The sequence below is a fragment of the Narcine bancroftii genome, chromosome 7 (assembly GCF_036971445.1).
Source record: "Narcine bancroftii isolate sNarBan1 chromosome 7, sNarBan1.hap1, whole genome shotgun sequence".
Taxonomy (NCBI): Eukaryota; Metazoa; Chordata; class Chondrichthyes; order Torpediniformes; family Narcinidae; genus Narcine; species Narcine bancroftii.
Window position 1 is genome coordinate 143,662,043 of NC_091475.1, and position 144,179 is coordinate 143,806,221.

Below are 144,179 nucleotides of genomic sequence, written 5' to 3' on the forward strand. Positions count from 1 at the left end.
CAAGAGATTATGGATTTTTATTATTGGAGGATGATGAGGTAAAATGGAGCCAATTTGTTAAAGGATCTATGCTTTGTGAATGTTATCTATAACTTAATCCTCCAAATGAATCATTGAATGAGTTCATGATAACCAGGCATTTGATGTTTAACCTTGGAAAATACAAATGGCTGCCTGCTGCAACAATATTATCCATGTTCCTTTGCTCCACCTTGTTTCAATCATGAGGACCCCTATAAAATCCTTACCCCATGTTCTCTGAATTGCAGTTCGATTCTGTCTCATGTTTACGTTTTACAATTCTTATACAACCTGCATGATGAGCTTTAAAAAATGGAGGTGTTGGTTGGTCTGAGGAGCAGGTTAATTTTCATGTCTTTGACCAATCTTTATCTATTTTGTTGCCAGTAATTATAAGCAAGGAATTTTTACTCTTGTCTGTATCCTTATCATCCTTGGTGGGGTGTGGTGGGGTGGGGGTATCCAACTCTGTCTCCATTTACCATAATGAGGAAAGAAAGGAAGCATAAAATGAAAGTGAATGATGTATCAGAGATACTGAGATGATACTGAATGAACAGTATTTCTCCCAGAATCTATTAGGAGATACTGTCTGTCTAACATAGAGCATGGAACATTATAGCTTTGTTCTTTTATCTCAGTCCTGCCAACTGTAAAAATGTTACACAAATATCAGGCAATATTTTTAAAAATCTGAATAAGATTTGGAGCCTTAAGAAAAGCTGAGCATTCATTCAATATAATGAGGAAGGTGAATTTAAGATTTTCATTAAAAGCAGTGTAAGGAAAGCAGGGTGATATTTTTTTAAACATAAACTCGTTAGAATTCAATATTTTTGAACTATGATAATATTTGGCCTGGTAATTAGACAATCATTTTAGAATAAAATAAGATTGAATGACTATAATTAAGCCTGTGAAGAAATGATGGTGGTGAATTATTTGGGAAATACTGGGTTAGAATGTTTCTCCAGGTATAATTATTGAAGACAAAGGAATTTGGGCCTCAAAACAGTCAAAATACAATTTGAAGAAATAATATGAAATTGGCAAAGTTTCTGTATTATCATACAGAAACATTAGACTTTTAAACAATTACCAACACAGGAGAGCTGACAGGACCCTTTGTGTGTCCCTTCTCCTGCCAGAGAATAATTAAATTACCCAGCAGATATTAGAAGTATAATGAACATTGGAGGACCAATGAGGTTAAGTAAATTGGGATTACAGCCATTTGTTTGTCAAATCACGCCATTGCAAAGATTCCATAGGGCGTTTATGATTACATGTCACCATGAATCTATAAATGATTTCCAAGCCAGCTGCACAAGGTTATTGTCTGGAAAATTGGGTTAAATTATTCTGAGGAGATGACATCATTTGGTCTATCCCTCCCACGGTCAATTTTTATCTCTAGTCAGCTTCGCCAGAGATGCCAGTCACATCTTGAACTATCCCAATTTCTGACCTCAGCTGCAGCATGTGGAGTACAGATGCCATGAATTGTGCTCCAGCAGTCCATTGCTGGGAATAATCATGTGTGTCCAATGTAGCTGCATCATTGCATGTGTTGAACAGCACAAATCTGTTTTTAGGCTAGGATACCAATCAAATGCTTGCTCTAGCCTTATTTGAGCTAAAATATCTTGCATTGTTTTTTCACTTGAAAGAAGTAATGTATCATTTATATGATGTTTGGAATCTGTTATCATTAGATTTTAGATGTATTGTCAGACATCACATTCAACCCTGATATTCTTTTTTTACCCCTGAGTGTGTGTGGAGGAAACATAGCCTGCCTACCTGTCTGGAATGTGTGCATTGTGAATGGTTATGTGTCCTCCCTGTGCAAAACTTATTCAGAAGTCACATCACCTGTCAATCAAGTTTGAACTCTGGCCACCATTAGTGCACATCTTGTCACTGTCTAATTTAAATCACCTAGGGTTATTATTGGCTAGAAGCACAGATTAGCACTCTATATAACACCAACACACAGGACATTCTTCTTCTCTGCCTCATGGTCTAAGCCCTGGATCAATCGATGCCAGGCAACTACTGTGGACATTGCTGAAAGTTTTGCCGTGAAGGTGCGCACTACAATAAAGCTGAGCCATAGTATTGCGATAGATCAATAATCTCAGAGAGTTGTACTCCCATTGGTAAGGAAACTGGGTGTGTGTAAGAGTCCTGTTTGTAGTCTGTGTACTCGAGTGTGTAAGCATGTTGAGTATAAGTTTACTATGGTCGGAGTCCAACCTTGTCCGAGGTGAATGCCTATATCGTTGCTTAAGTGAAATAGAAATTGAGTACAGTTTAATGTTCTCCCTTGTTTGTTACCTGTGTATTAATTAAAGTTGTGTGTAATTGTAACATTTGAGTCCAGACTCGTCTCTCTGTGAACCCATTGAACCTGATACTCTTCCCAACATGACAGGGCCAGGCAGGATTACTATTTTTTGGTAGTGCAAAAAAAAACTGTACATAATGTACACGTAAACAAGTGTAAACTACTGTCTGTACAATAGAAAAAGTACAAAGAAAAAAAAAACAAACAATAAAGTGAAAAGGGAAACAGCATTAAATGAGTCCCTGATTGAGTTTATTGTTGAGGAGACTAATGATGGAGGGGTAGCAGGTGTTCCTGGACCTGGTGGTGTGAGTCTTATGGCAACCATACCTCTTTCCTGATAGTAGCAGTGAGAATGGAGTGTGTGCTGGTTGGTGTGGATCCTTGATGATTGCTGCTGCTCTCTAACGGCAGCATTCCCTTTTGGATGTTCTTGATGGTGGGAAGGGAGTTGCTTGTGATGTCCTGGGCTGTGTTCACTACCTTTTGTAGGCATTTAAGTTCAGGGGTATTGGTGACCCCATACCAGACCACGATATAGCTAGTCAGCAGACATACCACAACACATCAGTAGAAATTTGCCAGGGTTTTTGATGCCACAGCAAATCTCAGCAAACTCCAAAGGAAGTAGAACACTGATGTGATTTCTTCACAAATCAATTAGCATGTTGGGTTTAGGAAAGATCCTCCAAGATAGTGACTTCCAATAACTTAAATTTTCTCAACCTCTCCACTGCTGATTCCCCTATGATCACTGGATTGTATACCTCTGGGTTTCCTTTCCTGGTCAATTATCAGCTCCTTAGTTTTGGTGACATTGAGTGTAACATTCAACCAAGTTGTCAATCTCCATCCTGTGTGCTGACTCATCCCATCCTTTATGCAACCCACTACTGTGGAATAATCAACAAATTTGTAGATGGTGTTATTGTCGTACCCAGCCACACAGTTGTAAGTGTAAAGAGAGTAGAACAGAGGGCTAAGAACCCAGCCCTGTGGTGTCCGGTACTGATGGAGATTGTGAAGAAGTTCTTACCAATCTTCACTGATTGTGGCCTGGAGATGAGGAAATTCATGATCCAATTACGCATTCATTTCTAACCTGGCCCAACTTCAGCTGTCAGTTTCAGTAGCAAGAGTTGGGAAGTGTGTGGAAATTGACAATGATTGGTAGATTGGAAAGTCCACCAACACAGTAAAGGTCTGATACAATCTATGGCTCAAGAAGCAGGTCACATCACTCCCTGATTTTGAAATGGCCCCATATTGGGTTATATGCAAACATATCCAGATGGATTATATACATAGATCAAGTTCAAATACATGATCATCTGGCTGTACATTCAACCTGACAAAACAGTGTTTCTCCTGACCATGGTACACACACATATACACATTTTAATATTAATATAATTTAATATAAATATTAAGCACATTTGTACATAATATATACTATTGTGGTGACACACATTCTTGTAGTGGTGAACTGGCCCTGTCCGTCATGCATGGTAGATGGGGCAGCCACGGCAAGTATGGCATTGCGGAACTGTCTCTTCTGGTCAAGGCCAGAAGGTCGCGCACATGCTTGTATCATCGGGAGGCAAGTGTCGGGACATCGGGGGCGGAACGCGACAAGGCTTAATGCTACAGCACAAGATTAGAATAACGCTGGTTATGATAGTGGAGCTCACAACCTATTGTCTCAGCCTTTTCGCTGCTCTCACTTACAGCACGCCACATTGATGACACTGACAAGCCTCCACATCCTGAAGACTCGGGGAAAAAAATGCCACAAGCAGCTGTATTGAAAGCTGCTGACTTTCTGGACAAACAGGCCCCGCTTTTGGTTGGGCCCAAGCAGAGGCCCAAATCCAGATCAAACAGATAACCTCCGATTCGACGAGATACTTCTACATCGTCAACTTGCTCGGCTAGGAAGCCGTTTTACGAGTCGATGACCTCAATCAAGCACCGCCAGAAGAAGGTAAATAAATGGCTCTGAAATACCTTCTCATTTGCACATACAGCATCTCGTGGCGTGAGCGAGGAGCCAGGCTCCTGCACTTGGATAGCCTAGGCAATAGAACCACCTCTGCCCTCATGGACGAGATGGTCATGATGATGGAAGGGGACATGCCCTCCCTCATGTTTGAACAACTGTTTCTTGTGCAGATGCCCAAGGACATCAGGCTCCTCTTGGCCTATGCGGACTTCGCAACCCCCGCAAAGTTGCAGCATGGGCAGATGTTCTCCACTAATCAAAATGCAAAGCCATAGATTCTGTCAAACGTGTTTCACAGCCACCACTGAAGACAATGCCCAAATCTAGTCCACTATGTGAACAGCCCCCAGCCTGCTAGAGGACAAAGGGGTCCGATCATAATTGGTGTTTCTCTCACCAATGTTGGAGGGCATCTGCCTGCAGATGCTGCCATCCATGTTTGTTCCTGTGAAACAATGTGGCCAGCCGCTGTTAGAGGCTGCGAAGGCTGGCTCACCAAATAGCCTTCTCCACATCTGGGACAGCATCTCAGGCTGCAGGTTCCTGGTGGACACGGGTCAGAGATTAGCGTCATACCCCTTACGGAGCTCAAGATGTGCACGAGGCCATACGGACCTTTTCTTCGGGCTGCTAATAACACTGTCATCTGAATCTTTGGAAAAAGATGGATTCCTGTACATTTTGGTGACAGCCATTCCAATGGTCCTTCACCCTCACTTCAGTGCACAAATTTCCTCTGCACCCACTCCCTACTCATTGATTTCGAAGGCAGGCAACTAATCCACGCTCAGACCTTCGACACAATTTCACTTGGCAGATCAAATGAACCATCCACGCAGCTCGCTTCTGTGGAGACCAAGCATGGCCAGTACGGTCAACTCCTCACAGACTTTACCCCCATTCTGCACCAACAGTTCATGACAGCCATGCCAAAACATGGCATCCAACACCATATTGCTATCGCTGGTCCACTATTGCATTCACTTGCCACCACTTTACCGCAGACAAACTCAACCTCATCAAGGATGAGTTTAGGTGCAAGGAGGAGCTGGTCATCATCAGTCATTCCAATAGCCCATGGGCATCACCCCTCCACTTGGTGCCTAAGTTCAATGGTAGCTGGAGGCCCTGTGGTGGTTGAAGATGTCTCAATGATGCAATGACACCAGACCACTACCTAAAATCCAGGAATTCTTGGTGAATCTTCATTGCAAAGATTTTCTCCAAAATCGACTTAATTCGGGGATGCCATCAGATACCTTAACACCTGGACAATGTCCAAAAGACCACTATCATCACTCTGTTCAGCCTGTTCGAGTTCCTACACATGCCATTTTGTTTGAAAAACATAGTACAGACATTTCAGCGCCTCATGGACATGGTCGGGAGAGATTGCCTTTCCTTTTCATCTACCTCGACGACATCCTGGTAGCCAGCAGTTCCCCTGCAGAACACATGATGCACCTCTGCCAGCTGTTCACTCAGCTTGTACAGTTTGGCCTCACTGTTTGTCCAGAGAAATGCCAGTTTGGCCTCAAGGAAATAGACCTTCTGTGCCACAAGATTACCCCAACTGGTGCCATTTCTTTACCAGGGAAAGTCGAGACCCTCTAGCGGTTTACCAGACCAACAACACTGAAGGGCCTTCAGGAATTCGTGGGCATGGTGAATTTCTACAACAGGTTTATCCTTGCAGCAGCCAAGATTATGCGCCTCCTTGACTTTAATGTCTGGCTTGTCGAAGGAGCTTCAATGGACAGAGGAGGTACAGAGTGCATTCAAACGGACGAAAGAGGTTCTGGCCCACCCTACGATGCTGGTACACCCACAGATGGATGTACCAACAGCCCTCACCTTTGATACATCCAACATGGCTGTAGGCACTGTCCTGGAACAGTATGTTGATGACTCATGGCAGCCTCTTGCTTTCTTCTAAGGGCACCTGCAGCCACCCAAATTGAAGTACAGCACATTTGACAGGGAACTACTCTCCCTTTACCTGGCTGTCCACCATTTCCATTATTTCCTGGAAGGGGGCCCTTTCACTGTCTACACTGACCACAAGCCACTTACTTTTGCCTTTGCAAAGTCTTTTGATCCGTGGTCTGCCCGACAACAGACACACTTATCCTGCATCTCTGAGTTCACCACTGTTATCCGACACCTGTCAGGAAAGCACAACAGGGTTGGAGTCATACTTTCCAGACCATGTCACAGGGCATCAATTAACATGATCTGGCTCGGGCACAGCAGAATGACCCCGAGACAATCAGATTCAGAATGGCAGTTAAGGGGATGCGGCTCCAAGACTTCCTGCTTGATGCTGACAGCACTATGCTCACTGGCCAGTCCGTCCCTCTCATCCCTGCCCAGTGGAGGAGAACAGTTTTTTACTTAATCCACGGCTTATTGCACCCCTCCATCTGCACAACAGTGCGGCAGTATCCGCAAAATTTGTTTGGCATGGTCTATGCAAACAGATCACTGAGTGGGCGAAGAACTGCACAGACTTCCATATGTCTGAGGTCCAGTGATGCACCAAGCATGACCTCCAACACTTTGATGGCCCAATCCAAAGGTTCCAACAAATCCATCTAGACAGTCAGGCCCCTGCCTGTCTCCTAGGGATCCTGCTACCTACTCACAGTGATGGACAGATTTACTCATGGGCCAGAGGCCACATCATCCCAGGTTGCTCCACAAAAATATGTACTAGGGTTTTTTTCTCCACCTGGGTCTCCTTTGGTGTCCCAACAGAGGTTATGACCAACTGGAGAGTACATTTCATCTCTGCCCTGTGGACATAACTCTCCAGATTCCCGGGCACCCAGCTTCACCATACCACAGCTTACCACCCTCAAGCCAATGGACTAGTGGAATATTTCCACTGCTACCTCAAATCAGTGCTGATTGCATACCTGAATAAGCCCAACTGGGTAGACAAGCTGCCCTGGGTTCTCCTAGACATTTGCACAGTGCCCAAGGAAGACCTCAGGACCTCCTCAGCTGAACTAGTCTACAGAGAGACCATTGCAGTGCCTGGACAATTGCTTCCCTGGCAACCAAGCAAGACACCAATGCCGCCATCATCCTTGAGCAGCTGCATAGCAAACTATGCTCCATCGCACCACCCCTGCCTGCCCGGCAACTACCCCCTGCACTTGTCCTCCTTTGAGTACATGCTCATGCGCTCTCCTTCAATGATCTTATGAGGGTCCATACAGGGTGCTACTCCAAAACATTTCAACTTTCACCCTTGACGTTGGGGTCAGGAGGAGGTATTCACACTCGACTGTTTCAAGACAGCACATGTGGACTTGACCCAACCAATACAATCTCCCCCACCAGCACATAGAGATCGGCCTCCAAAACAGCACATCTCTCCCGCAGCACATTCCAAGGCATTTGATGCTGGTTCAGAGGGGTGGGGAGGCGGGGGAGGGGGTGGTTGTGCGGCGATGCACACTCTTGTAACAGTGAACTGGCCCTACTTGTCACGCGGGGTCAACAGGGCAGCTGCGGCAAGGATGGCATTGCGGGACCATCTCTTCTGGTCCAGGCCAGATGATCGTGTATGCACTTGTGCCATTGGGATGCAAGTCTCAGGATGGCAGGGGTAGAACCGATTAAAGGCTGCAGCGCGAGATTCAAATAAAGTCAGTTGTGATACCAGAGCTCACAGCATGTTGTCTGTCTTTTAGCAGCACTTGCTCACAACACACTACAATATGTAATATAAATGTAGAATAAATATAAATATATATAAATATTTTGCTCCTTTCATTTATAATAGACAAGGTTACAGGATACAAACAAACTCATAGCCTGTAGGAAGAAGCTATTTCTCAGCCTGGCAGTCCTGATGTTGATGCTCCTGTACCTGCTTCCTGATGGTAGTGGGTCAAAGAAACCATGTGATGGATGAAAAGGGTTCTGAATAATCATGTGAGCTCTAGTTAAGCCACACTTCCAGTGAATATTGTCATAGAGGAAAAGGAGATGCCAGAGATTTTCTCAGCTGTTTTAAAGATCTTCTTTAAACTATAAATTACTTTGCAGCTTGTCCTGACATACAGGTTTGTGTATACAAAATAATTCATCCACCACCATGTTATTTTTTTCTCTGAATAACAAAATCAGAAAGAAATCTGAGGATGATTTGCCAAAATAGTCAATATTCCCCATTTCCCATGAGTTCCTTTGGGATTTGATATCCACTTGTACTAAGGCAACACCCAGATTTGTTGATGTACTGTCAATAATTCACCATCAGGCGTTAAATAGCTAAAGCCCAGAACACTATCAAACAACCATCCACCTCCTGGGTGCTCTGGTTTCCTCCTTACCCTTCAAAACATATGGAAGTGGAAGGTCAATTAGTTTCAATATTATAAATTAATTTAAGCTTCCTCACTTCATGACCACTCTATGTTTAATAATTGCCATCGCTTGGTAATTTTTTTTCTGTGACTATTATGTAACAATATTACCACAAGCAGGACAATGAATAAATATTCCTCTTATTTCCTGTTATATCACTAAAAATGTAATGGAATTGGGATACATAAGACAGAAAAATTACAAGGTACTGAAAGGCATTACTTTCCATTCTCTGTATTTCACAATGAATCTCAAATAATTAGTTCTTTTAAAATTTGAGCTTCTTTAGAAAATTTGTTCCAAGCTGAAAATATCTTGCAGATACAAAATGCAAATTCTACTTAAAAATTCATGTTGCATTGTTGAAATTATTTTTTTTTAAGATTTAGAAGAAAGAAGATAAATAGTGTTCAGCAGGTTCCCATTTCTCGCACTTTAGGGGAGTTGTCAGATTTATAAATAAGTGACATTTCAAAGGTTTATGCAAAAATTTCCCATGAAGATAATTTCCAGTTTAAAAAAAAGTCACGAAAAATGACATTTCATTTCTTACCCCACACAATAAGATCGACATGCTTGTCAATGGTGAAGAATCTTGATGTTTCTTATAGGTCTGAACTACATTAATCTTTGTTCACAACATATTGTTTCATTGAAAAATACTATATAAAAAAAAACTTCTGCTGATTTTCTCTTGGATGTATCCTAACTACTCGAGGTCGTCACTATTTATATGCCAGATTGCAACTGAAGCGCTCAGTTTTATTCAAAAGTTGTAAGTGGTAGAAATTCACTCTCCATCATGTGGCAGATGCAGGATATAATACTTTCCCATTACCCATACACCTATTCCCTCCCCTCCCATCTGGTAAATATTCCTCACAAATACTCATTTTATTCATTATTTACAGATTAGAATATTATTGAGATCTCAAATGCATGCATTTCATAAGAGCATTTGATAAGAATTTAAAAGATGTCATTTTTAATTTACAACCTTTTTTATGGTTTAATATCTAACATTTATAACATGTTGTTGGTGATAAGGTCCCTTTTTAAAAGCCTGGGAACAGGATCTACAATTTTTAATCTTTGAAGAAATTTGGAATATAATTTTTAAATACCTCATCTTTGTGTTTGCCACTCTTTCCTGCATTTTAAAGTAGAACATAGGGCTCACATGTCCAAAGTCAAACTATCTTGCTTTTACATGGATGTATCTCCTCGTTGTGATAGATCCAACAATGCTTCACAAATTCATGTGTTTTGGACATTTTTCTGTACTCTTTAAATAAAATTTTAAGCCTAATCCTTTAACTGCCTTGTTTGGCATTGTTGGAGAGAGTGGCATATCTTTAATGGCATCTGACTTGCATGTATTAGCCTTTATTTCTCTTATGACTAGGTAGGCGGTGTTGCTCAAAAGGAAGGATGTTGCTCTGCCTCCCTCATACTGAATGGCTACGATATGTTATGTCATGTTTAAATTTAGAAGAGGTTAGATACTCAATTTCTGATATGAATTTACACTGTGGGGACCCTTTTTCAATTACTTTCAAAATCTTTGATTTGGCATTAATACAGAGGTGTTGAGTAATAAGATAATTTATTACTCATAAGGATTTTCTTTTCCTTTCTTTGTTAAATAGCTTTGATTTTAGTAGTGGACTTAAATTTTCTTTTTAAAATAAAATAATAAAATTATTACTATAATATAATTTGTTTGATTGGGAATGTGGATGCATTGGTATGATCCTAGTGTACTATATATTTTTTTAACTTGTATCTCTTGTGTATCTTTAGTACTCTATATTTCAAAGTGGTATTTCAATTTCAATAAAATATTGAAAAAGAAAAATTAAGTTGAACATACTTTGATAATTGTACTTGCACCTTGTTAATATTCATAGCCAAATGAAGTTGAATGGGGAAGTGAAGACACTCAAATTCAAAAAGTTAATAACATGAGATTATTGGCATCTTTGGGGTTAACATTTTCCCCCACAGCATCACCAGTCATTAGTGTCACCTCATTTACATATGCTCTCAATTTTAGAATGGATAATCTTATGTCATTGCAGAGTATTGGTGGATCCAAATTCTTCAGAGGCAAGATTGGAGCTCCTCCATCTAGTTCAAAAGTATGAGAATGCAAACCAAGTGGTGACGGTCTAAATATTCAACAGTCTCATCATTTTCTTTCACCTTGTCAATATATTTATTTTGTACAATGGTCTGGGAAGCTGCGAAAGAAGGTCTCAATCTATTTGGTGACAAAATTTCTCATTCAAGCACTGCTGGCAATTCAAATGGTGTTGAGCGACATTTGGGTGTACAGCTTGCAGAAGATCATGAAGTGAAACTTGAAAGTCTGCAGATGCTGTGATTGTAGTAAAATCAAAATTGCTGGAGGAATTCAGCAGATGCCGCATCAATGGGAGGTAAAGTTATCAAACCCATATTTCAGGTTTTAGCCCTTAAATTTTTACAGCAGATCCTGAAGTGGTGGCCTAAGTTTTTCATGAGTTATTTCTGTTGAGTCTTCGTGTGTTCCCACTTCCTAATTGGAGTAAATTTGAAACAAACTTTCTCACAGAAGAATCATCTACCAAATGCTCTCACATAATGGTTTTCAAAAGTAATCATTCAACATTTTCCAAATTATGCAATGCATGGCATTCAGAGGTGGCCACTTTCACTGGCACACCATATTGATCATGTATATTTAATTCTTCTTCACCCTACATTTTTGGTTTGCAGGTCACTGGCCCTGGTTTGAGTAGGTTGACTGACCATTTGATTTTATGCATTGGTGATCTATGAATCCTTAAGCATCACTTCAAACTGCTACAGAAGCTTTGTTAAACATAGCTGTGATGCATTCAAACTAAGTATGTTTAGCTATTTCATTATTAACTCTTTCAGTCTATTCACAAGGCTTAGTTGACATGAAGAGCCATTACAAACAGCAGGCTTGTCCTTTACCCAGTTTGAAGTATTACACATTCCATTTGGCCAGATATTCTCAGATCCTCCCCAGACTCCCTTCTTTTTTTTTAAATGCTTCCACACTATGAACCATACTGACCAAAATACACACAAACATTTCCCTCTTGAATATACACAGTGTCATTTTCTCCCCTTTTCCCCCCTCCCTTCTCTCCCTCCTTCACCCCACCCACTCAACGTTCAACCTATATGATACATTAATGTCTACATGCTTGTACTGATGTTATCTTGCCAATTCTCTGGCTCAGTGTATTCTTAATGTGATCTAAGTGGAAGTATGTTCCTCTAAGTTTGTCTTCTGGCAATCTTTTAGCTCCCATGATAAAATTATTGTTTGTGGATGTGTCAATATTCATTTCAATGTTAATTTTATGCTGATGTTAAAATTGTTTTTCCATCACCATTAACAGCATATGCGCCCCACATTTTTCATTCATTATCATATTTTTTAAGCTTTATTCTGTAGCTTTTACTGCAATTGCTTGTTTCCCAATGGGACATTATTTGATCATCTTGCTTAGCTTTGAACGTGGCAGCTGTGTGCTATTGCTTCCTACAATGCTAACATCTGGCACCTCTAAATGATATTTGCGCTGAATGATTCCAAAAACAATAGTACTGGGATTTCCCACAAAATCTGTGGTTTTTGTCACTTCTGCTCGTGTAAACATGACTAAATGTTAGAGATCCTACCATTGCCTCTTCCATCAGTCCACTCATGATGCTTACCTGTTTACACTAATGTTCTTTAATGATTGAAATCTTTCACATTCCAGGAGAATACATTTGATTTCCCATTTGAACAATAAAACTTGAAAATATGCAATGAGGGATTGGTCGTGCATATTTACTAATACACACACAAACTAACAGGGTAACATTGTATCCTGCAATTCCTTAGGTTGCAATATCATGACTTATCTTTAAAAGCTACTCTATATTATTGATTCTCTTTGCTGACTTCTAAATGTAGGTTCTAAGCAGAGACTGTTCCACAATCTCCAACATTGGGCTGAACTGATTTTGTAATTTTCCCCATTTCATTAAATTGAATGCCCTCCAGAATGTGTCCACTTACCAACATTTCAATGATCTGTTCCTGTTCCTACTGATAAAATTGCTTGGTCCTTTGCTTTCGTAAGGTTGTTCAACTGATGCAACAGCTCCATCCCCTTGGAAACAGTGAGATGCTGGAGAAACTCAGTGAGTCAGGCAGAATCCAAATGGGCAACATTTCAGGGCGAGATGCTTTATCAGCATGAAAGTGGGAAGGAGAGATCTCGAGTACAGTAGATCAAAGGGTGAAAGAAGCTAGGGAGGTAGAGAGACAGGACGAATGACAGGGATATATGTTAAGAAATGGAAAGATATTTACCTGTTTCGTTCATGTAACACACTCCATGTTGAGGATAAATCTCCACGCTGGCCTTGAAACTCGTGTTAAAGCCCGTAACACTTCCCATATAAATCCTGCTGATTCCTAACTTGGTACCTCCAACTTCACATGATACTCCTGGCCTTTTTTTAATACTGTAGCACTGACAGACTGACTTCAGACATTTATTTAGCTATCTCCACCAATACGGTCCATGCAGTTTCTTCATTGACATCACTTTGATCAGTCACACACAGATTCAAGATACTGCCTCTGGATAACCCACTTTTCCAAATCCTTTTCACCCGCTTTGTCAAACGTTTTCTCGAAGTGCATTCCTCCGCCTTGTTTGTGTGTCAGTCTTCCACTGTTAGATCACTTTGTGATTCGAGACCTGTTTCCTGTGGCTTTGCCTTTGTTTCTCCATTGCAACGACTCTGCTTTCCTTTTACCAGTATCTGCACCACATTGTCCAATTAAGAATTATGAATGTCTCTTAACTGGGCCGACTTCTACAAAGGTAAATAATAAAAAAAACCACCTAAAGGGGTAATTTACTACTGTTGTATCCTCCTTATGATGGTTGGGAATGGCAAACTTTGGTGGCGTATCACAGGCAATTCAAAGAGTCAATGCACAGGCAATTTAAAGAAAAGCAGACAGAGGAGGGCAACAGGTAAAACTAAGATGCTGAGCCCTGAGGCCTCTGCTTCCTACCATCCACTTGGACAATTTACAATCTTTAGAAATTAAACTGGATGAACTCAGTGCCAGATTACAGTAGCTGAAGGACATCAGGGATTGCTATGTGATGTGTTTCAATGAGACATAGCTGAATGAGGGCATTTCAGATGCAGCACTGCAGCCCAAGGGGTTCACCCTCCACCAGGCAGGCCGAGCACCAACATTAGGCTAAAGCAGTTGAGGTGGCATTTGCATCATCATCAATTCATCATGGTGCACAAATTGATGGCGATGTCCCAGTCCTGCTCTCCTGACCTGGAACATCTGGCTATCAAGTGCTGTCTATTTTATCTGCCAAGGGAGATCACTGCCATCATCCTGGTGGCTGTGTACATTTCACCCTAGGCTATCATCAGTCTGACACTGGAGGAGCTGAGCATTGTTATCAGCAGCCATGATACAGGACCCCCTGATGCCTTCCCAATCATTATAGGAGACTTCAAGTTGGTTAAACTTAAGAATTCTTTAACAAACTACCACCAACACATTAACTGAAGAAAAAGGGGAGCTAACACATTTGAACTCTAGTACACCACCATCATGAATGCTGACTTAGCCATCCCATTTCTGCACTTCGGCATGTCTGATCAACAGGCTCTACTTCTACTCCTGGCGCACAAGCAGAGACTGATGACTACAGCACCAGTAGCAAAGACAGTGAAAGTATAGTCAAGGGAAGCAGAGGAGTGCCTAAAGGACTGCTTTGAATCGGTGGACTTGAACTTGAAACTTGAACATTCAAACTTGAATGAATACGCCAGAGCTATCACCGACTTCATCAAGACCTGCATGGATAAATGTGCACATACTGTGAGTATCCCAACCAGAAGCTATGGATAAATCAAATGATTTGAACTGCTTATGGTGAACTCGATGGTGTTTTGGACTGATGATCCAGATCTCTGCAGGAACTCCCGGAAGGCTATCTCAGAAGCAAAGATGCAATCCTGAGGGAAGCAAGATACTTGCCATCTATGTCAGTGGTTGCAGGCCATTACATTGCATAATGCAAAGTCGAAAATTATAAATGGCTGTGTTGCTTCACTGCCCGATGAGCTGAACACCTTTTATGTTCACATTGAAAAGGAGAATTCAAAAATACCAATGAGAATTCCCACTGAAGCTGATGACCCTGTGATATCTGTCTCTGAGACAAATGGCAGAACATACTTCGAGATTAAACCTTTGCAAGGCATCAGGTCCTGCTGGTGTACCTGGCAAGATACTGTGAATCTGTGGCAACTGACTAACTGCAGTGTTCATGGAAATCTTCAATCTCTTTGCTGTTGACACCTGCTTCAAAATGGCAAAAGCATGCTCATTGCCGAGGAGAGCAGAATGAGCTGCCACAATGTCCATCACCAATTCGAACTCAGATCCACTGGTGAAATGTTTTAAGTAGCCTGTCATGGCCAGAATTAACTTGTACATAAGCAAAGATCAGGACCCACTTTAATTTGTCTACCATCACAATTGCTCCACAGCAAATGCAATCTCATTGTCTCTCCACTCAACCCTAAATCACCTAGAGAACTGTAACACATCCATTTGGCTACTTTTTATCGATTACAGTTCAGCTTTCAGCACCATCATGACATCAGTACAGACCAACAAGCTTCAAAACATTGGCTTCTCCACCTCTCTCTGCAACTGGATCCTTGACTTCCTCAGTGGAAGACAGGAGTCAGTACACATCAGAAACAACATCTCCTCATCATTGTCAATCACCACATGCACACCTCAAGGATGCATGCATCACTCGCTATTCTACTCACTCTACACTCACTGACTGTTTGGCACGTCACAAACCACAATCATCGCCAGAATCATCAACAATGAGGAAGCATGCAGGAGTGAGATAGATTAGCTTGTTGTGGAGGAACGACAATAACCTTGGACTCAACTTTAGCAAAGCTAAAGAACTGATTGTGGATATCAGGACAACACAAACCAGTCCTCATTGAGGGATTAGCAGTGGAAAAAGTGAAGAGCTTTGAATTCATAGGTGTCAACATCTCAAAAGATCTATCTTAGGGCCTTGTCAATGCAATCACGAAGAAAGCTTGCCAGCCACTATACTATGTGAGGAGTTTCATCACCAATGACTCTGTCAAATTCTACAGTTGTACATTGAGAACATTCTGACTGGTTGCATTATTGTCTGATATGGTGGTGCAAGGCAACAGATTTGTGAACTGAAGCAGTGCTATCATGGCCATTAGACTCCACTCCATAGAGGACATCTACAAGAGGTGATGACTCAAGAAAGCAGCCTCTTTCCTCAAGGACCATCATCCCCCAGGCCATGACATCTTCATACTGTTACCATTAGGGAGGAGATACACGAGCCTGAATACGAACACTCAATGGTACAAAAACATCTTCTTCCCCTCTGCCATCAGATTTCCGAATGGACAATGAACCACAGACACACCCTCACTTTCTCTTCTTTTTGCACTTATTTCTTTACTTTTTGTTCATGACATTTCTAGCAATATTTGCATTTGTAATGCTGTTGCAAGACACATTCATAACAATAAATGTTGATTCAGTTAAAAATGAATGAAACTACTTTTTAAGCATAATTAACTTAATTGGGGGTGTAAAAAGGACATCTTCCTTTGAGGGAAGTATAAATAAAGGAAAGTCCTGTGGAGTAGATAATGTGTTTAATCTGATATTTCCTGTTTTGTGCCTCCAACTGAACTTAAAAGTCCCATTTATGAAAGCAGAGACAATTTTTCTATATCTGCTCTCATTAAAAACAACATTACGTGGGTTACCTTTCATTAGTGCTAACTCTAATGTTATGACCACTAAATAGAAAAGCTGAAAGCAATTGCCTTTAAGATATTCATTAACAACATGATAAATAATACAGTGATGTTTCAAAATTCATTGTGAAAAGTTTTAGTTAACGGTCCAGCTATTGTAGCTTCACTGCCCTGTTATTTCTTGAGGCAGTTCTAACATTGGGATGATTTTGTGTATTTTAAGTGGGTTATTTACATCCACATATAGAGTATCCAGACAAATAATCTCCATGAGGCAACTATATTTCAAACTTTTGAATTCTCACGATTAATGCAGCCATCTTTGTTCAGCCAACACAGTAGGATAACATGGCTGAATTTCCTCTATTCACTCTGATAAATTTCAAGCAGTTCAAAACATTTACAGCAAAATGACACAGCTATTCATTATGTGAACATTTGGTTTAAAGGTATGCCCTGAGGGGTGACATAACTTTATAGTGTTAAAGAATGATACATCTGACTTTAGAACTTCAAATCTAATGATGAGGTCCATTTAAAAACTTGTTCAATAACCTGCTAGTCTTAACATTTAGCTAACATACATAGGGCCTGAAAATTCATGGTTACACAGTAGGAACTAGCTGCCTATGGATCACAGAAACATTTTATTTTTCTTGAAATCCAATATTGGAATAGGAATGTAGAAAACACTGGAGTCTGACAGGTAGTTTATATTTTTTGAGGACTGTTTGCAATTGTGCTTTGCAGTAGTTTAAAAACAACTAAGAACTTTATTAAAGAAATACAAATGCCATACGCCGTGGGAGAGTCAGAAGGATCTCCTGCTCCTGGCCAGCACTAGATTCAATTGACACATGTCACTGCTGGTCCTGCTCCTGCGCAATACACGGGCCCATGTACGGTGGCCTTAATGCGATTCTAGCGGGGAAAGGGTGTCGATTACTGTGGCTGTCTACATCCCCTTTCATTATTTGACCCTCGCATGTCCTGGAACAGCAGTAAAAATTTCAACACAGTAAAACAGCAGTAAAAGGTTTCAAAACATGTAGCAATGATTATTTACACTCCTATTCCATACATGGTATACCACAGACACCAAAATCCTTTCATACTTGCCTCAGAGGCCAGTCAATCCATGCATTTGGGATTGGACCTGCAAACATGACCAGCTCATGTTCGATACAGCCCATCAGCTGAAGTGGAGGGCTGTGTCACCACATCCTGAGTATTCTCCTCTGCTGCGATCTCAGGATATGTCCTCAGTATCTACAGCTTTAGCTGGAGACTGATCCTCACCCCAGGGGTTTCTTTCCAGGTCCTCTGGAATGTTTACAGCAGAGTTTTGTGGTCTCTGAGGTGTTCTGTCCCATGGACAACTCTCCAGGTCAACAGGTGGTAGTATAAAGGTTGAGTTTATTGTAGCGGGGGCAGTTCACATGCTGGAAGGTGTTGCGGTGTTGATTCCTTCCCCTCAGACGAGACGAGGTATGATCGTGGCTCTTCGCAAGCTTTCACCATCTCTGCAGGTTGGTCGTGTACTTATGGGATCTGCATGCCTGACGCTGCCGCTGTCGCTGCTGCTGTTGCCACCACCGGTGGTGGTGGACCCTTACTGGACCTATCATAATGCCCCTTTCGTGCTCATCCCATATTGAGGATCTGTGCTTGGATACTCGGGGCTGTGGGTTATGTGCTGGAAGTCCCACTCAGCAGCAAAGTCTCTGAATTTATGACTAGAAAATTGGGTGCCGTTGTCTGATAATATCTTATGCTGGGTCTGTGCACTGTGAAATGGTGCTTGAGCTTTGTTATAACTGTAGTTTCAGTAGGCTCCTTGAGTAGATCAATCTTGAACCACCTGGAGTAGGAGTCGACTACAACCAGGTACTGCTGCCAGTTCCACTCAAAAATGTCCGCGGCAACAGTTGACCAGGATAAGTCTGGTACAAAATGGAGCTCCAGGGACTCTTTGACCTGGTGGAGCTTGGTAGTGTTGCACACGGCACAACCCTGGACCTGGTCGGTGATGTCTTCTGTCATCCTTGGCTAGAAAGTAACATCTCTGTCCCTGTGCTTTGTCACCTCAATGCCTGGGTGACCCCTGTGGAGAATTATGATGTACATGGCAAGTAATCACTGGGGAATGACTGGCCTCTGGCCTTTCATAACAATGCTATCATCAATAATTAGTTGGTCCCTAAATGGAAAGAATGGTTGGATTGCTGCTGACAGACCCCTTTGATTGTCCAGCCAGCCAGGTCTGATGTAAGCACTTGGGGCACCTAAAATGCTTTCTTCGACGGTATGGGTCTGGAATTTGTCCAGTCTAGATAAAGAGATGTTGGATGAATCTGCCTCTTCAGCTAATTGCTCTATGCTTTTACTGGGGCCCTTGACATGGTGTCAGCCAAGTGCATTTCCTTGCCCGTCTTGTGGACTAGCTGGAAGTTGTACTTCTGTAGCTGTAGCATCATGTGGTGGAGTTTCGCCCGTGCTGCATGAATAGGCTTGTTGATAATAGTCACTAGGGGAAGATGATCTGTTTTGATGGTTATTGGCCTAACTTAAATGTAATTATTACATTTGGAGCATGCAAGCACCATGGTCAGCCACTCCTTCTCCATTTGGGCATATTTTGTTTCAATGTCTGTTAAGGATCTGGATGCATACACCACTAGCCTACCGTCCTGGAGGCATACTGCTCCAAACCCATGCTATGAGGCATCACACATTAGTGATACTGGGCACTTACTGTCATAATAAGCAAGATCCAGAGGGCTGGTCATATGATATTTGAGGGAATCAAATGCTTTCTGCCTGTGGTCCTCTGAAGTCCACTCCTCATCCTTGTATGTGAGGTGCCTGAGTGGTGCAGTCAGCTCGCAGGCATTAGGAATAAATTTTCCAAGATAGTTTACCATTCCAAGGAACCTCTGTAATGCTTCTACATTGCTGGGCAGGGGCAGGGGCATATCATTTATGACCTTGGTCTTGGTAGGATTGGCCTTGACACCTTCACTGGTGAAGATATGCCCTACGTACCCCAGCTGATCCAGGGAAAACTGCATTTCATAGGATTGAATCTAAGATTAGCCTTCTTTGCCCTGTGCAGTACCTTTATTGTGTTAGCATCATGCGCAATAACCATCTTGCCACTGACCAGGATATCATCAACAATGATGGTATCTGGGTAACTAGGAAAGATTTGCTCCATAGAATGCTGGAATACTTCACTGGCTGAGTTTATACTAAAAGACATTCTTAGAAATCTGTAATGGCCAAAAGCCATGCTAAAAGTGGTGAGTAGAGAAGAACGATGGTCAAAGGTAACCTGCCAAAAGGAGTTCTATGCGTCCAGCACGGAAAACACTGTGGCGCCAACCATTTGAGCTGTGACTTCCTCTACGGTTCACATGGGATGGTGTGGTCTTTTGAGTGGCATGTTTAGATCTCTGTGATTGATGCATATTCTGATATTGTTGGTGTCTTTTTAACCACTACCATCGAGGACACCCATTTGTTTGGCTTGGGCACTGGGACTATCACCCCTAGACCTTCCATACAGTCTAGTTCTGATTTGACTTTGTTCTTCATAGTCACCAGAAACCTCTGCACTGAACAACACAAGACCAGATTCCATGCATGCACTGATGTCAAGTAACAGGATTAAATTCTCCTTCACGATGAAGAACATGAGGATCTGCTTGTGCCCTTGAATAAACACACCACTGCTGTGCAGTCCCCAAAGGATGGATCTTGCTCCTGCCATAGGCCACAAGGCTTCTGGACTTGCTGTTTGACTGGACCTTTCCCATCTACCTGAGCTGGTTGAAGAATTTGAGGGACATTATGTTGCACTTGGCCCCCATATCTATTTTAATTTCTGTCCTTATGCCATTGACCAACACCAAGACAAACACCACATTGTTCCTTCTTAAACTAGAGCATAATGGACCGCTTGTTGTTCTAATAAACAAACTGTCTACGTAGTATTCACCATCCGAACTGTCCCTTTCCTGGTCCAGGGCCTCAACATCCATGGATCTTTGTTGTCTGCTCCATGCTTTCACTTTCCATGTAGTCCTACACCTTTTTACATAGTGGTTCCATTTGGTGCAATTCCTGCACTGTTGTCCAAAGGCTGGGCACAGTTCCCTCCTGGGAATGTGATCTGTTCCATAGTTGTTGCACGGTGCCTGCTCCACAAGGGGTCTTGGGTGGCTCACCTGAGACCTATGATGAATTCCCGCCTGTGGCTATTGCTAGGCGTTACTCATCCCCCAATGGCTGCTCAGTGCAGCTTCCAGCAATGACTGCTACTCGATGCAATTTGAAGTGCATCAATCTTGTAGCCAGTGGTTGAGGACTCGTTAGCCGTTTGCTATTATCTTCAGTAGTTTCGTGGGCTAGGCATTTTGAAACTGCATCAGTGAGGTTAAGCTCACTGACTTGAAGCAGAATCTTGTGCAAATTATTGTCTAGGATGCCGTACACCCTGAGACTTTTGAGTTTGTCTGTGAGCGTGCTGAATTTGCAAGATTTTGACCTTAGCCTTAAGGTGCTAGCATATGAATGAATTGATTCCCTGGGCTTCTGGTCATGCATATTAAATCTATGCCTCTCCATGGTCACATTAATCTGGAGGCTACACATGTCCCTAAATTTATACTTAAGTCACTCTGGGTCCTCCTTGGACTCAGCAGGTTGAATCACGTGGTCCCCTTCAAGACCCACTTTGCTATGTGAATGCCCTTTCTTTTTGATAGCTCTGGGCCGCCAAATTCAGGAAAATATATGCTTTCATATGAGTTGATGTCCCCATGCACAACAGCTATAAAAATATTATATTCTTGCTGGAATATCCGCCACTGTTGAGCTACATTGCCACTGAAGATGAACGGGTCTGGTCGTCTGAAGTCGTCTGCCATAATGGCAGTCGAAAACGTGGCAGGGGTTTACTTATTGCGTCAGCTTCAAGCTTGGGATCCTGTTGATCCCACTTCTGAAACCATATTTGCAATTGTGTTTTGCAATGTAGAAACTTGAAACCAGAGTTAAAAACAACAAGCATTTGATTAAAGAAATACAAACACCATGTACCGTGGGAGAGTCTAGAGGAGATCCTGCTCTCAAACATCACTAGATTCAATTCAAGCCCAAGTGCGGTAGCCCCAATGTGATTCTAACGGGGCAAGGACAGCCATTTGTAGCAGCAGTCTACAATTATAAAAACATTAAATAGAGCTTAAAGAATCATAGAAGACCTTTTCCATCCAACACACAGTATATATGACCCACTACTGGAGCATCAAGAGATATAGGACTGGCAGGCTGGAAAATAATTTCATCCTGCAGGCTGTGAGATCGATGAACAGTATCCTGTAACTGATTAAATAATCCCAAAATGTGTGTATATATTTATTTTAAGTTATATCTTTTTTATATGTAATTATATATTGTCTGTGAGTGTGTATTTACTATGGTCTGGAGAAATACTGTTTTTGTTGGATGATATATGTACAGTAGGTTGATAATGAACTTGAGCATGAAACATAGTAAAAACAAAATGCTGGAGAAGCTCAGCAGGTCAAACAGTGTCCTTCATGCAGCAAAGGGAAAGATACAGAACTGACGTTTCAGGCTTGAGCCCTTCATCAAAGTATGAGAAAATGCTAGCAGGCATCCGAACAAAAGAGGGAGGGATGTGGGTGGCAAAGGTAGAAGATGATAAATGGAGAAAGGAGGGAAGAGAGAGCAGCAATGAGGGGAAGGAGGGAGGCTGAGTGGATGGAAAACTGGAAGGACAGGAAAGGGGAAGGGGAAAGTAAAGGCAAGTAGATTTAACGGAAAGCAGTAAAGTCAATGTTCATGCCATCCAGCTGAAGGGTGCCCAGATGGAAAATAAGGCGTTGTTCCTCCAATCTGGGTGGCCAGGGTGGAACAATACATAAGACCACAGGCAGACATATGAGGGCTGGAGGGTACTCCAAATTGAAATGGTTGGCCACTGGGAGGTCGCTGGGGTTGCAAATGATAAGAAGGTGCTGAGCGAAGCGATCTCCCAATCTGTGACAGGTCTCTCCGATGTAGAAAATGTTGCAAAGGGTGCAATGAATGCAGTAGATAAGTCCTCTGGATGTACAAGTGAAGTGTTGTTTCATTTGAAAGGCCCATTTGGGGCCCTGGACCATGGTGAATGAGGAGGTATGGGCAGAAGTGTTGCACCTCCTGTGGGCACAGTGAAAGTGCCAAAGGTGCGATAGTTGCGGAGGGATGAGTGCACAAGGGAATTGTGGAGGGAGCTGTCCCTGCGGAAGGCCGAGAGGGGAGGAGAAGGAAAAATGGGGAAGGGATCCCGTAGTAAGTGCCGAAAATTCTGGCAGATATTATGTTGGATGTGGAAGCTGGTGGGGTGGTAGATGAGGATGAGGGGGATTCTGTTTGTTGCATCTGGGGGCAGAGGGGGCTAGGGCAGATGTCATTAACATTGATTTTACTGCTTTCCATTAAACCTGCTTGCCTCTTCTTTCCCCTCCCCCTTTCCTGTCTGCCCAGTTCTTCCACCCACTCATCCTCCCTCCTCCCCCTCATTGCTGCTGTCCCCTCCCTCCTTTCTCCGCATATCATCTCCTGCCTTTTCCACCCCTTTCCCTCCCCCCAAACTTTTGTTCAAATGCCTGCTTGCATTTTCTTTTTATTTGACTTTTTAATGATTTTCCAGACTTAAATTCAGTTATTGACATTGTCGACAATATGAATGGCAGTTGAAATTTACAATTGTCAGTTTTATACAAAAGAAAATTCTCTGTAGAGTTCAAGCTTTATTTTTCCTTCCCGTCCCCCTATACCTTCCACATTTAAAACCTGACACAATTACGCATAACACTTAGAACATTCACAACAATGGCATAAATTATACTACAGGGGTTTGTGGGTTTGTTGCGTCCCAGCAGATGTTTACTTCTCGTGCCGTTTTCTAGTTGAGATGGGTTGCCCCCCCACCCGTTTTACTGCCCCCCACCCCACTAATTGCAGGGCTGACGGGGAGGATGAGGTGGCGAGACATGACAGTCCTCCCTATAATTGGGTTCCTATGGAATTTAGGTATGCTTTCCAAATTTTTATGAAGGTTTCATACTTCTTTCTAAAGTTGTAAGTGATTTTCTTCAGGGAAACAGAGCTTTGCATTTCCATATTCCAGCACTCAATACTCAAGCAGGAGTCAGACTTCCAGGTAACCACAATGAACCTCATGGCCACTGCCAATGTGATCATTATGAATTGAATTTGAAATTTGGACAGGTTCACCATGAGTCTTGTGTCCATAATGTTTCCCAACAGAAATAACTCTGGGTCCTGTGGGAATTCTTTATCTATAATTTTTTCCAAGGTTTGGGTTTGACGTAGTTCCACCAGAAAGGTCTCATTTTGGTATATGTCCAGGTCGCATGCACAAAGGTTCCTGTCTCAATACCACATATGAAGCATCGGTCTGATAGTTATGGCTTGGACCTGTTCCGTTTTTGCGGCGTCAAGTACAGCTGTTGCAGAAAGTTGTATTGTACCAGCCTGGTCCGCACATTAATGATTGTAGTCATACCAGTCCGACACAGGTCAGAGCAGAAGCACTCATCAATCGATATTCCTAAGTCTGACTCCCACCTCTGCCTTGACTTATGAAGGCCTGGTTTCAGTCCTTCCACCTGGAGCATGAAATACACTACCAAAATAAACCTGTGTGTTCTCCCTTCAAATCAAGGTCCCCATATCACTGCACTCTGGTAGGGCCATCATTGGACTTAACTTTTCCTGCAGAAACTATCTTATCTAAGGGTGCAGTTTGTAGATTATATTTTTTCATAAACTGTTCAAATGATATTAATCACCCCTGCTCATAACATTCCTCTATGCTACTGATGCCATTGCAACATTAGGTGTCCTGGATCTTATTTCTCACCATTTACGGTATTAGTCTATTTGGAGTCAGGGTGTTTTTGGAAACAGCCCCACTTTGATTCCTAAATATTGGTTGATTTTATTCCATATAGATTTTTTTTTGTTTCAATATGGAGCTGATTGCTTCTCCAGACAACAATTTAGTATCCCACGTATAAATAAAGTCCTCTGCTACCTTGACACCTACCATGTGCAGGCCAATTTGTGCCCAGGAAGGTACACCTTCCACCTCAAAGAGTAGGGAGATGTATCTCAACTGAGCTACCCAATAATATTTCTTGAAGTTGGGCATTCATAATCTGCCAGACTATAGTCATTGACTATAGTCAATGTTTTCATTGAGACCCTGGCCACATTTCTTTTCCACAGAAATGTCTTTATCGTGAAGACAAATTTTTGGAAGAGACTCTGGAGAAATGCCACAGGAAATGTCTGGAAGAGGTACTAGAGCCTTGGCAACACGTTCATTTTAATACAGTTGAACCTGCCCACTAATGTTATTGGCAGGGGCGTCCATCTGATTAGGTCGTCCTTGATTCTTGCCAGCAAGGGTGTGTAATTTAATTTATATAATTTGTTCAAGTTATTGTCTATTTTGACCTCCCAGGTATTTAATCTTGTTTTGCGGTCATTTTAGATGAATATTTTCTTGACATTAATTATCATGGCTCTCAGTAAGCGGCATGATTTTGCTCTTATCTCAATTGTTTTAGCGGTAGTATTCTCCATTGGCATACCAGAAATAAAATGGTGGAGAAAATTATGTATCCATACAGGTCTTCTTTGGCTTGGCTTGGCGGATGAAGATTTATGGAGGGGGTAAAAGTCCACGTCAGCTGCAGGCTCGTTTGTGGCTGACAAGTCCGATGCGGGACAGGCAGACACGGTTGCAGCGGCTGCAGGAGAAAATTGGTTGGTTGGGGTTGGGTGTTGGGTTTTTCCTCCTTTGCCTTTTGTCAGTGAGATGGGCTCTGCGGTCTTCTTCAAAGGAGGTTGCTGCCCGCCAAACTGTGAGGCGCCAAGATGCACGGTTTGAGGCGATATCAGCCCACTGGCGGTGGTCAATGTGGCAGGCACCAAGAGATTTCTTTAGGCAGTCCTTGTACCTTTTCTTTGGTGCACCTCTGTCACGGTGGCCAGTGGAGAGCTGGCCATATAACACTATCTTGGGAAGGCGATGGTCCTCCATTCTGGAGACGTGACCCATCCAGCGCAGCTGGATCTTCAGCAGCGTAGACTTGATGCTGTCGACCTCTGCCATCTCGAGTACTTCGACGTTAGGGATGAAAGCGCTCCAATGGATGTTGAGGATGGAGCGGAGACAACGCTGGTGGAAGTGTTCTAGGAGCCGTAGGTGATGCCGGTAGAGGACCCATGATTCGGAGCCGAACAGGAGTCTGGGTATGACAACGGCTCTGTATACGCTTATCTTTGTGAGGTTTTTCAGTTGGTTGTTTTTCCAGACTCTTTTGTGTAGTCTTCCAAAGGCGCTATTTGCCTTGGCGAGTCTGTTGTCTATCTCACTGTCGATCCTTGCATCTGATGAAATGGTGCAGCCGAGATAGGTAAACTGGTTGACCGTTTTGAGTTTTGTGTGCCCGATGGAGATGTGGGGGTGCTGGTAGTCATGGTGGGGAGCTGGCTGATGGAGGAACTCAGTTTTCTTCAGGCTGACTTCCAGGCCAAACATTTTGGCAGTTTCTGCAAAGCAGGACGTCAAGCGCTGAAGAGCTGGCTCTGAATGGGCAACTAAAGCGGCATCGTCTGCAAAGAGTAGTTCACGGACAAGTTTCTCTTGTGTCTTGGTGTGAGCTTGCAGGCGCCTCAGATTGAAGAGACTGCCATCCGTGCGGTACCGGATGTAAACAGCGTCTTCTATACAGGTAACTCCATGACATATGTCAGTGTTCCATTTTGGATGACTGGTTGTATCTTGGAATGGACGTATGTTGGGGAGTTGCCCTACCTGTGATACTGAAGAGTAAAACTATTGATTTTCTCCCATTCTCTATTTCCAAATCCTACTCATTCCCTCTGTTGCTGCAAATCCTGCGGATTCTACTGCCCTCTAAAATCTGTCTGACTGTCAGAATATCGAGCAACAGAATCAGGAACAAAAAAACAGAACACAAGGAGTTAAAACACAGTGAAATATCTCAACACTGGTGGCTACCAAGGGCAGCTCTTGGGAGAGATTAGCCAACAGCTAACATGGCAGCCACCATATATAGGCCTGATTTTTCATCATGTTTTATATTTTTCTTTATTTTTTAAAAAATAATTTGGTTGTATGTGCAGATCGAAGTAAGCTACATAGTTCACAAGTCAAGGAGTACCTGTATTTCTAGATCAGGAGAACAAGGCAGCAGAGATGAGGTCTGCAAATTATTAGATTATAGCTTGCTTAGGGTGGCATGGTTGACATAGCAGTTAGTGCAATGCCTTTACAGCACCAGCGATCAGGACCAGGGTTTCAATCCTGTGTTGTCTGTAAGTAGTTTGTACATTCTCCCTGTGTCTGTATGGGTTATTCCCAGAGGCTGTGGTTTCTTTCCACCCTTCAAAAATGTATTGGGGATATAAGTTAATTGGGAGAAAATTGGGCAGCATGGACTTGTGAGCCTAAATGGCCTCTTACTGTCTAAATTTAAATTAAATTGAGTTAACATAGGTAATGCCTCCTTGACTCTTTCAGATCCCATCAAGAAGCTATGCTGAGCATCTCTAACAACTGTGCTTTGACACTAACATACAAATTCTTCCAGGATTCCTCAAGGCATTGGTGCAAAATTAGCCATCAACCTCTACAGCTGTTCTCTTTCCTTGATCAGCTGAGTTTCTGCACATATGCATGACACAAAAGCAGTGCAGGACAGAGACTGGACTCTCCACGTGACAGGCACCATGGTGCTGCGTGAAACTCCAATCAGAGTTGTCACAAGATATGTGAACTCCAGGACATCCATTTCATGTGTGATGTTACTCAGGTTAGTCAGGGTTGGAAGGGAGAGAGACTACAGGACATCGTCATCAAGTTGCTGAGTGCTCACCAGCATGCATTTTTTCACATCGTTCGTTCATTCAGGTGCCTTGCTGTTCAGCGTAGGTGCTCATGTCTCTCCATCCATCACAGTCTCTGACCCTCCATATTGTAGTTTTTTCCTCCCCTGTTTCTAACCATGATGTTAATCAATCTATCATTTTCATTCTCTGTTGGCCTCGGCTTCTTTTTCCTTCCAGCTTTCCAGTTGTAACTAAATATTTTGATGTATCACTTTGCATGATGTGTCCAAAGAATTTTGATTGCTATTTTCTGATTCTTTTAAGTAATGTATGTTTTGTTTTAATTCTTTATAGAACTTATTTATTTCTTATCCTGTTTGTATATGAAATGCCAAATTTTAGCAAAGCAAATCTGTGGTCCAGCCAAGCCTTTCTCAGCTGCACAAAGAAGTCTAAACTTATCAAATATTCCACAACCTGATTTAAAGTCTAGTTCATAAATAACAAATCACAAGACCTGTGATCTTGAAACACAAATCAATATACTTTTTTCTCTACAAGATTGTTTACCAGATTTAACACAATTGCAATCCAAAAAAGGAGGGATAAAGTGAGGCAAGTGAAGCAGTTTTGTTGCTTGAGCATTAAGATTACAAACTTAGACTGCTTGTGTGTGTGTGTGTGTGTGTGTGTGTGTGTGTGTGTGTGTGTGTGTGTGTGTGTGTGTGTGTGTGTGTGTGTGTGTGTGTGTGTGTGCGTGTGATTTGCTGTTTTGCTGTGGGTTAAAAGGATTAATGTGAACAATTAGTTGTCTGAATATCCAGGTTGTGGAAAGACAGTCAGATGCACAATAGTTTCTTGTCAAGCTAAAATATGCTACTTTTGCTGGTTGTCATGACTTATTATCATAACTGCAATGTTAGCCTATCAATTTTTAAGACACTAGCAACAGGTTTGAATGAAATTGGATGGCAGTTTTGGTTCCAGTGCTCGGGCTAATACTTTTCAGGCAGGAAAACTGAGACCAGGTTCATGAACACAGAACTAAGAAGGTAATATTTTAGTCTTGTATATTGCAGAGATCCCTTGTTCTCTATCTAATGTATATGTTAACAGAAAACTCAGTGTTTATTGCCTAACCCTGCATACATTGGTATTGACAATCAAGGGGAATCTTCCAACATAATGGCAAGATTTGTTCACCCAAGAATGTCTGAGGCCGATGAATTGGTCAATTATTTCATTGTTTTTGAGGGTACTTGCTGTGAATTGACTGTCATATCTCTTGAATTACACAACAGTAGCACTTCACAAGTACTCCACATGCTATGAAGCCCTTGGGCATCTCATAAAAGGGGCCATGAAGAAGTTAGGATTTATTTCTTCCCCAAGCTTCTGCAATTTGTGCAGTGGAGATGTGTGCACTATCCATCAGTTAATCTTATTGTGCTGCTTCTACCAACTGGCTACATGCAGCTGGCACCTAGTTGGGCATGTTCTCGATTTAAGACTGAAGCTCTAAGTGAAAGACTATCCACAGATTTTGTGAAAATTTCCAACAGTAGTACTTTCCAGCTGCTCACATTCCAATTACATTTGTAGATTCCTTATGAATTTTAGAATAAAAAGTGACTGTTTCACTGCTTCTGAGCATCCTTTAAAGAATTAAGGCATTGACGCACTGGATGATATTCGGAAGGAGGTTGATTGTGACTGGGGTTGAAGGTCAATAGCTTGCACTCAGTTTGAACCATTTCTGCATCACTTCATAGCGTGGGAAACTTCTGCATAAAACCCATTACTGGTGAATACAATAACAAAGGAAATAATTGATAACGAGGAAATTCAAGGCCAAATCTATTCAACATTATTTTAAATGGCAATTGTAATTTAACTGGTTCATTGCTAAGGTTGGTGGAAAATCTTGGTTCATGAGAACAACTCCAGCTCAGAGACCAAACACTTCAAATCATAAGCAAATGAACTGAACATGCTAAACAGTGTGAATGGTCAAAAGTGTTTGCAATGCCTGATGTGATTGTCTCTGAGGAAAATCGAAAACTCAATGTAATTTTTTTAGACTACAGCATGGTTAGAGGCCCTTTTGACCCATGAGCCTGTGGCACCCAATTACACCCAATGAACTTACAACCCTCCTCCAGGTACTCCTGCAGCACAGGCTTGGGGGCTGAAAGGGCCTGATACCATGCTGCATGTCTAAATTAAAATATTAAAGTGTGGCGGCACACATCCTCATGGCAAACCGGCCCTGCTTATGTCGCCACATGGCGGGGCAGCCATGGGGAAATGGTGTCATCAGAGGTTTCTCTCTGACTCCAGCATCCCTTCCAACGCGCACCCTGGGCAGCGATTATGATGTCACAATGCACCAGGTGACTGAGCTCATGCTGCCCTTAAAGGGGCATGCTGAATTTGAGTAAAAACAGTCGTTAATGACCCTCAACGTGGTGGCTGTGTTTCTTCCACTGCTCACACCATCACAGTGGTGCACCGCCACAAAAGAATAAAATTAAATAAGTATTGGGTATACAAAAAGGGGTTGAATCATGAAGACCTGCATACAAATTATAGGAAGACAGCTGAAACTTCAAATATGACTTATTTTTTAAAAACGTTTGCTTTTGCTTTCAAAAATCAGTGGTTGATAACATAGAATTTTTTTTTAATCGACTTCAATTAATCAATCCAATTGCAGCAAAAGTAATGTTAATGAATGAGCCACTAAAACACATAGAATTCTTTACTTTCACTCTCTATGGATTTGAATTATGACTGCATTAACTCATTGCTACACGACTTGGCAAGCTCCAAAGGAACATTATTGAAGACCAATCCTCATTTACAGTGTTCCTGCTAAGAGAGCTTACAAATTCCAAGAGGATGAATGGATAAATCTGAAAACTGACATAACAATTTGCTGGTTTTGAAATTGTGTATTTTCATCCAAATATTTAACAGGAAGGATTCTACTCGTTTGTTGCACTCTATAATTGCTGTTTTTGCTGGTTATCTGCAGCTGTCAAATGTCGCACATATTGTTCCATCTACCTGCTGTGGGTCTCGTATCATTGTTTGTTATGCAAAGAATAAACAGCAATGCAAGACAGAAGCAGGACAGGGGAAAGCAAGCCGACAACCTTATAAATAAAAAGCAAGCTGACCAGGCAGGCAATAACTGCCTTGAAAGCTAGTAGTGGTTGCAGAGCCAAACCAATGGAATAGCAAACTAAACAAACTGAATTGTTAGTTCAATTATGGAAAATGGAAAAATCTGCATTGATTGCATATTCCACATTGTCCTCATTAAATGCTGATCCTTCATCTTGGGATGTTGTTGGGTAGAGTTGCATTATTTCTGACAAAAAGAAACTGTTTGGCCCATTGCATCTATGCTAGCTCTCAGTTCATTCCCAATCATCCCATTCCCCATTTATTTCCCTGCAATATTTTCTCTTTTACATGCCCAACTTGATCTTCCTGTTGTTGACCTACAATGTAGGTAGCTGATTGTCTTACCAACAAGAAACCTTTGCGATGTAGAAGAAAACTAGAGTTCCTGAAGTAACCTATCTGGTCACAGTGAGAATGGTCGAGCTCCACACAGACAATACTGGAGGTCAGATTTGAAACCAGGTGGAAGAATCAAGGAGATAGTGCAAACTGTGGTCCAGTTTGGTGAAGATGCAAGAATTGTGATGGGTTTCTATTTGCATAAGCTCCTTCCAAATATATATTTCCCTTCCAAATACTTGAAGACAAGCACCTTGCCTCTGGAAATCGTCCTATTCATGCAATGTCCTGGGCCTGGTAGAACTCCAGCTGAACAATGGTGAGAAAGTTATCAGTGAGAAAGGCACAGATGACATTTTAACTCATTAACCATGCACTCTTGAATCTGTGAGAGTAGACAGGTGGTGAAGTTGGCCTGACTTTTGAGGTTTGGACATGTGCTGTGCAGGGACAGTTTGACTAGAGTTATTCTAAGGGCACAAAATATTCTGAAAGCCAGTTGATGTATTCCATAACCTTTATTCTTGATAGCTAGATAGACCTTCAGATTACAGGTAATTTATTGAACTTTGTTTAATTGTCCACCATAACAGGATATAGCAGGACTACAGAGGGTAGTTTTGTTCTATCTGTAGCACACTGCTATTGACTTTGCCAGGGTAGGATCTGTAGCGTGTGCACTACCACCAAGTGAGGAAAGAAGAGAGAGACACGCACACGAGGAATCAAAGTTGAAGACTGATTTAATGCAATGGCAGCTCTTTTTATATTTGCCCCTCACTGCTGATGTCAGGAATTACACCATGGCAGCGCCGATTTCTGACTGTGCGGTATTCCCACCATTACTCGCTGTTTCCCGCCATGCAGGTGGTCCCCTTGGGTCTGCGCAGATGTTGCGTTCATTGGCCATTTTGTGTACTGGGTCGCGTCCTGGCTGCTGCAGATCCCTGTTTTGATAATAGGAGTACAATTATGAACATGGTGTGACTCACTGTCCAAATAATGGGAGAATACAATTAGGACAAGTAGATGATTGTATTGATTGATTCATCAGTTAAAACATACCATGATGGTAGTCATCTTGTTTAACTCCTGACTACTCAGTCTGTAGAAATACATCTAGCTACTATTTGTGAAGACGGGCAACTTGGTAATGACTAGGTCTGCTCTCATGAAGTACCATTGTGTTCTGGATTAATGCTGTGGCTATATCCTAACAACTTTTGCTGGCTCAGTCTGTGCAAGAGATGGGAACCATGGGAATGGAGGTGTCTGGGTCTTTGAAAGATGTGAATATGTGCCAATGTTGCCCTGTTGCTTTGCGAAACCATGAGCAGCTCTTCAGTTTTAACACATGTACTCAGGTTTTAGTAAGGAAGCTTCATAAAATTGACAAAGCAAATTCGGTGCCCAGTTAAATGCAGGCTATTTTTTTTCTGATTTATTCTTTCAGACTTATTTATCAATCACTACAGATTGGAAGGAGTTATTTTATTTATTTCATCACGAGAAGTGGGTATTGGAATTTATTATCCAATATTAATTACACTGGAAACTCACACCAATTTAACCACAAAAGGATGGTAGATTTCTTTCCTTACTGGATATTATTTCATCTATTTTCTGACATCATAAAAGGAGGGCATTTGGTCCAACAAATCTACGCTGCTCTCACTACCATTCTCCTGCCATTTACTTCCCTGTCACCCATGCCCTCACATGTGCCCACTAGCATCCCTTGATTTTCTTACCACCCACTCCAGTAGTCCTTTAAAGTAGCCACGTAGCTTGCAAAAGAGTATACATTTCTTTTTTTATTTTTTTTTATTTTTCACACTATGAACCATATTAACCAAAATACACACAAACATTTCCCTCTTGAATATACACAATGTCATTTTCTCCCCTTTCTCCCCCCTCCCTTCCCTCCCTCCTTCCCACCCCCCCCTCCCCACCCACTCAATGTTCAACATATACAATATATTAAACCCATTAAACAATGTCATCTCACAATCAAAATAAACAAGAAAATTGTGTCATCTACTTTTACACACTGAGTTTGTTCATTTCGATTTCTTCTCATTATGTCATTTTAGGTGGTGGAGGTCCATGGTAGGACTTCTCTGTTGTGTTCCATGTACAGTTCCCAAATTTGTTTGAATACTGTGATGTTATTTCTTAAATTATATGGTTTTTTTTTCTAATGGAATACATTTATTAATTTCTATGTACTATTGCTGTATCCTCAGGCTATCTTCTGATTTCCAGGTTGACATTTTACATTTTTTTGCTACTGCTCAGCCTATCATAATAAATCTTTTTTGTGCTTCATCCAAATCGAGGCCAAGTTCTTTACTTCTTGTATTACTTAGAAGAAATATCTCTGGATTTTTTGGTAGGTTATTTTTTGTGATTTTATTTAATACCTGATTTAGATCTTCCCAAAACTTTTTCACTTTCTCACATAGCCAAATTGCATGTACTGTTATTCCCGTTTCCTTCTTATAGCGAAAACATCAATCTGATACTGTTGGGTCCAATTTATTTAACTTCTGGGGCGTGGTGTATAGCCTATGTAACCAATTATATTGTATCATGCGTAACCTCATGTTTATTGTATTTCTCATAGTTCTGGAGCATAGCTTTTCCCATGTTTCATTCTTTATCTTTGTTTAGATCTTGTTCCCACTTTTGTTTGGGTTTACAGCTTATTTCATTGTTTCTTTCTCTTGCAGTTTGATGTACATGTTTGATATAAATCTTTTAATTATCATTGTGTCTGTAATCACATATTCAAAACTGCTTCCTTCTGGTAACCTCAGCCTGCTTCCCAATTTGTCCTTCAAGTAGGTTTTCAGTTTGTGGTATGCAAACTGAAAACCTACTTGAAGGATAAGATCATGTTATATGGCGAGCTCTCCACTGGCCACCGAGACAGAGGTGCACCAAAGAAGAGGTACAAGGACTCCCTAAAGAAAGCTCTTGGAGCCTGCCACATTGACCACTGCCAGTGGGCTGATATTGCCTCAAACCGTGCATCTTGGCGCTGCACAGTTCGGCGGGCAGCAACCTCCTTTGAAGAAGACCGCAGACCCACCTCACTGTCAAAAGACAAAGGAGGGAAAACCCAACACCCAACCCCAACCAACCAATTTTCCCTTGCAACCGCTGCAACCGTGTCTGCCTGTCCCGCATCGGACTTGTCAGCCACAAACGAGCCTGCAGCTGACGTGTACTTTACCCCTCCATAAATCTTCGTCCGCGAAGCCAAGCCAAAGAAAGACAGTGAGTTACACCATATTTTTACTTTATTTGTTCAAAAGTTAATAATTTATTTCCCAAAACACAATTTTCTTTTCTTTTGATCCCTTTTCTCTCCCATTCTCTAAAGGAAAGGTTATCTATTGTGAAAGGGATTCGTTGATTTTGCGTCAATAATAATTTTGGTAGTTGATAATTTGTTTTTTTTTTCCTTTCTACGAGAACGTATAGATGGAGATTAAACTCCATGCTACTTAAAAGACAGGATTTTAGAGAATTCATTGAGCACCAAATTAAAATGTACTTTGAAATAAATACGGAATCAGTGAAAGATAAATTTATACTATGGGATGCAATGAAAGCTTTCAGAGGGCAGATAATAAGTTATGTAACTAAGATAAAGAAAGACTACAATCGGGAAATAGAACAGCTGGAAAGGGAAATAGCAAGTACAGAAAAAGAATTAGCAACAAGGGAAGATGCAACAAAAAGAAGAGAATTGGCGGACAAAAAAAATAAAATACGAAACACTACAAACGTACAAGGTGGAGAAGAACATAATGAAGACAAAGCATAAGTATTATGAGCTAGGAGAAAACACTCAAAAAATACTAGCTTGGCAGCTTAAAACAGAACAAACTAAAATAATGGTATTGGCATCAAGGAAAAAGGACAAACAAATTACATAAAACCCAACGGAGATCAATGAAAACTTCAAGGAATTCAACGAGCAATTATATTGAACTGAGAATGAAGGGAAAGAAGACAAAATAGATGAGTTTCTAGCTAAAATTGAACTAACGAAATTGCAAGAAGAGGAGCAAAACAAATTAAAAAAATCATTTGAAATAGAGGAAATACAGGATATATTAAAAAAACTACTGAACAATAAAATGCCGGGAGAGGACGGACTCCCAATAGAATTCTTTAAAACTTTTAAAGGCTTGTTAATTCCACCTCTCCTGGAAGTGTGTGTGTCCTCCTCTCCTGCATGTTGTGAAGAAACACAAAACATGCCAGATTTATGCATCTTTTATATCAAAGATGGGGAAAGATCCACTAAGCCAGCATTGCATAGACCAATATCTCTACTCAACTCAGATTATAAGATAATAGCTAAACTATTAGCAAACAGATTGGCCGACTGTGTACCAAAAATAGTAAAACTAGATCAAACTGGATTTATTAAGAAAAGACGAACAATGGACAATATATGTAAGTTCATTAACTTAATCCATGCAGTACAAGGAAACAAGATGCCAGCAGTGGTGGTTGCCTTAGACACAGAGAAAGCCTTTGACCAAGTAGAATGGAATTATTTATTTAAAGTACTACAGAGGTTCAACCTACCAGAGAAATATATTAATTGGATTAAAGCATTATATAAGGTACCATTGGCGAAGGTGACAGTAAATGGATATATATCGAACCAATTTAAATTAAATAGGTCAACTAGGCAGGGATGTCCACTATCTCCCTCACTGTTCGTGCTAGCTATAGAACCCTTGGCAGAACTGATAAGAACAGAAAATAAAATAAGAGGGATAAAAATAAAAGAGAAGGAATATAAAATCAGTCTATTTGCAGATGTTGTCATAGTATACTTAACATAACCAGAATTATCAATAAAAGTATTACATAAGAAATTGAAAGAATATGGAGAAGTATCGGGGTATAAGATCAACGCAAATAAAAGTGAAGCAATGCCAATGAATAAGGCAGATTTCACAAAGTTTAAGAAAGAATCACCATTTAAATGGCAAACACAAGCAATCCGATACCTAGGTATTCAACTAGATAATAATCTAGGCCATCTATACAAACTAAATTATCAGCCATTAATGAAGAAATTACAAGATGACTTAGAACATTGTAAAGATTTACCACTAACACTGATAGGAAGGGTAAATTGCATTAAAATGAATATCTTCCCAAGGATACAATACCTATTTCAATGGTTACCAATTCACTTAACAGAGAAATTCTTCAAGGAGCTAAAGAAAATAATAAGGAAATTCTTATGGAAAGGGGGGAAACTGAGGATAGAGCTCGATAAATTAACAGAATGGTACAAACAAGGGGGCTTAAGCTACCAAACTTTAAGAATTTTTATAGAGCAGCTCAATTAAGATAACCTATCAGATTTTTATCAAACAAGGGAAAAACCAGATTGGACCAGGTTAGAGCTAAATAAAATAGGGGAGAAGGTACCTGAACATATACTATATAAATGGGATGAAAAGCTGGTGCAACATAGGAATTCACCAGTACTGCATCATCTGCTCAACATTTGGATGAAGATTCATGTAGAAAGCAAAAGAGTATACATTTCTGATGTATGAAAAAACTGGAACCCTAGGTGACTCCCACAGATCACAGGAATATGCAATCTCCATGCATGCAACGCCAGACGACTGCATTGTATTTGGTGATTGCTGGATCTGTAAATAGCAGCATTATGTGCAAAACCAATACTTCACCCATCTGACATATTGGAAATGTCACTTTCAATTCATGTTGAAACCCATGGTTGGGATTTCTTTCCCTTAACAGAGCTCGAGAAAAATCATGGTAGCAGGGTATATATTAAAGAAATCATTGCATTTATATTGTGCATTTGAAGGTGGCTTGTAGTAATTCCCCAATAATCCAGAAATATCATGGTCAACTGTATAAATACTATCTGTTCATCCCAGATTTATTTAATTGTTTTAATTACCCAAAAGCCTGGTGTGATTTACTCAATATCATTTGTTAAGGCTTTAATACTAAACAGAAATATGATCACTGTGCTGGAAAAAAATAGAGTTAGAAAGGATGGAGGTGGTAAGACAACAAGGCAGTTTGTTATAAGATGTTTATTTTTTGACTTCTGTAGTGTGGATTGTGGAGAGTCAAGTGACCTCTGCTATTGGAAACTGGTGGGAAAGTAGATTGTGAATGGTCAAGTGACCACTCTGTCTGGAACCTGGTGGGAATGTGGATTACAGAGGGGTACATAACCTCCTTCATCTGGACACTCCTGGGAATGTGGATTGCGACCACTGTCTGGAACCTAGTGAGAATGTGGATTGTGGAGGGGAATGTGACTACTCTGTTTGGAACCTGATGGGAATGTGGATTGCAGAAGTGGATGTAACCTCTTCATCTGGAACTGAGCAAGAAATGACCTCGCCTGCCAATCAAGGCCAAGCCCTGCCCACAGGTCAGTACACATCTGGTAATTTCCCCCATTAATTGCCTCATCAATATCTCGAATGGACTCTCTAGATGATGGCACTATAAAGCCCATCACATCTGAGCCACCTGCCACTTTTCTTCCAGGATGAACACTAAGCTCCACTCTAGATTAGGAGCCGTGGGAAACACTGAGAGTCATTGGTTGCATAGGGTTGGGAGCTGTAGTATTATGTGCCTAGTGCCCCTAGTTCAGTTAGATAAGAGCCGTGCCTGCCAGAGATATCAAAGGGTCACAGGTATCATATGTTGAAACTAAATTATATAACTTTCCATCCACGAGTGGTTGCGAGTGTATCATTTAATCTTGCAAGTATGTGTATGTATATTTTAGCCCTGTTGTGACTCCCTTACATGCGTAAATAAAAACGACTCTTCAATCAGCTGCGTTCAGATTTGTTACCCTTGGAAACCATCAAAATGGTTTCACACACATAACAATTGATGTTGTGAGCAGGGTCTTAGAGTTCCAATTGAACACAGCTGCAGGGGAGATATTTTGGAATCAGGGCAGGAGAGCTAGTGCAAGCAGCGAGGGTAGGATCCCCGAGTGAACCGATGATTGTGCAGGGTTTGGGAGCATGATGAGCAAGCTGTAAGACCAGGGGAAGCCAGTAGATGGGTTCAAGCACCTGGACCCATGTCATGAGAAAATGGCTGGTGTGAAATCACAGTGATAGGGGAATATTCAGTGAAAGAGCTGTCTGCAATGGGAGACAGATATCGTTAGCGACCGGGCTAGCTGTGTGTCTGCTCAGGTTCTGGGATAAGTGAGCCCCCAATGTTAACTTTTCCCATCAGGAAGCAAATGTCTTGGGTAGCTTATCAGACTAGAAGACAATTAATAACGGCCTGTGGGGACCGCCTGAAATGATCTGCAATAGCAGCTCCCTGTGGGATCAGGTGGTGACGGCAGTGCAAGTCTGATACCCCACTGTTAGAATGGGACCTATACCCACAACTACAGTGGCACATGATTAGCAAGGACACAAGGGTCATCAGGGAATAGGATCTAATTACAGGCAGATATGGAGGAGCCTGTGACAGCCACTTCCTTGATGATATGAGGGTGACTGCTGCCCTGTTGGGCTACTTTGTCACCATAGCATGCTCTCACCTAAAATCAGTGGTCCTGCCCCTCATGGCAACTGGGAAGACTGTCAGAGAAGCCATCAGATTATCAGAGGGACTTGAATTCATGGAGCGTGGCACACCCAGTTAAGTCTGCAAGGTCAATGAATGGGTAGTGTAATGTTTATTTTTTATTATAATAAAGAACCTTGGGTTATTTTAAAACAACTACTTTATTAGCTAAAGTACACAACACCATGTAGAAGCATCCATCTTGAATCCAACTGGAGTTCCCACATATTAGTTTCCATCTCTGTCTAGTGGTCAGGAGCTTTGCTTGCACTCTGTCATTACATCCCATTTCCTTGAGATTTTTAATCTAACATGACAAATTAATACAGTATTCAATTCAATTTAAAGTTCAAAACAAATGTAAACACAACATCAGCATCACAAAATTTTAAACATGCAATTCTTTTTCTTTTGGAGATTCTGATTGTCAGGTGCTTTTATAACATATGTGGATCTTCATAACACAGGTGCTTATGTTGGCTCCATTGGTCCACTACTATCTAGCACTGGTGGTGTTTCCTCTGTTGCTGTGCAGACTGGATCTTCTGTATTTGTCTGTTCCTGCAGTGTCTCTGTGTTTTCAGCAGGCTCTTTCAATTCCTCCTCAGTATTTGACCATCCTCTGTTCTGACAGTGTAGGATCTTGGATTTACTTCATTCAGAAAAGTGGCCTTTTTGTCCCAAGTGTTGGAATCTCTGTGTCTCCCTGTGTCAGAGGCCCCAAGTTTCTTGCTGACTTGTCATAGTTTGCTTTTTGTCTCTATTGCAGATGTTTTTGTTTCCATTTGACATCTTTGACATCTCTGTGGGTATGCAGAGTAGGAAAGGGTGGTGATTAGTCTATGTCCCATCATAAGATCAGTGGGTGATGTGCTATGTTCAAGTGGCAAAACTTTGTTACTCAAAAGAGCTAGATAAGGGTCTGAGCTAGTCTAGTACTTCTTGAGAAATTTTTAACTATGTGAATTCCTTTTTCTTCTTTTCCATTTGACTGTGGATGCAGAGTCACATGTCGAAAATCATACTCTTCTGCAAAGTTCAGGAATTCTCTACAGCTGTCCATTGTCACTGTAGAAAATTTGAGGAATTTCATGTCTTGCAAAGATTGATTTCATATATTTGATCACACAAGCAGCAGACATGTTAGGTAGCAAAACAATCTTTGTGTAGTTCAATAGATAATCAATAACCAATCTCCATATAGTTCGATAGATAATCAAGTAATTATTTCTATCCATATGGAACAGATCAGTCCCAACTTTCTGCCATGGTTCTGCTGGTAAGTCCATTATTATCATGGGTTCCTTTGTCTGCTTTGCCTGATGTTTCAAACAGGTCTCACAGCTGGAAACCATCCTGTCAATGTCACCATTTATTCCTGGCCAATAAACAGCAATTCTGGCACTCATCTTTTATTTTTATTCCATTCTAAGCTTCCCTCATGCTCCTTTTTCAGTGTCTCTTGTTGCAGTGATTGATGAATGATAATTCTGCTTTGTCTGAGTAGAAGCCCATTGACAACACTCGGGTCAGCTCTGATGTTGTAGAATGGCTGACATTCATCTCTAGGCCATCTATGACCTTCTGTAGAACTGTGTCCTTTTCTGTTCCAGCTGCAACCTGCTTGGATTTCATGTCAGATATGGGAAGTGATTCAGTGATCAGGTACATGTGGAGATTCACATCTGTCTCTATGGAACTCTCATTGTGTGCTTCACTCTAAGTTGTTGCCCTGGATAATGCATCGTGTTATGGACTATGACTATTTGGATGGTGGACTTTGACTTTATGAAATGGATTTCTACTGCAGCTTTCTGTTTTACAGACTGTGCTAACTGTCCAAGGTCAGGCTACGTAGAGAAGAGAAAACAAGAAAAGGTTTAATTGCGGCAATGTGAAGGAGTCACGAGAGTTCAGCAAGAATAAACTTCAGAAAGGAAGATGAGAGAGTTCACCCATCTACCCTAGAAGGAAACTTACAGACACTGTTCTCTCTGGTTTGAGAATGGTCCTAGCAGACCAAAGGAAACAAAGGAAGACACTTAACATTTTCTAGTGTAAGAGCCATTTGGAAAACCTATTATGTCAAGGCCTGTGGAGTTGTAGGTCTGTGGTGCCACACCTTCCTGTTATCTTCAGTGTTGAAGCTTGGATGTCCTTTTGTTATTCAGTCAAAGAGCTGAACTTTGGACTTTGAACACTGAGAAGTAACTTTGAGGATGGTGTTCTTTGTTTTAACTGAGTTTCCTGACAGGACTGAGCATTTTTTTTTGTATTTTGATGTATTGGGCACTGGCAGTATTGTCTGGGTTTTTTTTAAAATGTTAAACACACACACACACACACACACACACACACACACACACACACACACACAAATTTAGGGAAGACTGAATTGGTCAATTGTTGCTGATAAATATAGAGTTAAAATTTAACCTATTGAAGTTGGCCTTCTCTTTGCTTCAGGTTTGGGGTGTAACAATCATTTTACACAATAGATGTACACTCTCTTGACTCAGCTTATGTTTTCACATGCTTTGTCAGCAAGCAGTGACTCATGTCTGTCTGGGACTACTGTGAACCTGAGATAGTGCTCTTTATCTTTGACTTTCACATTGAGTTTACATATACTTTTCTGCCCATTGTAAGCTTTGATCTGTACAGGATTTGCATGGATGTATGGCTTTATTTTCATTGGCCTGATGTGCTCACAGATCAAGTTGACCTTTGCCCCTGTGCCCACCTTGAAAGGAATACCTGTTCCATTTGTATACAATGACACAGTCCATTTGTCCTGCTCAACCCTGTTCATACTTGGCTGTTCAGTGTCTGTATCTAATCTTCCTGTAATACCATCCCAACAAAAAGTTTATCACTGAGATCAGTTTCTTCTCTTGTGAGCACACTTTCACTTCTGTTTTCTTTCTCTTTGGAAAAACATTGCTTTGCATAGTGATTCTGTCATTTGCACTTATTACAGACTTTTGGTACATGTTGAATGCTACATCATTTATAATTGAATGTCTCTCCATCTTTTTGTTGTTTCCTATGTCTCATTTTTTTGTTTGTGTGTGGCTACAGACATCTCTTCAATTTCACTGGATTTTGCATTCTCACCAAACTTATTTGTGTGGTGCAGCACTAATTCATTTGTGTGGTGTATCTTCACAGCTCCAGCTAAGGTAAGCTGTGTCTCTCACAACAACCTCTCTCTCACTTTCTTATCAATAATCCTGAACACAATTTGATCACAGATCATTGAATCTTGCAGTGATCCAATATTGCATGTTCTTGCTTTTAATTTCAAGTCCATTATATTAAAAATTGTATCAAAGCTCTCCCTTCATCTATATGCATGAATGAAACACATATGTCTCAATTTTTTTTCATTTGGTGAAAAGTGTTCATCAAACATCTCGATAACCTTGTCAAACTTGCTCTGGTCGTCCACCTCAGCAAAAAAATATATATTGAAATCCTCTAGTGCTTGAGGTACCACCACAGTATCAGGTTTCTGTAGAGTCCAATGGCTTGCAGTTACAGCATATATTGTTTGAACAACTTCCATTCGTGGTCAACATTTCCAGTCCAATTTACACTCTCCTTATTTCTGCACATTCCTGGTACCATGTAATGTTTCTTTCTATTATAATAAATATACTTGGGTTTTTTAAAACAACTATACTTTATTAGCTAAAGTACACAAGAACCATGTGAAGGCATCCAACTTGAATCCAGACGAAGCTGCTGCAATCTAGTCCCTGACTCCCTCTCATGGTCAGGAGGATCACTAGCACTGTATAATTACAGTTAGGTGACCAGTACCCAGGGTTATATGCAAAGAGTTGTTTATTGCATAGATGTGTGCTGGCATGGAGCGCTCTTGCATTCATGGGTACCCCACCTCCTTTGTACGTGCTCTTGAAAGACCCCTCCCAGCTGAATTTGCATGGGAGCAGGACAGTTATGACAAATTGACTATATCAGATGTCTTTCATGCCAAAATATGAAGTAATATGCCCTCACAATGGTTGACACATACTCGGGTGTCCTGGTGGCAGTACCCTGTCAGCAGGCTAACCAGAGCAGCACCATTAAAGAGGTACAATACCTCTCCTCCATTTATGGAGCACTGTGAGAGGCACAGACCAACCAGGGCTCACACTTCATAGGGGAAGAAGTACTAAGAATGGACAGTGGAGGCCGGTATCCTATGGCTGTTGCATATCCAGTTCCACCCACAGGCCATCCCGGCTCATCGAGTGAATGAATGATCTACTCAAGGAGCAGATGTGCACACTGATGCCCATGAAAACACTGCATAGGTGGTTCAGTGTGCTGCAGCAGGCAGTGGACAATCTCAATTCATGTCCAACTGGCCAGGGGTGGGGGGGAGGGTGTCCTGCTCTAGCACCATCTTGTAGACTCCAAAGTTGCAAAGTTGGAGGAGATGGAAATTTGGAACCCCAAGGAATCTGATAGAATTTGGGTGCAGCAGCCACAAGGTCCACATTTTAAAAAAAAAGGAAATTATAGCACACAGCCCTGTGGATAAGCAAAGGGTCACAATACTGGGCGAATTTCATCTGTCATGTATTCACACCTAAAACTAACCAGATGAGAATGAGTATTGCACTCCCCCACCCACCACCCACCTCCCCACAGGGGAATGCTTCCATGGACAACACTACTGACCATCGCTGCATTGATTGGCATTGTGGAAGACTACAACATGTTCCTCAGGGTTTTCTATGAAAGGTCGAATTGTTAGGTCTATGTTAGGATGCCAGCACATGCTGCTGAGTGAGATCTACATATGTTCTTCTTATTTAATAAGACAGAAATGGACTGTTTGCATGAACTGGTTAATTCCACAGAATTTAGTGTTCTCATGTGGGGGGTGTGGCATTTGGCAGTGAACTCCCACCTACCTCCCCCTTACACAACATTATATCCAATGACCCCTGGTGAGGTAGGTGTTAGGCACTGTTTCTTCCTCCCTTCATTCCTCCCTTCATTCTAATAGTCCTGACTATTAGAGTGGCTCCTCAGTGAACAGGTCAAGGGAATGTTGGTGCAGACATTTTGATGAGCGTTGGTCCAACCTGTCAGAAGGTCACAGTGAGTGTGAGCGAGAATGATACCTAGGTATGCTCGTGCCCACAGCTGAGAGTGCAGCAAAGCTGGGGGCTCTCTGGATGCTCAATGCCACTCACTGGATATGAGGACACCATGCCTACCCTTGGTTTCCCATGTGATGGTATGGCTGTCGCTTTCCTGTATATAATGTGCCTTAAGTCCACCACCTTAATGACCTCAGGGAGCACCCAGCCCACAATGGACACTGGGTCAGAAGGGAAATCACCGAGATGGAAAGGCTCTGGATGATCACCTACCCCTAATATGGCACTGCCCACCTGTCCCGCAAAGTAATCTGTCTCCATTGTGCTAATGAAACTGGCTAATGAAATGGCTGTGGCACACAGAGGATGTCAGACTCAAATGGCAGCAGAGCTGACAGCCATCCACATGATCTCTACTGAAGGTGGCACCTGTGCAATGATTGGTAAAGGCTGCTACACTTACATTCCCGATTAAATGGGGAATGTCATTCATTTGGCCGAGCATATCGAAGAGTAACTGGGTAAAATTGAAAAACCAGTTCCTGTGTCATGACTCCTCCTGGTAAAGCTGATGGCCCTTTGGGGCTCTGGGGAGATGGTGGGCTATTGCCATTCACTGGGTCTCTACTATCACTCTCCTGATGTTGTCTTTGTAAATGTATCCGGAAATCCCCTAGTCTGTATTGATATATGTAATGATTGGCAGGTGTTGTGACTTTTGAGGGATGCAATGTGGTGTGGATGATGGAAGGTCATGTGGCCTCTCTGTCTGGAACCTGGTGAGTATGAGGATTGTGGAGGAGCATATGATTTCTCTGCCTGGAACCTAATCGGAAGTCACCTCACCTGCCAATCAAGGTCAAGCCCTCCCCACAGTTCAAAGAACACCTGGTCATTGTCCACTTTAATTGCCTCGTCGATACCTGGGCTGGACTCTCCAGCCATTGCCACAATGAAATCCACTAGGTGTGCGCCATCAGCTGCTTTTCTTTTGGGACGAACCTGAGCTACACTCCAGGTTGGGAACACTGCAGACTCATTGGTAAGGTGTGTGCAGAAATTACTGTACCCTAGTTTAGTTGAGATAAGAGCCATGCCTGTTAGAGATATCAAGGGGTGGTGGGTATTGTATGTTGTAACTTGATTGTGTAGCTTTCTATCCATGAGTGGCTTCAATTGTCTCATTTAATATTTTATGTAAACCTCTACCTCACTCCCCTCTGTGTGTATATAAAAATTACTCTTCAACCAGCCGTGTTCAAATTTGTTGCCCTTAAGACCCATCAAACTGGTTTCACACACACAGCACCTTCATTTTGCAGCTGGAATTACTCATGGTGTCATTTTGATTGAAAAAAGAAATAAATTACTTTTTTGTCTCACATTTAATACAATTAAAAAGTTCAGAAATAGTCCTGATAGTAACACTAACTCAGATTAAATGATTCGTGGACAGATGGCAAAATACTTGATTAAAGGAATGAATCTTAAGAAACATCCTAAAGGGAGTGCAGTAAAGGGTTGTAGAAAACATACAGGAGTTCATGGCACTTGAAGCCAGTAAAATTTGGATGAATCAGATAAAGGATAAGAAAACAATTATGGAGGATTGTTGGGCTTGAAGAGGAATGCTTGATGGGGCAGGGTATGGAGGGATAAGCAAGTAAGGATAACCAAGTAAGGATGATAACTTTATAATTGAGGTTGTGGTCCTATAATCTGGTCCTACATCACCTTGGTCGCAATCTCTCCTTACTTGTCCCTTTGATACAGAAGCCTGAAAACCAGCTTCAAGATCAGTTTCTTTCTAACTGCTATGAGACTGCGGAACCTCCTCTTGTAACATTTTTTTTAGACATAGCACAGTAACAGGGTATTTCGGCCCATGAGTCTGTGCCACCCAACTTACACTCCCAGTACATTTTAAATGGTGGGAGTAAACCAGAGCACCCAGAAAAAAAACCCATGCAGACATGGGAAGAATGTACAAACTCCTTAAAGACAGCCCGGGATTCAAACTCCGGTCCTGATCGCTGACATTGTTAAGGCAGTGACCTAACTGCTGCCCCCCTCATTGGACCTCCTGCAGTTTGTGTACCATTCTAACTGATCTACAGAAGATGCCATTGCCATCACAGTCCACCTAGCCCTCACCCACATGTAAAATAAAGACTCGCTGTTCATAGACTTCAGCTCAGCATTCAACACAATCATGACACAGCACCTGATTAGGAAGTGGAACCTGTTGGGCCTAAATGTCTTCCTCTGTAACTGGATCCTCGACTTCCTAACTGGAAGTCCTCAATCTGTCCAGATCGGAAACAACATTTCCAACACCATCACACTGAGCACTGGAGCTTCCTAGGGTTGTGTGCTCAGCCCACTGCAGTTTACCCTGCTGACCCACGACTGTGCACCAAGATACAGTTCTAACCACATTATCAAGTTCACTGATGACATTACCCAAGTAGGGCTCATCAGCAAGAATGATAAGTCAGGTTACAGAGAGGAGGTACAAACACTAACAGACTGGTGCAGAGACAACAACCAACATCTGAACATCAATAAAACAAAAGAGATGGTGGTGGACTTTAAGAGAGCCCTGGGTGATCACTCTCTGCTGGCCATCGATGGCTCCACCGTTGAGGTTGTCAAGTGCACCTAATTCTGTTGTGTGCACCTGGCCGAGAATCTCTTCTGGTCCCCTAACACCAGATCCATTTTCAAGAAGGCCCAACAATGCATTTACTTCATGCAGAGGTTGAGGAAAGTTCAGCTTCCACCCTCCATCCTTATTGCAGTCTACAGGGGATGCATTGAGAACATCCTATGCAACTGTATTGCTGCCTGGTTTGGGAATTGCACCATCCCAGAATGCATCTCTGCAGTGGATAATAAAGACTGCTCAGGGGATAAATGGGGTCTATCTTCCTGCCATGATAGACATTTGTGACGGCCATTGTTTCCGGAAAGCCAAAAACATTGTGAAGGACTCCACGGACCTATCCCAAAATCTATTCTCCCTCCTGTCATCCAGGAAGAGGTACTGAAGCATTCAGGCCCTCACCCAACACGTGAGCCTTCTGAACTCTGGGGACACAGGACCAGCATATGTTATATGATATTTATAAATGATTTGCTATTTATATTTTAAAAAGTTTCTGATGTAATTGAGCCATGTAAATAACCAGCTCCATGGTCTAGGGAAATGTTATCTTGTTTTTCACTGTACACTGCAATGATTATGGTATGAATGACAAATGGATACAACTTGACTTGACTGACAAGGGTTTTTTTTTGTAGCTTGTAGTAATGCATTTAAATTATTAAAAACAATCAGGAACAATTGTAACAAATATATTTATTGTAAATTTAAATACATATAATGGATACATAATTAATTGAATTTAAAATTATTTAAAAAATAAAATTTATTTATATAATCCAGTTGTCATAAAATATTAAAATATGTTTATTAAAAATAATCAAGTCAAAATTATGGTAAAGGCCTTATACTCTGTTGGTTCTTTCTCTCTATATGAAGACATTATCTTCAAGATTCTTTTTTCCAAACGTAAGTATTTATCCATCTAATGATGTGGGGTGGGACCAGCTATGTTGTTCATAATAAGCATCTCTTCCCCTTTGAACTTTCCTTACGTCATCAATGAACTTCCAAATGGTTGGCAATTCATTATATAAGTGATTATTTGTATAATAAGTACAACAATAAATCCCCAAATGTTTTCCAGGGGAGCAGTTTCCTAAGGGGAGTGAGTTTCTCAAATGCCGGGGGTTCAGGCAGTGCTGTAAAACCGGGTGTTACATCACCAACGTCGAAGTACTCGAGCTGGCAGAGTCCACAAGCATCGAATCCACGCTGCTGAAGACCCAACTGCGCTGGGTGGGTCACGTCTCCAGAATGGAGGACCATTGGCTTCCCAAGATCGTGTTATATGGTAAGCTATCCACTGGCCACCGAGACAGAGGTGCACCAAAGAAGAGGTACAAGGACTGCTTAAAGAAATCTCTTGGTGCCTGCCACATTGACCACCGCCAGTGGGCTGATATTGCCTCCAACCATGCATCTTGGCACCTCATAGTGCAGCAGGCAACAACCTCCTTTGAAGAAGACTGCAGAGCCCACCTCACTGACAAAAGACAAAGGAGGAAAAACCCAACATCCAACCCCAACCAACCAATTTCCCTTGCAACCGCTGCAACCGTGCCTGTCTGTCCTGCATCGGACTTGTCAGTCACCAACGAGCCTGTAGCAGACATGGGCATACCCCTCCATAAACCTTCGTCCCCGAAGCCAAGCCAAAGAAAGAACACCAGGTGTTCAATGTCAGAGATTCAGGTGGGGAGCCAGACCAGCACAAAACTGTGGGTGCCAAAACGTCCAAAGGGCTACAAAAGTCTCTTTTTTGTTGCGAAAATATCAAATGCTAACATTTCAGTCACCAAAATGCAAGTGCCAAAATATCCAGCACCAAAATGACCAATTCTCTCACTTTACACCTACGATTTTGTGTCTCAGTATGACAATAACATCATCTATAAATCTGCAGATGATACCACAGTATTGGGTTGTATAATGGATGGCGATGAGTCAGTATATAGGATAGAGATTGAAAACGTGGCTAATGGTGCACCAACAACAATGGAAAACCAGAATATGTGTGTGGTTTGTGTTACTAAATTACTTAATGTGCGTTATAATTTGGTTAATTATAACTTTTTACATCAGTTGTATTTAACTCCTGAAAAGTTGAAGAAATATGGTTTTAGTTCATCAGATTTGTGTTTTAGATGTGGAGAACAGACAGGTACTTTATTACATTCAGTATGGGTATGCAAAAAAGTTAAACCTTTTTGGGGAAAAAATTATAAAGTTTTTGAGAGATTTATTTAGAATGGATTTGCAACTTGATCAGTTGATATGTTTATTGGGTTATATGAATACATTAACAACAGGGTTGAGGCTAGATAAACCACAACTTGCATTTATACAATTAGGGTTGGCTGTAGCAAGAAAATGTATAGCTATTATGCGGAAAAATGATGTGGAATTGAATATACAAAGATGACATAGTGAATTACAATCGTATTTGTATTTGGAAAAGATAACATAATTTGCAAAATAATTATCCTTTTTTGTTAAAATGTGGAGTCTATATTTGGAATGTATGGCTTTGGATATTAAATAAATGATGTGTAAAGGGTTGGCACACAAGCAGTAACCATTAAATATCTGGTAGTAATTTTTTTAGAGCTCGGGGTGGGGTGGGGGGGGGGTGTTAGTATATTTTACGTGTAGATGCTCTGTAAAACTTTTAAATTAAATTTAAAAAAAGGAATGGAAAGCCAGAGAAATATAATCCAATGATCATTGGGGGATCAGAGGTGAAGAGACTGAGAAAAAGTAGGTTCTTGGGAGTCACTATCTCAGAGTATCTTTCCTGGAACCAAACTACCAATGGTCTTGTGAAGAAAGAATGTCAGTGCATCTATTTCCTATGAGGATTGCGAAAGCTTGGCAAATTTCTACAGAGGTATGATAGAAAGTGTGCTGGCTGGCTGCATCATGGTCTGGTACGGAAACAGCAATACCCCTGAGCATAAAGTCCTCCATAAGGTAGTGAACATCTCAGACAAAACGCTCCCCTCTTTTGAGTACATCTGCATGGAATACTGCTGTCCAAGAGCTACAACAATCATCACAGACCCTCATCACCCAGCACATGCCCTGTTCTCACTGCTGCCATCAGGAAAGAGATACGATGCCACAAGGCTCACACCACCAGGTTTAGGAACAGCTGCTACCCCTCAACCATCAGACTCCTCAACAACAAACTCAGTCAGAGACTCATTTAAGGACTCGTACTTGTGCACTTCATTGATTTTCTGTATGTTGTCTGTATTGCACCATCAGTTTGTTTTCATTCATTATCTGTTTATAGTTCTTTGTCTACATTTTTTACATTGTGTACAGTTTAGTTTTTACATTACCAAGTTGTGCCAACAGAAAAAAAAAGGAATCTCGTGGTTGAATGTGATGGTCATGTATATACTCTGACAATAATTCTGAAATCTGAAATTAATCACATCTCTAACTAATTAGTGAATGTTAATCCATACCTAGACCCCCCTAGTACCTAATACCCTGACTGTCACCTTTCATTCTGGTTTCTTTCTCCATTCAGACTTGACATGGGCTAAGATAATTTCCAATGTGGAGCACACATAGGAAAAATATTTGTTCAGTTTGATCTAATAAATGATGGGCCTCTTGTAGAATTACCCAGTGATGGACATTCAAACACAGTACTTGCAATGCTGCTATGATTTGTGACTAACACATCTTGGCAGACAACAATTTTGGGATAATCTTTTTGTTTAGGTGATATTAATTCACATAAAACTTACAGAATAGCAAAATACTTACACATTTCTACTGGAAAATGCGGTTTATTGATTTCAGTTCTAAACACTTCCCTCTGCAATTGGATTCTCGACTTCTTGACAAGGAGACCTCAGGCAGTTCAGATCAGTAACAGCACCTCCAAGACCGTTACACTGAGAACAAGGGTTCCCCAGGGCTGCGGGCTTAGCCCACTGATGTTCATTCTGTTGACCCACAATTCTACAGCTAAACACAGTTCGAACACATCATCAAGTTTGCTGGTGACACAACAGTAAGTAAGAATGAGGAGACAGCATACAGAGATGAAGTGCGAACACTAATGAACTAATGCAGAGCAAACAATCTGTATCTGAACAATAAACAAACAGAAGAGATGGTTGTCAACTTCTGGCAGCCTGGGGAGATCACACTCCCCTGACCATTGAGGTCATCAAGAGTATCAAGTTCCTTGGAGTGCACCTGGTGGAGAATCTCATCTGGTACTTTAACACCAGCTTCATAGTCAAGAAAGCCCAGCAACACCTCTATTTCCGACAAAGGCTGAGGGAAGTCCATCTCCCACCCTCCATCCTCACTATATTCGACAGAGTATGTATTGAGAGCATCCTATGCAACTGTATCACCACCTGTTTTGGAAGCTGTACCACCTCAGACTGCAAGAACCTGCAAAGGATAGTGAAGTCAGTGGAAAAGAACATTTGGGAACCTCTTCCTGGCACGAAGGACATTGACAACACTCGATACAGGCGGAAAACAATAAACATTGTGAAAGACTCCACACATCCCGCATGTGAACTGTTCTACCTTCTGCCATCTGGCAGGAGGTACCATAACACTTAGGCCCCTACGTCCAGAGTGGGATATAGCTTTATCACCCAAGTCATCATGCTCCTGAACTCTCAGTATAGATGTGCATAGTGTGCTGTGGACTTTCAGTGTATAGATCTTAATATTTTAATGTGTTAACTGCTTTCCTAACCTGCATCTATGAAAATATGCTTTGTGGTCCTGGAGAAACATTATCTGGTCCTACTGTGCAAGCATGGTATGAATGATAAATAAAGTTGACTTGACTTGACTAGTTGGCATTGATCTGCTTTTTGATCTCCTCTCATCCTCTAACAATATTCTGTATGTATTTGTGAAATCATCAACATTTTTGAGCCACTTTTTTGGGCCAGAAAATGGGGTGGGGCAGGGGGTTGTTGAGCCAGAAAAGGGGGTGGGGAGGTTGATGACTTTTACATGGGTCAAACATTTGAGGGGCTAAAATTTGCACAACAATCCAAAACTACCACATCTACACACACACACAATCACACACACACACACACACACACACACACACACACACACACACACACACACACACACACACACACACACACACACACACACACACACACACACACACACACACTCTTAAATGCACGTGATTGTTTTGAGGCACCAGACGCAGAGTCATCCAGTCTACATTCAGGGAGCATAAAATGCATTGCCCAATTTGCCATAACTCTGAAAATTTACTCAATATCTCCCATAAGAATCAATTTCATCCAAAGATCAATAACACAATTGCATGTACACTGTCATTTCAGTTCAGCTCTCAGTTGTGAGATTTGGCCAGTCTCTCAGGTTTTATCTAGTGGGACACGAGCATTCCAGTGAAAGCTTCCATTCTATAAATGTTTTCTTACCTTTCACATTGCATTAATCTTGAACAACTTGTAATGCTGCAGTGTGTGAAAAATGAAATATTAAAAGCATAATGCCAGGAGCTGGGCTGAATAAATATTATATGAAGCTAAATAATTCAGTAAATTTAATTTCCAGCCACAGTGGTTAATACCTAAACCTCACCTACAGACTTGGCGACAAGACAAAAATATAAATGTTGTCTTGGCCTTTGCCCCAAGTGCTCACTTGACTTAAGGAAGCAATGACCATGAAACTCAGTTCCATGGGGCTCATTGTTCAGGAGTTGCAGCTGCCAAGTTGGCAGGAATAATGTGTTGTGCTTGTACTCACAAGTTGCCATCTGCCATCTGCCATCTTCTGAAGGATTATAGAACATGCAATGTTTTCACAGATTAAACAAATGAACATTGTGATTTCAATCAAAATGCCATGCTGATTTAACATCAGCTAAGCTAAATTGATATTCTACAATCTAACCAATTCCATTTGCATACGAATGGAGTATTTAGTGCCCTCACTACAATAATCCCCTCCTCACACCTGAAAACTCAAATATGCACATCATCACACATGCTCAGGTGATTAGACAAGAGAGTAATATTAAAGATATTAAGGTGATGAATTTAAAATCAATTTGTTTGCAGATTATGTTTTGATATATTTAACAGAACCTCAGAATTCTTTGAGGAACTTGCATGATAGATTGGAGCAGTATGGTGAGTTAAAATATTAATTGGGAAAAGATTGAGATTATATCTTTAGCTCAAATGGATTATTCTTTGTGTAGGCATATTGTGACATTTAAATGGTCAGATCGGAATATGTATTTAGGTATTAAGGTAGATTGTAATTATAGTAATTTATATGAATTGAATTATTTGCCTTCATTGTCTAAAATTAAATATGATTTGAATCGATGGAAAAATTTACTGATTACATTAATAGGATGAGTTAATTGTATTAAAATGAATATTTTTTCCTTAAATTCAATTTTTTTTTCCTTAAAAAAAAAATTAAGGATTTAAATGTTTTGGTGAGGAAATTCCTATGGAAAGATAAAATGGTAAGGGTATCATTACAGAAATTAACTTGGACATATGAATTAGGAGGCTTACAACTTCCTAATTTTCCAAATGATTATGAAGCAGCACAATTTAAATTTATTAATGGATGTTTGAAGTAGATAAACCTTTGATATGGGATAATAATGAATTATCTTAGATTGGCAAGAAGGATCAGTTTATTTATTGATAGAATCCTAAATTATTGAATAATTAAAATTTACCTGTTTTGAAATACTTAATGGATTGAAGGTATATATTTTAAAAAAAATGAAGTCATAGGTACTCAAGATTTCAGGTAAAACTCATTTGTATCAAAATAAGCTTTTCCCCTTGTTATGAGCCCAAAGGTCCGCCAAAACCCAGCAGCAATAGTTATTCACCAAGACAAATGTTTACTTAAACAAAAGTTGTTTTTAATTATCTTTAAACATGAAAACAGAATCAAACTTTAACTTATCTCTATTAACTCAACTAACCCAAATTAACCCCCTTCTAATTCTAAATGCACATGCATGATGTTTGTGTAAATTTAAGAAAAGTTATTTGGTTCAAAGTTCAATCTCACTTCTCGTTCAATCTCACTTCTCATTATTCCAAGTTCATTGGTTGCAGGCAATTCTTATACTGTGCACAGAATTTAATATGTATAAAATTCACCATGCTTTGGTCCTTGAAATGTAAATGTTTAGTGCTCAGGAAGGTTCCTTGGAGGTTTGTAGAGAGAGATTTGTTGTTCCAGGATTTTCACAACTGAGGTAACATCATTAGTCACCTCAATGTCTTGCTGATGAAACTTGCCCCATCAGGGTGCTCCAGATGATAACTTCTTTCTTTCAGACTACCACAGTGTTCCGTTTTGTTCCCCCTTATTCCAAGAGAAACATCAGACAGATAGCACTTTCTGCCATCTGCCGCTTTGGAGCTTTCTATTTCGATTCCAACAAGCTTCCTGCCTGCTTCAGCTGTAACTGTTCAGTCTCTCTCTCTCTCTCTCTCTCTCTCTCTCTCTCTCTCTTCATCTTCCAACTGCTGGAAAGCCCATGTGACTCTCTCACTTGCCACAAAATCCCCACCTTCTCCAGCAAACATTTGCTCACATCTGTTGTTTTAGGTAAACAAGAACCCAGGTGTGACCTTTCTGTGAGCACTTTGTAGATACTTGCAAACAGCCAGAGTGTCTCCAGTCCATGACAATGGTTTATTCATTTTATGACGTAATTTCAATTAGCACCTACTTGTGAAATGCACACAGCATTGTCCATAGTTTCTGTAAAGTCCACTGAATATGAATTCTTCAGTATTCCAAATAAGATGTTTTAAAATGTGCATATGTATTTAACCTACTCTAATTTTACCAAATTCTCCCAATATTTATCTACATTACACCCTTTACACTTAATAATCAACTTTTGAAGTTATTGGATCAAAAGAGTATTAAATTGGTGCAAGATTGTTATGAAGCAGGATAGTTTATTTATTTTCAAAGAATGAAAGAGAAATATTAAATATCTTGAAATACTCTTTTTTTCTTATTATCAAATTAAAGCCTTATTGTTGGATAATTTTGAACATTCTCTATGATTATCTGAATGAACTAAGTTTTAAATTTTACTTACTGAGGGTGGTAAGAAGGGATTTGTATCTGATATGTATGCTTAAGTACAGAATAAAATACTTAAGCTGGATATTCATAAGATTTAGGTATATGTATTTCTCAGGATGATTGGATAAATTTATGTAAGGATAATATGACTAAAATTGTAAGTGCAAGGTATCAATTGGCTCATTATAATTTCATTCATCAGTTTAGGAAATATAATTCTATTTCTTCAGATTTATGTTTTAGATGTCATAAGGAGGTAGGTTATTTTCTACATTCTACTTGGTCATGTGAGACAGTGAAACCATTTTGGAATGAATTTGAGGAATATTTAGAAGCTGTTTTGAAAGTGAAATTTTTATTAGATCCTATGGTGTTCTTGTTGGGTCATATTAAGAGGATTAGTTTAGATTTGAAATTCTTCTTCTTTGGCTTGGCTTCGCGGACGAAGATTTATGGAGGGGGTAAAAAGTCCACGTCAGCTGCAGGCTCGTTTGTGGCTGACCAGTCCGATGCGGGACAGGCAGACACGATTGCAGCGGTTGCAAGGGAAAATTGGTTGGTTGGGGTTGGGTGTTGGGTTTTTCCTCCTTTGCCTTTTGTCAGTGAGGTGGGCTCTGCGGTCTTCTTCAAAGGAGGCTGCTGCCCGCCAAACTGTGAGGCGCCAAGATGCACGGTTTGAGGCGTTATCAGCCCACTGGCGGTGGTCAATGTGGCAGGCACCAAGAGATTTCTTTAGGCAGTCCTTGTACCTTTTCTTTGGTGCACCTCTGTCACGGTGGCCAGTGGAGAGCTCGCCATATAATACGATCTTGGGAAGGCGATGGTCCTCCATTCTGGAGACGTGACCCATCCAGCGCAGCTGAATCTTCAGCAGCGTGGACTCGATGCTGTCGACCTCTGCCATCTCGAGTACCTCGACGTTAGGGGTGTGAGCGCTCCAATGGATGTTGAGGATGGAGCGGAGACAACGCTGGTGGAAGCGTTCTAGGAGCCGTAGGTGGTGCCGGTAGAGGACCCATGATTCGGAGCCGAACAGGAGTGTGGGTATGACAACGGCTCTGTATACGCTTATCTTTGTGAGGTTTTTCAGTTGGTTGTTTTTCCAGACTCTTTTGTGTAGTCTTCCAAAGGCGCTATTTGCCTTGGCGAGTCTGTTGTCTATCTCATTGTCGATCCTTGCATCTGATGAAATGGTGCAGCCGAGATAGGTAAACTGGTTGACCGTTTTGAGTTTTGTGTGCCCGATGGAGATGTGGGGGGGCTGGTAGTCATGGTGGGGAGCTGGCTGATGGAGGACCTCAGTTTTCTTCAGGCTGACTTCCAGGCCAAACATTTTTGGCCTGGAAGATTTGAAATTAAATAGATTTCAAATGGCTTTTTTGAGATTGGCTTTAGTTCTTGCTAGAAAATGTTTGGCAATTACTTGGAAAAATGAGATTGATTTGAGTATTCAGAGATGGCATATGGAGTTGAGGTCTTGTATTCCATTGGAAAATATAACATAATTTACGTGATAATGGTTTATTTTTTGTAAAAATTTGGAGCTTATACATGGATTATATGGGATTGAATTTTTAAATCCCCTTTCCACATGTTAGTGGTGTTGCTCCAAACCATGGTAGTTAATTTACAATTTTTTTAATGTTATGCGATCTCCTTTCTTTCTTCCTTTCTTTTTTTTCTTTTTTGGGGGTGGGTTAGGGTGAGTGGGTTAGGGAAGGGGGTGGGGGATTGTAGGGGATTAGATGTTTAAAAAAAAAATATATATATATCATGTTGCAATTGTGGCAATCGGGCCGACACAATGCGTGGCAGCAGACACAGACAAATATCACTAAAGTGACTCCCAGGACAATGAACCAGCTGGGGCAACATCAGATGAACAGCCCTAAAATGGTGTTGGTCAGGCTGCATAGCTAACTCAGCAGAAACAGGCTGGGGAAGAAGGGCATTCATATGCATGGATGTCCCTGCTCGATATTATTATTCATATGTCTGACTCAGTCGAGCAGCAAAAATGGCGGGAAATTGAATAGTATAAAAGCAGCCTTTCCAGCCCTAATAAAACAGTGAGCTTAACCTGCCACACTGTGTGTGTGTGTTTCTTTGTAGCGGTCAGTTACAAATGGTGACCCCGACAATTGAAAAGGAATCTAAACCTAGCAATAGAGAATGAAGCAGCAGTCAGCGCAGTCAGCCTGAAGCTCCCAACCTCCTGTGACGATATTGATTCGGCTACTGTGGGGCTCATAAAGAAGTCCCTCAATCAGACCAGAGCAGTTCCAAGCAAGGAACAGCAGATGAGAGGCAGGGGCGAGTCCATCGACAGATGATGCTTCTAACACCAGAGATGGGGCACCGAGGCTAGCCGATGCTAGTCCCCATGTGAGTTTTAGGGAAATTACAAGGCCAATTGTCACTGATGGCCATCATGGCTGGCCACCATGAGAGCATCCTGTACGTCTGGGTCCATCTGTCTGGCAGACGCTTCCTGGTGGATATAGGAGCAGAAGTCAGCGTGGTTCCTCTGACAGGGTTGCACACTGGGTGCAGGTTAGCGGGACCCACATTGAGGGCTGCCAACAACAGCAGTATCCGGACCTATGGCACTCGTAGGGTCGATCTGCAGTTCGGGGGCAGTCACTTATTGTAGGAGTTCATGCTGGCCATAGTGGAACAACCACTCATTGGAATGGATTTCCTATGAGCCCACAGCCTCCGAGTAGATCTTAAGGGTAAGCGACTCATCCGCACCAAGCCCTACCAGACCCTCGAACTGAGGGGTGCTAGGTTTCTGGCAATGCACCTGGACTCCATCCACAGCTTGGAGGATGAGTTCTCCAAGGTGCTAGCAGGACTCCCGTCAATCCTTTCCCCGCAGTTCACAGCGGAGATGCCTTGACACAGCATCAGATATCACATCTGGACCAAGGGCCTACCTCTCCATGCAAGGGTGAGACGACTTCCCCCGGAGAATCTCCAACTAGTCAAGGAGGACTTCCGTAAGCTCGAGGAGTTGGGTGTTGTTCGATGGTTAGACAGCCCATGGGCCTCAACCCTGTATATGGTGCTTAAAGCAACTGGGGGCTGGAGACCATGTGGTGACTATCATTGGCTCAACGAGGCCACTGCCCCGAACCATTACCCCAAGCCACACATCCAGGATTTTGCATCAAACCTGCATGGGGCAACAATATTCTCAAAAGTGGACCTCGTGCAAGGATATCACCAGATCGAGGTGCATCCTGATGACATCCCTAAGACGGCCATCACTCCATTTGGGCTGTTTAAGTTCCTGAGGATGCCATTCATTCTCAAAAATGCAGCACAACAATTCCAGCGACTGATGGATGCAGTGGGCCAAGATCTGGACGGCACTTTCGTCTACCTCAACGATATTCTCGTGGCAAGTAGAACTCAACAGGAACACCTTTAGCACTTCCAAAATCACTGTAGTCATCTGCAGGAGTTCAGCCTCACCATCAACCTGGCCAAATGCCAGTTTTGCCTGATCACCATCAACTTCCCGGACCACAGGATTACAAAGAATGAGCCACACCACTGCCCGACAAGGTAGAGGCCATCCACAGCTTTCCAAAGCCCAGTACAACCAAAGATCTGCAGGAGTTCGTGGGGATGATAAACTTTTATCGCAGGTTTATCCTACCAGCTGTTCGAGTGATGCACCCTCTGTTCATCCTGATGAGAAGGAGAAGGACCTGACAATGAATCTGCATGTGCATTTGTGGAAACCAAAGAACCCCTGGCCAAAGCTGCACTCCTGACCCACCCCAGACCAGATGCACCCATATCCTTCACAGTCGATGCCTCAGGAACAGCGATTGGAGTCTGGAGCAGCAGATAGAAGGAAGTTGATACCCACTTGCTTTCTTCAGCAAACATCTGCAGCCCCCTGAATTAAAGTACAGTGCTTTTGATAGAGAGCTGCTGGTGGTGTACTTAGCCTTCTGCCACTTCTGGTACTTTCTTGAGGGAAGGGCTTTGAACATTGTTTAAAGTAATAATAATTAATTGCTGGCTTTGTGATCATTTTCATGGTATTTAATATTTATAGAACATTAAACTTTCAGAAATCTGTGGGAGAGAACTGTGTTGTTCAACTTTAGCCTGATGTGATTGGGAAGTAGCTATACTTTGCATGTAGTGCAAAATAGAGAGAATAAAAGGAGAGCATTCTAAGCAATATTACCTGTGAGTAGAGAGGTGAGATGTCCTCTCAATAGGATCATGAGGCAATGATTCTCCTAAAATCATCTGAGCAATGAGTAAAATGTTAGAAGGGACCATTACTTGAAGGACACAGTGACAGAACTGCCAGAAGCAAGACCAGACTTCACTGTCATTAGTTCTGAAGGTGACAGTGTATGAGAATTTCTCCCCTAAGTCTTTCCAAGCTGCTATTGAAAACATCAGTAACTCTTCACAATCTGGAACACATCATTGCTTAAATAAGTTAATGGAAGCTCAATACTCAATGGGATCCATATTCACCCAGAATTGAAAACTTGAGGCAAAGCAATCATGAGACTTCTTGAAGAATGGTGGCTTCTCAATCAGAAAAAAAAAGCCAGAAATGCTCAGGAACCACAAGAGATTTCAGTTCCTGAATGTTCACCAGTGCTCAAACATTCACACACACACGCACGCGCGCGCGCACATAGACATGCGCACGCACGCACGCACGCACGCACGCAGTCATGCACACACACACACACACACACACACACACATGCATACACGCACGCACGCACGCACACAAAAGTGACGATATTGATTCAGTTTTCAGATTTATTGTCAGAATACATACATGACATCACATGCAACTCTGAGATTCATTTTGTCTGCGGGCACAGCAGAATTACCACTAATTGCTAATGTAAAAAAAATAAACTGGACACAGCATAAACATATAAACAAATAAAATAACAGATAATGAATATAAACAAACTGAATGTGCAATACAGAGAGGATTAAAAAAAAAAGAAAATCAATAACGTGCACAAGTAAGTGTCCTTAAATGATGGTCTGATTGAGTTTGTCATTGAGGAGTCTGATGGTGGAGGGGTAGCAGCTGTTCCTGAACCTGGTGGTGTGAGTCTTGTAGCACCTCTACCTCTCTCCTAATGACAGCAGCAAAAACAGAGTGGGTGCTAAATGGTTTGGGTCTTTGATGATTGCTGCTGTCCTCTGACAGCAGTATTCCTTGTAGATGTACTGCTGGAAGCAGGACCAGAACTTCACTGTCATTAGTTCTCAAGGTGACAGTGTATGTGGATTTCTCCCCTAGGTCTTTCCAAGCAGCTATTGAAAGCATCAGTTCACAATCTGGAACACATCATTGCTTAAATAAGTGAATGGAAGCTCAATACACAATGGGATCCATATTCACCCAGAGTTGAAGACTTGAGGCAAAGCAATAGTGAGGAGGGTTTTGCCTGTGATGTCCTAGGCTATGTTCAGTACCTTTTGAGGGTTTTTTGCTTAGGGGTATTTGTGTTCCCATACCAGACCATGTTGCAGCTGGTCAGCACACTTTCCACCACATCTCGGCAGAAATTGCTGAAGTTTCTTCTGTTATACCAAGTGTGGTGCACTGTTAGACAGAACCAGACACACACTAGGTAAAAACTGTACAACAGGTTTTAATCAACAAAAACTTCCACAGAGCCAGGCTGGCTGTTGCTGCAGTAACTCTGAGTGAGACTTTGGAGGCTGGCACAAGCTTATTTCCTGGAGAGTAATTGACACCCGACTGGGTTGGGCTTGATCCATTCAGGTCAACTGATTGACAGCAAGCCAGGTGTTGTCCTGTCCCTCTTACACTCTTGCAGGTACAGAGGTTGCCCCCTGCAGTAGGCTGGTGGTGTACCACCACATCAAACCTCTGCAAACACCCGAGGAAGTCGAGGCACTGATGTGCTTTCTTCACAATACCATTGGTGCATTGGTTTCAGGAAAGATCCTCCATAATAGTGACTCCCCATAACCTAACTTTGCTCACCCTCTCCACCTCTGATCCCCCAACAATCACTGGATTGTATACCTCTTGCTTTCCTTTCCTGAAGTCAACAATTACCTTAGTTTTGATGTTATTGAGTGCAAGATTGATATTGGTGCACCATTCAGCCAAGTTTTCCATCTCCATCCTGAATGCTGACTCAACCCCTCCCTTTAATACAACCCACTACCATGGTATTATCAGCAAAGTTATGGATAGTGTAGTGTAATTGTCGTACCAAGCTACACAGTTGTAGGCATAAAGTGAGTAGAGCAGGGGTCAAAAATTTCAGCCCTGTGGTGCTCCAGTACTGATAGAGATTGTGGAGGTGACATTCTTACCAATCCTCACTTATTGTGATCTGGAGTAGAGGAAATCCATGATCCAATTTCACATTGGGGTGTTAACTCTCAGGGCTTGGAGTTTGCTGAACAGTTTTGAGGCAATAATGATGTTAAATGCTGAACTATAGTTGATAAAGAGCATCCTGATATATGCATCTTTGCCATCCAGATGTTCCAAGGTGTTGTGTACAACCAGTGAAATAGCATCTTCTGTAGACCTGTTTCTATGATAGGCAAACTGGAATGGATCCATGTCACTGCTCAAACAGGAGCTGATCTGCTTCATCACTAGACTTTCAAAACACTTCATCGCTGTTGATGTAAGTGCAACTGGTTGAATAGCTAGAAGCAATCAACACTTGATAATCCTATGACAATTCACTATCTCGTTTTTTGGAATAATTATACCAGAGAGAAGGCTGGGTACTTCATTACAAGAGACATCTTCTGATGTCTGCCTCCTCAACTGAATGCTAACCCATGTCCCCATGGAGTAAGTATTGCTGCCTGGAGCAACTTGGAGAAGTATTGATGACCTTCAGCAAGATATCCCCTATCCCCAGCCTGGAGCACTTTAGGATATTTTGCAGCGTACTGCTGAACAGGTGGTAGTTAGTTAAAGTCACTTTTCACACTCTAGTGCTTTTCTTTGGAGCAACAGAGAATAAGAAGCAAATTACTGGAGCTGTATATGATTATGAGGGACATAGAAAGGGTAGATAACTGTCACATTTGTGGCCCGAAATGTGAAGTTAATAAAACATTAAACACAAGTTTATCAGGTAAACTTCTTAGTGTCTTTTTATTCTCCGGTTTCCTTTGTTCTCCTGCTTGTGTTCTTATCTCTCTCTCATACCACGTGACTTCCGGTACATCTCATACATATTCATTATCATGACATCCCTCCTTTAATCAGAAATAAACTTTACCTTCATTTATCAATATCCCTCGGAAACATACAAACATCGTAACTAATGGTAATACTATAACTCAACTACATAAAATTCACTTCCTACAGCACTCATACATGCACTTTATGATATAAGATTAAAATACTGTCTCAAAGTTCTTATTAAAACTATGGCACAAAGTCTTCGTATCGTTTGGGCACTTTCCGGTTTCGTTTCGGCCTGCCTGCGATATTGTCGTCGCTTCTCGGTTGTTCACTCTCGGCGTCGGACATACTGCTCGCCACGGTTTCGGGTGTTTCTGGCGCTCTAGTCACTTCATCAGGAGTGCTGGTAACTGCCTCTGGAACATCATCAGGTCTCTCAGTTTCAACATCTCGTATTGGCCGTTCAACCTCTTCACTCGATGTATCTCTGGACTGGTACCTTTTTACACTTGATACATTTCTCTTATACAGGACTCCAGTCGGAGACTTGACTGTCACCATACTGCCACTTCTGGATACGACAGTATAGGGTTGATGGTAATAAGGTGTGTCTAGCTTACCACCAGTTTCATGCATTACTAGAACATTATCTCCTGGCATGATGTCTGAGTACTTGGCTCCACGTTTCGAATCTGTGTACAGCTTTGCTGCACCTTTCTTTTCAGCATCGTGGTCCCTCATCTCCTGGTCGTCTCGGATTTCCTTTATTTCTGGCATTTTTGTGCGGATTTTTCTTCCAAAAAATGCTTCTGCAGGACTTTCTCCAGTGGTTGCATGAGGCGTTGCTCGATAGACAGCCACATAAGATAGCAATGCTTCTCGCCAATTTTGTCCTTCAGCGTGTGCAATCCTCAATCGTTTTTCAATGGATTGATTTTGTCTCTCTACTTCTCCGTTGGCTTGCGGCCATTTCGGAGTTACTTTATGATGGTGGATACCTGTAGTCCTCATGTATTCCACAAATGTCTCTGAAATGAATTGTGGACCATTGTCAGAGTATAATGTAACAGGTAATCCATATCTTGCGAATATCTCTGCTAATGCTTGTATTGTTTTTTCAGTGGTTGTGGACTTCAACACCGCGTACTCATAGTATCTGCTGTAGTAATCTATCACTACCATAATTGATTCACCCGTCGGTAAAGGTCCAAGAAAATCAACAGCTACGTCGATCCATGGTCCTGTCGGAAATTGCGTACTCCGGATCGGTTCTGGCGGATTACTCCTACTTGTGATTTGACATCCGTGACAAGTTTTAACAAATTTCTCTGTGTCTTTATCACAACCTGGCCATCATACCTTGGTTCTGAGGTTTTGCTTGGTACCAACAATACCTAGGTGTCCTTCATGCGCTTAGGATACGATCTTCGGTCTCAATCTTTGCGGTATCACCAATCTGTAACCTCTTAATACACACTGTCCGATGCAACGAAGTTCGTCTCTAATGGGAATGTGAGCCTTGTGAGTACACTTGTCCCATTGTCCACTCTGTATGCATTCTCTTACTTCCATGAGTTCTGGATCACATTCGGATTCTCTCTCGACTTCCTTCGTAGTCACAGCTTTCGGTGTCGCCTGAATAGCTACGAAGCATACAAAGCTCTCTGTTTCTGTTCCCAATTCTGACTTGGATTGTGGACATCCATCCTTCACCAATCTGGACAGCGGATCTGCAATGTTTGTTTTCCTTGCAATGTGGATTACTTTATATTTGTAGGGTTGTAGTCTGAGTACCCATCTCTCTATTCTGGCACATGGTTTGGATCTAGGTGCATAGATCACCTCTAATGGCTTATGATCTGTGATGAGTTCAAATTCAATGCCGTATAAATATGCATGGAACCTCTCACAGGCCCATACAAGTCCGAGTGCTTCTTTCTCTGTCTGAGAGTATCTTCTTTCCACATCTGATAACGATCTGCTGGCATAGGCAATGATTCTTGGTCCTCCATCATGCATTTGGACCAACACGGCTCCTAAACCAACCGGGCTGGCATCCGCTATGACTTTGGTTGATGCCGCCGGATCGTAATATCCAAGAGTTTTTGCATCTGTCAGGCTTTGCTTCAGCGCTGTGAATGCTTTCTTCTGCTCAGATCCAAAATGAAATGGTACACCTTTCCTGTTTAGTTTTCTTAGTCGTTCTGCCACTGTAGTGAAATTTGGAATGAACTTTGCACAAATATTGACCAATCCCAGGAAACTTCTCACCTCTGTTGCGTTCTGAGGTGCACGTGCCTCTGCAATAGCTTTCACCTTGGCCTCTGCAGGGTCTAGTCCTTCCCGTGTAAGTCTGAGTCCCATGAAGTCCATTTCTGACACACCGAACTGGCACTTGTTTCCATTCACGGTAAGGCCTGCCTCCTGTAGTCTAGATAGTACACACCTCAACCGTTTGTCATGCTCTTCCTTCGTTGGTGCATGGACTATGATGTCGTCAGAAATGTTGGCAACTCCAGGAATGCCTTGAATCACTCGATGGATTTCATACTGGTAGATCTCCGAAGCTGCATTAATTCCAAATGATAGTCTCTTGTAACGATACAATCCACAGTGAGTCACAAATGTTGTTACATCTCGGGAACATGGATCCAGCTCTAATTGATGATAGCCCCATTTCAGATCAATTTTTGAGAATACCTTGCGGTAGTTAGTTCTTGAAGTATTTCTTCCACTGTTGGTATGGGATGTCGTTCTCTAATTATAGCTTCATTGGCCATTCTCATGTCAACACATAGTCTTATATCGCCCTTTGGTTTGGGCACAATCACTACGGGACTGACCCATTTTGTCGAATGTTCCACCGGTTCAATAATGTCTTGTTCGATCAATTCTTTAATTTTGGCTTCGACTTTCCCACGAAGTCCAAACGGAGTTCGGCGCATTGGTTGTGCTTTGGGTTTGACCGTTTCATCTACCGCTAGCTTCAATTGTCGACATTTCAGCTTTCCTACTCCTTGGAAGACTGCGGGGAATTCTTGCTTCATATCCTCGTATGACTGAATTGAATTGACACAATCTCTAATATGAAGTATTGCCAGGTCTTGCGCTGTGCTTCTACTCAGCAATGGTTCTCCCCTCTCTTCTATGACCATAAACTTTGCTTTGGTGTGCTTATCTCCAGCTTCAACAGTTGCAGTAAAACATCCAATGGTCTGTAATGGCTTGGTTGCTGTGTATGGATACAGTTTCTTGGAACACTTCTTTGAGATACAGATGATCTTTTTCCTTTTCAACTTCTCCCATAAATGTCGATCAATCACATTACTGTCACTGCCTGAGTCTACAATGACCTGAACTGTCACTCCACCAGTGATCACTGGGACCTTCTCATGATGTACTTCATTCAATGTAAATTGGTAACAACTCTGTTCCTCCTGGTTATCATCATCGTCACCGTCTATCTGGCGAATGGTATATTTCTTTCCAGGATACTTTCCTTTCCCCCAGGCTTTGCCTTTGGAAGTTGTACTCTTCCTCTTCTGGTCTGCATTGGACTTGCTTTTGCACTTCTTTGCAAAGTGGTCCTTACCTCCACACTTTCTGCAAACTTTGCCTTTGGCCGGGCAATATGGGTCTTTTCCAAAGTGACCTCGGTTTCCACATCGATAACACTCCACGTCCTGTGTCGACGTATATCTTGGCTGGTTATGGCGATGTGAGAGCCTCTTAATTTGCTGGCTTGAGTTGTCTTTCAGGGTCATGCTATGAAATTGTCCTTCAACAGCCTCTAATTCAGCAGCAATGGTTAAAGCATCGGTGAGTTCCAACTCACTCCCTCTTTCCAGTAGACGTCTTCTGAGTTTATCTGATCTGCAGTGCTGTACGACTTGATCCAATAATTGGTTGTCCAAATCAGCTGGCATGTAATTGCATCCAATAGCTAGCTGGCGTAGTCTCGTCACGTACTGAGCAATTGTCTGGCCATCTTCTTGTCTCGTTCTCCGAAACAAATGGCGTTGAAATGTAGCATTCGGTGTCACTACATAGTGTGCATTTAATGCATCTACCGCTTTCCGGTACTCATCCTTTCTTCTAGTATTCAAAAGTGTCTTAAATGTTTCCCGAACTGAGGGTTCTGCAGTGAAAAGAAGTAACACCCTTCTCTGCGCTTTTTGTTCAACTGTACCAGTATGTAGAAATAGGCCACGACTGTCAGCGTAGGATTCAAATTCTTCCAGCCATGCCTTCCACTTCACACTTACAGTGCTTGCATCACCCGTTGGGTCAAAATGAGCAATTCGACTATGTGTTAGAAAGTCACTGTCTGCCCCAGCCTTGAGGAAATATTCCAGCCCCAAAAGTACTGAGTCACAGAGAAAATTCTTATCACCTTGAAGTTGTCTGTAATCCTCTGTAATCTTGTTTAGTCTTTAATTTTCTTCAAGCTTATCACATCCTCGTCGCCAATGTCACATTTGTGGCCCGAAATGTGAAGTTAATAAAACATTAAACACAAGTTTATCAGGTAAACTTCTTAGTGTCTTTTTATTCTCCGGTTTCCTTTGTTCTCCTGCTTGTGTTCTTATCTCTCTCTCTCATACCACGTGACTTCCGGTACATCTCATACATATTCATTATCATGACAGATAACCAGCACCTTTTTTTTCCCAAACGTGGCTCTGCTCAATGCCAGAGGACATTCACTTAAGGTGAGTGCAGGTACATTCAAGGGAGATGTTAGAGGTAGTTTTATATATATATATATATATATATATATATATATGTATATATATATTATATATATATATATATATATATATATATCTGAGAGTGATGGGTGCCTAGAATGGTTATGGGGTATTTAGGGAAGGAAAGGTTAGACTGATGTAAGGTAAGTTTGTATAGGTCAGAGCAACATCATGAGCCAAATGTCCCATACTATGCGGTATCTATGTTCTATTTTATACCCTGAATGTAGACTTAGCTCTTGACAGCAGGTGAAGAAAAAAAAGGTGGAATCATGGAGAAAGAAGGGGAGGGTGAGGAATGGGAGAAAGGAAGATGAGGGAGTAGAAGGGTAGAGGTAAAATTGTTGGGCAGCAACTGACTAAATGGATTAGTCTTTCCATTAATGCTTCCATCATACCCTCTCTTTGCTGCAAGTTATTTCAACATCCACTTGACCATAATTATTCAAAAGAAGACAATACTGCAAAAAACAAAGCAAATCACATCTAACTACATCATAAGCTGTGTGAATATCATATCTTGACTTCAGGATTCCTAAATACTTTGCATTTGCCTTCACCTGTCTCTATACTTCATTGCATTTCTCCCTGGCAGTTGCATGATGACAAGTGTACAACTGTCAACTTGATGGAAGAGGTGGGTAATGGTTTTGGAGGGTGACCTCAAGTCACTCTGGCCCTAGCCTGGTTTTGGCTCACAGTCCCGGCAGGGGAATGGGGAGCACAAGGATAATGACTGACTGACAAAGATGGGAGCAGGAAAGTTGTCATCTTGAGAAAAGGCAGCAGATTTGTGTTCTACAAGATGGTTATAGCTCTTCTAGGTTAATACCTGAATGATCCCTGTATCTTTTGCAGGAGTGTGGTGACACTCTGAGAACCCTTTTAATTGCTTGTGTCCATAGTATGATGTCCTAGCTCACATGCTAAGTGCTGCCAATTTTTAAGCATGCAGTAAAAGGTTTAAGGAGCTAAACTCAGACAGGGCCATTGAGAAATATAAAAATGGCTGCTAAAAGTTCAAACAGGAATTAAGAAGACCCAAAGAAGCCATTAACTGTACTTAATGAGTCAGACTAAAGAGAATTCCATGCTATTTTATACCTACATTAAAAACAAGAAGATCACTAGGGAGAGGAGACGACTATTCAAGGGCACAAGAGGGAATTTGCACTTAGAGTCTGAGGAAGTCGGGAAGGTACTAATTGAGTACATGGCATTGACATTCAGATGGATATTGACAACAGTGAGAAGAGTTTTAGGAATGATAATTGTCTTGTTATCAGACTGATGAAAAGACACCGTGGGTACAAATTGAAATGAGCAAAATAGGAGAAAGTAATTCTGAGCATATTTTGTATAAATGGCATGAAGGATTATTAAAAGGACAATTAGATACACCAATTCTGAGACATATGCTTAAAATGTGAATGGAGTACATGTAGAAAGAAGAATGAAGAATTATCAGTTGGCTAAAATGATATTAAACCAACATCTTTTAATTCCTTTAATGGTTAATAATCATGGGAGGAAGGATGTTTGGTGTAATTGTGTAATAAAAAGGCTAAGGGATTGTTTTTGGATCTATTTTTTTTTTACTTTTGCCCAACTAAAGGACAAGTATAATTTACCAAATAATACTATTTTATCATATTATCAACTTTAATCATATTTTAAAAGAAAATTAGGGAGGATTTTTTAAATTACAGAACAAAGTCCATTTGTATATTTAATAACAGATAGGTTAATTGAAAGATTTATTTTTAAAATGTATATAAAATTGCAAGAGGCTATCCAGAAAAATTGATTTATTTAAATCTAAATTGAGATGGTAAAAATATTTAAATATTCAGATTCAGGAGTAAATATGATCAAAATTATCTAACATAACATAACATAACAATTTCAGCACGGAAACAGGCCATTAGGCCCTTCTAGTCTGCACCGAACCAAACACCCCTCTCTAGTCCCACCTCCCTGCACAATGCCCATAACCCTCCATCTTCTTCTCATCCATATACCTGTCCAACCTTTTCTTAAATAATACAATTGACTCCGCCACCATTATTTCTCCCGGAAGCTCATTCCACACGGCTACCACTCTCTGAGTAAAGAAGTTCCCCCTCATGTTACCTCAAAACCTCTGCCCCTTAATTCTTAACTCATGTCCTCTTGTTTTAATCTTTCCTCCTCTTAACGGAAATAGTCTATCCACATCCACTCTGTCTATCCCTTTCATAATCTTAAATACTTCTATCAAATCCCCTCTCAACCTTCTACGCTCCAAAGAATAAAGACCTAATCTGTCCAATCTCTCCCTATACTCTAGATTCTTAAACCCAGGTAACATTCTGGTAAACCTTCTCTGCACTCTCTCCACTCTGTTTATATCCTTCCTATAATTAGGTGACCAGAACTGCACACAGAACTCCAAATTAGGCCGCACCAACGTCTTATACAATCTCAACATCACCTCCCAACTCCTATATTCCATGCAATGATTGATAAAGGCCAACATACTAAAAGCCTTCTTCACCACCCTATTCACGTGAGTTTCTACCTTCAGGGAACGATGTACCGTTACTCCTAAATCTTTCTGCTCTTCTGTATTCATCAATGCTCTCCCATTTACCACGTATGTCCTGTTCTGATTCTTCTTACCAAAATGAAGCACCTCACACTTATCAGCATTAAATTCCATCTGCCAATTTTCAGCCCACTTTTCTAAGCAGCCCAAATCCCTCTGCAATCCTTGAAAACCTTCTTCATTATCCACTATTCCACCTATCTTAGTATCGTCTGCATATTTACTAATCCAATTCGCCACCCATTCATCTAGATCATTAATGTATATAACGAACAACAATGGGCCCAATACAGATCCTTGAGGCACACCATTGGTCACCGGCCTCCAAACTGACAGACAATTATCCACTACCACTCTCTGGCCTCTCCCTTTCAGCCAATGTTCAATCCATTTGACTATCTTAAAATTTATACCTAAAGACTGCACCTTCCTAACTAACCTTCCATGTGGTACCTTATCGAAGGCCTTACTGAAGTCCATATAGACAACATCCACTGCGCTACCCTCATCCACATTCCTAGTCACCTCTTCAAAAAATTCAATCAGATTGGTCAAACATGACCTTCCTCCCACAAATCCATGTTGAGTGCTCCTGATCAGACCCTGTCTATCCAGATGTTTATAAGTACTATCTCTAAGAATTTTCTCCATTTATTTACCTACCACAGACGTTAAACTTACAGGCCGATAGTTGCCAGGCTTCCTCCTTGAACCCTTTTTAAATAACGGAACCACATGCGCAATGCGCCAATCCTCCGGCACTATCCCCATATCTAATGACTCTTGGAAAATTACCACCAGAGCCTCTGCTATTTCCTCCTTCACTTCTCTCAATGTCCTGGGGAAGATCCCGTCTGGTCCCGGATACTTATCCACCTTTATATTCTTCAAAAGCCCTAAAACTACATCTTTTGTAATCTCTATATTCCCCATATTTACCCAATTTGCTTTTTTTTTATCTCACATCTCCCAGTATCCTTCTCCTTAGTGAATACCGAAGAAAAGAAACTGTTCAATATCTCCCCCATTTCTCTAGGCTCCACACACAGTTTTCCGCTCTGATTTTCTAAGGGACCAATTTTGTCTCTAGCTTTCCTTTTACCATTAACATATTTGTAGAACTCTTTTTGATTAGTTTTCACCCTGCTTGCCATAGTTTCCTCGTACCTTCTTTTAGCTTTCCTAATTCCTCTCTTAAGATTCCTCTTACATTCAATGTATCTTTCAAACATCTCCTTAACTCCATGCTTCTTATATCTAATGTACGCCTCCCTTTTTCTTCGAACCAAGTTTCCAATATTCCTTGAAAACCACGGCTCTCTCAAACCTTTTGCCCCTCCTTTTAACCTAACAGGAACATAAAGCTTTTGCACTCTCAAAATCTGATCTTTAAAAGACTTCCATCTCTCTACTACATCCTGCCTATAAAACAAATTGTCCCAATGCACACCCTGCAAGTCCTTTCGCATCTCCTCAAATCTAGCTTTTCCCCAATCAAAAACCTCAACCCTTGGCCCTGACTTTTCTCTTTCCATAATGACATTGAAGCTGATGGCATTATGATCACTGGACCCGAAGTGCTCGCCCACACTAACCTCCGTCACTTGACCCATCCCATTTGCCAACAGTAGATCTAACACTGCTCCTTCTCTGGTCGGCACCTCTACATATTGTTGTAAAAAACTATCTTGCACACATTTCACAAACTCTAACCCATCCAGTCCTTTCACAGAATGTGTTTCCCAATCTATATGTGGAAAATTAAAATCTCCCATAATTACAACCATGTGCTTATCACAAATATCTACTATCTCCCTACAGATTTGCTCCTCTAGGTCTCGGTCCCCTCTGGGTGGTCTATAATACACCCCTACAAGTGTAACCTCTCCTTTCCTACTCCTCAGTTCCACCCAAATAGCCTCCGTGGATGTGCCCTCTAATCTATCCTTCCTAGGCACCGCTGTAATATTTTCCCTGACAAGCAATGCAACCCCACCTCCTCTTGCCCCTCCGACTCTATCACACCTAAAACAACGAAACCCAGGGATATTCAGTTGCCAATCACATCCCTCCTGCAACCATGTCTCACTAATCGCTACCACATCATACTTCCAAGTATCAATCCACACCTTCAGCTCATCCACCTTTTTTACAATACTCCTGGCATTAAAATATATGAATTTCAGAGATTTCCCAATTTTTAATCCCTGTTTTCCCTCATCTTTAATAACAACATTATTTACTTTTCCTGCCAATTGCCCTTCATCTTCTTCCAGAGCATTTCCCTTCTCTATCACCTGCCCATCCATATTCAAATACTTACTACAAACTTTCTTTGTTTGCATTCTAACCTTCTCCTTACTGCTCTGTACTATTGTGTTCCCTCCCCCCAACCATTCTAGCTTAAAGGATCCTGAGTAGCCCTAGCAAATACCTCTGCCAGGATTCTGGTCCCCCTGGGATTTAAGTGTAACCCGTCCTTACTGTACAGGTCACATCTCCCCCCAAAAAGGTCCCAGTTATCCAGAAACTTAAAACCCTGCCCCTTACTCCACCCCTTCAGCCATGTGTTAATCCTCCACCTCATTCTATTTCTATTCACACTGTCACGTGGCACAGGGAGTAATCCAGAGATTACCCCCTTTGCGGTCCTTCTTTTTAACTCCCTACCTAACTGCCTAATGGAAGTGTAACTAATACAATTAATGTTAGATATCAAACAGTACAATTTAATTTTTACATCAACTATATAATACTCCATACAAATTACATTGAATTAATTCAAATTGCTCTGATCAATGTTTCAGATGTAATAAAGAAGTAGGGTCCTTTCTGCATGCAGTCTGGAATGTGAAAAGGTAGAGAAGTTTTGGAAAGATATAAGTATTTAATTGGGGTGAGCTTTGAAGACGTAAATTTTGAAGGACCCCAGAATATTTCTATTGGGAAATATGTTTTAATTGAAGTTGGATATTTGTCAGAAGTTTTTAAGTGAGGCAATAGCAAGAAAATGTATATCTGTAACGTGAAAATCAGATGATATTGTGGAGTTGAATAGATGGTGAATGGAATTATTAAATTGTATACCATTAGAGAAAATTACATACAATTTACAAAATCAACCAGAAAAAATTGGAAGATTTAGAAACCCTCTATGGATTTTATTGCTACAAATTCATTCAATGTTTGAAGAATATAGTACAGTTTCAGGTCATAAAATGGGATGAGTTAAATTATGCCTCTCACAAGACGTGATTATACTATTTGGCAAAGCAATACTCAGTTTAAATGGCCAACAAATGGGATAAAATATTTAGGAGTTCATACAGATAATAAATTAAAAATTTTGTATAATTGGAATATTTGCCATTACTTAAAAAAAGTTGAAGAGGATTTAATTACATGGGCAATATTGCCTATAACATTAGTAGGATGAGTTAATTGTTTGATAATTAATATATTTCCCAGAATACAGTATATTTTTTCAATTATTACCTATAGTAATACCTCAAAAATTATTTCAAGTATAAAATAAATATATTAGAACATTTTTATGCAAAGGTAAAATGTCCAGAGTCTCTATAGAAAAGTAATATGAATTGGGAGGGTTACAGCCCCATAATTTAAAAAAATATATAGAGCAACCCAAATTAAGTTTCTTACCTCTTTTTTTTGAAGAAGGGGAAAAATCTGCTTGGGTAAAAATAGAACTAGATAAAGTAGGAGAAAGAAAAGCAGAAGACTTTATGAATTAATGACTGCCAGAAGAGAAACTGTTCTCTTGATTAAAATTTGGCATAATACAAATAAAGAAACTGGAATAAGGGGTAATTTATCTCTTAAAACTCATTTGACTCATAACAGACTCATACTTTGTACATTAGATAATCAAATTTATGAAATTTGGTCTCATAAAGGGATCAGCTACATTGAAGACTGTTGTAAGCATGGGCAATTGATGTAATATGAACAACTTAAAAATAAATGCTGTATTCTTAATAATATGTTATTTTGCTATTTTCAAATTAGAGCATATTTAAATGATAAGCTGGGTCCAAAAATGATTTTACTAAAGTGTAGCCATATAGAGACTCTAGTAAGAAAGCGAAATACAAAGAAATTTATTTTGGAGTATTGTGTGCAATTCCAATCACCTCACTACAAGAAGGATATTGAAGCTTTAGAAATGGTACAGAAGCGTTATTTTTTTATTTTTTTTTAAACGTCCAACAGGGTAACAATCCATTTCGACCCAAGAGTCTGTGCTGCCCAATTTACACCCAATTAACCTATGTCCCGTTGCTTTCAAACAATGAGAAGAAACTGGAGCTCGGGTGAAAACCCATGCAGACATTGGGAAAACATACAAACACCTTTAAGACAGCGCAAAATTCGAACCCCAGTCCCAATCGCTGGCTCTGTAAAGGTGTTGCGCTAACTACTGTGCCCACCGTGGTGCCCCTATCCTAAGCAGGTAGCCTCAAGGGCCAGATGAAATGAGGGGGCTCACTTCATCATTGCTCTTCAATCATTGAACTGAACTGCCTTGCCAGTTGTGGATTGATGGGAGAATGGTTAAAATTTGGAGTCATAGAAAGGAGATGGGTGGGAGATTGTAGCAAGGAAGTAAAAAGTGCATATTTACCCCAAATTATACATGATATGAAATGAGACAAAGGATCATGGTTGCATTGTTTGTACATTACAATAACCGTACCACTTATCAGCACTATGCAATAAATACTGAATGACTTAAAGGTTTTGTGGTGCCAGCCATCTCCATTGTTTTTATTTGGTCATTTGACCCAAGAAATTCTGAAACTGAAACAGCTCAAAGAAATGGTAAGAAAGATTGATTTTCTTTCCCTTGTAAGTATTTTAAATCTTGGCCCTTTGCATGATATGTACAGATGCTGTACATTCATCACAGATTTGTTTGAGAAATGGCAGCATTCAAGTGCAATCTCCTGCCACAATGAGAGATTTAAATATTCCAGTTCCCGACATGAAATTAGACTTCATGCAGAGGAGTTACTTTGCACTCGGTTGGTGGGTGAGCGTAAGTTACAGGCTTGACAAGTCTCATGGTAAGAAACTAATAATGATGATCAGTGTGGGCAGAGAACTCCCTCCAATTTCTAAAAGAAGGACCAATTTGTGACATGGAAGACAAGAGGAACAATAAAGATTCCAAGCGTTGCTTTACAGGAATATTGTTACATATTCTCAGTTGGAGGTGGGTTCTTTAAGATGGTGGAGGAGAGTTTATCTTTCTGTATCATAATCAAGCATTAATGTTCTTCAGCACTCCCTTGGGATAAGGATAATTTGCTTCCACCCCTGTTCTGTGGTTCTAATGGGATTGGTGTAATAATGGGGCATCCACAGATTTTGCCACATTGAGGCCTCAGGTGCTATGCAGGCCAAATAAATGGTTCAAAGGTTCATTATATTGTCAACTAATAATATATTAACAATCCACTTATACACAATAACTTCAACTTATGTCTGCAGGAAGGCAAACAAAGAGTTCAATGAGCATTGTCTGGCAACCCTAGCAATATGAGAAAGAGAAACAAAAGGGAGTCCCTTCAGCATCTCTGTATGACCATGATTCCCCTCCAGCGCTCCCATAGTCTCTGCAACTGCACAGACCCCAGTTCAAACAATCCAGCAACCTGAGGTCCAGATCCAAGTCTCCAATACAATCAGGAAGCCCGAAACCTTTTATGAGATCTCCTTGCCCTCAGCATCCTCTCGAATATCGGTTCTGATGAGCCAGTCTACTGCACACATAGGTCCATTGAGTGCGTCACCAAGAAACCACAGCCAGTGTGGGTTCCTCATTAGCTGAGCTACATGCTGGTCCATTGCCATGGTCAGCATCCTATAGGATTGCTTCCTATGTTTCTTGTTCTCAATGGGTACATTCTCTCCTTTCTGGTACCCAAGATCTGCAAATCCTCAATACAGTACAGTAGAAGGACCTTCTGGCCCATGTAATACCTAATTAACCTATAAACCCTGTATATTTTTGGAGGGTGGGAGAAAACCATAGCACCCAGAGAAAACTCACACTAGTAATGGGGAGAACATACAAAACTCCTTATAGACGTCGCTGGATTCGAACCCAGATCACTGGCACTGAAATGGCATTGCACTAACCTTTACTCTGTGCTATCTCAGACTGCAACTTGCAAAAGTTATGATAAAATCATGTTGCAGATAAATTAACATTATTACTCTATCTGCAGATCATCATTAGAAAAGAGAAGTGTGATCTATTAATTCACACATGAATTAGTTGAAGAAGCAATTGGACTCTCAGGGGAATATACAGAAGGCAGAGACTGTCACAGAGAATAGTTTCAGGGAAATGGTCACAGCAGGGTGACTGCCAGGAGAGGCGTGTTTGTAACATAGTGTTTGTCCCCTGTGTGTCTCCCTGTCTCAAATAAGTATATTAGTTTGGATGCTGCTGAGGTGGGGGTGGGGGCGGCAGCATTAGGGTCTAAGGGAAACATAACAGCAGCAGACCTATCATTTGCTCTGCCACTGGTGCATTGCAAAGCAGGCTAGAGTAAAGTGTAGAGGAGCAAAAGTGGTGGTCTCAGGCACATACAGGCATTTCTGAGGCTGCGAGCAAGATTTTAGGATGGTTTATTGTCTCCCTGGTGCCAGGAGCAAGCAATTCTCTGATCAGATACAGGACATTCTAAATGGAGAGGGTGAGCAACCAGAGATGGTGTCCTGTACTGGTGCTAAACGACGCAGTTAGGAATGCAGATGGAATCCTGCAAATACACTTTAGGGAGGTAAGTAGTAAGTTAAAAAGCAGCACCTCCAAAATTGCATTATCAGAATCACTCCATTTCACAAGTGAGCAAGGCAAGAAGTAGGAAGATAGTAGAGATAGATATGTAGTTAAGAAGGTGCAGCAAAGAGTAAGGCTTCAGATATATAGATTTTGGGTTCTCCTCCAGGGAAGGTGGAATCTATGCAAGAGCGTTGGGTTGCACTTAAATAGCCAGGGAGATTTGTTAGTGCTATTTGGAAGACATAAAACTAATCTGGCATTGGAATAGAACCCCAAAGTGATGTGGCAGATGGGAATGTTGCGCTAATATAAATGTTAGTATTCAAGTTCAGTCGACAATCCAGTCAAGGGGAAACAAATGAATGAGAAAGGTCTAAAACCTACATTGCATTTTATATTAATGCAAGGACCTTGACAAGTAAGACAGATGAATCAGGCCATGGATTGGAATGTAGGACTGGGAGACTGTAGTCATAATGGAAGCACAGTCAAGGGAGGGGCAGGACTGACCAATGTTCAGGGTTAAGATTATACAAACATAATAAGAGTGGAGCAAAGAGAGGAAGGGAAGTTGCATTCATTATAAGGGACAACATCACAAAAATACTTATTGATGATACTATATAATGCTGCATGATGGAATTTAGAACTACAAGGGAGATACCTCTTTGATAGTATTGTACCATAAGCCCCCCCAGAACATAATGAGAATTATAAAATAAAATATGGAGCAAGAATGTGGATAACTAATGAAAGGTATAGCATATGAAGAACGATTGTCAGCTCTTGGACTGTACTCATTGGTGTACAGATGGTTGAGGGGGATCTCATAGAAGCATCACAAATGCTGAAAGGCCTGGACAGAGTAGATGTGGCACGGATGTTTTCCATGGTGGGGGATTCTAGAATAAGAGTGCATAATTTCAGGATAAAAGGGCATCAATTTAAAACAGAGATGCAGAAACATTTCTTTAGTCAGAAGGTCATGAGTCTGTGGAACTTGTCACTGACGACTATGGAAGTGAGGTCATTGGATGTATTTGAATAATCAAGGCATCAAATGTTACTAAGAGAAAGCGGGATTTGGGGCTGAGTGGGTGGATGGATAAGCTTATGATTAGAATGGTGGAACAAACTTGATGGGCAAATGGACCTATATCTTGTGATCTTGTGAAGAGTACTATCTATGTAATAGTAAGTGATTTTAACTTAATTCATGTTCACTAGGATTACCACTCTGCAAAAAGTTTAGTTGAGCAGAATTTGATAAATGTGTCCAAGAAAGATTTCACAAACAATATGCAAATAGTTTTATGAAAGAACAGGCAAAATACAAATACGGAGGATTATAGTGAAATATTATATAGGTGAGGGAAAAATTGTTGATAAAGATTTAGATAATTAACCAGAGGATACATCTGTTGAATTGCAATTGGAATTGGAGAAAATGAGGGTGGAAGTAGAAAGCGAGAAATGGAACTTTGAGTTGCAGAAACAACAAAATGAGGCAGAGGAAGTTGAAAAATAGAGGAAATATGTTAGTGGTAGCTGAAAAGCTCACACACATTATATACACATGCACCTCCTATTGGGAAGTGACTGACTGAAGTATCAGTGGGGAAGCACTTTGGAAATTAGAAGGTTCCTATGGGCAATATTTTACACAGAGAGTCTCTGGATCAAGCAGCCAGAGGAATCTGTAGAGGTGGGTCCAATTACAAAATTAAAAGACAGGCACATAGATATCGAGATTTGGACCAAACACAGGCAAGTGGGACTTGTTCAGGTTGTCTGTGCTGAAATGTCATCAATTTGAAGCATAAACTTTGTTTTCTTCCTCTCGGATGCTACCTGACATGCTAACTATATCTTGTTTTTTTTTCCTCTTTAGCTCAGTTCTATTTACAGTTATACATAAATTGTACATGCTCTCTTCTCTTTGGCTTGGCTTCACGGACGAAGGTTTATGGAGGGGTAATGTCCACGTCAGCTGCAGGCTCGTTTGTGGCTGACAAGTCCGATGTGGGACAGGCAGACATGGTTGCAGCGGCTGCAAGGGAAAATTGGTTGGTTGGGGTTGGGTGTTGGGTTTTTCCTCCTTTGTCTTTTGTCAGTGAGGTGGGCTCTGCAGTCTTCTTCCAAGGAGGTTGCTGCCCTGTGAGGCGCTAAGATGCACGGTTTGAGGCGATATCAGCCCACTGGCGGTGGTTAATGTGGCAGGCACCAAGAGATTTCTTTAGGCAGTCCTCTTCTTTGGTGCACCTCTGTCTCGGTGGCCAGTGGAGAGCTCGCCATATAACATGATCTTGAGAAAGCAATGGTCTTCCATTCTGGAGACGTGACCTACCCAGCGCAGTTGGATCTTCAGCAGCGTGGATTCGATGCTGTCGGCCTCTGCCATCTCGAGTACTTCGATGTTGGTGATGAAGTCGCTCCAATTAATGTTGAGTATGGAGTGGAGACAACGCTGGTGTACATGCACAGTGTTGTCAAACACATTATGAGACATAAGAAACAGAACTAGAAGTTGGCCATTATGATTGCTCTGTTAATGGTCAATTTCAACCCCCACAATTCTGAAGGCTACAAATAAAAATATTGCACTCGGCAATATCATTTTGCACTTTTCATTAACATTACTGAATGTTATGCATGAAGATGGGATGTCTCATGGTATAATGAATGTGATAACATCAACTGATAAAGTAAAAAGTTACATTGTGTGATTTCTGCCATAATTAAGTACAGTTACAATGCAAACAGCAAAACAACAGGTATATGTCTGAAAATGATTGACAAAGTTTCTGCTGTTACAGTTGGAATTGTTACCAGTAACTATGCATGATACAATGGGTAATATTTTATTCATATTCACGTCGCTTTTCTTATTAACTGAATCATGCCTGAGTCATCATTACATTCAGAATGTTAAAGTTTCTCAAGTGAAAAAAGTAATCACAGAACAATATTTATAGAAGCCAAGTCATTGCTGCAGGAAGGAAAGGTGATGAGAGAACAGTATGCAAAATGTGTTGGTGTTAGAAGATGAAGGGTGGCAGAGAGTTAATGGGGATCTTGACTAGCCAGTAAGGACATCACACTCGCTAGGGAGAGAAATTGCTGGGGAAAGAGTGGTAAATGAAGGGACACCCTCGTGATTTGTTAATATTATGATGTTTTCTTTCAAAGCAATGGAACTGAAATTAAAAGCTGAAGCAAATAGTTCTGCTTCTTGGGAAATTGTGTGTAACATGACACTGTTTTTATTACGATAATAATTTCATCTTGAATCTCAACCTCAGCATGTTTTGGGATGTGTGCTCCTCTCCATTTCATGAAACCAATAACCAGCCCTTTTTTTTTGCTGGCATTGGGGGAAAGGTTGTTAATTTAACACATGTGACAGGCCCAGAGAACCACAAAACCCAGCAGCAAAATAAATTCACCAAGATAAATGGTTATTTAAACAAAAGTTACTTTTAATTATATTTAAACATGAACACAGGATCAAACTCTAACTTATTACTATTAACTTAACCTAACTTAACCCACTTCTAATTCTAAGCGCATGTGTATATAATGTGTGTGAGCTTTTCAGCTACCACTAACATATTTCCTCTATTTTTCAACTTCCTCTGCCTCATTTTGTTGTTTCTGCAACTCAAAGTTCAATTTCTCGCTTTCTACTTCCACCCTCATTTTCTCCAATTCCAATTGCAATTCAACAGATGTATCCTCCGGTTAATTATCTAAATCTTTATCAACAATTTTTCCCTCACCTATATAATATTTCACTATAATCCTCTGTATTTGTATTTTCCTCATCCAATGCTTGACTTCAGTCAGCTTTCATGCCTGAGCAATGACTATCAGTTCCTTTTTTCTCTTGGTCTGCAGCTCCGCAGATGATGGCTGTGACAAAAATATACTAACATCCATTGCTGCTGTTTTCAACACACACAAGCTTTAAATTAGCTTGGAAAAACCAGTTAACTAATAAATCACAAAAACTCCAATTTTCAATCCAAAAGGATGATCCCCAAATGTGACGAGCCCAGAGGACCCCAAAACCAGGCAGAAATAGAAATGCAACAAGACAAATTGTTACTCAACAAAAGATGCTTTTAATGATCTTTAAACATGAAAACAGGATCAAATTCTAAATTATTGCTATTCTTTGGCTTCGCAGACGAAGATTTATGGAGGGGTAAAGTCCACGTCAGCTGCAGGCTCGTTTGTGGCTGCCCACCAAACTGTGAGGCGCCAAGATGCACGGTTTGAGGCGATAACAGCCCACTGGTGGTGGTCAATGTGGCAGGCACCAAGAGCTTTCTTTAGGCAGTCCTTGTACCTCTTCTTTGGTGCACCTCTGTCTCGGTGGCCAGTGGAGAGCTCGCCATATAACACGATCTTGGGAAGGCGATGGTCCTCCATTCTGGAGACGTGACCTACCCAGCGCAGTTTGATCTTCAGCAGCGTGGATTCGATGCTGTTGGCCTCTGCCATCTTGAGTACTTCAATGTTGGAGATGAAGTCGCTCCAATGAATGTTGAGGATGGAGCAGAGACATCGCTGGTGGAAGCGTTCTAGGAGCCGTAGGTGATGCCGATAAAGGACCCATGATTCGGAGCTGAACAGGGGCAGAAAGAAGGAGGCGGCGGCCCCAGTCCAGGCACAGGGAAGGCGGCGGCGGCCCCGGCCCCAGTCCGAGCAGAAGGTAGGCGGTGGCGGCCCCGATCCGGCAAAAGAGAGGGGGAGGCGGTGGCCCTGGCCTCGGTAGAGCGAAGCAGGCGGAGGGCCCGCTCTGGGAAAAAACGAGGGGGAGGCAATGGTCCCTGCCTCAGTCGAGTGAAGCAGGCAGTGGCCCCGGTCCAGGCAGAAAGAAGTCAGCGGCGGCCCCGGCCCCAGTCCGAGCAGAAGGTAGTTAGAGAACCCAATTAAATTTACCTAGGTCATGTCCACAGGTAATTTGCGACCAGGTTTGGTCCGGCCTAGGAGGGGAGGCAGGCCCCTCCAGCCCGGGTAAGAAACCTGCATGGGAAAAGGCCACTCCGATATAAAACCTAGGACCCAAGGACCTCGCTGCCACGTTCCAGCTTGCTTGGCCACGGCACACGAACCATTACTATTAATTTAACTTAATCTAATTTAACCCCCTTCTATTTCTAAGTGCACGTGAATGTAATGGGTGTGCAAGTTTAGAAAAGTTCTTTGATTCACAGTCCAATCTCACTTCTCATTCCTCCAAGTTCACTGGGTTGCAGGCAATTCTTATACTGTGCACAGAATTTAACATTTATGAAGTTTACCAGGTTTTGGTGCTTGTAAGGTAAATGGTTACCACTCAGGAAGGTTCTTGTCGGTTTTCAGAGAGAGGTTTGTTGCTCGTTGGACACAATCTGATTCCTTCCAATCAGTCACTTCACTGTCTTTCTGAAGAAACCTGCCCCATCAGGGTTTTCTAGATGATAACCTCTTTCCTCTAGGTCACTATAGAGTTCCTTTTTGTTTCCCTTATCTCTCTCTCTCTCTCTCTCTCTCTCTCTCTCTCTCTCTCTCTCTCTCTCTCTCTCTCTCTCTCTCTCTGTCCCTCTCCCTCTCCCTCTCCCTCTCCGTCTCTCTCACTCAGAGAAAACCACATGACACTCTTAGAACAGCAAACTGCACTCAGACAGACCACGTCACCGGACCCAGTCTTCTGAGTCTGTTCATCTGTTGTTTTCTAAAACAATAAATCCACTACTCCACAGCATGTCAAATTAACACCTACTTGTGGAGTCCTTCAGCAAAGCAGTTTTCATTGGCATTGGGAGCCTGGACTGTCTGGCCTGAATAGAGCTCTGGCATTTTAAATGAGATCTTTGTTTGAAGTGTTTTTGTGTGTTTGTGACCTACACTAAAAAAAATCTGACAATGTATCTCCTTTAAAACATATCTATATACAATGTAAAATAAAACATTATCTGTTACACACCATGTCACTGGACTTTCAATCTCCTTCCAGTACCATATCTCATTGTTGTTTGAAATCTAACCTCTAATCGTGGTGACATCACCCAAATTGTCGATAAAGTTTGGGCAATATTTGGCCACAGAGTCATGAGTGGAAAGTGATAAAGGGGTTGAATATGCAGGCTTTCTGGTGTTCAGCATTATTGTGGAGGTCAACAGTCTCCAGAGTTGTGGAATAAAGGTCAGGAAATTCAAGATCCAGGTGGTAATACTTATGTCTCAGAGCTTTGGCATAAACTTGCTTGGCACTATGGTGTTGAAGACAGAGCTGTAGTAAACAAATGGGAGTCATCTATAGGTGTTTTTGTTCTCCAGATATTCCAAGCTGAAGTGCATGGTCAGGGAAATGGCATCTGCCATGAATCTATTGTGATGGTTGGCAAATTGTAGTGGATCAAGGCTAGCTGGGAACATGATGCTAGTAATAACCTATCTATCAAAATAATTCAAAAAGAGTGAAGTCAGAGATTCTGTGAGAAAGCTGTTGAGAATGTCAGCCCTGAATCTGATCAATAAATGAGCTTTTGCCATTCCCTGAGTCAGAACATTTAAAGGCAGACAATTCTTGAACTTTTTTTTCCAATAACAGTTAATATATGCAACAGGGACTTCAAGACACTTCAAGGCCCATCATAGGGTGGCACGGTTGGCGTAGTGTTTAGCGCAACACTTTTACAGCGCCAGCAATCAGGATTGGGGTTCGAAACCCTCATTGCCTATAAAGAGTTGGTACATTTTCCTTGTGGGCTTGGTTTCCTCCCACCATTCAAAATGTACCAGAGTTGTAGGTTTATTGGGTGTGTGACAGAATATGTAGTGATTTATATTGTATATAGATATGATTTTGGGAGATAAAGTGTGGCAGTTTTTTTTTAAGTGTAGGTCACATACGAACACTTCAAAACAGATCTCATTTTAAATACTGGAGCTCTGCTCAAGCTAGACAGGCTGGCTGCAAATACCTTTGCAAAAGCTTTGGGGAGTGCCCAAGAGTCCACTAATATATTGTTGTTTTGAAAAGCAACATACGAAAGAACTCGGAAGATTTGGTTTGGAGCCACAGGCTGTCTAAGTGGAGGTTGCTCTTCTAAGAGGGTCATGTGGTTTTGCAAGCAGAGAGAGTAAAACAGGCTTTTCTCTGAAAGAGAGAGAGAGAGAGAGAGAGAGAGAGGGGAAATTCAGTTCTCCAGTTGTTTTACAGTTCAGCAGCAGTAGCCAGGACTGGAACAGGACAAGCTGGCAAGCTTGTGGAAAAACCCCATTTTGAAGACTGATTGTGAATGCTTAGTTCAGCCTGGTAAAAGTATCACTGAAGCACATGTAAACTATGTCTACCCCATTGCCTTCATTAATTTTCTTAGTTACCACCACAATAATCTGGATAAAAAAAACTTGACTTAAGTCTGAAGAATTAATGCTTCCTAAGAAAATGTTGAATAAATAAGTAACCATTATTGATTTCAAGTTTTTGGTTGGGATTTTGGATGCATCACTGTTGAGAAAATGAACAAAAATATTCTCAAGCCATGGTTGCTTCTTTATCCAGCTCCCTCTGCAAGTCGCCATGGTTACCACCACGATTGTAGTAAGGGGCATGTATCCCCTGTTTATAGACAGTTCTTATTCCAATCTAAAACTCTACCTGCTGTTGGCCACAGCAGGCAAGGCCTTGAAATCCCCAACAAATATGAAAAGGAAATACAAGATGAGTTTTCTCAATCCTCTCAATGTTGGCATTGGCCTTAATGAAAATGTACCCCTTTTTGCACTAGGAGGAAATGGTGGGGGATGTAATAAATCAATCTATTATGAAAATTCAACCTCAGTGTGAGAAGCAAGTATTGACGTATCTCTCTTAAATGTTAATAAAGGATTTTAGCATTAAAACTTCTGATGCAAGTGCTACACATGAATCATCACACATGGGAGAGCAAGAACAGGAATGGCAATAGATTTTTTTATATCAAAATCATAATTTTAAAATGTTTGGATTGCTATAGAGTTCTGTAAGCTTTATTAAAAAGTGGCTATAATTTTTTTTCAGCCATCTGCATTTCAGCTGATTTTTTAATTGGCATGACATTTATATTCAGAATTCAGTCGAAATTGTGACATTGTTGGCTTATGATGACACAAATGGGATCAACTGGCTTCGGCTGAGGATTTTGAAGGAACTAAGCTTATTATATGAATTACAATCTAACATTCTGTAGCTCTTAAAGTGTTTGATTTAAATGTTATGATCAGAGGTTATGTATATTTTAATTCAAGGAGGTGAGTAGTAGGAGAGATGTTTTCACTCTCACTAATAATTGTACCCAATTTCAATTTTGAATGATTACAGCTCTAATTATTTCTGAGATAAACAGTATCAGAGCATCAGCCCTGCACTTGGCTTCCAAGTATTACCAGAACTTTAAAAAAGCAAGAGAGAAATATTTCACAAATTGAATAGCCAGCTGATGTTATATTGCAGGAAAAATGACAGGGGAGATTTCACTTTGCAAGGTCTTGGAAAGAGTTGCATGATCATATAGACTCAACTCATTGAATAAGGGTTAAATATTGACATGAACATGATAACTTCTGAGCATCAGTAGATCATTAACATCCAGCAGGGAGACCAGATATGGGTCAAGATGTTCTGAATTTAATATTGTCAAAAGATGCAATCTCATACAAATGAGCAGTGTATTAGACTGGACTGACATGCTTACTATATTTTATGGCATATAGGACCACTTTTTTTTCCCAAATAATTCCCTCAAAAACCACCCAGGACATAAATGTGAAGGTGACATTTTGGTGCCAGCATTTTGCAAATGGCAGCACAGGAGGAGAGCGCTCAAAATACTCACCCTTGCTTTCTAGAGTCGCTGCCACTCACTTCCCCCAGTAAGAAAGCTGGTTCTCTCCTTCCTCCTACTCGCCAGCTCTCTATCTCTCCTGTCACTTGTTCCCTCCCTCTCGATGCTCACTCTTTCCCACAGTGCTTTGAGGGGAGCATTGGGCCTTGATGATCAGGCTGCTCGGTCACTGCCACCTGCCTCCGCATATCACTCAATTTGCTCAAGGGTCCTGTCTCTCTCTCTCTCTCTCTCTCTCTCTCTTTCTCTCTCTCTCTCTCTCTCTCTCCCTCCCTCCCTCCCTCCCTCCTATCGATCGCTCTCTCTCATAATGCTTTGAGGGGAGTGCTGAGCCTCGATGATTAGGCTCATTGAACAAAGCCTGATTCATCGAGGCCCAGTGCACCCCTCAAAGCACTGTGGGAAAGAGCGAGTGAAAAGAGGGAGGGAGCGAGTGACAGGATCCCCGAGCAAGTTGAATGAGAGAAATACACTAAAACAATATTTCCTGAAACTTCACACTAAAAATGGGGGTGGGGGGTGGGGGGCTGAATCTATATGCCAGTGGGTCCTATATGCTTTCAAATATGGTAATTATATGCAGGGAAACATTATTAGCACAATAATACTAGAGTGCCAGTGTCCTAGATTTGAATCTGTAAGGAGCTTGTAGGTTCTTCTCATTAACTGTGGATTTTTGCTGGCTGCTCAGTTTCCTCCTACCCTACAAAATGTGTGGGGCTCTAAGTTAATTGGGTGGCACAGATTTCATGGGGTGGAAGGGCCTTCTGTCATACTGTATGGAAAAATTAAATTAAAAATCAAACAAACTGATCTTGAAATGGGCTTGAGTGACTAACCACACCACAGCCACAACAATTATTCAGTTTATGGAAATGATCCGTACATGACTCAGGTGCAACACTAAATGCATGCCTTTTAATTGAAAATGTTAAGAGTGAGTAAGTTTTGTTTTCTGTCATGGCAAAGTGAAGATACTTTCAATTTCTTCTATACCACATGAATGAAATTCCTGTAACAATCCTTATCCACTTCCCAGAACAATTCCTTCTATCAAATCACAACTTTCCCCACACAATACTTCATCGTTCTTGGTCTGGTCTCCCATTTAAGCAAAAGTGTAGATGCAAGCTGAGCGTTTCTCTAGAGGGAAGTTGAGATAATATGCAAATTTTTTGATTTGACATAAACTGTTTACTCTATTTTTCAACACATGCCATAGCATGCCAAGAATGTTTCGTACTCTGTTCCTCATTATTTCAGCTCCTGTGACAGCACTCAAAAATAGCCTTGTGTTCACATGCAGCTAACCCAAAAATAAACTGAAAATAGGAAGTCGAGTTCACAAGCTTCACTCAAATTGCTGCTGCCCAGAGTCCAGGCTTTGCCTTGGATGGACCAATTTGAGAATGCAGCTGAATTTGCCTGGATATATTAGATGCAAGATTCTGAAGCAAATGCATTATCATTCTCGCCCTCCTTGACCACAAATGGCCATCTTGGAAAAGAGTTGAGTCATGACCAAAGAAGGATATCCACATCAGCGCCAACTGATACTTAAATTCCTGCCACCCTCATTTGTGAGGGTCCACACAAATATTAGGGTCAGTGATTTTTTTTTAATTGTCTGCTTATTTTTATGTCTTCTTATGACATGAAAAGTACATTCAGTCCAACTTCTATATTGATTTGCAGAACCATCCCTTCACTGCACTTTTTGCCATTTTTTTTTCCCAGACAGCACAGCAGAGGTAATTTACAGGCACTAATTAACTTGCAAATCAGCTCGTCTTTGAGGAAATGTGAGCACCAAAGGAAACCCAAGCAATCTCCACAAGTACTGTACGTGCAACTTCCATACACATGATAGTAGAGGCAAATTGAACCTCAATCACTGGAGACACAAGCCATCTGCAAGAGCACCAAGCTTCTCTTAACATGACTGACCAATTGCCCTTAAACTGCCCAATTGCATGTCTGTTGCAAAACATTTGACTGGAACTACTAAAATATTGTGAACATTTGTATCAACGTTGGTTTCAAGAATTCTCTGAGATCTCCTTACCATAAAAAAAAAGTGCTGAACTACTTGATCACACTGGACCTTTAAATGACTCACCAAGACAACACTGCAACTGATATACTTGGCCATTGAGATCTTTCTAGTTATTCCTGGTTCAAAGGAGGAATAGAAGAGTGGTGTGAATCCAGGAACAACATCACCAGCAAGAAGCACAAAAGCTAGAGATGCAGGAGTAACTTAACAGGATAGACATAGATCCATGAGTAGAAATGATTAGTCAACGTTTTGAGTCGGAACTCTTCATTGTTCAGAGAGAAAGGGGTGATATTATGGATATAAAGGGAGAGAAAAGCTGTGGAGAGGCCCTGTAGGTGATATGTGCTGGTATGGGGGGACCAATACCTCTGAACAGAAATCCCTGCAAAAATTAATGGACACAGCCCAGACAAAACCCTCCCCAGCACCTTTACAGTGAATGTTGTTATTAGAGGGCACCAGCAATCATCAAGGATCCACACCACCCAGAACATGCTCTGTTCCCACTGTTATCATTAGGAAAGAGGTATAGGTCCCCAAAAAAGTCACACTACCAGGCTCAGGAACAGTTGCTACCCCTCCATCATCAGATTCCTAAACAACAAACTAATGTGGGGACTTATTTAAGGACTCTTGTGCACTTTATTGCATTTTTCTCACTCTCTTTCTGCTTGTTCACATTTCTTTTTTTGTTTAGATGTGTACATTGAATACAGATAATTTTGCACTACCAATAAGTGATAATTCTGCCTCGTTCACAAAATAAAAGAATCTGAGGGCTGTATGTGATGTCATGTACAGTATGAATTCTGACAATAAATCTGAATCTGAAATCTGATAGAGCATGTGTCAGAAGGTGGGAGTGGCAGAGAAACAAGCAGAGGGAAAATCCATTACAAAAGGGGAAGGAATGGGAAGTTAGAGAGGAAAATTAAAATTAAATACAGGAGTAGGTAAAGAAGACACAGAACCAGTGGAATCTGATGGGAATGGAAGTTAGCTATAATTGGGAAATTCAGTATTTGTGTCATTATTTTTAAATTTGTCCAGGATGTGTTGTTCCTCGAGTTTATGTTTAGCCTCACCTTAAAAATGCATGAGTCCAAGAACAGATAGGTCACTCTACGAATATTTGTGGGTGATAAAATGGGTGGCTGCAGGAAACTCCAGTTGAGATGCACAAACAGAATCTAGATGTTGGACAAAGTGGTCACACAATCTGCATTTGGTCTCATTGGTGTGGAGGAGGACACTCTGGGACTGAATGCAGTAGAAGAGTGTGGATGATGTGCATGTCAAGCTTTTCCTCACTTGGAAAATGTGTCTGTGGCCTGGATAGAGGTGTTGGAAAGCATCACCAGCTCTTCCATGAGTGGTTAACGGAAAGGAGAGAATGTGAGCAAGATCTTTCCTCATTATCAGGACAAGGCATGCCTCTCCCAGCAAGTTCCTGGCTCTGACCAGCAACTTGCAACACAATCTCAATTTGTGAATGATTATGAAATCTAACAACCTAGTCCACACTTCTACAGTGAAAATGAATGTATAGAAACTAAATATAATGTTCCCTCAAAACTGCAACTAATTAGTGTGCTTAAGCACAAAACTAGCAGGTGTCTCTGACATTACATAAGCGACCCTTGAAATTTTCATCATAAATGATTGGCATCAAAGTTGTTTTCTCAAAGCAATTTCATGAATTGGGTGGCACAATTAGCCTAGAGGTAGAGCAATTCTATTACAGCACCAGCGACCCAAGTTTGAATCTGGCGCTATCTCTAAGGTGTCTGTACATCCTTTCTCTGTCTGTGTGGTTTCCTCCAGGTGCTCCGGTTTCTTCCCACCCTTTAAAAATGTATTGGGCTTATAGGGGATTTTAGATGAATTGGTTTATTTGGGGAGGGCTTGGGGACTAAGCCGGAAGGACCTTTTATCATGCTCTCCACCTAATTTAAATTTAAGGTTTAGATCTTGTTACACTGGGACTATTAAAATGCTCCCCCCCTTTATCAAATGACATCTGACACAAGAGACTGAAATGGCTGAATTTGGAGCATAAAAGCAAACCAGGGTCTCAGTGAAAAATGCTGACTATCCCTTTGCCTCCACAGATGATGATTTACCTCTTGAGTTCATCCTCTTAACTTCTGAGGTTGGCTCTCAGCTCCTTCGGCAAACTCACCGAAAACGCAGTGGGTCTGAAAGAGTCTCAGCCAAAGATGAGTGACAGAGCTGTTTTTCATCAGGACAACAAGAATGTTCTCTTAACTACTGCTGAAAGGATACTCCCTCTGATATTAAGCTTTCACGGAAGATGCCAAAGACTGAACAACCTCAAGGGTTTAGAGCAGTTGAAGGGTCTCAATGTGAGCAGTGTACATTATTGATGTTGCTGAGCTAGCTAACCTGGCATAATATCTTAAAGAAGTCTCATTTTACACATTCAAGACAACTTGCGGATTAAATTAATGAAATTTACCTTGAAACTTCGGTAGTGATGACTTTTATCCTTGGCGTCTGAGTTTTCAATCACTGGTGTGATAACATCTAAAAAAAAACCCTGATGATCCATAAATTCTGAGCAGCCTGTCTCACTGCTGCCTTTCTCCCTCCAAATGTTATTTTATACATCACATTAAATCAGAGGTTGCACCCACAATAAGCTGTGAATTCACGATAAGTGTGTGAAGTGCACAAAGGTATGAAGGGTAAATGTGGAGAAATAAGCACCTCACAACCCAGTCAAAATCGGCTGACTGGTAATTTAAAAATAGACCGATGCTCTCAAACTATGATTCAAGTGAGAAGGACAGTTTATGCCTGCAGCAACTCATTGACTCGATGGACCAAATTCTCACATTTGGAGAGAAAATCCAGGGTTGAATGAGTGTTAAAATTCCAAAGTTATGGCAAAAGAATCACTTCAAAACATCCTCCTCTCAGTTTAGAAGATAATGAAAGCTTCCCTCCCATCCCTGGATTTTATCTGCATCTCCCACTGCTGAGGAAAGGCAACCAAACTGTCAGAAGATCTATCCCTCACCAGACCCACTCTCTTCTCCCTCCTCCTATCAGGGAGAACATGCTATCACTGCCTGCTGCTGCTATTTCATTGTAATCATATCCTCGCTTAAATCAGGCTCTCAACCTTCTTTATGAATGTTAGAGATAACATTTGTCTGTTCACAGAAGAAATCTTCTTATTGAAATTGATATCCTGTGACAAATAAATTTAAACTTTTGGCCACTGGAATCACATTGGACATGATGAAATACCTTTGCATGACATTTCTTGAGTGAATCAAACAAATTTACTCTTCAGAACACGCACAAACTTTTAAAAGTCCAAATCACACACCCAACACACGTTGACATCATTACGCACTGATGTCACATAGCTGGTTCAATGCCTTCTAGGAGTTTGAGTGTCACCATTTCGCTGCTACACACTTTAACTTAAAACTTATCTTTTTGTTAATTTCCATCCTGAGTCTATTTTACTTTAATCCGAGTGGTACATTTTACACCAGGGGTCCCCAAATTTTTGAGATATTTAACCCCTTCAGGGACTATGCGGTTCCTCAAGACATGGAATCCTGGCGCTGGACATGGGGGTGAGGAGAGGGCTGTATGGGGTGGGGAGGGATAGATGGGCAGAAGGGCTGGCTTGGGGGTGCTGGCCAGGGGAGGAGCTGTGCAGTGGGAGGGAGGGGGTGCTAAATAGGTAGTCAGACATCTGATTTTAGGTCAAAGAGTCTGGAATTTGAACCCTCTGTCTTCCACCCAGTGCCACCTCAAGCCAGATGTTAATTTGTCCTCCATTTGGGGGTGGATGCCCTCCACCACCAAATGGAGGACAAATTAAGGGGCAGAATGTGGCATCCCTGAATCTGCAGGCTGTGAGCGGCTGGCTGGTGCATGTGTGATGAAGGGTAAATGTGACAACAATGCTTGAAGTGCCAGCTGTCACATGCATGATGAGGGGGAAGAGTTATGGTGGTGCACGAAGGTTCATAGCAGGAGGCAAGGTTAAGAAGGAGAGCTTTAGCATAGACCAATAAATGCAGATATGTTATATGTTATATATTTTCTCTGATTCTATTTTATAGAATCTTGGACTGCAGACGGCACTGACAGATCAACTTTAACGGCAGTGCTACCATTGGTACAGAACCGCGGGAAGTGAGGGAGCAGTGCTCCCGCGGGGTCCAGCCATCCAGCCAACTGCTGTTGGCCCTGCACAAACTTTTGAGGGAGCCAACAATGGTTTTTAATTGAAATACCATGACTGGATGCTCAAGATGGATCTGGATCTGGATGCTCAAGATGGCAGCACCAATTAATTGAAAGCAGTCATGAGGGGCTACAAACTCCTGGGAAGCGGGAGACTGGGGCATGGCACCAGAGGATGGGAAAATCAGTTGCTGACTGAGAGGGAGAAGCAGAGGAGATGATCCATGGGGATGGTGACCATGGTGGCGGACCAGTGAGGGGGCTCTGCGGCAGAAAGACCAATGCATCTGGTGGGCCACTGGTGAGTCAAGGTGAGGAACCTACAGAAGCTGCTGGAGACTGATGTTGGGAGGTTCGTACTGGGCTGTGGACCATTAGAGACTGGCTTGTACTAGTTGGAGGGATAACGGGTATCGGAACTGGGATACAAGGAGATGCCGAGGGCACTAAAGGGTTCCCAACCATGTTGGAGGTTCGGATCTGAAGCTCAGGTTGCAGTGGTTTATAGTGGACTCTGTGTGGCTGCAGAGGCTGTAGAAGTGCTGGAAGTGAATGTGCAGACACTTGGTGACTCTGGGAGGACTCTCTTTTGCTTCTCTCCCTCTGACTGTGAGTCTGACAGTAAGAGGCGCTGAGGCAATTCCTGCCAGTGGCGAATCAGTCTGCCTTGCAGCTGGCAAAAAGAAGTTTCTTGTAATACAACATTGTTATTTTACTATCATAATAAATTTAATCTTGATCTTAGATGAGGAATTTTTGTTTGGGAGTCAATCTATCAGAGATTGCGCATGAATAATGATCACTTGGAAAACATTAAAAGTCCTCATCATCTATGGAACAGAGGCCAATTGAGACTCATTGCTTTCAAGATAAGTGGGAAGGAAATTGACAAGGAAAAAAAAAGCACAGTGTAGTTTTGGCAATTACACCAGACCAGAAGCCTAATAGCATGAATAAGCCTAAGATTGTCTGATCTCAGAAGCTAAGAAGGCTCAGGACTGGTTAGTACTTGAAGGGGAGGCGGCCTAGGAACAACAGGTGCTGTAGGTTTCTATGAGGGACACTGGACAAACTGGTGACTCTCACTGCCTTACAGTAGACAAAAGTCAAAGAATTTCATGTATGCTACATTCAAAATATAGTACTGCCTGACAATAGTGGAAACTTTACCTTTTTACATTTACAATTTCAACATTTGAGCAGACAGTCTGCTAGAGTCAAATAGCATCAGAGGGATTGTCGACATTTCAGGCTGGAACACTTCATCAGTCCAAGGAGTTTATTGCTGATTTTAGGAATGTGAGGGAAAAGGACCACACACTTGTCTGCAGTAATGGGAGGAGATGGAGAGGGCTGGAACCTTCAAATTTCTGGGAGTTCATATTTTAGATGACCTCTTCTGGAGCCATAGAGGACACTGTGAAGAAGGCACACACGCACTTACACTTACTTAGGTGTTTGAGGAGATTTCACATGTTGTCAAATATTCCATCAAACTTCGACAGGTGCATTATAGAAAGTATAGTAACCTGATGCATCGCAGCCTGGTTTGGTCATTTGAGTACCCAGAAATGCAGAAGGTTAGCAAATGTAGCCTGGTGCATCATAGCCATTGACTTCCCATCCATTGAAGATTCCTGTAAGGTCTGCTTCAATAAGGCAGACAACATCATAATGGACCCCCATAACCCTCTTGACATCCTCTTTTCTCTACTACCTTTGGGTAGTAGTGGGTCCAGTGATCATAGGGCCATTGGTTTCAAGTTAACTATAGAGAAGGATAGGTCTCAGCCTAGGGTTGAGATTCTAATTTGAGGAATGGCCAATTTTGAAGAAATGAGAAAGGATCTAGAATGTGTAGATTGGGATAAATTGTTTTTGAGCAAGGATGTGCAAGATAAGTAGAGGACTTTCAAAGATGTAATTTTTAGAGTACGGAATTTGTATGTTACTGTCAGGATCAAAGGCAAAGGGAACTCTAGTTTTCGAGGGATTTTGTGGATCTGGTTTGGAAGAGAGAGGTGTATAGAAGGTATAGGCAACATAGAGCAGACGAGGTACTTGAAGAGTATCAAAAATGCAAGATAAACCTCAAGAAAGAAATCAGAAAGGGGAAAAAAAAGGCATGAGGCTGTTTTGGCAGACAATGTGAAGGAAAATTGTAAGGATTTCTACAGGTATATTAAGAACAAAAGGTTACTAAGGTACACAGTTTGTCCCGTTGAAGATCAGAGTGAAGCCAAAAGAGATGGGAGAGAACTTAAATTGTTCTTTTTTTCTTTAGTATTCACTCAAGGAAAGGGCACAGAATAGTGGGAAGTAAGGAAGACAAGCAGTGAGTTTATGTAACCTATATGGATTAAAGAGGAGGAGGTGCTTACCATCTTAAATCAAATAAGGGTGGATAAATCTACAGGGCTTGACAAGATATTACCTCAGGAAAACTAGTGTAGAAATTGCAGAGGCTCTGGGAGAAATATTTATAATGTCCTTAATCCCAGGTGTGGTACCGGAGGATTGGAGGGTAACTCACATTGTTCTGTTGTTAAAAAAGGCTACAAAAGTAACCCTGGAAATTATAGGCCAGTGAACCTGACATCAGTAGAAAGTAGATTATTAGAAGGTGTTCTGAGAGATCGGATATACAATTAAATGGATAGCCGAGGACTGATTAAGGATAGTCATCATGACTTTGTGCATGTTAGGTCTTGTTTAACCAATCTTACAGAGTTTTTTGAGAAGGTTACCAGGAAAGTTAACAAAGGAAAGGCAGTGGATGCTGTTTACATGGACTTTAGTAATGCCTTTGATAAGGTCCCACATGGGAGGTTAGTCAGGAAGCTTCAGAAGCAAGGTATTCATGGTAAAGTAGTGATATGGATTTGACAATAGGTGGACATGAGAAATTAGAGAGTAATGATTGATGATTTCTTCTCAGATTGGAGGCCTGTGACTGGTCTGCAGACTAGTGGTGTGCCTCAGGGACCAGTGCTGAGACCACTGTTGTTTGTCATCTATATCAATGATCTGGATGATAATGCATAAATTGGATCAGAAAGTTTGTAGATGACAGATGTTTGGAGGCATTGTGGAGAGCGAAGAAGCTTTTCTCAGCTTGCAGAGGGATCTGGACCAGTTGGAAAAATGGCTGATAGAATTTAATGCAAACAAATATGAGGAGTTGGATTTTGGAAGGACAAAACTAAAAAGGACATACATGGTAAATGGTGAGACACTGATGAGTGCAGTGGAATAGAGTGATCAGGGAACACAGATACATCATTTCCTGAAAGTGGCATCACAGGTGGGTAGTAGGCTTGTAAATTGAGCTTTTGACACATTTGCCTTCATAAATCAAAATATTGAGTATAGGAGATGCGATATTATGTTTAAGTTCTATAAGATATTGGTGAGGCCAAATTTGGAGTATGGTGTGCCGTTTTGGTCACCTAATTACAGGAAAGATATCAGTAAGATAGAAAGAGTGCAGAGAAGATTTACTAGGATGCTGCCCTGACCTCAGAAACTGAGTTGCAGGGAAAGGTTAAACAGGTTAGGACTTAATTCCCTGCATTATAGAAGGATGAGGGGAGTATGATAAAGGTATTTAAAATTATGAGGGGGGTAGACAGAGTAAATGTACTTTTTTTTGCCACTGAGGGTAGGTGAGATACAGACCAGGGGACATGGTTAAAGGTAAAAGGGGAAAAGTTTAGGGGACACGAGTTGGAACTTCTTTACACAAAGAATGGTGGGAGTGTGGAACAAGATTCCAGCTGAAGTGGTGAATGCAGCTTAATTTTAACATTTAAGAGGAATTTGAACAGATACATGGATGGGAGAGGTATGGAGGACTATGGACTGGGTCCAGTCAGTGGAACAAGGCAGAAAAAAAATGGTTTGGGACAGACTAGAAGGGTCAAAAAGGCCTGTTTCTGTGCTGTAATGTTTAATGTTTCTATGGTTCTATTAGGTATAGAAGTCAAGAGCCGCACCTATAGGCTCATGACAGGTTCTCTCCAATGGCCATCACAATTTTGAACCTCCCTTTGTTACCTTAATCATGAACTGTACTGACCCCACAAAGGAATTATATGCACCATTGTAATGGCACTATTTTTTCTTGTGCTATTTTATCTATGTTTATTTATTGCCTATCTACCTTTTGTAATGTCTCTTTTTAGTTTAATTTAATTTTGTAGTTTATTTATTAAGTACCAGTTTGGCTGCAACAAGTAAGAATTTTGCCAAATGTGTACGTTGTACTATGCATATGACAATTTATTCATTATTGTTTTGATTGCAGCATTTGCATTCTCTTTTGTGTCTCCATTTCAATCTTTGATGGCGTGGTACTTTTGCATAAATAACTAATGGCAGTGTAAGATTGTTTAAATTGTCCCAAGACAAAGATAGATATCCTGTGAGCTCATTGATTATTCATGCTGGGAAGTTTTCATGTGTGAACAATCGGTCAGGATGTGAAAGTGATGGGGTCAGGTGCTCACTAAACTCACACATGAATTTTGGAACTTGGTCAAGGCAGTTAAATGTAACTTTATGCTTGTGGAACCATTCCTCAGCTTGCTAATAAAAAATACTCTACCAAAACCAATTTCAATTAGTAACCACGGAAATGGCAGCAAGGATAAACTTTCACCCAGTCTGATGTGACTGGATTCAACCCATTATAACAACACCTCATCTGTTTTCTTCTTGCAGAAAACTCAGGAATGTGAATTTTATTCATTTATAATTATTTTCCAACTGAAAACATATGTAAACCTCCCTGGGTTCTTCAAACCTGTTTTGGCACTTCAGCCGGTGAGAATAATCATGATGGAAAAAAAATCTGTTTAGTCACAGATTCTAAAACATGTGGTAGTTTGTCATTTCCTACAGTTAGATTGATGAAACCAACCCAAGCTCATCTCATTAAAATGAAGGGGACAAACAGAACAACAGAAAGAAAAATATTTCAATCTGAGTCTTGCAATGAAAGCGCCAACCTTTCTTTCACCCAATGTCATTCATTGTGTGTGGAAGTGTATGTGAAGATCCAGAGACAAACAGAAATGCATCATTTGCAAAAAACTAAGTCAAAACAGTTAACCACTCATGAACTAAATCCACAATCTAGAATATGGGCTGCATCCTGATGGCTGAGAATAATTGTAGCTCCGTAGATGGATGAATTTTTAATGTGTTCACATGCCATCCGTGATGCTGTTTCTTTTCCCCCAATATATATGTTAAACAATTGCAGATAAACACAATGTACAAGTTAAAACCAAAAAAAAATGAATAAAATCAAATCAGAATAGGATTGAAAAATACTCATTATTTTAGGTCGCATCTGTGGAGAGAGAAAAACAGTGAACATTTTGATTAAGTAATCGAAGCTATCGAGGCAGGCCCATCAGGAGTTTTGCATGTTGTCATTCTACTATAATTTGTCTTGCTTGTGCTACATTTCAATTGAGAAATCTAGTTTATTTTTTTTGACCAGGTCATATTGATTGTAAAGCAAAAAGCAGAACATCCACAGTTGGTAGGTTAATTGGGAGTTATTGGGTAGCAGGGGTTTCATAGGCCAGAAGGCCCTTCTGTCATGTTGTATGATTAGATTTAAAAAATTCCACAATATCCTGAAGACCATATCCCCAATAAGCAGGTGCTGACAATAAAATGATTATTTACCCAATTTGAGAATTCGAATCAATAAGAAATTTGGGCTATCAGCCAAGCTGATGATTGCTCCCAGGAATTGTGCATAAGCTGATCAAAAACTCCATGAAAACATTCAGGAAGAATATCTTAATGTAAGTAATTCGGTAAGTAATTTTATGATTAAAGTGGCAAGATATAAAGTACTTACTCTACTTGAGGATATATGGTTGGTATAGCAGTTAGTCCAATGCCAGTACAATGCCACTGATTAGGACTGGGCCTCGAATCCTGCACTGCCTGTAAGGATTTTGTACGTTCTCCCCATGTCTTTATAGGTTTTCCCCAGGAGGTCAGGTTTCCTCCTACCATTCAAAACATACCAGGGCTGTGAGTTAATTGGGTGTAATTGGCCAGCACTGGCTTGAGGACTAAAAAGGCCTGTTATTGTGCGCTATGTCTAATTTTGTTTAAATGAAAGAAGTAAAGCAACAATTAGGTAGAAAGGTGCTGCGAGCATAAAGTTGTTCATCCTCCATTTGTGTAACTGCTTGAATGCTTCCTTGACACTCACTAACATACAGTGGAAATAGAGCTATAACAGAAATGAAACAGTCTGTCACAGGGCGAGGCAGATAAATTGAATTATTTTTGTCTCTGGTTGAAAATCCACAAAGTGCCTAATTCAGAGAATTATTTTAAAATAAATTTAAAAGTTTGTTCTGCAATAACACTGGAAATTGTGTGCAAATTTCAAGCACAAGAATGATGAGATAGCTCTATGATAATGTATCTGTTTTGTGTGTAACACATATAAATTAATACCAATTGAATAAATTAAAAATATCAATTTTAGTGTATTTTTCATTTCAAAACTTACCCAGTTCTACTCATTCCTTATTTAAACATCTCTTATGACAATAAAGTAGCAGAATAGTCTGAGTTTGATCTCTGTTTGGACCCATTCTGCAATGAAAGTTATAATACCCAATGTTTAACAGAAAAATTCAAGAAACATTTATTTAAAACAAGCAAGTTTTATATTAGTGTGAGTAGTTCTCATATTAATTTCATATTAAATTGTTATTGAGATATTTCCAGTGAACCTTGGTTTCGAGTGTCATTTATGTACAATTTCAATAGCCATCCCAAATGGGCAGTAATTATTTAATCTTTAGCAACTACTAAATAAATTTCAATTAAAACAATCAAAATGAAATCAGTGATAAGCAAACAATAACACAAAATGTAGATACATTTTACAAAGTCGCTTTATTTTATTTCTCTGATGGGTCTGCCAATTTAACTTATTAATAGCATTCCATGAAGTACCTTTGAAATAGAATGAATGCTACAGGTTTGAAGGAAATGAATTAACCCCATGTCTTTGAAGCAGATGGATTATTTTATATATGTCAAACGCAAGCTTCAGCTGATTAAAGGCAAATCTTTGTTCAAAACATCTTTTCGCACATATTGTTGCAAATCTTCAAGAACAATTAATTTATGCAAGCTATCTGACAGATACATCCTCATATACATCTGTCACCTTGGAAAAGCAATAACATTTAAATTTAACAAGTGAGGTTTTAAATTGCTTTTGCCAATATTAACAGCATATCTTACAGTCATTGCAAATCTGCACTATTTTAAAATTCACATATTGACTTTTGGCGTCATTAGATAGATCAACATTTAATGCTATTTTCTAATTGCTCTTTGAAAAGAGTGAATTTATTGCCCTTGTGGAATTTGTGCAGTGTTAATGCTTCCATTGACACATTTGACATTGTTTCTATATCCACTCATATTCATAGAACCAATTATTTAACCCAGTTAACCCAGTGATATAATTTGAGACAACTTTTTATCATTGGGAGGTTTACAGATCAGTGAGAATAATAATTTTAACTTGTTTCACAAAAGTAGTGCATGCAGGGAGACACTGCACAATCCCTGTGTCAATGCATTTTCAGGACCTTATGGCTTAAATCAGTTGATAAAAGATGCAGGAATTTGTGATGCTACAGTGGCATAAGATCATTGCAGCAAGATAAAATCTCAGCTCTCAATCCTGCAATTTTTTAAAACTATTTTATTTTCAATTTTTCCACCTATTTTATGAAGTTACAAACTTCAACTGAAAATTAATTTGATCTTTGAAGACTCAGGCATTTGAACAAACAATTAATACTCACCGGCAATCTTATGTCCTCAACATTTACGTTAATGTTTCACAATGGATCATGCAGAATATTATGATCAAATGATTTAAAAAAAATAAAACAGTTGGCAATTCATATCTCTAATATTCTCTTTATGACCATTATATTATCATGGACTAGAAATTCATTTGAGCTTTAGCCCCCCAAAAAATAATGAGAAGATTTTCAGGTTAACAAATTTTACACACATTTCAACAGCAGATAATTCTAGTCTTCAATAGGGTGTTTTTATTACAAAATGTCAAGTGTCCTCATATTTGTTTTTGCCCTACTGGGCAATCAAATGGCCTGGATGATAATAAAGCATCACATTCAAAGGCTCAGGAGAAGAAAAATATGCCCTTATGAAGGCTGAAACTAAAGATCATTTGAAGTATTAGGTGTTTTTCTCCTTTGTGGGAAGGGTGCGATGCTATGCCCTCCGAGTCAGCTTCAAGCAGAATGTTCCAAACTGAAATGCCAGTCACCATATATTCCAATGGCTGCAATTAAGTGCTCCCTAAAATTCATTGGCTGGCAAAAAGTGTTTGAAGAAATCCTGCAAGCAGAAGTTGCTCAAACAAAAATGAGAACATAAAAAGGGAGATGGTTCTAAGCTCCTCCTCCTGACATCACTGGAAAGTAGCTCTTTGAAATTTGCACCACAAACAAGCAGTGCTGTTCCATTGGTTATGGTTGCAGGAGGGGCAGGATACTTGTAGCATGGCAGAGGAACCTGCCCAGATGTCTGAAGAGCAGTGCGCACAGAAGGATGACACCACCAAAATGAATGAAACAGCCAAAGTTTTCCCAAATGAAAATAAGTTGTAGTACAAACATTCACAGACTAGAAATTAAATTATATATCCACAAAGGAATTGCATCTGATTATTACTTCAAAATATTTGAAAATAGAAGGGCAAGAGGAAATAGACCAAAGTATATTGAGAAAAAAATAGACTTGAGTAATGGTTATTTTGATAGCTATTTCTCATCCATGACATTTCTTATTTACTTATGAAATTGAGGTGATGATTCATACACATCAGAGTATTGAATAAAACTTTTTTTTCTGTCTGAAAACTTACAAGGGGAAGATGAGGAGAAATAAAGCACTGTAAAGTATAGATTCGATCAGCATCACACATGTTAGTGGAGTAATTGGATGGTTGTTTTTACTGCCTGTTTTTTTTTTCTCATCAAGAAATTATCTATGAAAGCTGCATTATTGATGCACAAGAAAATAAGAATTTGTGTTCCAGACCATATTGATACAACATCTGATTTGGAACACAGGTGAAATTGGGAGGAAAAATTACATTTCACTGTTTCTTTCTGAAACAAGATCAAACACTGGTGCAAAGCCAACAACGTGTATCTGAAGGTCAATAAAGCAAAAAAACATGCATGTCAACCTCAGGAGGATCAAGGGGGACCACTGACCATTCGCATTTCCACCGTTAAGGTCGTCAAGAGTATGAAGTTTCTTAGAGTGCACTTGGTCCCTTTAGACCTGCTCCATAGCCAACAAAGCCCAATGGTGCCTCTACTTCCTGTGAAGGCTGAGGAAAGTTCATCTCCCACCCTCCATCCTCACTACATTCTATAGAGCATGTATTGAGAGCATCCTGTGCAACTGCATCATCGCCTGGTTTGGAAGTTGTACCTCCTCGGACCATAAGACCTTGCAGAGGATAGTGAGGTCAGCGGAAAAGATCATTGGGGGCTCTCTTCCTACCATGAAGGACATCTACAACACTCGATGCAGGCGAAAGGACTCCACACACCCCTCACTGTTCTACTCTGGCATCTGATAGGAGGTACTGTAGCACCCAGGCCCTTGTATCCAGATTGGGAAACAGTTTTTTTTTTCCCCCCAAGCCATCAGGCTCCTGAATGCCCAGAACATATAGGGATAATGTATTGTGGACTTTCACTGTATATCTTAATATTTTAATATTTCAATGTGTTTAACTTCTATTCTAATTTCTATTTTGTAAACATGCTCCATGGTCCTGGAGAAACACTATCTCATCTTCTGTGTAAGCATAGTATGAACGATAAATAAAGGTTACTTGACTTGATTTGACACACTTTTTTGCAGAGCTGCAGGAAAGAAAAAAAATTCCATGATTCAGGGTGAATTGTTGAGCAAAACCTCCTGCCTATATATGCCATATGTTATCTGCGGGGCCATTACCAAAGGCTCTGCCAATATATCCAGGAGTGCCTTTGTCAGAGGACACCGATTATTGATAATATTAAGCTGACAAAGTGATCCCCACATGCAGTAGTTGCTGGAGTTAAGAAAGATTAACCATTGGAATATAATATGCCCAAAACAGTGAGAAATCCCTGATGAATTACTTAGTAATTCCTTTCCCTCAATGAGCTGTTGAAAATATCTGTAAGCAATGACATGAGGCTTCAGGATTCTGCAGGATACAAGAGGTTGTCCACCAGCCTTACATTAATGACCTTATCCCTAAGCTTTATGGAGGGATAAATAGCAGGATCAAATCATTAAAAAAAACCCTTATTTGCCAGCAGATGGTAAGAGATAACATACATTTAGAAATGGCATTGATATCCTGAGCAGAACATCTCTCGATATGTCTGCCTGAGTAAAGGACTGATTTTTAAAGATAAACAACTGACAACTGGTTTTAATTAATACATTATGATTCACAGAATCAACAGCACAGCCTGGGCGCTGGAGTCGCAAGCACCTCTGAGCATTTGGCATCATCGAAGTCAACATAATATGATCCTGCCACCTAATGCACTCCCATCTCTGCATTTAGCTCCAAAGAATGAATAATTATTAGAATTTGGAAAAACAAAATATATTCTCATTAAGCAGACAGACAAGCAGAAATATAAATTCTATTAATGTTCAAACTTTACCTCAACTCTTGCTGTTTGACGCATTTTGCAGAGAAATTATAAATGGAAGCTTGAGATCAGATGTCATGCTTGTTTTTGAGCTGCAGCATTCAATTTCATTCACCCACACAAAAATCAGACAAAATCCTATGCCACAGATACAGATTGCCACCCACATAACTATAACGATCTAATCTTATCCATAAAGCAAAATTTGCTTGTAAGACCTGTTCTTGTGGGCAATTTATGGGTCAGTTGTTTGTGTTCACCACTTATGTACCTGTTTTTAAACCATGTCCCAGACTATTCAAATTTCAATACTGTCCTTTTAATTGGTTCCTCTAATTTCTCCAGCACACAGGCTGTTTGCAGCCACCAGGCAACAATCTATTATATATATCTATAGATTATAGATATATATATATATATATATATATATATATATATATCTATAGATTATATATATATATATATATATATATATATATATCTATAGATATATATATAATTATATATATCAATAGATATATAGATATATCTATATCTATATAGATATATAGATATATCTATATCTATATAGATAGATATAGATATAGATATAGATATATAGATATATATACATAAAGTAGAGAACTGTTGTCCTATATTGCTCTAAGTGATGATATGCAAATCAAAGTTCCCTAGTCAATTTTTAATTAAGTCGCATCTGCTGAGGCTGAAGCAAAGAAGAAACTCCATGGGATAAACATCATCTGAGTGGCAAAAGGAAATGTCAACATTACAGTTTGACACCCTGCATCAGGAATAAGTGTGGAGAGGGTAGGTAGGGATGGGCCAGCAGTGAATGACGAAGGAAGCGAAAAGGATTATGGACAGGTAAAGCCAGGAGATGATAGGTAGAGTCAAAAGACAGGCAAGTGATAAGAGGAAAAAGGCTGAGAGATAGAGATGGGAGGGAGGGAGGGAGGGAGGGAGGGAGGGAGGGAGGGAGGGAGGGAGGGAGGGAGGGAGGGAGGGAGAGAGAGAGAGAGAGAGAGAGAGAGAGAGAGAGAGAATAAATTTCCTCATGGTTCCTGCTATCACCTTCCTTACTCAGTATTTGTGTCTTGTTCTCTCATTTCTTGCTCACTTTTCTTCCCTAACTTGGCTACATTCTTGACATAAGACCAAACCAGTTCCCATCCACCACAACCCTCCTTCCCCAACTCCTCAACGAGTTCCTTGCATGTCATAATGCTGAACTGTTCTTCTGTCACCTCCATCTCCATGCCTATTTCCACAGCTACAATTCTCCACCCCCCACTACAGATCCTTTCTCCCGCTTTAAACTTTCTTCATCCTTCTGGACATCTTGTTCCGGCTTCTGCCTGCTTTAGATCATCTCATTTCCAACTGCCATTGTGACATCAATCGTATCGACTTTACTACTTCCCTCGTTCATTCCAGTCTCATCCCCTCAAAATGCATGGCCCTCCACTCTCTCCACACCAATCTGAACCTCCCCATCAAACCTGTAGACAAAGATTGTGCTGTTGTTGTCTAGAGCACTGACCTCTATCTGGCTGAAGCAAGATGACAAATTTCAGACACTTTCTTTTATCTTCTGCCCCATTAAATTGGTCTCCACTTACCTTAACTCTGTTTTGTACCCATGGTCCACTGCCTCCCCACTTACATTCAGTACACCACACACCCTCTATCATTTTAACAACTTCCTGTTCCCTGAACTCGATTACCTTATATTTACCAAAGACATCCAATACCTATAACCTCCATCCTTCATACTGAAGGCCTTAAAGCCCTTTGTTTATTCTTGGATAATAGACGCAACCAGTCCCCCTCCACCACCACCTTCTTCCGGCTGGCAGAGATTGTCCTGGCCATCAATAATTATACCTTTGACTCCTCCGACTTTCTCCAAGTCAAAGGGGTAGTCATAGGTACCCAAATGGGTCCTAGCTGTGCCTGGCTTTTTTGTTGGCAACTTGTAGCAATGCATTGCTACAAAACTACAAAGTCAAGGCCCCTCTCCTCTTCCTCCATGCTACATCAATGACTACTTTAGTGCTGCCTCATGGACCCATGATGAGCTCATTGACTATCTGTTGCCAACTTCCACCCCAACCTCAAATTCACCTACTTCATCTCTAGAAACACTCTTTGTTTCCTTGATCTCTCTGTCTCCATCTCAGGAAACAAACTCTCGACTAACATCTTCTACAAGTCTACCAACTCCCACAGCCATCACGACTATACCTCTTCCCACCCTGTCCCCCTCTGTCCTCTGACACATCTGCAGCCAGGACAAGTACATCCATGCCAGATCATCAGAGATGTCCTCCTTTTTCAAACCATATAACCATATAGCAATTACAGTATGGAAACGGGCCATATCGGCCCTTCTAGTCTGCACCAAATTAAGTCAACTCCACTAGTACCACCTTCCTGTTCCCTGCCCATAACCCTCCAACCCCTGCACATCCACATACTCATCCAACCTCCTTGTAAATGACAAAATTGACCCTGATGCAACCTGGTAATTCCTGTCAGCCACCACTCTCTGAGTGAAGAAGCTTCCTCTTATGTTACTTCTAAAGTTTTGCCACCTAACCCTTAATTTCTGACCCCTCATTCCAATCTCTCCTACCCTCAAGGGGAAGACCCTATTCACATCTACTCTATCTATTACACTCATAATTTTCTATATCTCTATCAAATCCCTCCTCAACCTTTTATGCTCCAATGAATAAAGACCCAGTCTACTAAATCTTTCTCTGTATTCTAAATACTGTAATCCAGACAACATTTTAGTATATCTTCTCTGCACCCTCTCTACCTTATTGATATTCTTCCTATAATTTGGAGACCAGAAATGTACACAATATTCCAAACTTGGCCTCACCAATGCCTTGAACAGTCTCACTTCCCAGATCCTATATTCTCTGCTATGATTTATAAAGGCCAGCATACCAAAAACCTTCATCAACATTTTATCTACATGAGAATCCACTTTCAAAGAATGATGAAACATAATTCCAAGATTTCTTTGTTCCTTTGCATTCCTCAGTGCCCTCCCCTTCACCACACATGTCCTATTTTGATTATTCTTCCCAAAATGAAGCACTTCACTTATCTACATTAAACTCCATCTGCCACTTTTCAGCCCACTCTTCTAAGCAGTCCAAATCCTACTGGAGACCCCGAAAACCATCCTCACTATCCTCCTATTTTTGTATCATCTGCATATTTACTCACCCAATTTACCACTCCATCATCTAAATCATTAATGTAAATGACAAACAAGGGACCCAACACTGATCCCTAAGGCACACTGCTAGTCACTGGCCTCCATCCTGACAGACAGTTGTCCACCATGACTCTCTGGTGCCTATCTTCCTCTATCGCCTTCACATGCATATCCTTCATTACCTGCACACCTGCCCTGGCCACCTCCGCCCCCACACACAACAAGGACAGGATTCCTTTTGTCCTTTCCTAACACCTCACCAGCCTTTGCATTCAACACATCCTCCTCTGCCATTTCTACCACCTAGTACATGATCCCACCACTAGAACAGTTTGAAAAAAAATTCAAAACCACTGTTTTAATCCTACCTAATTGACTCGTTATGTTCAGGGTTTCATAACTCAAAAGGAAATGGGCCGATAACAATTTTTTTCAAGCAAAATATTTCAGTAATAATTGGGTCTAGAGCAGTGGTCATCAACCTTCCCTTCCCTCTCACATACCACCTTAAGCAATCCCTTACTAATCACAAAGCACTTATGGCATAGGGATTCCTTGAGGCAGAATGTGAGTTTAAGGGTGGGGAGTTTGAAAGCCACTGGACTAGCCAAAGACTGAGAGAACACTTTGTTGAGAACCTCACCTCTGTCCACTGCAATAGCATGGATCTCCCAATGGCACCCATTTCAAATTCCCATTTCATTCCCTTGCCAAGCTGAAGTGGGCTGCAGGCAGGCATCAAAGGCTTCACCATGGTAGGCTGCAGCTTCCAGGGAATGGACCACATCGATGACCCTTGTGAGGGAAACATTGCTTTCTTCCAGCAGTCTTGGTTGGGTCACTCTCGATCGCAGGCCATGCACACACGCATCCCAGATGAGTCATTCTACTTCCCTAGTGGTCACCCCTGTCTCTGCCATGCACAGGCACGCTAGCTCATGCAGTGCTCCAAGATAAACCTCTATTGTCTCACCTGGCATTTGTAGTCTGGAGCTAAGTGGTACCTGGAGTAGAGTACTGCTTGGGACTGGTAGATGATTTCCAGAATGGCCATCGCTGGTTCATACTCAGAAAAGTCACGGATCACCTGGAACATGAACAGGCCCAGTTTCATGTGAAGTACCATGAGTTTCTTCTGGTCAGATCTGATATCTTCAGCCTGAGTGTGGATGATTGCGCTGATGGCATGCTTCCAGATCTTGAAGTGTGCTGGAGCTTCTGTTTTGGAGATTGATATCCAGATTTTTTATGCTGAGAAACTCCTCCATGGTTCTTTAAAATTAAGCTAATTAAATTATGGTGCACTGCAGTGCAAACAAACAGGCACAAACAATGAAAGGCTGTACCACAGGCTTTAATTAGCTTAAAACTTGCACACCAGGTTCTGTATCCTTTCTGGGTCCATGTGCTCTGACCCTGCCCAGGGGCTGGTGTGAGCTTTTCTTTGGGGGTGGTGATTGGCATGGAGTAGGTGGAGCCAGTCTCCCAGATTCCTTCCCTTTAGGTACAATGGGTTGCTCCCTGAAATGCAGGAGTGCGGATAAGCGCAGGCAGTCATCAACAGTCCAGTGGTTGTATCACCACACCTCTGCCTTATGTTTTTACTACATTCAATACAATACATTTGTAGACTTTTGTGGTTCACTCGACCTGTCCCTTTTTCTGTCTTCATTTGGTTCCACCTATCACATATATGCCTCAGTCCCCACCTTCATATCTCCAGCCTTCTTCTTGAGGGGTATCTGTCAGTTACTGTTCACACTATTCATCTACCTAACACCTACAGTGACATTCTTTCCTCTTTCCCATTTATACTAGCAATCTTTCTTCAGCATCCACAATCCTGATGCTGGCTATCTACTCAAAGCATTAACAATTATTTTACTCTTATTTTGATGCTGCTTGACCCAATGAATTGCTCCAGCAGTTTGCTTTTTGCTCAAGGTTCCAGTATCTACATTATCTTGTTTCTCCACATTTACCAGGTTCTCTGAGAGGTTCTCACACATCATGGTGATCTCTGAATAGTTCAATGATTATGAGTTAGTTTTGTCATACTAGTTGGTTCAAGTTGAGAATGCATGACCATGAGAGACATGGTAGACATAGGAGCGATTGAAAATGATGCTGAAGAAGTGTGTGGATGGTAACAAAGAGATGGAAGGGGAACTAAATGAGTATTTTGGATCAGTCTTCACTGAGGAAGACAATAGTTAGAGGTCTCAGGGAATAGAATTATGTACAGTTAAGATTACTAGAGAGATAGTTCAGAAGGTGTCGATGTTGGGTTGCTTCTTTTTATAATGTATATTGATTACTTAGATTATGGATTGAATGGTTTTGTAACTAAGTTTCCATATGACACCAAGACAGGTGGTGGAGTAGGAAATGCTGAAGAAACCAAAAGGTTGCAGAGACTTGGACAGCTTAAGAGAGTGGGAAAAGAAATGGCAGATGAGATACAATGTTGAGAAATGTGGAGTTGTAAACCTTCAAAGAAGAAATAAGCAGGCAGATTATTATTTGGATGGGGATCAAATTCAAAATTCAGAAGTGCAAAGGGACTTGGAGGTCCTCATACAGAATAACCTGAAGGTAAATTATCAGGTTGGATCAGCAGTAAAGTGAACGAATGCTATGTTGGCATTCATTTCAAGATGAATAGTGCATAAGAGTGAAGAGATGTTGATGAATCTCTATGGGTCACAGGTGAGACCTCATTTGGAATATTATGTGGAGTTATGAGTCCTTTATCTTACAAAGGATGTAATGATGTTGGATAGAGACAAGAAAAGATTTACCACGATGATTCTTGGAATGCAAGGGCTAACGTATGAGGAATTATTATTCGCTCTTGGATTATATTCATTGGAGCATAGAAGAATTAGAGGGGATGTTATATAAACACTTTGAATGTTGAAAGGATTGGACAGAGTAAATGTGAATAAAATGTTTCTCTTGGTGGATGAGTCCAGAGCAAGAGGGCACTATCTTAGAATTAGAAGGTACCCATTTCAAACAGAGATGAGAATAAATTTCTTTAGCCAGAGGGTTGTAGATTTATGGAATTTGTTGCAACGTACAACTGTGGAGACTCAATCATTGGGGGAGTTTGATAGGTATCTAATTAGTCAGAGTATCAAAGGATATAGGGAAAAGGCCAGAATTTGGAACTAGATGTGAAAATGGTTTAGCCCAGGTTGAAGTTACGGAGCAGACTCGATGGGGAGAATGGCCTACTTCTGTTCTTTTATCTTGTGATCACAACCCTCATTACAAATAACTAGAAAAGAAAAATTTCAGGATTTTTGGTCTGTAATGTTAACTGTCTTCATTGGTGAGTGTCGGTGGGAGTATGGAGGCAGGTTTGCAATCGCTAGGATAACAATTTTGTCCTCAGTATCAACCCTCTGGCTCCTTGACTTCCTAGCCTATAGCCTGTAATCAGTGAGTGTTGACAAGAAAATCTTTTTGATAATACCAGTGCATCTCAAGGCTGCAATTTCAGATTCTCACTATTCTCATTAAATATTTATGACCATGAGGTTAAATACCTCTCTAACTCCTCTTCACAAATGACACAATTATAGGTCAAATCACAGGAAGACTGGTGGCATGATGTTAAGACATCAAAAAATAGGAGCAGGGGTTGACCTATCAAATCTGCTCCGCCATTCAATAAGATCATGGCTGATCTGACCATGGTTATATCGAGGCGGGATCATTGGTTACATTTAAGGAAAGACTAGATAGTTACATGGATAGGAGAGGACTGGAGGGGTATGGACTGAGTACTGGTCAGTGGGACTAGGAGGGTGGGGATTTGTTACGGCATGGACTAGTAGGGCCGAACTGGCCTGTTCTGTGCTGTAAGTGGTTATATGGTTATAACTTACCTCCACCTTCCTGCCTTAATTCACTGATTATCCTAAAATCTATCTAACCATATTTTAAATATATATCTACTGCATCCTTGGGAGAGAATTCCATAGATTCACTACATTCTGGGAAGAACAATTCCTTCTCACCTTCATCTACATGTGCATTCCCATATCTTGAAGCTAATCTCACTTACCAGTGGAAACAACATTCCAGCCTCTATCTTATCAATCCATTTCATCATGTTATATATTTCTGTAAGCTCCCCTCTTATTCTTCTAAGTTCCAGCCAGTACAGTCCCAGGCAAATCAATCTTTCGTCATAGGCTAACTGTCATTTCTGGAATCAAGCAGGTGAACCTCCTCTGCAATGCCTCTAAAATCAGAATATCCTTTCTCGAGTAAGGAGACCAAAAATGGATACAGCACTCCAGGTGCGGCCTCACCATTAACTTGTATGGTTGGAGCAGATCCTCCCTGCTCTTAAATTCAATCCCTTGAACAATGAAGGCCAACATTGCATTTGCTTTTTTGTTACCTGCTGTACCTGCAAACCAACCTTTTACAATTCACACACAAACATTCCTAGTTCCCTCTGCACAAAAACATGCTGCAATCTTTCACCATTTAAATAGTAAGCTGATCTACTATTTTGTTTCCAAAGTGGAAGACATCATATTTACCAGCTTGGTCCTCCATTTTCCAGATGCTTGTCCATTCATTAAACCTATCTATATCATTGCAGACTCGATATGTCCTTTACACAATTTGCTTTTCCACTCAATTTAGTGTCATGGGCAAATTTAGATATCCTGCACTTGTTCCTTCCTTTCAAACCATTAATATATACTGAATATAATGAATAGCTGCGGGCCCAATCTGATCCCTGCTGCAATCCACTTTCCACTGATTGTCAACCAGAAGAAAAAAAATATTATTCCATCTCCCTGCAATCTATTGATTAACCAATCTTCTATTCATGCTAATATATCACCCCCAACTCCGGACATCCTTCTCTTGTTGCTAAATATTTTGTCGCACCTTATCGAACGACTTCTGGAAATTCGAGTGTACAATATTGACCTGCTTTCTTCTATCCATTCTATGTGTAAGAGTATTGTAAAAGAGATTGACAGATCAATCAAGGTAATCCCATCTGAGCAAACTGAACAGAAATAGTTGTCTCAATGTTGTTGCTGTAACTATATGAGTGAAGCCAGAGATGAGGAGGAGGCAGAATTCATTTGATAAATCAGAGGAGATGATAGGGGTAATTCCTGATATTTGTTTGGTCCAACTCCCAACTAAATATTACACGATAGAATACGGAAATGCACAGTTATATTCCCTTGGAGAAAATCACATACAATTTAAAGAGGAAATATGACACATTCATTGGGGTATGGCAGCCTTATCTGCAGCATATTGGTACACAGATATAGTTACACCCCTCCTAAACAGAAGAAAGGTAAAAATCCATACTAAGAGTGAAATGTCTGAGATAAATGGAATGTCTGTGACTTGATAGATTTTTGGGATTATTTTATGTTTGTTTAATGTAAATAATCTTTTCTTTGTGATATTAGGGTATGGGAGGGAAGGGAGAGGGGTGAGCGGTGGAGGGAAAGGGTTCTGAATGTAATAATGTATATCATTGATGAGAAAAATTGCATTGCTGCTTGGATTTTGTGAGTCTTGGAAAATGAAAAAAAAAATATTCAAATAACATATCCAAAGAATAGAAGACCAAGAGGACAAGAAACCCAGAAAACTACTACTGCCCAGTGCTGATGTGGTGGTATTTTGCTGTTATCCCTTGACTGACAATCCATCTAGAAAGATTAATCACATACTGTAGTCATGTTACATGTTGTCGTATTGTTGTAAGTATGGTACCAGCTGTTTTTTTTTGGTGAAACTCATTTCAGCACTCTTTAGAAATCTGCAATTTTTGGAAAAATAGGACTTCATAGATGAAATTACATTGGTGGGCAAAGTCAATGTTATTTTTGACAAACTTGATGGAAAATTTTAGTTAAAATGGAGATTTGTTGAATGTCGATTAATGTTATGAACATAAATATTTTTTATGGATTTTTTGAAGTCACTTTTAAAATTGATGTTCCTAGATCAAAATTGTTAATTACAAACAAAATTGGCTGAGCCCCAGGAGACAAAGAGTAAGGTTTATAAACAGGCCCAAAACCAGCAGGAGAGGAGTAGAGGCCAGATGGAAGGATATATGCAGAAGCTATAACTACTCATGTTAAAACTTACAATTCTGATTTTCATTTTGTTAATCTAAAAGGTAGCAATGTATTGCATTAAATGAAGTGAATGGCATAATTATGAAAATACTGTACTACATTTACTAGTATAATAGTTGAGTTTTAGCAACCAATTTTTAAGGGTAAAATTTAGGGGGTCGATTATTACACGCATACTACATTTGCTCGCGGTAAGTACCTGAGTCTTTCAAGTGATGGGAGCTTGAATGGCAGGGACTGGGTGCAAAGTCCATCTTCAAGCATCGGGAGCTCCAGTGGGGGTGGGTGGAAGCTGAAGCGAGGATCTATGGTCGAAGCTTCAGGAGCTCCGGTGGGCAGACGGTCAGGGCTTCGGCTAAAGATGACGGTCAGGGCATCAAGATCTCCAGTGGGCAGGCAGCCAAGGTGATGATCCGTGGTCGGTCTGTCGGGAGCTCCAGTGGGCAGGCAGCCAAGGCCTAGGAGAGAGATAGTGGTCAGGGCATTCAGAGCTCCAGTAGGCAGGTGGCTGGGGCCAAGAATAGGGGGTTGACTTTTAAGAACTGTTGACTATTACATGTGTATATAGAGTGTGATTTCAACAAGGACAATTGTTTGGCCACAAACCTGGAACTTAAAAAAGACTGGCGAGAATTTCTAAACTAGTGAAAGAAGGCCCAATCGGACATTAGGGTTTGTGTACTTAGATCATTGGTTCATTTAAAGAGTGGGTCAAGCTTGACAGAGAAAACATGGCATTCGGAAACAGGGATGGTGACAAGATTGATTCGAGCACAGAAATGTCAAAATATTCAGAGTGGTCACATAGTGAATGACATTATTACAGGAGCAATCTAACAAAGACGTGGCATAGCGAAGTTAGACGAAAGGGAAGAGGGCAGATTTAATTGAAAGAGGGAGATGGGACTTCAGTGAAAAAAGGGAGCTGGGTGGCAGTGTGTAGAATATAATTAACAATTATTTAGTACTCCCAAGAGATAAGTGACAAATTAATTGTAACATTCTATTCTCCTTAATTTGAAACATAATGAGACATCATCTAGTTCTTGAAAAAATTATAAGTTATTCATAGTCTGTTGTAAACTGAAGTGAATTCTTAATTACCAGTGCTGTAAAAGGAAGGATGCATTGCGAGATTGCCACAGAATCATTGCAATACTGATATTATGATGTCCAAACTCTGTAGGCTTCTCCTCAATACTTCCGTCCCCTCCTGAGCCTCATGTCACATTCATTATTCATGAGTTTCTGCTTTCATACTGTTTTTATGGTTAGCCTTGAAATTTGGAGAATCTAATTTATATCAAAAGACATTTTTTTTTACAATGAGCTTTGTTAATGGCCTTCTGAAAATCAACGAACAATATCACTGAGAAGGCTGACACCTCTTGTTTATGAATTTTACTCATTCCAACAATTAAATTTAATTTTTAAATTAAAAACCTGCGAGAGGTAGTGGACACAGCCCAGCATGTCACAGGCAAAAAGCTCCCTACCAGTGGGGACATCTACAGGGAATACTGCCGTTAGAGAGCAGCAGCAAACATCAAGGATCTACACCACCCAGCACACGCACTGTTCTTGCTCTTACCATCAGGAAAGAGGTATAGGTGTCACAAGATTTGAACCAGCAGGTTCAGGAACAGCTGCTACCACTCCACCATCACAGTCCCCAACAACAAACTCAATCAAGGATTTATTTAAGGACTTGTAGCACTGTTAAAGGCAGCGCCACTGAAATAAATCAGTAAGTACCGTTTATTCAAACCATGCGTGTTCCTTTTTAGGGGAGGCGACAGGCTGCTATCGACAAGTCAGCAGGATTCATCTTGCTGCATGTTGTGGGTTCTAAAAAAACATGAGAACCTGTTCGGTGTCACCACTGCTAAAGGCAGAGCTGCTGAAATAAATGCTGTCCACACCAAGAAACTAAACCATTAATTGCCATTTATTCAAACCACGATGTCATAAAGCTGCTGTGAGGTGAGGCCTGGCCGTTCCCCTGGCAATGCGCTCCTGCAGCCTGGAATTTCTGGGTGGTGGGGGGAAAGATCCTGTTCCCTGCCGTGCTGGCTGTTCGCTCTAGTGATTCAGCTTGTCATGTGTGGGGTTGACCCAGCCTGCTACACCATCCCCCCTCCACCTCACCCCCAGAATCAGAGTCTCTTTGGGTGAGGTTTGGGAGATTGTCTGGGGGGCAGTGCCCTGCACCACAGTGTAGGGGCAGGGAAAGGCTCTGAACAGTCCAAGTGGGCTTTCTTGAGGCGGTAGAATGTAAACATGTCATGCCTGCCTCCAATGTCTAGAGTATATACAACCCCCTCCCTTCTCAGTATCTTGAAAGGCTCTTCGTAAGGGCACAGCAGGGGGTACCTGGTTTGCCCAGTCTTACAAAGATAATGTCCGCGGCTTTTAGTCATTGTGGGACGTGGATGGATGGCGTCCCATGGGTGGTGGTAGGATGTGGACGTGGGTAGGCGGTGTTGTTCTTCAGCCACAGTAGAACTTCCAGGTTCAGTGGTGGTTCTGTGGAGCTGAATTGGACATTGCTTGGGATTGAGAGTGGTGTACCATAGACCATTTCCGCCGATGAGGTGGGGAGGCCGTCTTTAGATGCTGTGTGGATGCCTAGCAGGACCCATGGGAGTTCATTCATCCAGTTGGGCCCATGCATTCGTGATTTGAGGGCTACTTTTAGATGCTGGTGAACACGCTCTACCAGCCCATAGGATTGGGAGTAGTAGGCGGTTATTTGGTGTAGCTGGCTGCCGCAATATTTGCCCATGGTCACTCAGAGGGAAGAGGTAAACTGGGCTCCCCAGTATGGTTATATGGGAAGGGACACCAAAACAGGAGACCCACTGTAAGGTAAAGGCCCTTGCACAGGTCTCTGTGTCGCAGGCCTGCATGGGCACTGCCTCTGGCCAACGTGTAAAGCGGTCGACCACAGTGAAAAGGTACCTCATCCCCTGACTGATGCGAAGGGGCCCTGCAATGTCCACGTGCACATGGTCAAACCTGTCCATTGCAGGCGGGAAATATTGCACTGGGTCTTTAGTGTGTCAATGAACTTTGGCTCGCTGGCATTGTACACAGGTTTTTTCCCAAAGTGAAACTTCATGCAGAAGCCCATGCCATATGAACTTGTCCGAAATGAGACAGACTGATGAGAGAGCCCATTAAATTGATTGAATATCTGCCGTCTCCAGGTCACGGGCAGGATTGGCCTGGGGTGACATTTAGACATATTGCACTGGAGTGTTAGACCTCCTGGATCTGATGCAAACTCCTCATTTTGTAGGCTGGTGATGGCAATGCGATATGCCTTTGTGTCAGCATCTTCAGCCTGGTCCCTAGTGACCTGAGCTGTGTCGATGCCACCCATCATCTCAGAGATCATTGGCCTGGGCAGTGCATCAGCTACCACATTTGACTTCCCTGCTTCCATGGTGGATGTCCAATATATACCTAGAGATGTGTGAAAGGTGCCATTGTTGCCTCACTGACAATGGGTCCAAGACTTTGCCCAGTGCCTGCACCAGCAGCTTGTGGTCCGTATAGGCGGTGAACACTCAGCCTTCGAGGATGCACCGGAAATGGCGTATGGCCAGGTACATTGCTAGCAGTTCACAATCAAAAGTGCTGTACTTCAGCTCAGGTGATCGGAGGTGTTTGCTGAAGAAGGCGAGTGGCCACCACTGGTTATCCACCCACTGTTGCAGCACTGTGCTCACTACCCAGTCTGTTGTTAATGACAGGGGTAAGTCTGGATCCGGATGTGCCAGGATCGTGGCTTTGGAAAGTGCTCTTTTGGTCTGCTCGAATGTCTGGAGTTGGGATCCTTGTTATACCTGCCTTAACAAAGTTGAAGAGAGGCCGCATGGTGGCTGCTGCTCCCGGAAGGAAGCGATGATAGAAATTCACCATCCCAGGCTTTTGAGGGTTTTGGGGCCCGAGAAAGTTCCAAATGGCCTCGAATTTGTCAGGCAAAGGTGTTGCTCCTTCGCTGGAGTGGTGGTGCCCAAGGAAGTCGATGGTGGACAAACCAAACTGGGACTGGAATGGGTTGATGGTTATCCTGAAAGTCTTCAGCCAGGCAAACAGGCATTTTAAATGTTCTTTGTGGGTCCTGACATCTAGGCTGGCAATGAGGATGTCGTCCAGAGTCACAAAAATCCTCTTCAGGTTTATTGCTACCACATCCATGAGGCTCTGGAATGTTTGGGCCATGTTTTTCAGCCTGAATGGGATTCTCAGGAACTCAAAGAGGCCAAACGGGATGATTATGGCTGTCTTCAGGATGTCATCCTGGTATACCGGGATCTGGTAATGGCCCTTCACCAGATCAACAATTGAAAAATCTGTGTGCCTTGGAGTCATGCAGCAAAGTTCTGTATGCGCAGGATTAGGTATCTGTCCGGTATCGTTGCATAATTGAGCCTGTGCTAATCTCCGCAGGCACCAGTCGCTAGAGTTCTTTGGGACCATGTGTAGTGGTGAAGCCTATGGACTGTTGGAATGGCAAACAATACCCAATTCCTCCATCATGGCAAACTTGGCCTTGGCTTGGAGGAGCTTATCCTGGGGCAGTTGCCACGCCCGTGTGTATACGGGTGGTCCAGTGATCTCAATGTGGTGTTGCACATCATGTGCTGGTTCCATATCGTGGATGTTGGGGTCCAGTAGAGCGGGGAAGTTGGCGAGCAGTGCATTGTACTCATGTTGTTCAAGAGCATGGACTCCCAAAGGCTGGAATGTGCGTTGATGCAGTGTGAGGTGGAAAACCTGGAAGGTGGCGGCATTAACCAGCTGGCATCAGTTGAGGTCGACCAGGAGTTTGTTTGCCTGGTGGAAATCCACTCCTAGGAGAGCCTGGCCTACTGGGGAGATGGTTCAGTCCCACCTGAAAATAGTGTTCCCAGTGTGAATGATGATGCAACGTGTCCCACAGGTGGGGATGGTTGAACCATTGGCAGCCTGTAGGGTTATGTCTCTGGCATTGTTCTACCACTCAAAGAACGTGGGGGAAACTAGCCTGATTTCTGCTCCAGTGTTTATCAGGAATTCCCGCTGGACCGTCGGTCTCAAAGGTAAAACAGGCCTTTTATGGTGCCAACTGCTGAGGCCACTTACAGCAGCCAACTTGCTCATTTTCCTACATCAGATTGGGTTTGCCAGGTGAAAAGGCACAGGGTGGGGGCCCACCAGTGGTGGTAGTAGTAGTGGCCTGCTGTTTCGTTGCTGCAGTCACTGCGATGGGGATGGGCTGCTGCGATGGTCGCCATGGAGGTGCACGAGGTGGCCCAGGTTTGTGCTGTTGCTCCCATTGCACAAATAGGCCGCATGTGGATGGAGTCGAGTTGTAGAATATAGAAGATCTGATCTGCTTTTCTTTCCACGAGGTGCAGTTCAGCAAAGTCCATGTTAGAGATGATGCCAGCATCATGCACCAACAACTTGGAAAGGAACAGGGCCTCAAACAAGAAGCACTTTACATGTCCATCTGCAAGGGCCACTAGCTCCTGCATCAGTTCTGAGGGGTTGCAATCACCTAGGCCCTGTGTGTTGAACACGTGAATGGCCGATTCATGCCAGCTAAGTTCAAATGACTCGAGCCAAAACTACTTAAACATCGTGAACTTGCCGTTGACAAACGGGATGACTTTCATTGCTGTGGCCAGCACTAGGGTGCTGACCACATGCCCAGAACTTTGTGTTCTCGGCTGTTATTCCTCGCAGGGCAAACTGTGATTCTGCAAGTCTCAGCCAGCTGTGTGACTGGTTTACCCAGAATGGTGGCAAGTGGATACTTATGGCGTAAGCTGCCGCGGGAGATCCATTAGTAGCAGCTGCTTGGGCTGTGGACAAGTCAGCAGGATTCATCTTGCTGCATGTTGTGGGTTCTAAAAAAAACATGAAAACCTGTTCGGTGTCACCACTGCTAAAGGCAGAGCTGCTGAAATAAATGCTGTCCACACCAAGAAACTAAACCATTAATTGCCATTTATTCAAACCACGAGCATTCCTTTTCAGTGGAGGTGACTGGTTCATGGGAGTGATGTCATAATGCTTTAAGGACTGGCAACACGTTCCTGCAGCCTGGAACTTCTGTGCGGTGGGGGGGGAAGCCCCTGTGCCCTGCCACACTGGCTGTTCGCTATGGTGATTCGGCCCTCCATGTGTAGGATTGACCTGGCCTGCTACAGACTCTTATTTTTACACTTTATTGATATTTTTTTCCATTCAATTTGTTTATATTCCTTCATTTCAGAATCAGAATCAAAATTTATTGTCATGATCAAGTCATGGAATTCGATGTTTTGCGACAGCACCATAGTGCAAACATTCATATTTATAACCATCTTACAACATTACCATATAAAAGTAAGGCAGTGTCTTTGGTTTATTGATAATTTAGGAATCTGATGGCAGCAGAGAAGAACCTGTCCTTGAGCCGCAATGTGCTTGTTTTTAGTCCCCTGTACCTTTTTCCTGATTGTAGCTGAGTGAAGAGGGCATGGCCTGGGCAGTGGGAGGATAGAGGTTCCTTTTTTAAGACACTGCCTCACGTAGATGTCCTCAAAGGGATGAAGTCTGGTGCCTGTGATGTCGCAGGCCGAGTTAACAAACCTCAGGAGTTTGTTCTTCATCTGAGTATTGGTGCCTCCATACCTTGGAGTGATGCAACCAGCCACAATGCTCTCCGTGGTACACCTATAGAAGTTTATGAGAGTCTTCGGTGACATACCACATCTCCTCAGGCATCTCACAAAGTATAGCCGCTGGCGAGCCTTCTTTGTGATTGCATTAACATGGAGGCTCCAGGACAGATGATCGGAGATGTTGACACCCAGGAATTGGAAGTTCTTGACCCTTTCCACTACTGAGCCCTCGATGAGGAATGGGTTGTGTTCCCCTAACTTCCTCCTGAAGTCTACAATAATCTCCTTGGTTTTGCTGACATTAAGCACAAGGTTGTTGTCATTACATCATTTAACGAGCTGATTAATCTCCCTCCTGTATGCTTCCTCATTGCCATTTGTAATTCTGCCAGCAACTGTGGTGTTATCAACCATCGTAGATGGCATTGGAATTGTGCATGGCCACACAGTCATGGGTGCTTAATGAGTAGAGCAGTGGGCTATGTACACATCCTTGGGGTGTGCCTGCGTTGATAATCAGTGAGGAGGAGACATTGTTCCTAATTCGTACTGACTGTGTTCTTCCAATGAGAAAGTCAAGGATCCAGTTGCAGTGTGAGGTACAGAGGCCTAGATTTCTTAGCTATTGACCAGCGCTGGGGGAATAATGGTATTGAAGGGGGAGCTGTAGTCAATGAAGAGCAGCTGTATGTATGAATTGCTGCATTCAAGGTGATCTAGAGCTGAGAGGAAAGCCAGCGATATTGCATCTGCTGTGGAGTGATTTCAAAGATAGACAAATTGCAGCAGAGTCCAGATCTTTGCTTAGGTACATATTCATTTTGTCCATGACCAGCCTCTCAAAGCATTTCATCACAGTGGAAGTTAGTGCTACTGGGTGGCAGTTGCTGAGGCAGCCCACAATACTCTTCTTAGGTACCTGGATGATTGATGATCTTTTGAAGCAGGTGGGAACCTCTGACTGCCACAATGAGAAGTTAAAAATGTTTCCGTGTATACACATCTTCTGAGTACTTTTTTTTGCAGTTCCGATAAGTGATAATGCTGTGTCGCCCATGGGAAGAATATTAGGGTTGTATGTGATGTCATGTATTTAGTCTGACAATAAATCTGACAAGGAATTTGGAACATGGCATTTTGTCCACACAGTATAACTGTAAAAAATGGCTTCAGTCAAAATTTACCTCCAGCTAAATACACGCTGTTCCTTTTTGGCAGGTTTTCTCAGGATCTTTCCCCAATTGTTTATTATTATTTTTTTTTAATTTAGACATACAACATTTCAGTTCATGAACCTGGATGGCATTAACATCAACTTCTCCAGTTTCCATTAAACCCCAATCCATCCCTTCATTCCCTATCTCCTTTCCTCTAGTTCCATCTCTTGTTCTCTCTCTCACTGTCACTCTCTTTCTCTCTTCCCTTTTCCCTTTGTCTCCTTTCACAGAGCCAAAATCAATTCTCACCTTTCCTCTTATCATATCCAATTAACACCCTTTGTTTGTTGGTCTGGACACCTCCTCTTCCCATTCTTCCCCCTTTCTCTCTCAGTGTTTATACAGACACCTGCAGGCTTTTTGCTTATGCCTTGAAAAAGGGCTCAGGCCCTGAAACATCACTAATATATTTTTAACTCCTATAGACACTGTGAGACCCTGGCTGAGTGTCTCCAGCATTTACTGTGTGTTTTTATCCAAGATGACCCAAAGGATCATTTAAATTGTGACATCTGGATGTGAGGTGTATGGAATGCAAAACATAATGGATGCCAGGAAGTACCTGTTCTACTCCCAAAGGATGTCTATTAAATGTCACAATCTGCATTATAAAAATATTTAAACTTTTTTATTTGAATTTTACACAATATGATGTAGATCTTGTGGAAAATCTTGTTTCCATGGAAGCTCTCTTTTGCGAGAGTGAAATAGATTAAATATATTTTCCAATATTCTAATATTGGCTCTAGCTTCAATGAATGCATTATTGGCATAACAATATGTGGCTGATAGAGAGACTTTGAGCCACTATCAGCTATTTTTAATATAAATCTAAAGCACTTTAAAATAATTGTATGGAAATGTATTCAGCAATGTTAACGCTGGAGCAATTGCCCATAATTACATCAAGAATGTGTTGGAAGTTCTTCAGGGTTATAAATTGAATTTGAATAAAAGCCCTACTTCAGCAACAATTGTCTGCAATTTTCAAACGACACATTTGGAATAGTTCTAGGAAATAATAGGTCTAACGGAATCATTACTTTTATGAATGACTTTGCAGTGCAAAATTTGTTTTACTGCTGCAATATTAAACAAATTGCTGGAGGAAGTTGGTGGGTCAAGCAGCATCTGACCATTCTCTTCAATTTCTCTTTACACCTAAAATCATTTGGACTTTCTCCATCTTGGTGCATGTCATAAGCTTCTTTTTCTTTGCCATTCCTTTCCACGTGCATTACTCATTGTTAATAGAAGACCAGATATGAGAATTATGATCTTAATTTGGGAATTTATTTGGTTTGAACCCTTCCCTTCAACAGGGTGCTGAGAGCAAGAAGGCCTTCCAATGGGTCTCTGATGCTGAATGCTTACTGATCGTACAAGAAGTTTGGATCTGGAGGTTGGATTGCTTCTGGATGGAACAGGAATGTGTGAGATTACAGACACTGCAAGAGCCCTGGAAGCAAACTCATGAACACTCAGGATCTCTGAAGGAACTCTCTTTTGCTTCTCTTTCTCTTATTGTTAGGGATACGGGCAATGCTCATGGCAACTCTTTGTTTGCCTGACAGCTGGCATAAGTTGAAATATTTCATCTATGTTACATTTTTAATCTTATCATGTGACAACAGAAGAAACCTAAAAGTAACTATCGCCTTGATACACCCATTCTTCTGATTTGCCATAGTGGTTGTTTCTGGTTCATATTTATTGAACTTTGTAATAAACTTCCACATACAGTAAATGATCCCAAGAAACTCTTGCATCATCTCTGCAGCTACATATTGATTTGCTTGACCTTCCTTACTCACAAGTACATGGTGGCACCAGTGATAATCTATGGATTACCATTTTTGAGGTCCGCCATTTTAATCAACTCCATAGCTCTCTGCAGGACCTCAAACTTCTCTTTATCTTAAATCACCTCTGGTTGTGCCCCCTCCCTTCTTCAGAATGTTCTGCCACCAGTCAGTGACATTTAGTTTCATGCACCAGAAGCCTACATTTCATACTGGATTCAGAATGCCTCCCTTGCCTCCAGCTGCTGGGCTCCTTTTCACCACCTCTCATATCTGCTCTCCAGTGTAATGTACAGTCTTGCCAGAAGCCGGACCATGGACTCCATTCCATGGAGAAATCATCACCTTCTCTTGTATTCAGAGCTAATCCTGGAGAGAATGAAAATATCATATTTTTTTTTTCCTCTGTTCCTATGACATTTAACGAGGCGATTTGCCCCAATGATTCCATCCCAATTTTTGGAGCATTCCAATCAGTCTCATTTCACCTCTAATTTAAAGATAATGGAAAAAAAACTGTTCTTGAACACAGATGTGCTGGCCCTTAGGTTTCTATACCTTCTTCCAAAATGTAGTAGCGAGAAGAGCATCAGAGCAAGGTGATGGAAGTCCTTTATGATGTGGCTACCTTCTTCAAGTAGTAACTCAGATAACTGTCTTCAATGGAGGTCAGAGCCCGTAATGGATCTGGCTATGCCTGGTGCCTTCTGCAGCCTTCTTCTTTCCTGGATTCCTGAATTACCAAACCAGGCTGTGATCCAGTAAGTCAGTATACCTACCACAGTGCATATGTAGAAGTTTAATTGGGTGTTTGACAACATGCTTACCTCCTCAGACTTAGAAAATAGAGTCATTGGTGTGCATTGTTCACGGTTGGCTTGAATGTGCTGGCCAGAATATAGAGGTTGGCACAACTAAGAGGGTTGAATGGCCTGTTCTGTTCTGTAATGTTCTATGTTCAAAATCCAATCAGTTTGCTATGTCTACGTTATTCTGGCATTTTCAATTCAAAAGCAAGAAGGAAAATGCATTTTTCAAGTGAAATTAACTGCAATTCTAATAGTTCTTAAGAAATAAAACAACTCCGTGACCCTAAAGGTCTCAAACAAACATCTGCAGTGCTTGAATGATATAGATGCTTTTATTTCAAAATATATTGCCCAGGAGGATAGACATCATTTGTGGAGATAATAGATCCATGATTTTTCATCAGGACTCAGAAATGTTAGAAATCAAACATGTTTTATGTGGTAATGTAAAGGGCGAGGGAGGGAGAGAACAAAGAGAATATCATTGTGGCCGTAAAGGGTCACTGAATGATGCATATGGTATTGATGTCAGCTGAGAGAGAGCAGTGAAGTCTTGTTAATCGCAATTGATCTATTTGGAGGAGATGTAAATAGAAAAAGGTGAATGAGAAAAGAAATGAGACAGAAGAGAAACAATGGTCGAGTACAGACGTTACAGTTAATGAAGATTTGAAAGAAAGTTAGAAATATACAGTAGATTAGTCAGCATCTGTGGAGAAAAAAAAACGGTTAAGTTTAAATGTGATAATCTTCATTAGATATGGCCAGTACTAAAATAACATAAGAACAATATTCATCTGAGATTGTTGAATTATTGTTATTTTGAAGACTGTTTTATGCCTTGTGAGAAAATGAATGTTACTCCTCAAGCTTACCCGAGAATTTCATTGGATGAACGTGAGGTCAAAGGCAGAGAATTTAGAGTAGGAGAGGAATGATAAAAAAATTCAAGACTCTGGGTTAGCCTTATGAATTTAACTGTAGTGTTTTAAAAATTAATGCCACAATCTCTGTTTTGTTTGACTTTGTTGAGGAAACCACATCATGAGTACCAAATGCAGTAGATTACATTGGAAGAGCATGGAAGAGTGCAGAGAGAGGTGCAGTAAAAGGGCTCATGATGACTTTCCACTGTTTACATGAGAATGTATGATTAGAAGGGAAGTGGCTGTTGTTGGAGATGAAAGTGAATGTTCCAGCATAAGCTTGATGGGGTGAAAGAGCACATTCTCCATCATTGAGTCATACAGCACAGAAATGGTTCATCCTCCCCAACACATCCATGCATTTTTATCCATCTACACTAGTCCCACCTCACTGACAAAAGACAAAGGAGGAAAAACCCAACACCCAACCCCAACCAACCAATTTTCCCTTGCAACCGCTGCAACCATGTCTGCCTGTCCCGCATCGGACTTGTCAGCCACAAACAAGCCTGCAGCTGACGTGGACTTTACCCCTCCATAAATCTTCGTCCGTGAAGCCAAGCCAAAGAAGAGTCCCATTTGCCCAGAATGAATTCAATGGGGACACTTCCTCACAGTATAGGCCCTTCAACCATTATTGTTGTGCCAACCCATATATTCCTTAAAAAATACTAAACCCTCCCTATCCTGTAACCCTCTATTTTTCTTCCATCCATGTGCCTGTCAAAGAGTCTCTTAAATGTCTCTAATGTTTCAGCCTCCACCACCATCCCCGGCAAGGCATTCTAGGCATCCACCACTTTGCGTAAAACAAAACCCTGATGTCTCCCCTCTCTTCACTTCGTACATATGACCTCTGGTGTTTGCTATTCCTGCCCTCAGAAACAGGTGCTAGCTGTCTACTTCTATTAAATCTCCTTTTAAACATAACAACAAAGATTTTTCTTCCTGAACACTTTTGGTTGTATTTTATAGATTTTCGGCTGCTGATCATGAAAGTGACCTCAATATTTTCCTATTGTGTACAATGTTTTAGATATAACCTATTCTTGTAATTTCCTGTCATATTTGAACTTTATTCCAAGCATACAAAGGCATGAAGTACAACATGCCATAAGAACTTCATTTTCTGCATTTGCACTTGGACTTTCACCCTTCTGATCTTGGTGCAGTCAGTGACGAACAAGATGAAAGGTTTCACCAGGACATTGCGACCACGGAAAAGAGGTATCAAGGGAATTGGTACCTATCAATGTTGGCTGACTATTGTTGGACACTGACACGAGAGGCATCAAAATGCTGAGTGCAAATGAAAGTCAGTGGCAAAACAATTTTTGGTCAGTTGAACTAACAAATGTCAGCAACATTATGCAATTAAACATGCAAAATTCAATAAAAGTTAATTGAATGTTTCTCCAATTTCCTTGTGGATATGGTTGGTGTAATGTTTAGCACAATACCTTTACAGCACCAGGGTTCGAACCTGGTGCTGTACATGATGAGTTTGTACATTCTCCTTGTGTTTGCATGGGTTTTCCCTGGGGGCTCTGGTTTCCTCCCACCGTTCAAAATGTACTGGGTGTGTAGGTTAATTGGGTGTAAATTGGGTGGCATGAACTCAAGGGCGAAGGTGGCCTGTTACCATGCTGTATGCCTATAAAAAATTACTGAAAATTTGAAATTATTTTTGTGTTCATCTTTTTATTATTTTTTTTAAATTTTTCACACTGTGAACCATATCAACAAAAATATGTACAAATGTATCTCATTAAATTTACACAGTGGTCTTTTCTCCCCTTCCCCCCCCCCTTTCCCACCCTCCCCTCTACCCAACCCTTTCCAAACTCTATAAATATTAAACATAGACAATAAACCATAAAACAATATTTTCACATAAAGGAAAATAAACAAGAAAAATGTGTCATCTATTTATTACACACCAAATCTAGTTGTTTTGTCTTCTTAATCATTTTCATTCTCATTTTAGGGGATGGAGGTCATTGGCAAGCTCTCTTTTATATGTTCCATGTATGGTTCTCAAATTTGTTCAAACATTGTGACTATATTTTTTTTAATTATATGTTATTTTTTCCAATGGAATACATTTATTCATTTCCATGTACCATTGCTATATACTCATGCTCTCTTCCATTTTCCAAGTTGACATTATACATTTTTTTTGCTATCGCTAAGGCTATCATAATGATTTTTTTTTTTTTTTGCACTTTATCCAATTTGAGGCCTAATTCTCTACTTCTTATGTTACTTTAAATAAATATCTGTTTTTTTTTGGTATGTTATTTTTTGTAATTTTATTTAGTATCTGATTTAATTCTTCCCAAAATGTATTTACTTTCGTATATGCCAAAGTTGCATGTAGTGTTGTTCCCATTTCCTTCTTACGGCGAAAACATCTATCTGATAATGTTGAATCCCATTCTTTTAATTTTTGAGGAGTGATATATACCCTGTGTAACCAATTATACTGTATCATGCGTAACCTTGTGTTTATCGTATTCTTCATAGTTCCAGAACATAACTTTTCCCATACTTCATTTTTTATCTTTATGTTTAGATCCTTTTCCCACTTCTGCTTAGGTTTATAGTTTATTTCATTTTTCTTATCTTGCAGCTTAATGTACATGTTGGTTATAAATCTTTTGATTATCATTGTGTCTGTAATCATGTATTGAAAGGTGCTTCCTTCAGGTAATCTCAAGCTGTTTCCCATTTTATCTTTAAATAAGGTTCCAATTGATGATATGCAAACATTGTACCATGAGTTATTCCATATTTATACTTCAAATGTTCAAATGTTAATTATTTCCCCCCAAAAAATTCCATTCTTTAGATTCCTTTTCTCTCCCATTCTCTAAAGGAAAAGATGTCTATTGTAAAAGGGATTAGCGGATTTTGGGTCAATAGTAATTTTGATATTTGATAATTCATTGATTTTTCCTTTCTAAGTGGATCTTCTTCCATGTATTAAGTGAATGATGCAGTACTGGTGAATTTTTATATTTCACCAACTTGTTCCGGTATCTTTTCCCCTATTTTATCTAGATCTATCTTAGTACAGTCTGGTTTTTCCCTTGTCTGGTAAAAATCTGATTAATACCTTAATTCAGTGGCTCTAAATAATTTCTAAAATTTGGTAACCATAAACCACCTTGATTATACCTCTCTGCTAATTTATCTAATGCTACCCTTAGATTCCTCCCTTTCCACAAGAACTTCCTTATTATTCTCTTTAGTTCCTTAAAGAATTATTCTGTTAAGGGAATTGGTAATGTTTGAAATAAGTATTGTATCCTTGGGAACACATTCATTTTAATCCAGTTTACCTTCCCTATCAATGTTAGCTGTAATTCTTTCCAATTTTCTAAGTCTTCCTGCAATTTATTTATTAGTGGCTGATAATTTAGTTTGTAGAAGTGGCTTAAGTTATTATCTAACCTGATCCCTAAGTATTGAATTGCTTGTCCTTGCCATTTAAATGGTGATTATTTTTTAAAATTCTGTATAGTCTGCATTACTCATTGGCATCACTTCATTTTTATTTGTGTTGATCTTGTACCACGATATTTCTCCATATTCCTTCAATTTCTTAGGTAATTCTTTTACTGATACCTCTGGTTCTGTTAGGTATACAATGATGTCATCTGCAAATAAGCTGATTTTATATTCCTTCTCCTTTATTTTCATCCTTTTTATTTTATTTTCTATTCTTATCAGTTCTGCCCAAGGTTATATTGCTAAGGTGAACAATGAGGGGGATAGTGGACATCCCTGTCTAGATGACCTACTTAATTAAAAGTGACTGGATACATATCCATTTCCTATTACCTTCACCAATGGACCATTATACAATGCTTTAATCCAATTTATATGTTTTCTGGTAAATTGAACTTCTGTAATACTCTAAATAAGTAATTCCACTCTACTCTGTCAAAGGACTTTTCTGCATCTCGAGCAACAGCCACTGTTAATTTCTTATTTCCTTGAATTGTGTGGATAATATTAACATGTTTGCAGACATTGTCTGCTGTTCGTCTTTTCTTAATAAATCCAGTTTGATCTTGCTTTACTATCTTAGGTACACAATTGACCAATCAGTTTGCTAATAATTTCACTATTATCTTTTAGTTTGGATCAAGTAGAGATATTGGTCTATATGATGCTGGTGTTAATGGATCCTTCCCCATCTTTGGTATTACTGTAATTATTGCTCTCTTACAAGAATCTAGCAAGTTTTGTGTTTCTTTTATCTGGTTCATTACTTCCAGGAGAGGAAGAATTAATAACTTTTTAAATGTTTCATAAAATTCTATTGGAAATCCATCCTCTCCTGGTGTTTTATTGTTCAGCAGCTTTTTAAATATATCCTCTATTGCAAATGGTTTTATTAGTTTGTTTTGTTCCTCTTCTTGCAATTTTGGCAGTTCAATTTTAGCAGAAAAATTCCTCTATTTTATCATCTTTCCCCTCATTCTCAGTTTGGTATAATTGTTCATAAAATTCCTTAAAGTTTTCATTAATCTCTGTTGGGTTATATGTAATTTGTTTGTCCTTTTTCATTGATGCCAGTATCATTCTTTTAGCTTGTTCTGTTTTAAGTTGCCAGGCTAATATCTTATGTGTTTTTTTCTCCAATTTCATAATACTTTTGCCTTATTTTCATTATGTTCTTCTCCACCTTGTACATTTGTAATGTTTTGTATGTAATTTTTTTTGTGCACCAATTCTCTCCTTTTCATTATGCAGGAAGAAATTACTAATTCATTTTCTGTACTTACTATCTCCCTTTCCAACTGCTCTATTTCCCGATTGTAATCCTTTTTCATCTTAGTCACATAACTTATTATCTGCCCTCTAATGAAGGAATTGCATCCCATAATATAAGTTTGTCTTTCAATAATCCTGTGTTTATTTCAAAATATGTTTTAATTTTGCATTCAATACACTCCCTAAATTCCTGTCTTTTAAGTAGCATGGAATTTAACCTCCATCTATATGTTCTTGGAGGGATGTCCTCCAGTTTTATTGCTAATAATAGGGCTGAATGATCTGATAGTAGTCTTGCTTTATATTTAGTTTTCCTACCTCTCCCTTGAATATGGGCTGACAACAAAAACATATTAATCCTTGAGTAAGTTTTGTGCCTACTCGAATAATATGAAAATTCCTTCTCTCTTGGGTGTTGCCTCCTCCATATATCAATAAGTTTCATTTCCTGCATTGATTTAACCATAAATTTGGCTACTTTATTCTTTTTACTTGTCTTTTGTCCAGTTTTATCTAACATTGGGTCCAAATTAAGGTTAAAATCCCCTCCTATCAATATATTTCCTTGTGAGTCTGCAATCTTAAAAAAAAAATATCCTGCATAAACTTTTGATCCTCCTCATTAGGTGCATATATATTCAGCAAATTCCAAAATTCTGAGAATATCTGACACTTTATCATTGCATACATCCCTGCTGAGTCTATTATTTCCTTCGCTATTTTGATTGGTACATTTTTGTTAACTAGTATGGCTACACCTCTAGCTTTTGAATTATAGGATGCTGCCATTATGAGTCCTCCCAGTCTCTTATGTTATGTTCCACTTCAGTTAGATGCGTTTCCTGCACAAATGCTTTATCTATATTTTTATTCTTCAATAAATTGAGTAGCCTCTTCCTTTTAATTTGGTTATGTATTCCATTAATGTTTATAGTCATATAGTTCAACATGGCCATCTTATATCTTGCATACATCACTTTTCCACCTCTTCGCCACCTTCATCCCCCTTTTCTCCATTTTCATCCCTTAGTTTTATTTTATTGCACTTAATGTATGACAACACATTTAAGACATAAAGTACCCCTGCAGTTCCCACATCCACTAATAACTTAACCCCAAAAGTCCCCTCCCTCTCTGAGTTGCCCCATACCTCTTACTGGGCAACCACAACTCCCCTTTTCATTTGGATTGTGATCTTCTTCACAGCGTTATCTGATTTTGCAGTGATGGTTAATCCCCCTCCACCCAGCCCTCTCCAGAAAACACTTTTTTTAAACACATATAACAAAGCTCTCTCCCTCCCCCCCCACCCCCTTACTCCCTTTCTTCCCTTCTCTTTTCCCTCTTTAGTTCTTTACATATACATTGTTTTTACATCTTTATATACACTTTATTGCCTTTCTTCATTCTTGTTACATCTCTTCATCTCTTCTCCTGACTGGCAAAGGTTGTGCGAATTCTTGCACTTTCTCTGGATCCAAGAACAGTCTGTTTTGCTCCCCGGGTATAAATATTTTAAGCATGGCTGGATGTCTTAATATGAAATTATAACCGTTTTTCCATAAAGTTAATTATGCTGTATTAAATTATTTCCTCCTCTTTAAGAGTTCAAAACTTGTGTCTGGGTAAAAAAAAATATTTTTGACCCTCGTATTCCAATTGTTTATTATCTTCTCTAATTTTATTCCTTACCTGTTCCAGTATATTTTCTCTTGTTGTGTATATCAACATTTTTCTTGATTTTTGATGTGCCTGTGGTTTTGGAGCTAATGCTCTGTGTGCCCTTTCTATTTCCATTTCTTCCTGAATTTCTGTTGTTTCCAGGACTTGCAGGATCCTTCCTTTTATAAATTCCTTCATGCCTGTGCCTTCTTCACCCTTCTTCAGGCCCACTATTTTTATGTTGTTTCGCCTACTATAATTTTCCAACATATCAATTTTCAGAGATAACAACTCTTGTGTCTCTTTAATTTTTTTGTCACTTTCTTCCAATTTTTCTCTTAAGTCATTCACTTCCATTTCTACAGCCGTTTCCCGCACTTCCACATTCTCTACTCTTTTCCCTATTTCTGTCATGACCAGTTCTAAACTTTGCATTTTTATCTTCTGTAGTTTTTATTTTCCTTTTAATTGCATTAAAATCTAATGATAACCATTCTTTTAGTGATCTCATTTGTTCTTCAAAATAGATTTCATCTATATTCTGTTCATCAGTCTTATCTTTTATTTCTCTTTGTCCATCAGTTTTACCTTCTATTTCTCTGTAAAGATCTTGGTCTTCTTCTTCCTCTTCTTCTGTGTCTGTATCTGTGTTTGTGTCTTCTTCTTCTCTTTGTGTCTGTGTCTCTTCTGTTTTTCCTGATGAGCTGCTTGTATCTCTTTGTTGGCCTCTTCTTGCTGTTCCTCCCCTCCTGGGCTGTTCGTCTGTTGTGCTTCCCGACATTGGTCTTCTTGTCGATCTTCCCTCTGTTTGTCTTCTACGTCTGGTTCATTGCACCCTCTTCTGCTGTCTTCCTTATCCTCCAGCTAAGAGCCCTGGTGTAGGACATCCCTCAGCTGCTCAGTTTGTGACAGCCCACTCCTTTGCTGAGCCCCCGACCTGCCGGTGTCCTCTTTCTCCTTTGATTGCGCACTGCCCACTTTTGTTTGGCTCTGAGAGCCATTTTTGTAGTGCACCGGCTGGTGGGTTGTGACTCTGTAGGGCAGGCACTGACCTCGAGGGTTGGGCATTCCTCATCACCACAGCATCCTGTTCCTTCCTGCAGGTAAGGCCTTCTTCTTTCTTCTCTGGTGACTTTTTTACTTCTTTTTTTTCCAGTTGTTCTTACTTTCTCCTTCTTGGAAGCCATTTTCTTTCTCTTTTCTTTATCTTTATTTACTATTTCTTGTACTCTATTTTTGTTATGCTTTGCTTTTTCCTAACTTTTTTACCTATTTTCCTGGAGAGGGCTGATTTTCCCAACCAGCCACTACTCCATCACAAGACTCCTCCCTTTGTGTTCATCTTGAAGTTGTCTATTATATTTCCCTTTTTTTCCCAGGAAACAAACCTTCTGAAAAAAAGAATTACTCTCGTGGGATGTCTCCTGTCTAGGTCACTGTCCAATGGGGACTATTAAATGGAATGAATGAAATAAACTTCACTATTTCTTCTGGCATATAATTTAGATATTAACTATTCTCTTGCAAAAAATTAAAATCCCCTCAGTTCCTCTTCATAACTGCTTCTTTCAACCTTAAATATATGGCTTCATCTTTTATACTTTTATTGTAGTGAAAAACATCCATCTATAATCTTTCTATACCTCTCATACTTTCATTTATTTCTATCTGGTCACCTATCAGCCTCATCCATTACAGAGAAAAACAATTTAATCTTATTTAATCTCACCTCAAATGTAAATTTCTCCAATCCACTCATCATCTTGGTGAATCACCTTTGCTTCTTCTCCAGTGGAATCACATCTTATCTGCAGTTTTGCAACTAGTGAAGTCGAACCAATGTTTTAAAGATGGAATGTAAAGTTCTGAATGTTCTATTCAATGTTCACTGTGGTCAATGAGAGTTTATTGTCATATGCACATAATTACAATGTACAGGTGCACTGGCATTCTTCCTTGCTGCCAAAGAGGTTATGTACTGTCAGTGTACCAGTACATCAGTAAACATTTAAGTGACCACCCATACAAGACAAAAAATGGGATCAAAGGATAGATGAATAAATATTCTAAATTGCAGTTAGAAGAAAAATAATGGTGTTGCCATTATGCAGTCAAATATTTTGGTGGTGCTGGGGCAGTTTATGATTAAGGTTAAATCAACTGACCTATGAAGACAGGCAGAGCTAATGCCTTCATTCCTGCCTCAACTTGCTGTGTTGCCACTTCAAGGACAATATGGACTTAACTCAAGGTCTTCTGTCCATTCAACATCTCTGAGTGCCCTCCATTTACTGTGTTATCCTTCATCTACTTGACCTTTACACTTTACACTTATGAGGATTAAACTTCATTTGCCAATTCATTGCTCAATTTCCTATTTGATTTGTATCCCACAGGAGCATTAGACAATTTTCCTTGCTACCAAATTTTCAGTCAAAAGAAAATATAATAGTGGGGGAAATCATCTTTGACCCTTGAGGCTGGTGAGGTGAAAATTAACAAGAGAAATGTGTCCTTGTTCTGCGTGGGAGGAGGGGAACTGAGAACAGAAGTGTGGAAGTGGAACAGATAAGGATTAAAAAAAGTCTGTCCAATATGCTGGATGAGAAGCTGTAGTCAAGGGAAAAGAATGGCATCATCAAAACATGGTATCAAAAGTCCCTCTATCAGAAGACATTTTCACACAGAATTGTTGTAAATATTGCCTAAGGAGGACTCGGCAGTATCCTGTCTTCAAGCTTGACCCGGTCGTTCACAATGAACTGAGCAAAGTCGGAAAAACACAGAGGCAGGGTATAATTTCACACAGAAGGCTAGCCTTCTGGATCAAAAATGCAGGTCGTGTGACGCCACAGCATCGACATCCACTGTGATGTAAAGCATATGCATCTGACATATCCTTCAACAAAAATAATGCTACTAGTTGTGAATATGTTTACCATCATTAGAGCACAAGCAAATTTCATGTGTGCCGTACAAGACTTCATGGTACCAAAGTTCATACCAGTTCATTGCCATGTTGTTAAGTAATGGTTAGTTACCAAATCCCCACTTTTGCCTCAGCAGATCACATTTCCCATTGAATCATCACAGACATTGTGTGTCATTGCAATGTCAGCTTCCATACCTGATGTGCCCGGAGTGAGGTAAGCAGCTTTCAGACAGTGCAGTGTTCCAGGGCTGTGACTAGGAAAATTTCCGGCACAAAAATAACTCCCCCAGCCCCCATTCCGAGTTTGCATTTTTCAGACAGAAGTTGTCCCGTCATAATGCTAAAAATGTTCCTGAATGTAACAGCTGTCTCGAGAAACTGGAAGAATAGAATAGAGTTCTTGCGGTTGCAGAATGAGAGGAGGGCTAGTTCAAATTTGGGTGGAATGGTTAGCATAGCAGTTAGTGCCATGCTGTTACAGCCACAGCAATTGTGACCAAGGTCAAATCCCACACTGTAGATCATTTTTATGTTCTCCCCAGGTCTGTGTAGATTTTCCTCAGGGGCTCCAGTTTCCTCCCACCGTTCAAAAACGTAGCCAGGGTGTAGATCAATCAGGTGAAACTGGGGGCATAGGCAAATGAGCAGAAAAGGCCTGTTATGTGCTGTAGGCCTAAATTAAAAAAAAAAGTTTCTATGCATGTCTTGAAATATATTTTGTTTACTTACTTATCTCCAGAAGTGGAGATAAAGCATAAATGTTGTTAAAATCAAACCAAATTTTACCATCCTTTTCACTGTCTGGAGATATGAACAACTTCTCTGCAATAACATGAGTATTTTTATTGAAAGAATCTAATTAACTTGAATAATAGATGAGAAGAAACCTTTTGTTTTATTTATGTGCCACTGTTATAACTCAATATGAAGAGCCACATATCTATTATGCTATATTGTACTGGGGATGGATGTGAATCAAAGTAGATCATTTCAAGCAAACTATTCAATTATTTCAGATATGTTTGGCTCATTTAGCATTATGACAAAGCTCTTCAAATTGCAATATGAGGCCTTTTCTTCTGGGTAAAATATTACAATTGACAAAAATCCAAGGTTGAATCCTTTGTCTGTGAAACATTTATTAATCCCAGGTGAATAATAGGAAAGTTATACCAACAACTAGCATTGAAAAGCACCTTTAAAATTGTATACAAGCTTGCAGTAAAGTTAATCTCACTGTCTCCAACTAGTCAAATAGCTAGGGTTTCATTCTCTGTCATGATTTAGACACAGCCAGATGCAATGCTTGTGATATTTTTATATAAAGACAGGATAAAGAACAACTATAATAAACCCTCTGCCAAAACATATAATTTTACTTTGAAATCAAGTACAAATCAAGTACAGGCATGGTTGGCATAGCAGTTAGTGCAACACCTTTACAGCACCAGCGATCGGGACCAGTGTTTGAGTCTTGTTCTGTCTGTCAGGAGTTTGAATGTATGTTCTCCTCGTGACCACATGTTTTTTTTTTTCTGGGGGATCTGGTTTCCTCCCACCATTCAATGAGTACCAGTGGTGTGGGTTAATGGGGTGTAAATTGGGGGGCATGAAATCGGACCAAAATGGCCTGTTACTGTGCTGTATGTCTAAATTTAATTTTTTTTAATTAAAGATTACAATGAGAAGGCTCTGAGTACAGTTATCACTGATGGAAGCATACTCTACAAGACTGAACATGCATGGGACCTAAACATGATCTTGGGGGAGGGGGGTCTTCATTCAATAGGAAGCCCTCTTGGGAATGAAATTCAGCAATGCAAGAGTCCCATGAACTTGGTTTTGGTAGAACCTACATATAGCATTACTGAACAAACAAAACAAATTAGTCAGGGTACAGCATATGGAATGGATTGGGTAGGCAGAGGGAGAATTGGAGGTAGCCAAGAAAGGAGACAGTGTATAACAGTGATGGTCAGATGTTGTGGAATTCATATGCCATGAAGTAGATAGTTGGGGATTGTGAGGGAGATGGGGGTGTAGTGTGGTTTTTCAGCTGGGCAGGTCATTGGTAATTGAGGGAAGGGCATCAGTCAGATTAGCACAAGAGGTGGGTGTGAATCTGAGTAGGGTGGAGTGGCAAATGTGACTGAGAACCCAAGGACAGCAGTGAAGTGTTAGGGGATGATGGATGGTGAACGTTGTGCTGTAGCCACGAGCTATTCAAAAGAGATACATACATGTAGTGTAATCAGGTTAAGCTCTGTGTTTTATTGGGGGCTCAGGCCCTACTTTTATACATGCACTGTTCCCACTATTGCCCCCCTTTACTGACGTCATGACCCTCATAACAAAAGCAGGTTTCTGTGCATGGGTACTTTCCTGCATAACAATGCCCTTCTTCCCTGCACGCTGTCCCTGTCTGTTGGCTGTGCAGCAAGGCCAGTGCCATTTTGGGGTCACTGGCCTTTAAGCTGCATTTGCCATTCACCTGCTGGTATGCATGTTGGGGCCAGTGTCGCTCCATGGGCTGCTGGCCTTTGGTTGTGCTCACCGCCTGGAGCGCTGGCTTGATTGCCACCGCAGCGGGCCACCAAAGTGCAAGATGTTTTTGGTCTCTGATGACACTGCAAGGAAGATTTATCTGGAAAGCAATAGACACCTTGAGATTTCACTTCAGATTCCCAGGAAAAGGCTTTGAAATTAACATCTCAAGCTTCTAGTTAAGGCCAGGTTCAGTCCCAGAGACATATGTGATTTGGGCAAAATTTGAGAGAACTGCATTCATAATTTCCTCATTAATCATTGTACTTAATTATTTTGAATGTTTCCATCGGTTATCCATTAACCTAATGGATAAATGAATGTGAAAATCAAAAAGTTGCAGATGCCAGAATTCTGAAATAAAAAAATACACTCAGTAACTCAGGTAGCATCTGTTAAAACAAAATAAAATTAAGACTGCAGGTTGAAGGTTCAGTATATCAAAAATAAATCTCATAAACATACCTTTCTTTCTGAATGACACTTCAAACACATTTCTGCCAGGTGTGTTGTGTCACCCTTTGACCTCTTTGTGCAAGATGGTTACATCATAAACTTTCACCCTCATAAAAGTGGGAAGATGGTTTGAAAGATAACAAACATTCCGAACTGATTGATGGAAAGTAATTAGACCTGGAAAAATGAGGTGCAGAATGTATCTGGAACCTCATCTTCTGCTCCTAATGGAGCTTCCTCAACATCAGTGGGGCAAAAGGCAGGCATGGGGACTGTTTTGCTGAACATCTATGCTCTATTTGCAATGGCCATACTGAGATTTCAGTTGTTTGCCATTTCAAACCCCCTTCCCATTCTCATTCTGTCCTGGACCTTCTCCGTTGCCAGAGTGAAACCTAATGTAAACTAGAAGAACAACACCTCATACTCTGCCTGGACAGTCTACATCTTAGTGTATAAAATAGAATTTTCTCATTTTAGATAATGACCCTCTCTCTTAATCTGTACTACTTCCCCATTTCCCTTTTCCCCTTTCTTTAACCCCCTTATTTATCACTTTTTTCCACCAAAACCCCACCCATTCTCATCCTCTCTCCTCTTTGGTTCCATCCTCCTCTACCTCCATCTCTTCACTTGAATTTTCTGCTCTTCCTGCATCCACCCCCCCCCCCACCCCAAACCAACCAGTTCTATTTGGTCTCTCTTTATTGAAACATTCTCATTTTTCACACATTAGATTCAGCACAGGAAGCCTTTGTCTTCTAATCACCACTCTACCCTGCATGACTCATCTTCCTCCACCCAAACTGTTTTTAATTTATTTTGCCTCTCTCTCCCTTTTTATGCCATCTGCAAATCCACTGCACCTGCTCATCTGTCTGGTTCACCAAATCCTTGTCAGCCCTTGTTCTCCTCTTGCTAATCTGTCCTCTTTACGCTGGCTTCTCTTCTCTACATCCCCAGTCTTAGTGAAAGGTTTCGGACCCAAACATCGACTATTATTTTTACGCGCTTGACCCACTGAATTCTTCCAGGTGACCGTAATTAGCTGCAGAATATATCTACAGTGTGATACGTTGTGATTTGGAGAGAAGCATTGGCATAACCCTGATCATATTTTGTTCAGAATGAAAAACATGAAGGGACCATGTTCAAAGCAACAACTAAGCCAGGGATCTTCATCATGCTCAAGTGTCTGGCAGATGGCAACACCTGACCTCTGCAATGCCTACCTCAGCACGATCTATGGTTAACTCTGATTATCACCAATGGAACATCTTAATAATATTGGAGTCCATGAGAATGAGGGAAAGGGCAAACCATTCAAGAATAAAGTGAGGAAAATTTTCTTCTGGCAACTTGTAGAATTCTCTAAAAAGATAAACATTTTGAAGCTGAATCATTAGACATATTCACAAAGATGTGTTTTTTTTTAGTGGGGGCAGAGTACATGAGGGATATGGGGACACATTTGTTTGGACAGCTATAGCAGGCTCAAGGGGCTGAATGGACTCCTGTTCCAATGTTTCTTTGTTTCTGTGCTGGCATTGATCTATTCAGCTTAAATAATTCTCAAGCATAGTACACACATAAACATGCAAACCATGAGGCAGAACTACAAATCAATCTGGAATACATCTTCAATACAACCAGCCTATTGAATTGCAATCTCCTTCACATCAGAGTGTAGTGTGGTCTTCATATATCATAAACTAAAATGTTTGTCTTAATCATCCAATGTCCTAACATCTGACATTCACTCATGAAAGATGGATGCATTGTAGATTTGTCAACAAAAATAATTATGACAGCTATTTGAATGCATTTGCTTGAAGACATGATCAAATTAGATCTAAGTTGGACATTACTGAAATGAAGTTCTTTGTCATTGAGGAAGTTTATCAAAAGGATATGCATGGTGAAATAAGCGGTCAATTGCACTTTACACTAGAGTGAAATCAAATCATTTCCACTAGATTCCAGAATTAAAAGAAGGTGCCTTGTTCATAAATAGAGAGTAGCAGCTACTAGTCTGGCACAGTAGAGGACAGCCTGTCAGGTCATATTTCAAACAAACCTGTTGGCAATTATCTAAAACCCAAGACATGGAAGCATAATGTCACAATGACCTTTCCTTTCACCCTATGACTTCACACCTCTGATAATGTGGTCTGGGTCAAGCAGATGGTTCAATTTTTAAATATCACCCTGTCAGGAATTTCAAATGAAAAATTGGTATTGGCAATAAACACTTGTACGTGACAGGTTGATCAACAATATCCAAAGCAAAGTAGAAAACTAGGAAGAAAACTTACAGCTCAATGGTGGAAAGCAAGTCGAGTGACTCCATTGGTTTCAATGTTAAGACTCTAGGTTTTTGGACTAAATAAAAGAAAGGTTATATAATTTCCCCAGTGATTAAACAGATCTGTCTGCATTTGTGCCTAATTTAGGGAACCAAGATAATGTGCTTATGCCGTTGAACTGGAGGTTTGGCTATAAAACAATTTAAAGTGTTTGAGGTACTATATCTCACAGAACTGGACCTAGGTGAGTACTCTGGAACTACATAATCAGAATCCACCACATAAATGAAGCAATTTTAAAGAAAATAAATAGGATTTGAAAAGCTGTCATTTAGTATTAGAGTTTTACATATATTTTACAATAATTTAGAAATAACAATCAATTGTGTTTGGCAGCTGGCAGATCCCTAAAAGCAAAATCTCTACGGGGCACTACTGCTTTCTCTGACATACTGTTCGAGGAGTCAGCTGTCTGTTCAGCAATAATGCCAATTATTATTCAATAGTTAATCAAATTCAGTACTCCAATATTGTCATGCTCAAGCACTGTCCAGAAGTAATATTGTGATACAATAGAAGTAAAAGAATCAATCTTACCTGAGCTTCCATTAGACATTTTCAAACGAAGCAAGCCCAGGAATTCTCACACATTGTCACAATATCCTCAGTCTCACAGGTAAGGCATCACTAGTAAGGTTATCTCTCCACAGAAAGCCCACAGAACTGCTCCTTCAAAGTCATGTCATTGGCAAGAGTCACACTTAGCAAAGTTAATAGTCTGCATAGATTTAATACAAGTTGGCCCAGGATATAATTGTTAGAATTCTTTAAGGCAATGTATTAACCTCAGATTGTTTTAACTACTTAGCTTCAGAACAGGGATAGTTATTGAAAATAAAAGTGTTTCATTCCATTTTTTCTCATCCTAGTCATTGCAACAGTCCGTATCTCCATGCAATAAGACCCAACTTATTAGATTGGAAATGGTACGTGGCTCTGATATTTTTGTCACCTGTCTACTGGGCAATGAACATCTTGAGCAGAAGGTAGTCCACCTACCAAATAATAAAATTTTAACAGCATTTTCAGCTCTGGTTTCTCTAGCACTAACATAATGAACATTATCATTAATCACAAACTGAATTAAACCAGCAACTTAAATACTGTCAAAGGTGTTTATTTTTTGTGGTACCTTAAGTCATTTCTGTGAATACCATTGTCAATAAGGTATGATGTGATAGCTCAATTTGTCTGCTTCTGTCTAGTTTCAGCAATATTCAACATTCAAGATTCCATTTATTGTCATGTAATAAAAAGTGTCATATTACATGAAACTGCCTTTTGTCTGCTGAAAGACAGACAGATTTGCCATCAGCAGAACTTCCCTGGAGTATCTCTTGCACAGTCAGAGAGGGAGAAGCAAAAGAGAGTTCCCTCTCGAGTCACTGAGTGTCCGGGGATTTGCCTCTAGCACTCCAGCAGCCTCTGCAGCCACTTCTAAAAGTTCCTTAATTCTATTCCAAAATGGTTTCACTGTTGCACGTAACCAAGTAGAGTGTGAGAAAGAGCCAACTTGCTTATGGTACCTAAAACATAAATCAGAAGAAATAAACGTATATTTCCTTAACTTCTCAGGCATTAAATATAACTGGTGAATAAAGTTATAATTAACCAATTTGTATCTTACATTTACAATTTTAATCATACTATCCTCACTATATAGTCATCCAATCATCCTGAGAAATAATTATAGATAAATCTCTTTCCCATTTTAATTTAGATTTATGAATTTCCAGTTTAGGCACCACATTCTGTAGTAAAGCATACACCTCAGATATAACTCTCTCTTCCCCCCCCTTCAGTAAGTAAACTTTCAAATTTAGACGACCTAAGCAAGGATTGAAAATTATCTAAACTCATAATTGCTCTATTTGTTGAGATTTTTTTTCTCTATGATAACAACAATTGTTATATACATTGTACAATGTATTTCTGCACAAACATTTTTACTCGCTTCAGCTGAGCAGATACTTCTTGAAGAAAACAATGACATCAATAGTTTACTTTAAATTCAATTAAAAGAGATAATAAATACAGAAAAAAAATCAATGGATAATTAATATTCAGAGTTACCATGGTGCAAGAAACAAAAATGGTGTTACAATAGTGCAGGCAGTCCTTTTGTGATGTTTGCATAAAGTCATCATTTGCAGGCACTTTCTGCAGCTGTTTTTCTGACAACCTAAACTGGTTAAAATCCTCTGCAATTAATCATTTTTAGTATTCACGGAAAAGTATGCTGCAATGTAAAAAAAAGATGCAGCATCCCACTTTAATTGTGTACATGGCATTCCTAAATATTAATTTGATCAATTATTCACATGTGTGTTCAAAATAATAAAATCTCTATTGACCTGCAGAACCTGGAAATCCAATAAATTGACAATTCAAACAACTGTAAAGGAACCTTGTAGCAAGGATATCTCTTGACATTGGCAGCAGTAATTTCTCGTTCTTCTATTAGACAGAATTGCAGGATATTTCATAGTGTTCTGAGGTGACAGTTTTGGGATTAATTCAATTTGCTCATGCCAATGACATTAATAATCCAAATTCAGCCTTTGCTTGTAGAAGTAAAGGCAGAGTTTGTAGGATGCTGAACACATGCCCACATGTATATTGATCCTCCATTGTGATTGAACTGAATACTATAGCTTTCTATGCCCCATCTAAAGGAATCCAGTACCTAGCAATATACCTGTGAGGCTCTCACTGCGATTGAGAGTTAATGCCACAAGTGCACATTTCTCTAACACTAAGTAAAGCAGTAGTTCCAAGGACTTGCTCACATGCCGCCACTATTAGTTTGTGAGATAAAAGATTGAAAGGTATCACTGTGACCTCAAGTACTTGAGATAATCTCTACGTCACAAAGTCTTCTTATCACAAAAGATCAAAGCATATCTATGAAAGGCGGCTTTTGTTCTTTCTCATTGTTTCTTCTATTATAGTCACATATTCACACTTTTTGAAAATAATCTTTTGCTTGAATGTGAGAAAATGCACATTTTCAAATTTATACCCAATGTCATTCCTCCATTTATCAGACAATTTGTCATCTCCTTTCAGTACTATCTTTTAAACATTACTCAAAAGCACGACACAAAAAAAGAAGTCAGTATGTCCTTCATTAAGAGTCAACAGCATAATTCAGCACCCTTACAACATTCAAGTGGTAATGTTCCCAATATTGACCTAGCTTCCCCATGCCATGACCTTGGAGAATAATCCAACGGTGGATCTTATCTTCCTCTATGACTTCAGATAAAATAAAATTAAGAAAAAACTGTTCTTTTATCCATGTTAACTTCTTCATGTTGAAGCATCCCATAATTCCCAACAATCTATGTTCCTTAAATTGTTCCAGCATATTTTCTTTCAAATTCAAACTCACTCAGTCCTAAATAAGGTTCAAGATTCATTTTATTGTCATGTAATAATACATTAAAAATGTAATATACATGATACACTTCAAATTTTGTCTGCTGTAAAGCAAACACAGTTGTCAAGAGCATTGCCCAACACACCTAACTATAGGAGGAAGAGAAGCAAAGGAGAGTCCCTCAGAGACATGGATTCTCCTCCAACACTAATGCAGCCTCTGCAGCTGCACAGACTCCAATTCAAACCATCGGCACCTAGAGCTCCAGATCCGGAAGCCTTCAACACTTGGGACACTTTAGGGGCCTTTTTTTCCCTCAGGACCCTCTTGAATCCAAGTTCCACTACCTGCCTCACATGAGCCAGTCCTAGCAGCTCACAGCCTGTGTGGATCATTTGACTACAAGTCACCAGCAGCCCACAGGCTGTGCAGGTCCTTTGGACGCAAGTTTCCAGCAGCTCGCAGCCTGTGTGAGTCCTTCAGCTGCTGAGACCTTCATTGGTCTGCTGCCTTGATCGTCATCCTGTAAGATCACCTCATATGCTTCTCTTTCTCAACAGGGTATTTTCTTCCAATTTCTGTCGCCCTGCACCAGCTCGCTACTATCGGATAGCAAGAAGGTTTTTTTTTGAAAGGGGACGTCATTTGCAAGGCCAATATTTATTTCCTCTTCCAATAGCCCTTGAGAAGGTGAACAGAAGATTGTGCTCTTGAGCTACTTTGTACAGTAGAAATAATTCCCATCATTATTAAATGTGAATTTTCAAATTGTTTGACCAATATGTTGATTTCATGTTATTTTTTTGCAGCTACATTCAACTAAATGGAGGATAATTTCACCACACTATGAATTGTAGATAATGAAATGGTTTTTTTTTTTGCTAATACAGTGATACTCCATATAATGAACTTGAGCATAATTCCAAGCATTGGTAATTTGTGATGCAGGGGCAGTAATCTTGCCCCAAAATCAAATAGGAATATTTATTTTACCAGCTTTCATTGCAGGAATGTTGCACAAAAGGTACTGTTATTTGAATACAATAAACCAAGGGCATAATTTCCCGCTCAGTGAAATGTTAAACTCTCCTGAGAAAATGATACAAGTTCATTCTTCAAAGAACTGATTACTGTTAAATGGCAGCACAGCATCATCAAATTATCATTGCCATGTTCTGAAGTACAGTCACTGTTGCAGCAAACAAGTTGCACACAGAAAGCTCCTACAAATATGCCCAAGTGGCGAGATGGTTCGGGGGGGGGAGGGTTGTGTGGTGGTGCATATCTCTTATAGGGCAGCTGCAGGAAGATGGCACCATCGGACTTGCTGATTATCTCGTTGCTTAGGCCACAGCTCGCATCCCAGGCAATGTGATAATGTCACCGCCGCGCAGGGCAAAACTCCCGTTGGCCTTAAAGGGGCGCATGTGAAATTCAAATAAAGCAGTTCATCTGAAACCCCACTGAGTCCTGTGGTGTGTTTCTGTGCATGTAGCTACCGTTACATTGGACCCTTTCAATGCTAGATCTCCATATGATCCAGAACACTAAAAGACTGCTCTGATAACCACCAGGGCAGAGGTGTGGGCCATGAGCCTCACCTATGAAGAACTGAGAGTACCTCCCACCTGATGATTAAGTTCTTCCCTGTTATTGAGAGGGAGCACCTTGCCCACAGACCCAAGTTCTGGTGGACTATTGTGATCTGCTCTGATCAAATTTTGTTGCATACCTTGGCTCCTCCAAACCAGATCAGTAACACATTCAGATAGTCAGATCTGGCTGTGAAGGGGATGGTGAACTGGTCAGACTAGTTACTGAAGAGCATTGCCTCACTCTTCTTTGTGTTTCTCCAGACTCAAAATGGCCACAGATGTTGATCAGTCAACATACTGAACAGAAGATGGTACATCATCCATGTACATTGTCCTGAGTGACTCTGTGCCTAGCAATGTCACTCCTTTTATGCCTTCATCCTTCCTTTCCTGGATTCAGCAAAGGACTCTATGATCACACAAATAAGACTGGAGAAAGCAATCCCAGAGAAGCTGTTTGTTTCACAGATATTGATTTGGACGGCGCTAAATGTAGAGCCGATTAATCCCCAAAGCCCATTTTGGAGAGTGCATCTGTCATGTATATGTGCACTATCTGGTCAAAATTCTTCTCCTGGTCTAAGCTGACAAGGCAGGAGTCTATTACCCCTGTCCTGCATATAAGCAATGGTATCCATGAGCAGCGTGAGGCAGTCAGAGAGTTTTGTGCTTGGAACTCTATAGGTCTGGTTGGGTTGAATCACCTGCCCCAGGGCAGACTTAACTCAATTGTGATGGCTTTGGATATTTATCAATGATATAGGACTCCACTTCCTGATATCCACCTTCTTCCCTTTCTGTTTGAAGATGAGGGTGATGATGCCCTTCCTCATTGAGTCTGACATTCTTCACACCAGGAGCAGCATATAGTATACTTCCAGCGGATCCACGCCCAGCCAGTCCCACGGAGCAGTGTACAACTCAGCCAGTAGGCTGGTGCTTCTGGTTGTTTTACTTAACCCCCAAGGAATGGATGGAGTCCATCAGCTCTCCCAGGGTAATTGGCTAGTCTAGTCATTCCTGCTTGCTGCCGTCTAAGATCTTCATGACAGAAGACAGAAAGTTTTGGGAACCCATTCTGTCTGTTGTCTTAGTGTTGTACTGTTTGACATCAAAAGATCTGCTGATCGTCTGTATACCTGTCTGCAAAGATGTGACTGAGCCATCCTGTTCCTTAAGGCTACAAATCACAGAACTCCCTCTGTGAACTTTTTGGAAGAAGTGTGAGCTCCACTGTGCAGACTCTGGGTCAGTAAATGATCTTGGAGGACTCAGAGGTGAATAGCAAGTCTTGCTGACTTTTCACATCTTGGAGTTCCTCCCTCATAGCTACCCCTCTTGACTGCAGAAGGAGGAGTTGCTGCAGGTCAATCTGGAGTTGGTTCTCTGCCTCTATCTTGCTCTTTGAATACCCTTGAGGATAACGAACCTCTTGATTTTCTCCTTGGTCACTTCCCACCATTCCACTGGGGAATCAAAGAAGGATTTCACAGTTCTCCAACCAGCATATTCCTGTTGTTCCTTTACGTTCTCTGGGGTCAGCAACTTCATGTTAAGGTTTAATATTCCCCTGCCCATCTTCTGATCCTCCTGTAGATGACAGGAGGCATGAAGGAGGCAGTGGTTAGAGAGGCAGTTGGCAGTCCTGACCGTGATGACCTTC

At 40.8% G+C, this 144,179-nt stretch overlaps 1 long non-coding RNA gene across 2 annotated transcripts; it reads right to left on the bottom strand.

The window, feature by feature from the left end:
- Positions 1-31,906: 31,906 nt before the first annotated feature.
- Positions 31,907-113,283, bottom strand: LOC138739946 (uncharacterized). Of its 2 annotated transcripts, none has more exons than XR_011342597.1 (3): positions 113,134-113,283; positions 111,578-111,836; positions 31,907-32,095 (listed from the first exon to the last, which is right to left on the bottom strand). It is a non-coding gene; the product is annotated as an uncharacterized lncRNA (long non-coding RNA). The 2 variants fall into 2 exon arrangements; XR_011342596.1 differs by lacking the exon at positions 31,907-32,095 and adding an exon at positions 106,638-106,753.
- Positions 113,284-144,179: the final 30,896 nt, after the last annotated feature.